At 43.5% G+C, this 139,424-nt stretch overlaps 2 protein-coding genes across 7 annotated transcripts; both read left to right on the top strand.

Annotated features, from left to right (window-relative positions):
• The first annotated feature begins 1,742 nt into the window (after positions 1-1,742).
• RNF228 (ring finger protein 228) lies at positions 1,743-2,594 on the top strand. The gene has a single exon (XM_075157624.1). It carries the CDS (start codon positions 1,743-1,745, stop codon positions 2,592-2,594), a length of 852 nt encoding a protein of 283 aa, XP_075013725.1.
• A 15,606-nt stretch (positions 2,595-18,200) lies between these two features.
• On the top strand, positions 18,201-98,081 carry PAX3 (paired box 3). 6 transcript variants are annotated; one of them, XM_075158166.1, is made up of 10 exons: positions 18,201-18,285; positions 19,255-19,490; positions 20,946-21,003; positions 21,765-21,899; positions 36,971-36,979; positions 72,430-72,629; positions 83,660-83,825; positions 84,956-85,170; positions 97,271-97,517; positions 98,047-98,081. In XM_075158166.1, exons 1-10 carry the CDS (start codon positions 18,201-18,203, stop codon positions 98,079-98,081), a joined length of 1,386 nt encoding a protein of 461 aa, XP_075014267.1. The 6 variants fall into 6 exon arrangements, with proteins under 6 accessions (XP_075014267.1, XP_075014268.1, XP_075014263.1 ...); XM_075158167.1 differs by lacking the exon at positions 36,971-36,979 and adding an exon at positions 33,505-33,513; XM_075158162.1 differs by lacking the exon at positions 36,971-36,979 and adding an exon at positions 33,505-33,513 and having other exon boundaries at positions 20,946-21,075.
• The last annotated feature ends 41,343 nt before the right edge of the window (positions 98,082-139,424 follow it).

Genomic DNA, 139,424 nt, shown 5'->3' with positions numbered 1-139,424 from the left:
ATCTCCTAGGATAAATTACAAAAAGGATCTTGCTCCCTGTACAGAGAATGTTCCTACTTTTCTCTGTTTGACTTTATCCCATTATTTTGGTTTATGCTAAGCTGAAAAACTTCAACTAAGTTCCCTCTTTTGCTCATTTTATTGTTCAAGGACTCGCAGACAATCTTCAGACCTGCCACCACAATGTAGCAATATGTGCCTTTTCATCTTTCCAAAAAGCCGTTCTTTCTAAACAATTAACAATTTCCCCATTTTGTTCAGCTCTTCAAGAATGCTCAGGACTCAAGAACAATGTAAGCCCTAGCACAGACAACTAAAAGAAGGGATCCAATACTGAGGAGGAGAGGAGCTTCCCCTAGCATTTGCAGTGAAGCACGCCTGATACAGCATGTCACACAACAGAGGAGAGGGGAAGATGTCTGAGCTGAGACAGCTCTCAGTCCAGAGCTGATGTTCTCAAGATGCTGCTTTAGCAACACAGCCAGGGAATGCGATGTGCCTGAAACATGGGCCTTACCTGCCTAGAGCTATCCCCATCTGTGGGGGCATTTTCAGAACTACAAAGAGAAATAATTACTTTATGACCTGTGCTAGACCTGAAGAATATGGATTTACTCCACATTTCCCTGATGTGACAGAGCAGAATTTGATTTAGAGAAACCTATCGGATTGTTTAACGGTGTGACATTGGAGGTTATGAATGCTTTATTGTTTGGATTGTTTTTAATTAAACTGGGCAAAAGCTCTCAATCTTAAAATGCAACATCAGGATGTAAATAAAAACATCAGTAGCTCCTTCTCCCTCTGGTTTCCAGAATAAAATAGCTTTTATTTTCATTGTGCGTAATGAAAGAAAATCACCATGCACCAAAGGGTCTTCCCAAAGACAAACAAAATACATGTTAGCCTGCGAGCTGCAATGTATTGAACAGATGTTACCCTGCCACCGTACAGGCCTTCCTATATTAACCCTTGATTAGCAGTGTTCGCTGCCTAACGAATGTTTTGTAATCATAACTGCTGGTCCTAATGCATAATCACATTGGGGAATCCTCATAAACTGTTAAAATCAATAGAACGATGAAAAAATGCAATTCGGGACTAAAAAGCTACCGGCATTTTCCACCTGGGAGTGTTTCCTAGAGCCAGCGCAGCCCCCGGGGCTGCAGGACACCCCACCCCCTGCAGGCGGTGGGGCCGCTGGTGAACACCCGACCCCGACAGCCCCACTTGCCGTTGCAGAGGCGGGCCCGCCGCCGGGGCGCAGCCAGCCCCGAGGCCGTGTGCGTGGATGCGGCATTCTGGCTGCACCGCCCGCTGTGCCGCACGCCTCTCCACCGGCCCTCGGGCGCGGGGGGTCGGGCCACGCCCGCGTCGCAGGGGACGCCAGGCGGGCCGGACGGAGGGCCCCGCCGCCGCCCCGGCCGGGACGCGCTCCCCGCCGCCGCGCACCGGCGGCCGCTCCCGGGGGCTGGCGGCGCCGATCCCGCCCCCCGCCCGCGGCAGCCGCCAGCGCGGCGGGCGGGCGGCGCAGGCAGGCAGGTGGGCGGCCGCCGGCCCTGCCTCCCTCCCTCCCCCCGTTTCTTCCCTCCCCGCCGGGCCGCGCCGCAGCCCGCGGGCGCGGCCAGGAGGCGGCGGGGCCGCGGCTCCCCGGCTCCCCGCCCGCCTCCCAGGCGCGGCGCGGCGCGGCCCGGGACTCTCCGCCTTTCCGCGGCTCTCCGTCCCCCCTCCGGCGAGATGTTATGGCCGAGCCGGCGCAGAAGGGCGGCGTAGGGCAGGGCGGGCGGCGGGAGGATGAGGCGGCGGCGGCCGCCCCCAGCTACGAGGACTACGAGTGCAAGATCTGCTACAACTACTTCGACCTGGAGCGGCGGGCGCCCAAGCTGCTGGAGTGCCTGCACACCTTCTGCCAGGAGTGCCTGAGCCAGCTGCACCTGCGGGCCGCCCAGCAGCCCTCCGCCGCTGAGCCGGGGCCGGGGCCGGGGCCCGGCCGGTCGGCCGGCGGCTCCCTGGCCTGCCCGCTCTGCCGCCACCGCACGGCGCTGCCCGACCACCGCGTCCACGGCCTCCCCGTCAATACCAAGCTGGCCGCCGCCTGCCCGCCGCAGCTGCGGGCCCGCGACCCGCTGCCCCAGGACAGCCTGCCGCCGCTGCCGCCCCGCCGCCCGCCCCGCGCCCGGGAGGCGGCGGCCGCCCTCGCCTCGCCGCCCCCCGCCCCCGCCGGCCGGGCCGGGCCGCGCTCCTCGGGCGGCGGCTACGAGAGCTGCCAGAGCTGCAAGCGGGCGGCGCTGAGCGCCGGCTGCGTGTGCGTCGTCGTCTCCTTCCTCTCCATGGTGGTGCTGCTCTTCACCGGCCTCATCTTCGTCAACCAGTACGGCGGCGACGCCGGGCCCGGCGCCTCGGCCTCGCCGTCGCCGGTGGGGCCCATCTGCCTGTCGGTGGCCAGCATCCTCGCCCTCTTCTCCGTCGTCGTCACATGGCTCATCTGCTGGCTCAAGTACCGGCCCGAGGCGGCGGCGGCGGCGACCGGCGGGGCGACCGCCAACGGCACCCCGCGGGGCCGGGCGGCGGCCGCCCGCAGGAGCGACACATAGCGCCGGCGGCGCGGAGCGGGGCCGGGCGGCGGCGGGCGCTGGGGGGCTGAGCCGGGCTGGGCAGGGCGGGAGCGCGCAGCGGGCTGTGAGGGGGCCCGGGGCCCGCCCCCCCGCGCGCCGCTGTGAGGGGAGCGCGCGGCCGGGCGACCCCGTCAGGGCCGGGAGCGTTGCGGCCGCGGCCCCTGCTCTCAGGTACCCCCCTTCGGTTGCTGTTGGCCCCGTCCCAGCCGAGGGGCGGGCGGGCAGCGGCGGGGGGAGGCACGGGCGAGGCCGTGGTTCTCCTGTGTGTAACGGGCCGGACAGCTCTGGGCCTGGGGCCTGCCGTGGCGGCGGGGGGCGGCAGGGCAGGGCCCAGGCCTGCCACGGTGACAGGCCCCAGGCCCCAGCCCTGCCACGGTGACAGACCCCGGCCCGCCGCGGAGGCATGGTCCCCTGCGGCCAGGCCGGCCCCGCGGCTCAGGCAGAGCCCGGGGTGGCGGGGATGGTCTGCAGGGTGACCAGGCGAGGGGCGGTGGAGGGTGCGGCCGCTCTGGAGGCAGGGCAGGGCGCGTCTCCAGCAGACATGCCTCAGAGGGCCTCCCTGGGGAGCTGGGCTCTGAGGTTGGGGGGCACGCTCCTCCCCGCCTCTGTCACCCGGGTTTCTGTGCTCCCTGATGCAGAAGGACACAATCTCGATTAAAGAAAACTGGCTTACTGTTGCCCCCGCCTGGAAGATAATTGGAGAGATTCACTGTGGTTAGGAGCAGAACAGGATCACAGTGTTAAATGCGTTTTGTGTTTTCCCTTTTATGACTAATACAGAAGAAGCTGTAACAGAAATGAATTATCTTAAAGAGACTGAGCCAAAGTTTCCCTACAATGTATTGAGTACGGTTTTGTTATTATTTTATTAGAAGGCCATCGGGCCCTCTGTTGGTTGCTTAAAATAAGCTTTATTACTTAATTCTTTGAAATTCTCATTTAATGTGGGAAATTAAACACTCCATTGCGCACTTAATTTACAGAAGATGATTTAATTAATGGAGCTCTAAAATAGAGCTAAGAGACTCCTGTGGTAGAGAGTAATATTTCACTCGCCATTGATTTCAATTTTTACACAGTGAGAGAAGCCCACATTAAAATACGGACTTTCAGCATCACCGTAAAAGTGGAATGCGGAGCATAATTTGTGTATTGAACATTTACCTTTGGTCGAGGTAGCTATAATATGGCGGTGGTTTTCCCTCTTGGTAAGTTTCCCTTCAGTGTTATGAGTTTCTGTAAAGGCCAGTAGAAAACGTTTTTGTTTTGTGAAGTTGGAACATCAAAGATGTCTTTGAAATGTGACGAGATGCTCATAATATGAAATGGAAAAACATTGCCATACAGCTGGTTTTGTAGTATAGTAAGGAGAGCATTCTATATAGATACTGTTCTGTGTTGCAGGATAATTCATTTGGTGCCTGAATTTTTTTAACTTAATTAGTTGTTATAATCTATTCTATTGGGAATAAGATAATGCTGCTTATTCCGTGTTTCTACACAGTACTGTAATGGAATGAGGTAATTATTTTCGTGCTTAACAATTCAAGAATTTTAAAAGTGATCTTTTAGTATGTGTATTTTGCAAGCTGTCTGCATGATATTCTGACAGGTATCCTCTAGACCTTTACTTGACCACTTCTGTTTATCACAAGTGCAAAGGAATTTACTATGTCGAAATGTAAAGACAGCAGGTGAAGATGTGTGATGTGTTTTATGACTGCACAAGTGATGTGTACTGTGCATTGTCTTGATTATCACAAATCTGTGAAAAACAACCCCCTGACACCCAAAAAAACCCCACAAACCCAAGCGGTATTTATACAGACTCTGTTACGATGGACACAGTTTGTGGAAACAGTATATGATTTTTGTGTCGCTTATGTCTATTTATAAAGATCCGCACCAGCCTTTTAAAGTCGTATATCGTAATATAAAGGCCCTGAGGAGATAAATTACTGGGATCAACTGTGGCTCTGACCGTGGTTCGTGTATTTAGACCAGTGTTGCTCGTTAGCCGTGTAAAACGTGTATGCCTCCTAAAATCAGGCCTGACTATTAGCCCCTGTTGACTTCAGCAGTAGTTGTGGATGTTCTGCACCAAAGAAAATCACGAGACTTTTATTTAAGCATCTAAATGAGAATTTAGATGGTTGACTTCAGGTACAAACATTTGAAAATTTTGGCCTTAACCTCTCTGTTCTTCAGTTAATGCATCTGTAGAGTTTGATAATAGCGTTGACCTACCTCACAGGCAAGATGTGAGGCTTTATTTATTAAAGTTTTTAAGCAGTTGGAGATCCTTGAAGAGGAGGTGCTATAGAAGTGAAAGTATTATTATAAATGATACTGTAGTAAGAATAAATATATGTAAATTAATGGACATAAACAGCAGCAATGTTTTCTAAGAAAAATAAATATATAAAATATGTACATGTGTACATCATATGCACCAATATATGATTTACCTGTTTGTGCTTCTACTGCAAATGCAGCCTGCATATCAGCATTTCTATTCAATCAGGTAAGCTCTGGTACCTTGCAGTTCAGATGAGCCCACCCAGCAGTCACTGCTATAACTCCATCTCATGTAGACATGCCGAAGCTAGCTCTGCGCGCTCACGGAGCTCGGCTGGAGCTCACTGCGTAGCTCTTACTTTGCTTTACTCCTGCGGGCTTTCTGGCTGCAGTGAGCCGCTTGGATATCGCAGATGCGCTGCCAGCACTGTCTGGGCGAGCTAGCTGCCTCGCACCAACTTGGGTATGTTTACAGGAGCTGCAGTCGCAACAATTACGTAGCTATGCCCTGAAATACTGATTACAGTAAGAAATGTATACTCCATCTTCTTCTTTTCTTTCCACATCATAGTTTTATTCTTGCCTTTTCTCTGTAAACAGTATTTGCCATTTTGACTAAACCAATGGTTTCAACTGGGATCCATGGACTACTTCTAAAGGATCTGCGAAAGGTAAGTAAGAAAAGAAAATCAATCATCAGAAGCTTAAATTTGTTATGTGAGGGTCAACTTTAAAATGTTTAGAGGTTGGCACATTACAAAAAGTTGAAGATCACAGGCCTAAACAGGATTTTCAGGCTTACTCACAATTGAACGATCATATTACGGATCAAGTTCCTACCCATATATTTGAAAATATTTCAGAGCCAAATGAAAATGGACAGTCTGACCATATGCCAAATCCTTCTCTCTGCTTATGCAAATTTTGGGAAACTCCACTGGTTTCAGGAGCGTTAGTCTGGATCCACATCCCAGTACCAGTCAGAAAAAATCATGCATTGTATACATCTCTGGCTACTGTAGAATCCCAGTATTATATTTGTATTTTGGGTTCCTTTGAGTGTACAGATTGCTTGTCCAAAGCCAAACTTTGCTCAAGTTTCAGTAAAAAAAAGTTAAGTAAAAAAACAAAAGAGAAAATCCGTGTGGCTGATGGTGTTTTATTATTGTAACTGTTTCAGTCTTGTGTTTTCTAGTTGTTTAAAAACTCAGAGGTATGCAGCTGAAGGGGTATGCATCAGTTACATTATCCACACATCTTGCAGAAAAAAAATGGTGCTTTGGGGCACTCTGTGGGAAAGCAGAGAAGGCGGGATATACCACAACACCATGGGGAAAATCATGGGAAATACAAGCTGCTGGCTTTTTTTTTTCCTTGCACTCCTTTTTCTTGTTTTTTTTTTTTTTTTTTTGCTGTGCAACATTTCTCTGTGTTACACAGTCTGGGGCGCACGCAGCTACAGCCAAGAAATGGAAGCACCAGGAAAGTAAACAAAGGCCTAAAGCTTTCTCAGGAATTTTTTGACCTCTGTGAGATCACAGGCTGCGTGAACTCTGAAAGATCTGTAGTTTCCAATCATGCCAAAAGATCTTAAATTTTGTGTAGCGGTAATCCCCTATTCCTCTACCTGAGTGGAGCATACTGGAATCCATACTGGAAGATTGAATTAAATGTTAAGTTCATGATTTGGAATAGGCTGCCAGACATCAGTGGTATTAGTCCAAGAGCCGGGGAAAGAAGCAGATAGGAGGGCAGAACCCAGCTTACCAACACAGAACACAGTGGGTGGTCACGTACTGTAAACTGTTCTTTTCCATCTTACCTGCGACAGGTGACTACCATCTCTGCTTGAGGAGAGTTCTCACTGGAGCTAACTGCAGCCACAGGTTAAAGCTCCCCGTATGCTATTTGCGGGGAGCTTCTGCCATTTACGATGTATGAGGGTGCGTTAGGACAATCAGTACCGCGTTACAACTTCAGTTCTTTCATGTTGCCCTTCTTAATAACTTGTGCTCAAGAATCTGATTTTTTAAAGCACCATTATGTTGTTAACACATATGATGTACCTTCAGTGCCACAGTGTAGAAATTTTTATTTCTGCTCTCTCCTTTGAAAGTGTCTCTGGTAAATGCTGCTGCAGGGAAGAAATAATATTCCTTTCTGCATCACTAGCCCACAAGTAGTAAATAATCATACAATGTTAAGTTATATAACAGCAGGTATTCATCGTTTGAAAGGCAGGTTTGACAGAAAAACACTTGAGTATTTCATAAATGCATGGAAGGAATAAAAACCTCGATTATCTAGTTGGATTGGTTAAAAGGCCTGCATATGGAGATACTTTTGTATTCCTTTATCATGCAAAAAGCAACATAGCAGTTACTCTTACATTTACAATCATTAGAAATGTACCACAAAGCCAAATAATCAAAAAGTAGCTACCAGCAGTGGGTACTGAGTCGTACATCCCTGCAAGTTAGATCAAGGACCTGAATTTCCAAAAGTGACTGGTAGTTTGGGTCCAATCTATTGTCATCTGGGTTGATACAGCATTTTGGAAGCACATTTTGAAAATCAGGATCAATAATAGTATTGTGGTCTGAGAACCCAAAAGTGAGTTTCTGTCTGCGTTTATACTTTAGAGAACAGGAAAGAATAAACTTCTGTTATTTTTTCCTTACACTGTAAAAATACGTTATTAAAGTATGGTGGATTACAGGTGCATATGGAAATACTGTTGCTTCTTACCTTAATGCTCTTCTTTTGTAGCTCAAATTACCATTCAGAGGGATTCAGGTTTGCTTTCAAAGCTTACGTCCCAAAGTAGCTTATTGTGTATAACACTTTGTATAAAATGTCTTTTGCAAATGGTGGAAGAGTGAGTTGCTTTCACACAGGCAGTTACCACAGGCTGAAGAATACAGGTGTAGTTACAGGGTTAATGTGGATTTTCAGTTGAAATCCTGCTTCAGTGAGCAATTTCACTGGTGTGGGCGAACTGTGTCAACTGGCCAAGACTGCTGGTTGTGCAAACAGACAAAATCCCGCTGAATGGGAATTTTGGGTGCATGTGAACTACAAGCTTCTCTGGAAAATGGTGTGCAATCGTGTAATCAGACCTGGTGCTGAAAACCTTTACTTAGGGGAATAGTTGTGAATTCTAAGGAGAAGTGCTGCTGCAGCTCCCTCGGTCATGTTCACGCCTGGCACAGTCCAGTCTCTTTCCTGTATCAGTGTGTTCTGTATGTCAGTGAAAATTTAACAGCTGTTGAAGGCGACTTTTAAAATATGAATGCGTACATCATTCAGAGGAATGGTTATTAATCATCTCTGACCTGCAGGCTTGAGCATAAACAGTGCATTTGATATTAGTGAGATATGTTTATGGACATGATATTGAGTGCCTAATATTCATTGGAAATAAAAGTGTAGGACAATTGTTTGCCTAGCTTTGTCAGAGCTCTTAAATCCTCCTGAGCAAAATGGTCCTTCTCCCTGTGTTACGGATGTTTTGTAGATATAATGTCCCTGCCTGTTCTGCTGGTCTAGAGAATATGCTTTATCTCACTGGAAGTTAGTTAGCATATTATATTAGCATATGTTGTTAGCATATTATATTGTTAGCATATTATTCTCATATTATATTCATAGAAGAATATTTTTCTGTCCCATAATATTAGATGTCCAACTAACAAGTCCTTATTTACAATGTGGAATCAAACTGTTAGCATATTATATTGCCAAAGAAAACTTCGATCTTTGTTTGTATTAACCTCTGCTCATTTAAACCACATCAGAGGCAGCTCCCTGTCAGTTGCCCGTTGGTACAAGATCTTCACACAAACATTACAAATGTTCCCTTCGTGAGACAAACAGGTGATGGGTCTTTCATGGCTACACTTTCTAATGTTTCTGAAGGGTATTTAAATTTGGTGGCTCACTTTTATTAAAGCCCCGCAACTTATCCTGCAACTTATCCTGCTTCTACATTTTATCCGGGTGCATGTAGAAATGGAGATATTGGGAAGAAATGCCAAAACTGCGTTCACAAAATGCCGTTTCCGTCATGGGGGATACATATATTCATACTAGATGTGTTCAACTGCGTTGTTCTTTGAGCAATGCAGCATAAAATACTTTTGCTTGTGTTATGGGGAAGGAGCAATACTGGCCCCCTGTTTGGCGTGTATCTCCTCTTACAAAAAACACCCAGGTCTGAAATTGGCAGCTCTGGTTCTGAGCTGGTCTCGGGCGTACTTTTCGCATGTCGTGCAGATGGTGAGATTTTGGGTCAAGGTGACTGTAATCTCTTACAAATAGCTTCACTGAGAAATATCTCAGCTATTTTAAGGAGATTTTTATAGTAAACAAATATGGTGAGGTTGATTTGTTTCATTGTATTATGAAATTTGGGAGGAATAGCTTGAAAGATTTTTACTTTTTTTTTTAAATTATTATTTATCCTCCAAACCTACTCTTGATTTGTCAAAGAATCTAAATCTTAACATTTCAGCTCATTACAGGTCCAGATGTAAGCAACGTTTCTCTATCCTACCTCTAGGTTGTTTAACTATTTAGCAAAACCTAACAAACCCATTTCGGTTATTATTTTGTAATCTTTTGATTGATAGTGAATTGCAATAACTGCTTTTGGTTTTGGTGTTTTTTTAAATGACTGAAATTTGAGAAATATGCTTGAGATACAATTCAAAATTTGCTTTGCTTTAAAATGGGAAGAATGAGACTTTTTATGACTTAGAAAATGTGGTGATGTGCAATAATTCCAGTTTGATTTCCACACTGTAAATAAGGACTCGTTAGTTGGACGGTTAATATTAGGGGACAGAAAAATTTTCTTCTAACCTCTAAAAAACCTGTAACTATTGCAAGCTTTAAAGTAAATTAAATGAAACGGTAAAAATAAAACAGAAACCACACTTCTCATCAGATAGTACACGTTTCTCTCTGAGAATAGTTTAGATCTCCCTGTATTATTTAAGTATCAAAATCATATGGGAAAGAGGTGACATTCTCGTTGTTCTGAAAGTTCTGCTTGCTTTCTGAAGGAGAGGGAAGAGTCTCTTTTTGGTTGCGATCTCTAAAAGTATTCTTCCAGATATTAACTGGGTCATGTTGCCTCCCCGCCCCCCCCCCCAAAAAAAAAAAACACTCTAATTTCTTTATTTTCTGTGGGCAGTTGTGTTACTTTTTGCCCAAGGCAAACCATCAGACTGGGGCACAGGCGCTCCCCCCGGAGGGCAGCTGTGCTGCCGATGGTATCAGGAGTGCTCGGTGCCCGCAGGGCAGGGGCAGGGTCGGGCCAGACCTGGGGGAGCTGGTCCCCCCGGAGCCACCTCGCAGCTCGCCACGAAGTGTAGCCACAGGCCTGCGATGAAAGGGCCAAAAATCCCCCGAATGTTGCGCTGTGTTTGTTCCCGTTGTTTTACTTAACCCAGCAATGGACTGGCGTTGAAAATAAGCGCCTGGCACTGACACAAGGAGTGCTCGGCGGCTGGGGAGCAGGATCCTGTTATTTTAGCACGGGTGGGATGGCGGAGACGGCAGGAGGGCGGCGGCATCAACCCGCTCCCGGCCCCCTCTGGGGATGGGCAGCCAGGGGGTGCCCGCTGGGTAGGGGGTATGAAGCAGGGGATGGAGCCGGTCCCCTCCCGCCCGCCGCCTGCTCTCCTGTGCTGCCCTGGACCCGGGCGGAGGAGGGCGGTCACCGCACGGCCCGCAGCTGCCGGCACCGGCCGGGCCCCCTCTCCCCATACTGCAAGCCCCAGCGCTGGCCCACGGCTCCCCGCCGGAGGAGCCCCCGGCCGGGGCAAGGGCATCACTGCGGCCGCAGCCGCCGCCGGGAGCAGCCTCGCCGGGCAGCCACCGAGCGGGGCGCCGGCCCTCTTGGCCTGCGTTCATCTCTTCTTTCTCGCTTTTTTTCCCCCTCTTTTGTTTTCTTGTTTGATTTCTTTTGCTTTCTTGCTGTCCTTCCTTCTTGCTCGCTCTTTCTTTTTTCTTCCTTCTTTCCTTCTTGGTCGCTCTTTCCTTCTTGCTCGCTCTTTCTTTCTCTCTTTCTCTCTCTCTTTGTTTTTCTTTCGCTCTCATTATTTCGCTCTTTCTTTCTCTCTTTCTTCCTTTTTCTCCTCTCATTCTTTCTCTCTCTTTCGGTTTCTCTCTTCCGAGATTTTAATCCAGTTCATCTTTAAAAGAATAAGTGGTGAAATCATATAGCTGCGGGCGAAATACCGATTAATGAATTCAATGTCTGTGCTAGTAGGGCCGCTTTCCCCTTAATATCGTTAATTCCTGGCTCCATCATGTTGGATGGAGGGCGAGGAGGGAGGAATGTCCCGGGTGACGCTTGGGGATCGAGGGCTAGATGCTTGCCGGTGCCCCGATACCTGTTGGCAGAGCCGGAGTGGCTCCCGCAGGGCCACCCGTGTTCCTCGTTCCCCCTCGCTGCTGTGAAAATCCCTTGTTCCGAAGGCAAATGTATTTGATCCGTCCGAGCCTTGGGTCCGTAAAACGCTCATGGTCCCTTTCCTGCAGTAAAACTCCCGGTGGAAATCTATTGTGGTACTGCTGGAATTAATCATCACTGGTGTTTTTACAAGTAATTAACGAGGATTAGACGCTTCGTTTTGAAATGTGGCTGTTAACTACGGGGGAGGTGGGGGAGGGAGATGCGAATTTCCCCTCTCGTGGGTGAGACTTGCAGGTGGGCGCGGGGGAGCCGGCCTAGCCCTCCCTTTCGGGAGCACGGCGGGGTATTACCTCCCCTCTCTGAGGTGAATCCGAAATTCGGTTGCAATCTTTAAAATCATAAATAAAGAGCAACACACGCCTGTTCCTCCCGTCTCTTTTTAGGAGAGGACCAGCTCATCCCTGCCGCCGTGGTCCGCTGGAAGGAGCCCCCCGGGACTCTGCCGGGCTGGGGCCGGCTGCGGGGCTGGGGGAGCCCGAGCGCACCCGCCGCCGCTCCCTCCCGCCCTCAGCCCCGAGACTGCAGATGCATCTCTGTCTTCGTCGCAGCAGGCATATGTTAGTATGGAGTGGCAGCTGTAGTATCGCTTACTGGAGGATCTGGTAGTAATCAGAAAGGTGAGGAGTTAGTGAAATACATGTTGTATTTATTGCCATTTTACAGGGAGAGAGAGGGCGGCCCGTGCCGCAAAGGGAGCCATTTGTAGGGTTAAGTGTTTCAGCCTTGTCCCACAGGCAGCCTCGCCGGCCTCCGGAGAATTGGATTTCGCCCCTCCCGGGGACCAGCTCCCAGCCCGGGGCACAGCCGGTCCCTGGGCAGCGGGCAGGTGCCCCCGAAGGCCAGACCCAGCGGGCAGCGGAGGGGTTTCCCCAGAGTGTTGCTCCCTCTCACGGCTCTCTCGGGGCCCCGGTGGCGGGGGCTACCTCGGATCTACCCACCCACGGAAGTGCTTTGCCTTCACCCTGCAGATTTCCCTTTCCTCCGTGGTCCTGGCAAAGGCGACCCCCGCGGACATGCCCTCGGAAGAAAACTCCTCCTTACGAGGGGCAGCGACAAAGCCCCCGCCTTTCCCCTCGACCCGGACAGCGGGGCTCCGGAGTGGTCCCCGGGCTCGCGTCAGAGGTGGTTAGGGGATTTGGGGTGTCCCGTCCCCTGTCCCTGTCCTTACACAGAGCCTCCTCCGGTACCGAGCTGGCGCTCCGCACGCCGCACCGGGCCCTTCTCGGGCTGCCAACGCGCTGCGGCTGTAAATTAGTGAAAACTTAACAACTCAAACGGAAAAAAAAAAAAAAAAAGACGGCGCTGAGACGTGCGGATGGGACATAAAAGCGATGGAAGAAGGTTCAAAGCTTTCGGTGATGACTTTTCAACCTTTATTTATGTGCCTATTAATGCAATATCCATCATGGAGATATGCATCTTTATCCTTTCAACTGATATGCTGGGAATCAATTGGATATGCAGATTACATTTCATAAGTTTCCAAATGTTAATCTCCCCGGCCCTTTGCTGGTAATTTCTTTTTTCGCCAAAGAGTATTATGTTTCTGCCACAAAAAAAAGAAAAAAAAAAAAAAAAAAAAAAAAGCCCTTAAAACAATTAATCTTAAGGCTACTTGTCTCGAAATACTCGCTAGGGCTCGGGCCCAGGAACCGGGCGGAGGGCGACTCTCCTGCCACTCCACCGCCGGCCCGGGGCCTTCCCGGGGCACCGGCGTCTGCGGGCTCGGCGCGGGTCCGGGGCAGCCCCTGCGCCTCGCAGTGCGGAGCTTGGGAAAACCGGGGAGATGTCCGAGCAGGTATTTTTCCATCTAAACCTGGAGGTGGGGTGGGGTCTGGCTTCCTCCCGGCGCTGGGGCACGGCCCGGCGGGCCGGCGCTGCCCGGCGGCTGGGGAAGCGGCCCGACTGGGAGCCGGGCGAGCCCCGCGCGTCCCACCGCCGCGTCCCAGCGCCGGGGCCGTGCTTCCCGGCCGGCTGCCCCGGGGCGCGGCGGCGGGGCTCCCTCACACCCCCCCGGCGCGACAGTTTATGTCCCCGGACACCTCTGGGACCTTAAGCGGAAAGGGAGTGATATGCAGAAATACGGCCTGGAGAGGCTTTCCCTGGGAGGGCTCCATCGCGGAGCTTATTTCTGAGAAGGACACTGGGCTGTACGGGGCTGTCTGTCGCTGTAACTGGTCGTTTCTCCAGTGTGGCCGCCCGCGGGATGCCGCAGGGTGCCATCACCTACTGCCTCCCTCCCTGTCCCGCTCCGCCGCTTCCCCCTCCCCCCCCCCATCGCGTCCCCTGCTGAAATCAGAGGATTTGTTAACCGTTCGTATTACCCTAACCCCCAAATTACTAGAACAGTATTGGAGTTTCTCTTCTGTGGCATTTTACAAGTCGCCGTCGTACGCAGGTCCCTCGCGTTCGAAAAAGGCGGTATGGGTTTGATTGAACACGCCTCTGGTCCGCGGCAGGGCTCGCATCCCCCCACGTCTCGCTTGCGGGGGGGACGGACCTTCTTAACGCGGAGCACACGCTCGGGAATGGCCAGCGATTGCTGGGGACTCCGCAGCCCCCAGCACCGCAGCCCCCAGCTCCCCATCCCGCCGGGCGGGTGTGCTCCGCCGGGTACACGCTCCGCCGCAGCGTCCTCTGCCCCGCACCACCGGGCAGCGGCGCTCGGGCCTCTGCCCTGCCCGGGCGGCCGTGGTCGGGCGGTACGAGACCCCCCCAAACGCACAATCCCGCTGGCTCTGTAGGAGGGGAAGAAGGAGGGAAATCTCTGTAAAGAGAGATACATCAGGCAGTGGGTGAAACTGAACCGGCCAACCCCGAGGCAGCCCAAACCCAGAGGTTTCTCGGGAGTGTTTATTGCGAGGGCAGCGTGGAGCACGAACCAGAATCCACAGGCGCCCGTACACACTAGTTATGCCAGTCTTTTTCCTTCTTTCTTTCCTTCTTTCCTTCTTCCTTTCCTTTCCTTTCCTTTTCTTTTCTTTTCTTTTCTTTTCTTTTCTTTTCTTTTCTTTTCTTTTCTTTTCTTTTCTTTTCTTTTCTTTTCTTTTCTTTTCTTTTCTTTTCTTTTCTTTTCTTTTCTTTTCTTTTCTTTTCTTTTTTCCTTTTCTTTTCTTTTCTCTTTCTTCTCTTCTCTTTTCTTCTCTTTTCTTCTCTTTTCTTTTCTTCTTTTTTTTCTCCCTTTCAACACTTCTCTCTCCTCTCCTCTCCTCTCCTCTCCTCTCCTCTCCTCTCCTCTCCTCTCCTCTCCTCTCCTCTCCTCTCCTCTCCTCTCCTCTCCTCTCCTCTCCTCTCAAGTACACGTTTCTAATTACGAAGCTGTACTCTCCTCTACCCTTCACCTGCCCTGGAAATAGTTAGGCGGAGAATTCCCTCCGAAATCCTTATGAGAAGTTAATGTATGCGCGCAAACCCGGAAACAGTGTAATTGATTTATTTCTAATGGAGGAGAAACCAGTAATGTTATCGTTCAGAAATGATTGCCTGTGTTCTTAATAGCTCTAATTTTCACTGTCCATTTGATGTGCTGCAGGTTTAATATAGAGCATTTACTAATCCAATTAAAAGTGCACCTGGCCTGGAAGAGCTCTGTAATTAGCAAGAGCATTTTTAGCTATTTCCACTGGAAAACCGTGAAATCATCTCTGCTGGCCTAAAGGACTGTAATACGGGGGTGGGGGCGAGGAGGGGAGGGAGGAGCGGGGCCAGGCATTCGTGCCTAATCTTTTTCCCTTGAATTTTTAACAGTTCCCGTGCGGGAGGATGCGGCCGTTTCATCTCGGTGTACTCGGTGTCTGGTAGCGCAGGACGAGACTAGGTGGGTTTCACACCGCGTTCCCCTCCGTCCCCACGAGCCCGGCCCAGGAGCCTGTCCCGGGGGAGCGGGACGCCAGATTCGGGGCTCCGGGGGGACGGCGGGGTCCCCCGCGAGCCCCACGGGGCCGGGCGCGGCGCGGGGACACGGGAGGTGCCGCGGCAGCAGAGCGGAGCCGCCGGCCCCGTCGGGGGGGCACGCCCAGGCCGCCCCGGCCCCGCTGCGACCGGCCCTTGGCCTCCGCGGGAGCGGCGGCGGCTCCGCAGCGCCCGAAACGCCTTCTGGCACCGGACGGCGTGGGATCGGCCTGCCGGGGCTGCCCGGGCGCGGCACACGGGCCCACGCAAATACACGCGAGCACACACGCACACAGACGCGCGTCGTTGAAGGGGGGGAGAAAGTAACTCACAGTAACTGCCAAGCCCGTCTCTCGCTGCCGGCGCGAGGGGCTCCGCTCCTCCTCCTGCGCGGGTGAGGGGTCGAGGCAGTCCCCCTTCGCGCCCCCTCCTCGCGTGTACGCGGGTTACGGCCCGAGGCTCGCAATGGCAGCCACCCGCCGCGGGTGGGCTGGGTTTCTGCTCCCACGCTCGGGGCCGCAGCGTGGCCGGTGGTCGGGGGAATGCTGTTTGCGCCGTACGCGCTCCCGTACGTAGCCGCTTCCCGCCGCGTGTTCCCCAAGCGCGAATTAAACCTTCAATAGCTTCGTCCCTTTTTTTTAATTACACTTCTCCCACCTTCCTTCCTCGAGTAAAATGTGCGTGGCAAATAGTGCGGTGCTACTGGTACTTTTGGAGCATTTCTCGAGGGGTGCGTGTGTCGGCGCAGCTCCGGCTGCCCGAGCCCGGCGGGGCAGCCGCCGCAGGCGTTCCCTCGGCCGGCGGCCGCGCTCCGCTGCCCGGCTCTGGCCGGGATTTCGCGGGGCTGGGGTTTCACAGGGCTCGCTAGCGGTTTTCTCACAGCTTCGGTTATCGGGGTGCTTTGCAAAACACAAACGCTGTGTAAAATACACGCGGGCTTTTACTGTCGTGCGAACTTGTCTTGCCAACCTGTTTCTCGGCTGTGTGGAAAGCTGTCCCGAGCGGAGCCGGCGGCCGCCGCGCACTCAGGACTTTGGGTTTATTTTTGTGCATTTAAAAAGTGATGGAAACCGCTCGGCTCGGTGGCCGGGGCGCGGGGGCTGGAGAGAGCAGGACCGTGGGCCAGAGCCTCCAGGCGTGAGGGGCACAGGCCGCTGTGGCTGCCGCGGTGGGAGCGGGCGTCCCGACTCCGTCTGCGGGCTCCTCCGCCCCGAGCACCCCGGTGCGGAGCCCTCCGGCGGGCGCCGCGTTTTCCCGAGCACCGCTGCCTGCGCCGTGCCGCTGCCTTTCCCTCGGCGGGCGGATTCTTTTATTATTCCCGCTCCGGATTTCTGCCTCAATAACGCGAACCCCCGCCCGCCCCGCGGCCGGTACCGGCCCCGAAACGATCGCTCGGCCCGTAAAGGAGAAGCGGACTGGGAGCGCAGAAAACATTGTTTCCCTCATTTCAAAGGGGGAAACCTGAACGATTCTCATCCTTTTGATTGATTAAGGTCTTGAATAACTTGAAGCTCGAGAGTGACAGTTACTGAATAGACTATTGCAAATAAAGAGCACTGTGGAAAGCTGGGCTGGCACTTCAGAGTGTAAAGGAGGCGAGTTTGCTGGCACTTACCAAGTTATAAATAAAAGGCCATGCACAATAGTACCTTCTTTAAGGACAGACAGTCTTTACAACACTCCTGGCGTCATATCCTGCTGTGGTCACTTCAGCTCCTAGGCAGACTTTACCTCTTTTATTTTTCCAGCAGTTTAGTTTGAATACTACAATAAATTCCTGGGAACAAACGCTTGTTAGTAAGACTTTAGCACGCACCGCCTCGCACCCATACACACCCGCATATAGACACTCACGCACACGCACGTAATGCAGGGACACACTCCTGCCATCGATTTTTAAAAGCAGAAATCCCCACGGAGATCTCACTGGCAGCTCTCGCTTTCAAAACCGTTAGCACCATTTGGTCCAGAGATGATTCTTCTGGACGGCAGAGATTTCAGTGCAAAATAAATACATAGAAGGAAGGAAGAAGCTTTTTTTCTTAAAAAAAAAAAAAAAGGAAGAAGGAAGGTTGTTTCTGCCCCCCGCCACTCGTGCTCGGAGGAGCAGAGCCAGGAGACAAAGCCCTTTATGGGCAGCGAGGCAGGGGCTGCCGCTTCGTGCCTGGCGGGGCAGGGCTGCGGCCCCGCGGAGCCCCGGAGGGACACGGGTCCCCACGGGTGCGAGGTCTGGGCCGCCTCCGGCTGGTGCTCCCTTCCCCGGGGCCGCGGCGGCCGTCGGGGCACCGAGCAGTTCCCCGCCACCGGCCGCTCTCTGCCCGCGGGGACAGCGCGGGGCCGTGCCGTGCCACACCTGGACGTGCCGCGCCGCGCCGTGCCATACCGGGCCGTGCCATACCGGGCCGTGCCATACCAGGCCGTGCCGGTCACGCTGCCGTCGCGCCGGCCGGGGCGATGCGGGAGAGCCGCCTCGCTCGCCCAATCAGCGGGGGCGGCGCGGCCGGGCCGGGCGGCGGCGGCCAATCGCGGCGGCGCCGCCGCGGAGCCGCGCCAGGAACGGAGCCGATAAATGCTCCCGGCCCCACGGCTGCCGCTCCCCGCCGCACCGGGGACAGCGCCAGCGCCGCCGCCCCCCCCCCCCCCCCCGCCCGCCCGCCCGCCCGCCCGCCCTCCCTCCCCCGCGCCCAGCCTCGCCGCCCGGCGGGGCTCCGGCCCCGGTCCCTGCCCTCCCGGTGCGGGGCAGCGCGGGTCACTGACAAAGGGGCAGCGGCGGAGCTTCCTCCTCCCCGCCCCCCGGCGGCATCCCCCACCCCCTCTCGGGACCGCTCCTGATTCGGCGGGACCCGCTGACAGCGCGGATCTCCCCTAGATCAGCCCTCACCTGGATATAACCCTGCCGGGCCGCCGCCGCGATGACAACTCTGGCTGGAGCTGTCCCCAGGATGATGCGACCCGGGGCCGGGCAGAACTACCCCCGCAGCGGGTTCCCGCTGGAAGGTAAGGCCGCGCCTGGGCTGCTCCCACTCGGAAAAGTGAGAATTGTTCCGTGCCGGGAGGCCGGCACAAAGTAGCCCCCCCGGCCCGCCGAGAGCCGGCGCACGGAGGGCTCCCCGGGCAGCTCGCACGGCTCACACCCCCGGGCCGTCAGAGCCGCCGTCCCGCGGCGGGGCGGGAGCAGGGCCCTGTCCCGGGACGGCATGACTGGGGCCGGTGCGGGGAAGACCCGGCTGCGTGCCGGCGGCTTTGGCCTCGCACCCCGGGAGCGGTCCCTCCCCTCCGGCCGGCGGGAGCAGGGGGAACCGACCGGGAGGTCGGCGGCGCAGCGGGCCCTGAATCCGCTCTTTATCAGAGTGAAGGGCAGTGATTTGGGGAGCCCAAAGTTAGAAAAAGTCGGGGGAAAGTTAGGAAAAAAAAATAAAATAAAATAAACGAAATCGAAAGGCATTTTAGAAACGAGGGCTTGTCCCGGGCGGGCCGGGCCGCTGCAAGCAGTGGTTCTTCCTCCAGGCAGCGGTGGTGCGAGCGCCTCGCAGCGCGGCGAGCCCCGCAGGCCCCTGCCCGGGGGGCGGACGGGCATCTGCGACGGTTCCCACCGCTGCACCCCAGGGCGGCCGAGACACGGGCCGGCCCCCTCGCCGCCCGGGGAGACCGCCGGCTTCCCGCACCGGTGCTTCCCTTCTCCGCTGGAGTCGGGCAAGCCCTGAAACCCGGCTCCGGTGCCAGTGCAACAGGTGAAGCCGCCCCGCCGCCTTCCTCTGCCCGCCGGGGCGGCAGCGCGGGGCTCCGCGGGGGCCGGCGGGCCCCGGGCGCGCTGCGGGGCGGCTGGACGCGGGGGGGCGGGTGGTGGCGAGTTGCCTTACAGAAAAGCAACGGCAGAAAAACAATAACAAAAAAAAGACCCAGCAGGATCCGAAGGAGACGTTAACGCCATTTCCCCCTCCTGCCTCCCCTCCCCTCCTTTTCTAGTCTCTACTCCTCTAGGCCAGGGCAGAGTCAATCAGCTCGGAGGAGTGTTTATCAATGGCAGGCCTTTACCCAACCATATCCGACACAAGATAGTGGAGATGGCCCACCATGGCATAAGGCCCTGTGTCATCTCTCGCCAGCTGCGAGTGTCCCACGGCTGCGTCTCCAAAATTCTCTGCAGGTACCAGGAGACGGGCTCCATCCGGCCGGGGGCCATCGGCGGCAGCAAGCCCAAGGTGAGCCCCTCCGCGCCCGCCCGGAGCCGGGCAAACCCCGGCCGCGGCGGCGGGGAGCGAGGCCCAGCCGGGACTCAGCCCAGGGTGGCCGGCACAGGGGTTTGCAAGCGGGGCGGCAGCACCCTCGGGAGGGCCGGGGGGACCGTGCGGGGACCGGGGGTGGGCGCAGACACGCACCGGTCACAGCACCGCCCGTCGCGTCCCCCCCTGTTGCTCCGAAAGTTTCCGAGGCTTTAAAAAATATTGTTGCCGTTTCGTGGCAGTGATTTTTTTTTTTTGATTGAGAAAATGCTATTTTAGAAAAAAAACTTTTCAAACGAAACTAGGGAGAAGGGGGTCGTTTTGTGAACGCTTTGCTGTCCAAAGCCCCGAGTGCCCCACGCTGAGCCCCGCGGGAGCCGCGGGTGGGCTCAGCGCTGCCGGGACGGACCAGGGAAGCGATCGGTCAGATGTCAAGGCTTGCACAGCGCGGCGGGATCGGGCCCTCGCTTCTTTCGTTACAAAGCGCAAACAAATTCCCTGTATTTCTGTCTGCCTCTCTGTCTATCTACCGCTCCTTCTCCTGCTCTGTTTATTTTTCTGTCTGCTCCAAAGCTGCGTGTATTTACAGCTACTCCGCTAAAAAGTTTATGCTTACGATAATGCAGACAAATATGGATTCTTGTCCCAAGATTAGCCTCCTCCTTCTACTGTAGCTTTTCTTTTCCACAAAAGCGAAGTAAAGGCTTGAGTTTCTGTTGAAAGGTGCTGCTAGATTTCCGCCCCCCCCCCCCCCCCCCCCGTGTTGCTTCTAAAGTAGCAATGCCTGAACTTTCGGTGTTAGGACTAGAGATATTTTTTTGTAAGCGTGTTACCCGAACGAAAGGCTGTTCCTAGCCGGGAGACCTTTGTTTTGTTTGAATTCGGCTTTATTTTAAAATCACGAGGCCATCGAGGAAACCTCTTGGTACTCCGACCTCTCAGCGTTTTTATTACGCGACTTTTTATTTGGCACTGCGAACTTTGTTCAACTGCAACTTTACTGACTTGGAGCTTCGCTGACACGGAGTCCTCCCCTAATCCCGACCCAGAAATTCCTCGGGATTTTCTCTCGGCTGCGCGGCAGCCGGTGCTGCCTAATTCGGGGTTTTCCTTGCCGAGGGCTCGATCCCACCTCCCCGTATAACCCCGGAGGATTTCCTGGGAAGTTTCGTTTAACCCGGCGGTTGCTTGCCTTATGCGGGCCCGTTTTTACCTATTATGTTCCCTCTGATTTTAGCCTGCCCGTCCTCGGGGAGTATTATAACGGGGTTTCTAAGCGGGGCCGGTGCCGGCTTTCGCTGGCGGCGGCGCGGGGCGGCGCGGCGGCGGCGGGGAGGCTCCGGCCGCACCGGGGGTCCCGGCGGCGGCAGCCCGGGCTCCCGCGGCCGCGCCCGGCCCTGCAGACTGTGCCCGCTCGCCTTGTCTTTACTGAAGCAGGTGACGACGCCGGATGTTGAGAAGAAAATCGAGGAATACAAGCGGGAAAACGCGGGCATGTTCAGCTGGGAGATCCGGGACAAGCTGCTGAAGGACGGGGTGTGTGACCGCAACACGGTGCCGTCAGGTACGGGGCGCCGCCTGGGCAGCGGGGGGGTCGGACACGTCCAGGCGGGCCGGGGCCGGTACGGGGAGGGCAGAGCGATACCCGGGGCGAGCTCCGTACCCGGCGGGAGCGGAGCCCCGGGCCGGGCTGGTGCCCGTGAAGCGGTCGGCGTTAGTGCGCTGGAACCGGTAGACGCGTCCCGGGAGGATTCCTGCGCTCGGCGGGGGTGTTTTCAATTAAATCGCAACGGCATCCCCCTCCCCTCCTCCTTCCCCCGCTTCCCCGCCGTCCCCGCCGGGCTGCTGCCGCAGGACGGCTCGGGGCTTGCCGGAGACCCGGAGCTGGGAAGCGGGAGAGACGGGGAGCAGCTCCCTGTGCCGGTGGGTTGTTTGCGGGGGGGGGCACACGGAGCCGCCGCCGTATTCGTGCGGGTGTCCGTGGGCTTTTCTCATCACCCACTGCCCGGGCTCGGGAAAAAAAATACTTGCGGGGCCGCCGTGCCAGCGCTGGAGCGCAGTGCGGGACAGTGCCCGGGGAAAACCCCCGCGGGGAGGGGAGCGGGCGGCCGCCACCCCCGCGAAAGCCTCGACTGGCAGCGGCCGGGGGGGACGCGGGGCAGCGGCACTGATGCGGGGCTCGGCTCCCGGGCCCGGCCGCCGCGGGGGGCTACCTGGGACGAGCCCGGTCACAGATTTGCGCTTCCCCCGAAGTGAGCTCCATCAGCCGCATCCTGCGGAGCAAGTTTGGGAAAGGCGAGGAAGAGGAGGCCGAGCTGGAAAGGAAGGAGGTGGAGGAAGGAGACAAGAAGGCCAAGCACAGCATTGACGGCATCCTCAGCGAAAGAGGTAAAGTCCCATTTCCCCCCTCTCTCCGTGGAGCCCTGGGACCGGCCTGTGCCAGTGCGGGGTGCTGGTGGGTATCACTCCCCTTCTCCCAGAGATCGTCCTAGGGCCAGTGCAGCGGGAGATGTAGGGCAAGGAGCTAGCCCCGACAGGGCAGCTGCCATGTCCCATCCTATCCCGTTCCCCACTGTGTGGGGGACCCTGCAGTGCGCGGGGATGGCGCGGAGGTGGGGGCAAAGATGGGGGTCGCTAATGGTTTGGCTTTCAATAGCAGGGACGAGGGCCAGGGAGCAGGGAGGGCTGGAGCCAGCAGCAGAGCCCCAGCCACGGCCGCACAGGGGCTGCTTTGCCAGCCCAAAACGAGCAAAAGGCCGCAGCTGCACAGAAGGGGCGGCTGTAGCCAAAGGCTGCGGAGCCTCGAGTCTCTGCAGCCGTGGGCAGGGCAGGGAGCCGCATGTTTCATTTCTTCTCCTCTTAAAACTGCTGGGAAAAGCTTGTGTTGGTGGTTGGTCAGTGGCTGCGAGGAGGTTGCAACCCGAACAACGCGGAGGCGAAGGGCTGGTCCGGGGGGCAGCTGCTGCCCCCGCTGAGGTTGTGCCCAGCTCACCGGCTGGGCTGGAGCGGAGGGGCAGGCGAGGGCCCAGTTGGGCGGCCTGTGCGTGGAAGTGGCTGCCCAGCACATGCACAGGCACTGGTGAAGGCGAGACAAAAGTACCAAATGAGCTGGTCAAACATTTGTACAACTTTTCCAGCTTTTACAAAGAAGGCCTTCTATACACAATCTACACTTGGAGATGAACTTGGAAAACAAAGAGGGGGGAGTCCATTGAAACTCACACTTTGGCTTTGCACAGACAAAGCTTCAGCTAGCAGCAGCTTGATGTGAACAAAAGAAGGCAACCTTTTTATAATTCAAGGAGAAAAGAAGAGAAAACAGCCCCACAAAAGGCCGAGAAAAGACATTATGGGCTTGCAATGAGGGATGAATTATTCAATGAGCCCCTAATAGCTGATGCTCCGTGCAGTTTTATGGACTCTCCACCGTGGAAAACATAGCTGTTTTTACCTAGAAAATGTTTCTAGCATTTCTAGACATTTAGAGATGCTGAGTGCCATTCAAGAAGGACAACTGAAACCTGATCTTTGAAAGTAGGATATCTCCTTGTTTTGTAGGAACAAATCCTAAAACACTCCGCAAACTTAGTTTTCAACTCTGTTACTAAAGCTTTCAGGGAAGCCTCATCTTCTGTGTGTCTGTGTTTGCGTGGATGCGTGTAATATAAACACGCAGAAGATGCTAATGAAGTAATAGATTAAGGCGAGAAGGCACAGTTTGATTGCCCAGTCTAGCTGCCCCTGTACGACAGGTCACAGAGTTTCCCCCAGAACCTCCTGCAACAGAGAATTGTTCTGAGAGGGACGTGCACCAAGGGAAAAATACCTAAACTCCGTGCCCTAGTTGTTTTAAAACAGCTAGCCTTTCTGCCTTACTGAATTTCTCAACAGAGATTAAAAACAGAAGATAGGAAGCCTTGATAATATCCCTGCTTTATAGAGCAAAAAGTAATTAATAGAGACAACAAGAGAAAAAAAAATTATTATCAATATTTACTCCTCTACTTCTCTTTGAAATACTCTTCTTGTCCTTTGACTCTCTGCTCTTTAAAGCGGGGCTCCTGATCTACTGTAAATCAGTGTCTGGGTGTACGGCTGCCACCCTCCAGCCCGGGGGAGCCCCAAGACTCTTGCGGGAAAAGCACTGGGGCTGGCGGTGCCTCGCTGCAAACGGGGGCTTGCTCGTGTCCACCAGCACAGTCGTACGAGGAGGCTGCGTTCTGCCCTCCGACGTACCCTCTCCTTCACTTTCTGCGGACGTGAATGTCCTACTTCGCTTCTTTTGAGTTCAGTCAGTGGCAGAATTCCCCCTGACTAAATGGGGTAGCGCAGCCCTATCCTGTCCTTGTGCACGCAGGTTTTTGCTGGATTAACATGGCTGGGCAGTTCTGTGCAAACGGCAGCTTGATAATCCTGTCTGTTCTGTGACAGTACCTGGGAAGATTTGGCAGTTGGAAGGAGAGCGTGCTCTTCCCTGCAGCAATGCCTGCTTCCCCTCCCTGACTAGCAAGCTGTTGCTTAATCTTATTACTGGAGTGGCTGGGATGCTGCAGTGTGAGAGAGCTGCTGCTCAAGAAAGGATTTGTTACTATACACATACCTTACGTATAGTGTGATACTATAGGGACAACACACCGGAGAGCTCATTATAAGAAAAAAGCAACCATAAAATAAGTCCACGGCTACTTTCCGTACCCGGCCAACAAAAAAGGTTCTGCTTCAACTCTCATTGCTAGCAGAGGAGCTTCCATTTCACCCCGTCTATAAAAATCATCAGGTCAGATCCTGCTCTCTTACTGAAATAACTGGCAGCGGTCCTGAGGATTTTGATGCTGCAGGATCGTATTTGCCAACTCCCATATGCCTGTGCGCGAGGCCTGGTGTGGCAGAGGGTGCCTGCTGACAGGGCGTCTTGGATGCCCTCTCCGACGCTTGGGTTGCTTGCAGTATGTCCGAAGGTTATCCCGGCAGAGCACAGCAAAACCTTGTGTGGTAGCTCACCGCCGAGTGCTCTCTGTGGGCGTGTTCCGTGTTACGGAGTGAACAAAGTGCAGTATTTTGGAGTCTTTTATAGTTTGAGTAATTTTTATAGCTCTGGGCTCAGGGGCTCAGGGTATCCCATTAGCAGGAGCGTGGGTGGAGGGACACGCAAGGGAAGGTTTTTGTTTAGGTCAGAAAGCAAGTCCTGGGGCAGAGCGTGGAGCAGGGAATCACTCTTCTGCTCGGGAGCACGCATCTAGTGCTGGACATTTGCTGGTGTTGCCTGAAATCTCCTCCTCACCGTGGGCATTTGGGTGGCTCAGGGAGAGGCATTCTTTCCAAGGGAAAGGATAACAATTGTTGTAATTTTAATGGTAGCTAATTCAAGATTTGGGATTTGGGGAGTACTTACAGCAGAGTGGGATTAGGGAAAAGAGAAACATGGTATTTTTGAAAAACGTGCGGTAGAAGCAGTATATCATGTGGCTTGGGATTTCTCCCATCACATACATAAGTGTCGGTAAACTTTCATATGCCTCGCTGTAATTCTGTTTCAGTCTCTGTTCATGGACACTTAAATCTCTCGCTGGCGTTTACAGATGCCACATGTGCAGCCCGCTTTGCTGTTTTTCGGCATTTCTGTCAGTGTCACCCTCTACCCTGATTTTGGATATATATTTAAAGAAAACCTTGATTGTCGCAGTGCGTATCGGGAAGCTTATAATTCTATAATAGCATATCTGTATTTCTGCATGCGTGATATATTTTTCTTAAAGGCATAAGCCATAAATAAAGAACATGAAAGAGAAACTTTTGTGCCTTTATATGGTACATCAGGGCGTATTTTTAGCATAGCCGCTACAGAAGAGGGAGTCGCTTGTACCTTTCGCGGGAGTTATGCGCGGCATGGTTTGCTGACTAATCTGATAACTCCCCGCTTCATAAGATAGCTGTTGTTTTCTGGCAGAAACCGGTGGCTTTCAGTGCTCAAACGATGGGGCGTAGAGCTGGTCCTCGGGCCCGCTGTGAGCGGGCGGCGCTGGCTGGGGCTGGGGCCGGGACCCCCCCGCCCGGCCGGCCTCAAAGGGGGCCTCTGTTCCCGGCCGGCGGAATTGGCCCCCGGGCCCTGTCCTGGCGGATCCTCCCCCAGTCATGCGCACCCGTCCAAAAAGGGCCCTACTCATCCCAAGCCTCTACCCTTGGCTGTACTGAGAGCAATTCAGGCTACAGCAGACTAAATTGCCTCCTTTATTTCCTTCTTACTTTCATCTTGCACCAAACCCTTCCCCCCTCTCCCTCCCCTTCCTCTTTTCTTTTTTTCTGTGTGCCTGAGGCTCACATTAATACAATTTCGGCACCACCCCTATTTTTTTGTGTGTATGTGGGGAGTTTGAAGGGGGAAAAAAAAAAAGGACCTTAGCACAAAAGCCCTGCTCAGCAGCTAGAAAGTTCAAGCTGCTGCTGCTTCTCTAGCTGTGTGATGCTTTTCCTGTTTGTGAGTTTTGGGAAACATTTTTGCTTTGTACTGTAATGGAATTAGAGGACAGATGCTGACTGTAAATGGGACACGCGACTACCAGCCCCTAGCTTAAATATTTAGATGCAGTGTTACAATTACTGACTTGATGCACAGGCTTTGAAGTGGTGGCACATGATCTAAAGGGTAGCTCGGGCTAGATGGGCTTGCAGATGTTTTGATTAGGGTTGGTCAGTATCATGCAGCCAGTTATTTTTAGGTTGTTAAACTAATATAGGCGGTTTATTAAGGGACAGGATTAACATGCAGGCACCAGATATCAGTTTGAGTCATCCCATTCATTTCTGCCGGGTTAGCGGCCGGAGCATGGGATGAGGCAGATGCTGAATTAGATTTTGGTTGTGATTTTCTGATGCAGGGCTTGTCGTGATTTAGCTCCAGCATCTTGTCCCAGGGCACAGTGGTAAGAGGACTTGCTTATCGTGTGAAATACTGTTGTGTCTTATGGCTGAGAAGCACAGTGTTCCCAGTAAAGGTTCACTTACTGAATGAAACGTGATGACTGTGGCTGCAGGCAATTATCATCTTGAGTCTGGAATTTCATACAGTACTTCACATATTTGGTCACTAGCAGGTCTTAAAAATCAGCTCGTGTAACTTGAACAGAATTTCGTTTCTGAGGCTCTCAGAGCTGACAAGAAAATAGTGCTTAATTAAGAAAAACTCCCTAGTGGCTCCAGGATTTGGCTCAAGGCAGATAGTAGTAACAGTATTTTCTGTCTCTCTTTTTCCCTTTCTTTCCTCATATCTCAATAGTGTGTGAGTCCAGCCCTGGAGAGGAAAGCCAGGTGCTGCAGAAGTGCAAATCGAAATAGGTGCTGAGGTCTCTCTTACCTGGACTGTAGCTCTGAGCTTTGTTTCTTCTGCCTGACCTGTTGTCGCCGTGTGGCTCTGGGCCAGGCTCCCGCTTCCAAATCATTATGCTGAGCTAAAAATAATAACTGATGACCTCAGCGATCAATAATTCACCAACAAGCAAGAGCGCGGTGTCCCAGTATGCTGAGCATTTTCAGACAGGTGCTGAATGTTTGTGTTTTGGGTGACTTCAGAGCGGAGCTTGCTGCTCCAGAGGCGCCAGGAGCAGCCCATGCCCTCCTGTCTTGGGGGCGAGCTGGGGGACCTTGAGGAGAGTGCTAATTGGCAGACTAACTGCACACTAATCGCCTTACATAAGCACTAGTAATACTTCCAGCTGTGGGAAGAAAGGGTGTTAGGCTAGCAGTGGCTCTCTGAAGTAATATATAGATACATCATATCCCTTTCTTGCAATCATGATTTCATTAACGGGTTTGCATGTTTCGCCGTCCTAGGAAGACTTTCCTTAACTTAAAAAGAGTCGGCACCTATTCAAACAGAACCGCTGTGGCCATCCTTTCCAGTTCTTCTAAGTGCATGCATCTAGAGTAAAGACAAATGTTATTTTAGCAAATATCGGGATTGCTTCACACACAGCAGTTGATTTACTTGAATTTGTACCCGAGTTTGCATCTGATTTGGTTGCTCTGAAAGTCTTAATAATTGATTAGACTTACATAGTGTCATTCTGGAAAGGCTGAGGCAAGAAACACAGTCAGTCAGCTTCGGTGTGGCTAGAACTTGCTCTGAAAATGTGATTTTTATCTTTGGCTTTTTGGATTCTCCTACGATTGCAAAATCCTTGACGTCAGTAGGAATTTACCATGGTAGGGATCAGGCTCTTCTTGAAACCAGCTCTGTAATGTGCTGAGCAACTGCAGCTCTGGGGGAAATCTTCAGGTTTAGATTTACTGGATCAGGTATCAGACCTCCAGTTCTGCAAACGCTATCGTATGCGGGTAACGGCGTGGAGTCCCACTCAAAGGGCCTATTCATGTGTGTAAAGTTACTCACGTGGGTTGGGGCAGGCAGGAATGGGGCCCAAATTTGTTCTATTCTGTTAATAGAAAGTACCCACTAAACAAGAGTGTGACTCTAATCCCGAGTGAAAGTCTCTGGCAAAACTCTCATCGAGGGCAAGGATGTCTCATCTGTGTTAACACAGAGGTCGCAAGGGTATCAGCAGACAGACAGACAGATTTTAATTAGACTAAAAAAATCAGAAATTAATGCTGAAAGTAAAAGTTGATGTTGATGAAATCCTTGAAACAGATTATTTTCCAGGTCTGATTTCGACTAGTAGTTCTCTGTTGTATCAGTCAAAGACGACGCTTTTATCTAACACTTACTCAGGGAAGGTTTAGTTTGGTATTAGGTTTACTTATTGATAAGGGTTGGAACAGGGTTTAGAAGAGGGAAGCCAATAAAGTTGATAGTGATAAATTATCACGAGTCCCCAGGGCTGTGTAATAAAACTGCATTGGGAAATGAAGCAGAACTACAAAGTGCTCTCTGGTTAATTTAAGAAGAAATTGAGTGAAACGCAAAGCAATAAATCAGAGCAAGCCAGTCAATGTGAATTTCTCCATGTAAATGTCACTTTAAATCCTACGTAACAAACACATGTGGCTAGAGAATGAACAAAATATAAAAATAAAAATGCAGGATACTTCCAAGTGTTCCCCAAACGCTGAGCTCTCTGGCTAATAAAAATGATGTACAGTAACGTAATTCACTGCAAGACCTTGTTTAGCGTAGTGTGAGCACAGCATTTTACTTTACTTGCCCTGGAGTACTCCTGCCCCATGCTGTTAAACTAATTCAGTTTAAATCACTCTGCCTAGAAAAAAAAGTGAAGCGTAATGAAATTAAAACTCACTGAGGACACATTAGAGTTAAAGTGTGTCATGCGCCGAGATTATTTAGTTAGTGGAGTTTGATGTAATTGTCGACAGGTCATTTATTCATCCTAGTAAATAAAGGTCCACGAACTATTAAGAATGTGCATATATAACTAGTAAGACAGTAAAAGGCAATTAAGCAGTCAGTTTAATGTCTTATCTTGCTGGTTGCCCTACAGTTGTTTTACAACTAGGAATTAAAATTTGAAAAGGAAGTTTTCAGTGTCCCTGGCCAAATATTGATTAAGTAGTTGTTTGCTGATGCTATTGTGGCACATAAAAAGGCCAGTAGTTCTGCCCCTTGTTGTTCATCTTCCATTGTCGCTGATTCTTAACCTCGGAGATCAAAGGAGGATCATTTCAGTTTATCTGTCTTGGAAAATCCTTCTTTGCTCCTAAACCCGTATGGATTAATGGCCAAATTGTCTTTAATGAGATGTGAAATTTGAATGGAATCCTTATTTTGCATGGTCTGTTGGATGTATGCACTGTATGCTCTTACAGTTTTGTGGGGGATTTTTGTTTAGCATTACTGGATTTGGTTTTGTTTGAATTGTTTTATTTTTAGTATACAACGCACTGAAATTTTATTATTACAAGGGGTAAAATATGTCATATTCACTGAATTTTAATGAAACTAATTTTATTGCATGTAATCTTTTTGATGAGTGTAGTCTAAAGAAAAAAAAAGTTGGGTTTTTTTATACCAAATCGCATAGAAGATAAAAGGTCCAGGGCTGCCACTAAAAGAAGGGGGGTTTGAGAAGCCAGCCAGTTCTCCAGATTGTACTCTCAGTATAAAGGGGACACAAATGAGCTTGCAGCATTTCTTCGTGCATTTTCTTCAGTTTTGATCTTACTTGCATCGGTGAGTATAGTTGTACTGCTCCTCCTCAAAAAAGGGGGGAAAGTCGGATCGGCCAGGCTGTGCTGAAAAGCAAGCAGGAGTCCTTGAGAATAATCGGTTCCTTGTTGCATTACAGAAAGCTATACTTATTTCAGAGATAGTGAAATGTATTCCACCACATCCTCAGTAGAAGAGGCTGTGCAATCTGGATGTGTTATGTTGTCTTGTAATTATGATATGAAGTTTCATCTGAATTGTAGGGTATGTGAGCATTAGATCCAGGTCCCGCTGCTTTCGCTGGCATATCTGGACACAGAAATTTAGCTTCACAAACAGTAGTAAGAAGCCTGGTAAAGCTCGAGAGCCTCTCTTGGTGTCACATTGATTTTAACATGGGTGAGCCTCTTCTGCTGTAGTGACAAACAGCAGAGTAAAGGGCTAAACCAAAATTTTCTTAACCAGCATTTTCTCATTCCCTTTCTTAAATACACTCTGTTTTCGTTTTGTCTGGTTATCTCTGAATAAAATATCAGTCCGTGCGTACTTTGCAAGTACTCAGCTAGGTTAGAAGACATTTTGCCCCAGAATAACAGCTAAAATTCTTTGAAAGCATTTTAGGTACAAATTTCCTTAAAGCCCGTGAACTCAACTTGTTCATTTCCACGGAGAGCTGCGGTGAGGACAGCAATATACATTCTACCTTTTGATTTTTTTAAATAGATATTTGCCCGGATGTAGACTTTCTGCCAAACATGACCAATGTTTATATCATGCACAAGTCCATATAAGGACCTGTCTTAAGGATTTTTGTACTTATGATATGCCTCATGTTGGATGTCTGATCCAAAAATGACTATGTAGTAATTTCTTTATCAGATATAATGTCACATAGATCACTGTGGTTTGAATCGTATGAGGAATAAACTGTCTGCAGCTGACATTTCTGCAAGCAGACAGCTTATTCAGCCCCTGTCAAATCTTATTCACCTTATTTAAATGACTAGGACTGTTCGTGCCAATATAATCAGGATCTGTTCCATATACCAGCCCAGAAAAGCAATAACAACTACACTTCTTCTGCCTAAATTACTCTTGTTAAAAATATAACCAATGTATAATCCATATACCCCCTGCGAGGCAGTAGCACCAACATACTCAGTGTAACCAAATTGGACTTAAAACTGCTTTCCATCTCTACATCTTCAACTGGCTCAGGGAAAGGTGGAGATGAATATAGACAGGTTTTATAGAAACCAGGCTAACGGGGTAGCAGGGAATGCTTCCACAGAAAATCCCTTTTTACTGAAGATGATGTGGCAGGACTTCCTTCTCGTTTTGACCTAAGGGCTGGTTGTTTTATCTGATGTGAAGTGCTGAAGAGTTGGAGCATGAACTAGGGGGAACAGTGGCAGAATGAGGACTCTGACACCTACCCAGCCCCTCCAGTCAGACTCAGTGGCGAAAAAAAACCTGCACAGAACTAGCTGGAAGTCAGATTTGCACTGGTTTAATGAACAGCAAAATAAATTGTTTTCAGAAAGGAGGTATTTTGACAGAAAAAAGCTTTATTTAGCTCAAGGAATGTGAAAATGGAGGGTGAAATACACTATTTTCCCATTTTCACAATGAAATCCTACAAAGTATGGATTTTGCAAAAAAAAAAAAAATTTCAAGAAATCCATTTACCAAGGTATAAATCAAGATTAACCAGAGCAGCTGGTGGACTAACGCTGGTGTGTGAGCAAACGCTGAATTAGATCATCAGTATTTACACGCAAGAAGGGATAGTTTCAAGTAACTACCATCCTGCAAATTTAACGCACCCATTTCTAATAGTTTCACCAAACCAGAAAAGTTATCTGACTGAGGACTGTTTACACAAGGAGTGACGTTTCAAGTGAGTAGTCATCAAACCTTTATGATGCAGTATTTTGGAGGGAGGGAGGTCTGCAAATTTTTCTGTACATTTTTCTTCAAATTTTTAATACATGCGGTACAGAGAAAGGCATCGTATGCTCTAACGTCTCTTGCTGCCTATGGTAGTTATTACGTGTATGGTATGTAGCTTAACTATGTTCTTTGCTGCCGTCTGTGGAACTGAAAAATAATAGAAGAAAATATTTAGGAATCTATTTAGAAGATCGTACAATAGATGTTGCAGTTAGGAAAAAGCCCTGCGGGTTCATCCCTGGTTTAGCACAGTTGATTGGACCTGCTCCCTTTTAAATCAACAGGATCAAGCAAAAATGCTCAACTATTTGGCAGCTATACAGAAAATCACACAAATGCCTGTTGCTTTAGCACCCATAATTTGTTTTCCAACAAATACAGTGTTACCTTCTGAAAAGCCCTTAAAACTAACTGCTTGTCCACCTCTTCTGAACAGCAGTGAGACTGGCATAAACTGCAAGTTGCGTGCGCCGGGGCAGGTGGTTCGGGCCAGCCTGCGCTGAGCTGGTGCCCAGCGGGGACTCAAGCAGCGAAAAGTATTGCAGGCTCTCGGGATGCTCACTTCTCCTGGTGAAAATGCAAAATGGCTGCATACAGCAGACATTTTGTTTATCTTTTTATTATTTCCTTCTCCTTCTCTGTTTAAAAATTTTTTCGAGACCAAATTGTACCATCATTTACATCTGAACAATCCCCTGCTCTCATCAAGGGCTATGCAGGTCACTTAGGGTTGAATTTGGCCCTGGTATGAAGGTTTAATTATGTTTCAGATTTGAGGGAACTCATTTGCTTTCTGAGACTTAGCAAGACTTTATAGCACTAAACATCTATTTTCGTTGATAAGTAAGAGATCTGGCATGGCAAGTAAGCATAGTTAAAATAAAATGTCACAAGCAGAGCAAATTAAAGAGATGTTTTAGAGAACTGCACTTAAAAATTTTCTAAGACATGATTTAGCAAAAAAAGGCAGACAAAACCTCTGGCCCTCTGCTGTGAGCAGCTCTGTAACCAATCTGCTCCATCAGTCCCGGCAGGACGGGAGGCAGAGTGCCGCTTGCTCGGTTTGATTTCTGGCTCCTCCCTGGCTGAAGGGTATCACAAGGGGAGGCGCGCTCTGTCCTAAACTGCATTCCTCCCCTCAACCTCTGATCCTAATCAACACAGCAAATGAAATTTTGGGAAAGAAATCAGGAGCTCTAATTGGAACGGTTGTCAAACCCTACACTATGACAGGCCGAAAGAGGATTTTTCTCCAAACTCTAAGAGGTCACTTGGCCAAGGAAGAACTTAAAACAAGCCAGGATTCGAAGCACCCGTACTTCTCCTGTGTTGGCAGTCGAAAAGATGGAGTGATGATTGACATAAATATTTCTCTTAATCTGACATCAGGAACAGACTTGTCAGCCCTGGAAGAGTAAATCAGAGACAAAAATTTAGAGTGAGTATTAAAAGAAGCCTAAATACATCTAGTATCTGAATCCAGATCATGGTGGTTATAAATAAAAAATAAAACACCCCCGAAAAGTCCTATAAGGGGGGGGGGAAAAGATCTACCAGGTGATTAAAGAGTGGAGTAGGGACTCATCTGTTTCCAATCTTGGGAGTTACCACGCAGAAGTCACTCTATTAAAGAAATAGGCCACCTAGTACTTATTTTTTGGCCACTGGCTAGCACTGGGGGGGCATGCAGAATGATGGGTTTCCCAGGATGGCAAAGGGGGAACTCCTTTGGATGCCTTTGTTTTCTTGCTATGTTACTCTTCCCGTTTTAGCCTCAGGGGTTCTGAGGAGTGGCGTGCCCTTGGGGTGCCTTGGGCCAGTTTGGCGGGGTCGGATCCTTTGGTTAAAAGACCCATTGTGCTTCTCTGAGTGCGAGTTCGCCACAGCGAGGAGAGCCCTGCAGGGATTCAGGGCTGGGTGCAGCACCTCTAAGTTCAGGGGTGGCTCCCAGCCCAGGCGGAGCTGGTGCTACCCTGTTTCCAACCCGGGGAGCTCCTTGCTCTGCCTCTACCCTTCTCTTCTGGGAGATTTGTAAGTGCTTTTCATTTTTTTTTAATGTGAAGTTTAAAGCTTCCACAGGACTGTTGTGTTCTCTAGGTGGAGATGTTGTGGTCGCAGTTGTGCTTTGTAGGTGGCGTTTTGCACTTGGTGACGTTCAGCTCTTTGAGTAGATGCCTTAGGTCCCAGTGATTTGGGCTAAATGGCTTCCTCCCAGTTGCACAGCTGGTGCTGGTTTGCTGCTGAAGTTCCCACAGCTGTGGGAAAGGGGCTGCCAAAGGCATCTTTCCATAGGCTTCAACAGTCTTCTGATGGGGCTGCGGTGAGTGTGGTTCTGCATCTGTGGGGTGGGATGAGGAAGCTTTTTTAATACCCTTTTTGAGTAGGCAAGAGTGATCTTGGTGATTAACGTTTTTGTACGTAAGTACAAACAAACAAGAAAAAAGTGATCATGGCAAAATTAGTGCTAGAAGTGTTGGGTTTCGTTTGGAAGAGAACTGGTTTGAGTTGGTATAATTTGCGTTTCTCAGAGTGTGTTGCCTGTGCCTGGAGCCAGCTGAGATGGGACTGCTCCCTCCCCAGTTACTGACCTCTGCTTGGTCATGATCCCCCAGAGCAGGAAGGAGCTGTTGTTTCTTGCTTCCTATGCTCTCCTTATTTTTTTTTTTCCTCCTGTTGCTGTGCATCCTGGCAGTGTGTGCTGTGGAGAAGGGGCTGGAGTGCAGGAGATCTATCTGTGTCAGCTGCTCCTGTTTGGCTAAGTCTTCTCTTTGTATCTTTGTGTGGGGTTTTTTGTTAGAAATGGGACTAATGATATTTTCCTTCCTTAATGGTATTCCCAAATGTCTGGGATCCAGAAATAAAAAGTGCTATATAGACTCAGCTGCCATAGCTCATCTGTCGAAACTGCAAATCCAGATTAAATGGTGTTTTAGAACGAATGCTTTGTGGCTAGGAAGGATTGTAACCTGTCTTTGGAAGAGCAGTTGAGCTTCTAGCCTTTGGGGTTGCGGAGCTGGGGAACACTGGGAACACCTGGGGAAAACGGGTTGTTTGCAGAGGGGCCAGTGAGTGCCCTCTGGTCCAGTGGCCCATGGTGTGGAGCACTTCTTAACTGAAGAGTAATGCTGCAACCTCTGGCTCAGAGCAGCAGGTGAGTGCATTTTGATGAAGACTCAGCGTTTTTATTTGTAATACTTTTATTACTGTTGTTTACAGCAAAAACAGATCAATAACTAGTATGGTCTGGGATTAAGTTCATGAATTCAGAGGTGTTACTTCAATTTACACTGAGGCTCTGGGCCACAATGTGTTTACTAGAGTACAGCAATTAATGATACATACTTTTTGCTGGTTTTGCTGGGTTTCCCATGAATAGCCTGCAATTTCTTAAATATGTGGTGTGGAAAATCTATTCAAGAATATATGCAAATAATCTTTGGTTCTAAGCAAATATTTGATGCTTGAAATTTGTGTGGTTGTGACTGGGCACGCAGGTCTCGGGACTGTTTTCTCTTCTAGAACCGAGTGTTGCTGTTGCATTCACTAAAAATGTACCATAACTTCTGGATAGCTGCTTAAAACATTTTATTTCTTTTTAAATTGGATTTTTTTTAAACTAATGTACTTGTTAAAATAGAAATATGAACTGAGCAGAAAAAGGAGACAAAAATCATGCTTTAAACATTCTTTTGTTGTATATTGCTAGTATTTATAGTTTAAAACTGTAGCTTTCAAAATCTTTATGCAACAGAATGCATTTCTCAGTGGTGGGATTTTGTGTTACATAGGCTGATTAGAGATGAACTGTTTTGGTTTGTTTTTAAACTTTTTCAAAATGAAATCTGTACTTTCTTTTATAAACATTTTTCCTGACAGAGAGAAATAGTCTAGTGACTTGGACATAAAGCTGTGAGCCAAAAATCTGAGGAGCCAGTTCCAGTTGATAGACTGGCTTGAACTTGTCAACAGGTCTTAAAAAAGAAAAGAAAAGTTTTTAGATGTGCAACTGCAGTAGAACTTGCAATAAGGCAAGATTTGATTTCCAGAGTTGCTGATAGAAATAGTTTTTACTGATTTCTAGAGTTCCAAGGAAAATGGCATTGTTGCAGTCAGTTTTTTAAACAGTAAAATTGTGGGGGTTGTTTTGTGTCTTTTTTTTTTTTTTAACACGGCTAATTCCTCTAATTAATAGTGTCAAGCATGTGAGATTTTTCATAAACCTCAAAAAAGCTTATTGAATGTAATGGCAAGACTTGCATTGTCTTTAATGAAATTTGGCCAGGCCCTAAACTAAGAGGGGTTTTTTCTCTTTCTCTTCCCCCTGCCCCCCCCTCTTTTCCTTGAGGGGGAAAAAGTTTTGGTTTTTTTGAGGAAACTGGGGAATTCTAGCATTCCTGGGCATGAGAGGAGAATACTGATTAGAATCAGGCAGAGAGCAAGCAGGTGCTGAGCATGTTCGTTGCTTAACCCCCTGCCCTGCTCCTGCATCCCCGCCCTGACCCACGCACAGACCCTGCAAATAGCAGCAAGTTGCCAGATGTTGGAGATGTTTTCAGGGAGAGCGGTTATTCACCGGGTCTCGTCTAAAACCAGGGAGTTCCTACAACGGCTGTATTTCATGTTTAAAGCTGGGCTGGATAAACCACTGGAGACTATGCTGGGGAAAAATACTGTATTTCTGAGGACGAGAACTGTCTGTTCTGTTGCTAACTGCTGTGTGGCTGTGGTATCCGCTTGCAAAAAGTAATACAAAAAACTAACAAGCAGAGTAGATTGCCTGAGGGGCAAAAGCTGTCTATTTTTTTTTTTTAATGAACAAAAAAGATTTTATGGCTTAGAAACAGTACACCCTAAAGAGAGGTGTGTTTAAAAGTTAGACTCGAAAGCTTTTGTCTGGAGAATAATACGCTTGGTGTAAAGAGCGGCACAATGGAAGTCTTTTCTTCTAGTTATGTATGGGCGAGCATCAGTCAGCCAAGGAAGAACTTCAAAGGCCAAAGTAAAAACTTGCTAGGCTCTTTCTTTCCTGACAGGTTTTTCCTGAGGTAAGATGGGGAGAGCTGTTTATGCTGGGAGCTGGCACTCTCCTCCCGTAGCAGAGGAGGCAATAGATCATGTGCAACCCGAGGTACCCAGCCTGAACTACCTCTGTCTCCAGTTGATGTACCTTTTTGGAAGCTACTAAACTATTCCATCTCATGAGTATTTTATTGCTTATTCATAAAGAGGTCTCAGAAGTTCCACTTGTGCCTTGCTGGGAAGGCACCATGCCAAATGGAAGGGGAAGCTGTTTTCTAAACATCTTCCTAGGGAAGATGATCTACTTCTCTGTCTCCACAAAACACTCATTATTCATACACTGTAAATTGCCTTTAAGGTGGGAAAATAGCCCCAAAGTGTTTTAATATAAGTAGTCCAAGGATGTAACTGCTGTGCATTAAATCGGCCACTGAACTTCACGTCTGTCATGTAAACAACATCCAGAGAAAGGTCTTCAACATGACCTTGCATCATCATTTTGTTTTGTGACTTTTGAAAGCTTTTTTTTACCCGGGAATTTACAGGATGTTAAATGCAGCTGTCATTTACCTAGGTTAAAAATGGACTTAAGTAGCAATTTAGTGTTACCTGCAAGGCTGTGTTCTGGAGGCACGCAAAAAAATGTACTGCTACTTTAGCAGACTCTGCGTGTCACATCAATCTTTGTTAAAGGCAGAGGCACAACAGAGAAACCAGAGGATGTCTAACGGAGAAAGCAGCTCTTCTGTGTTCCCAAGACCACAAAGCAGAGCAGTCCATACCACAAGCCTAAAATACAGTTGAACTGTGCCGACTCTCCTGCTGATGCGTGCAAGGCTATTTGCTTTCTGGGGAGTGGGGCAGGGAAAGAAAATCACCTTTTGGTACAAAAGAAATATTGCAGCATCTTGGCTCTAATACTCGAGAAATGCCTGTACAGGCAAGAGAGCAACCCTTCTGCCAGCCCACATTCACGGGGTGGTACGTGAGCATCAGCGAGTGTGGCTTCTGCCACTGCGGAGCCGGTCATCAAGCAAAGCTGTGGGAGGAGAGCACGGGGTCGCCTTTCTCGTGAAGCATGTAGCAATTTATCTGAGCATCAGAGAAGCCTCAGGTATGCTGTTCTCATAAGGTGTGTTTGGTGCTAGCTTGTTATTTGGGCTTTAGCGCTGTGAAAGGAGACCGGTGGTGGCTATTGGGTGTGCTTGCTCTGTGTTCCCATCCTGATCATCTGGCTGTGCCAGATTTACAATTTGAGTCCCTTTCCATGACAGCCCTCATTCAGTTAGCTATGCACTTGGTGGGGAAGAGGAACCAGTAATTATGTAATTATGAACGAGCTGGCAATAACGTGTTTTAGTAACTCTGTTGCATATTGTGTTTGAGTTGATGGCTTCAAGAATGGAAAATAAGACTTTGGGATGACCTGGAAGATCTCTGTTTGCATGCTCTGTCTTCTGTCTCGATCCTGTCATATTTGCTCAGGCATCCTTGGCTTCAGTCAGGCTGTTTGAAGGAGTTTTTGTGAGGTTTAGGTTGAAACTAATTTGCCCACAACCGTAGCAGTTGCGGTGATACTTGCTAGGAGTGCATTACATGATTTATCTAGACAGAGTCTTTGCACTGCTTTGAAGCCATCAGTGGAAAGTGACTGAGAAAAGCTGGCTTAGTGTTGATTGGCTTAAATTTGCTATACGTGGGTTCGCACACCTATTGAAGAAAACTTCTAAGGAAAATTTCTGTAAGTGGAAAAAAGATGGGTTGCATTGATGATTTCTGGTGAGCACAGCTCCATTGCTGAGAGTTTCAGTTAGCAAAGCAAAGGGGTGTTTTTATTCACCAGGGAGCACGGAACAAAGATACATGCAACTGTGGAGAACAGTCATCTGAACGGGTGCTGTTTTATAATAAATTTAAAATGCGCAATACCGCAACCTCTTCATGCTTTTTCTTTTGGCATAATGCAATGCCATCTAACGCTCTGAAAATCAAGTCTGTGAACAATCAGTTACAATTAATTTTATCTTCCATTTTGGGAAAAAGGGTGAAAGAATAAATAGGAATTAGAGCTCAAAAAGGGACAGCAGGCTGGGATTTGGTAGAGTGTTGTCAGAGGGATTTTAGTTTTTCAAAATAAAAGAAAGAGGAGCATTTTGGATTCTGGTTCTGTTGTGGGCTGACAGCCTTAGACCATTAGTGGGAATTGGATAATAGTCCTTGTTTTGCATCAGCTGTACAGAGCTTAAAACATATTTGGGAAATGAGAGAATTTGGTTCCCACTTGCATGGAACGTTTTTAGACTCTTGCAATTTGAATGTAACATTTTTGACTATGATCATGTCTCTGTATTCTCATCTCCAAAGTACTAACTTATTTTTATAAAATAATAAATAAAATGTCCTTTGACTTCCCTAATGGAAAAGTACTAGATAAATTCAGGGTATTATTTTTACCCTATTCCTTCTCCTAATTGAAACCACTGGCAATTTCCCAGAGATTGAGATAAGAGAAAGTTGAGGACCAGGAGGGATTCTTATTTTGATGCCACTTCTCATCAGACGTTCATCACTCACAGAGTAAGTGCCACAAGCACTTGCAGAATGAGTCTTTACAGGTATGAAAATAGAATTAAAACCTGAAGATTTGTCTGACAAGTTTCTGTTACACAAATATTCAGGATGCATTTGGGCATTTATCTGTCTCTGTCCTTGATTGCACGGGCAAGAGAGCTGTGTAGAGCTCAGCATCAGGTTCAGTACACTTAGGTTTACTCACCATCATCTCCTTTTTCCTGAATGTTTCTGTAGTTACTGTGTATCACCGATTCAAATTTTAGTAAAAGAACAATTTTTAATCTTTTATATGTTTTGACAGGTTACAAAGAGGAAACCAGCATAATTTGAGATACTGACTTAATCTAATTACTCTTATGAAACAAGAAATAATGGACTGAGGCATTAAAAATTTGTACTTCCACGTAGATGTTCCAACAAACTGGCAGGAATTGATGCCATAATACAGAATATGTTTTAAGACCTGATTCTGGTCCTGGCATCAAATTTGACGCCTGCTGGCATCAAATCAGAGTGGTTCCTTTGTCGAAGTCCCTTGATTTCCAGCAATGTAACAGAGATCTGAGTCTGGCTTTATGGGTAATTCTGTACAGTTTGAACAACCGAGGACTTTCTCCTGAGCCAGGGCATGTAGGATGTACTGCCAGGTATAGGATTATCTGTGTTGTAAGGTTTAGTTATTTTTCTAATTTTCCTTTGGGGATATTAGTTGATATTTATAGAGGATCTTTATTCTATTTAATTATATAAAACAAGTTATGGAATGAATAATACCATGTTCTTAGGTGAATCTGAAAGATCTCTGGTCACTTTTAATACAGCTTCTGTAATAAGGTGGTAAAGCACACTTTAGTCTGATGTATGTGTTTACCTCATATTATTCCCCTGAATGTATTGTTAGGAAATCGTGCATATCTTAAGGAATGATGCTCTGTAACTTCTGTTTGTTGGGTGTGTGTCATATTTTGCATGCACAAGCATACGGGTGTACACAGCAGATACACGTAAACTGTGGAGTTGTTGGGGCAATATTGGGGCAGAGCCAAGTCTGACCAGGCACGTTGCTTGTGCAGCCAGAAGAAAATCATGTACTTGCTACAATAGATGCGTTTGTAACTATTTAAGCAAAGCTGTACGTGCTTTTATTAGTAAAAGGATGCAAACGGAGGATTTTATGCATATTTTAAGAAAAGTTTCTTTTGCTGCTCAGAGGGCTTGCTGTCAACACTCATTAAAGTCTCCAAATTAAAAAACAAAACCACAAAACAAAAAATCAACAACAAAACAACAAGCAACCCACCCCAAGTTTCAAACAAAACCCAATCCTGTGCATATACTCTGTGTGATGGATAATTTAGTAAACTAGGCTATATCTTCTAAGACGCTTTTCTGGCACCAGTCCATGTGAGCACTGTCCTTTGAAATACTTTGTGCTATTGTCTTTCTAAATACTATTTGGAGATTGTGCTGATCAGGAGATCTCAGAACTGTTTTCTGCTGGGAAGATACAAGTCCATTGAGCATGAAACTCTATCAAATTATGGCAACATTTGGTTCTGAAGAAAACACAAGGAAGAATTCAGGCTACATAAAATCACTCATTTCAACATTTTAGAGAATGAAATATTTTTATTTGTTAATTTTTGAATCTTGTTTCTAATTTTTAAACTCTTACCCTTAAAAAATTAAGATTAAAGGACTGAAAATGTTTTTGTTGTTGTTGTTTTTGACACAAAGTGAATATATTAAAAAAGAATTTTCCCCTACAGTTTTCTGCTATTGAGGCATATTCAGATTTCTGTTGTTAACCAGAAGGAAAACAAATGCCAAGATACCCAACTTCTCTGGAGACCAGAATTTCTTGCTCCAAAAACGTGTCCTTTAGAGGCCTGACCGTGAAGAAAATGTCAGAAGCAATATTTTCACTTTTCTTTTTTTTTTTTCAGACTCTGGTTTACACAGACCAGTTAGTCCATGGCATGTGGAGAAGTTGGCAGTCTCTTGTGGGATGAAGTAAAGAAGCAATTTTTGTGGTGGTTGTTTCTTGCACGGTTTCTGTGCCCAGCAGCATACAGCGATAGCAAGCACCAAAGCCGGTAGGAGGGACTTGCAGTATTGGCTCTGACTTCACTGGCCGGGTCAGTCCCTAAAAGTAAAAGAAGTTGTTACAGCAAACAGTAAAAGTACTCATTTTTTACTAGAGCAACATATTTTCCCCTCCTGTGAAGTGTAGTAATGAGCGAATTTAGTCTGTCACTTAGCTTAAAAAGGCAGGTGATTTATGCAATATCTTTAAAGCTTTTTCAGTTTGTTTTGCAGACTTTCTGTAAATCTAAAATCATAGGAGCTCTTCAGGGAAATGGGAGACAACATAGCAGCAAAGCAGTTAATTATATCTGAGCAGTGATTTGAAATAAAGACATGAATATTAATTCTTTTGGAGCTGCTTGACGTATAAGCTGAGTTTGATCAGGGGCTGCTTCTTTCTCTCCTTTTAGCATTCCTTCATTTTTTCTTTCTTTTGTCCACTTGACACACAGCTTCTCTAAAGTGGCTTTGCAGAAGCTGTTGGCACGGTCCCTGCACAGTCGTTCTATGGAGTAAACTTCTCCCCCAATGTACAGACCGACTTTTAATTAAAAATTTTGTCTACGCTGTTTCAAACAGATGAAGAAATAAGCTGTATATATAAAGGTATAGGTGGAAAAATGGTCTTTGGTGCCGACAGCGCTGAGCACCTCTGTTGCTGTTGGATGTTGGGGATAAAGAGGTTTGTGGGGAGAATGCTACAGTTTTTGCTTTAGGAAGATTTCTGGGGTTGCCAAAAGTTTTCAGTGAGGTTATATTCAGTGTCATTGAAACTTAAATACAGGTCGAGAAAACGGTTTTGTTTATTAACTCAAGTTATGGGTGCTGTCAGTCTTCCGCAGGGGGAAAAAAAAGGAAAGAAAGGTGTAACTTTAAGCACACACTGATTTGTTCTTATTACATAACAAAAGTCTATTTCTTTATCATGTTATCATTCAGTTAATAAAAATTAGCTACAATAACAGCATCAACTTAGAAACCCCTCAAAGTCCAGGGGATTTTCTTTCACAATGAACATGAATACTGTTCAGAAATACAAACAGTCAAAGGATAACTTTAGGTCTGAAAGAGAAACCTGGCAAGGGTAATTGAATAAGCCTGGATCTCCTGAATATGTCATGGTGAGTGCAGTCAACATGTCATAATTAGGTTTATTGAGGGCCATTCCAACAATCTGCTTCTATTCTTCCTGCCTTATTGTCCACAGCTAGGCAAATAGCCAGGGGACAAAAGGAATCAAGTGCTGACAAAACATGAAAGAGGAAAAAGATTTAGCTGCTTTTATCAAAGAAACTGAGAAGGACTTTGTGTAAATAAAGTAAGTAACTGGCCATCCTGCATTTAGGCAATGCCGTTTTCATTAGAATTAATTCTTGACATATTGGAAGGGTTCCAAGGGAAGGATTTCTACTTCTGACAAGTTTAATTTGTAAATTAAAAACAGTTGGTTAAACATGAGCCGCCATCAACAAAACTTAACTAAAGCCATACATGGTCAAGTCCTAAGCAGGTGAAAAAGAGAATTACTTTGAAAACAAAGTATTCCCCAAAATTATGCAAATTCTTATTACTTCATAACAAATGTTTTCTATTGAGACCTTCATCAGGATAGCTGTTTGGAAACTTTCTTTGGATCCTGTTTATTTTCCTCTTTAAATCCCGTTAGCTTGCACAGCAGTCACTGCTTGTTCTTTACGGTGGATCAGAAAAAGTGGCCTCAAGGTTTTGGGATCTACTGGGGACGAAGGAGCAGGGGGGGAAAGTGGGGCTCATGTAATATGCCTGTGCTTTGGGGGGCTCTGTGGTAATAAGTGCAGGACAGCAGTTCAGGTGAGTCCCTCTTGTCTCTCCTCTAACTCTTGAAATGACGTGATGTTTCGTTTGCTCACGGTGACAAACGAAATATTTTCTGCGATTCGGAATCAGTGGTTTGATCAAGACCAAATAAACGCTGTTATCCTCGGCTGGGAGCTGCTTGTGGAGCAGCCTGCTTCTATTGAAGTCAATGTGAACTTCTTGCTGGCTTAATGGGAGTAGAATTGGGCCCTCTGGGCTGAGCGTGTAGGGTAGATTACATCATAGCATGTGCTTTGGGGTCACAGCAATGGTCTTTTAAGATTAAAGAATTAACATATGGTCACATTTTCATTCTCTCATACGGCTTCTAATTTTCCTTGAAGATGGTTGTATTGTATGTGTGAAAAACTAGAAGCCCCTATTCTATAACTGTCTGAAGTGTTTGTTTTTTGATAAGTTTGTCACTGAACATTTCCAGACCAAAAACCCTCAAACCCTTTTGTTAATTTGAACTTAAGGTTAAGCAGATGTACCATGAAACTTGTAGGGAAAAAAAAAAAGGAATTTTTTTTTTGAAAAAAAAACACATAAGCCCTCTTCTTGACAACTTCGGAATGTCTGGAAATTAAATAGAAAGGCTGAACTTTATAAAATAAAAATTCAATACACAAGATTTTGGAAAATGTGTTTAAAGTCTTTTGGCACTTGCCACCTGGGGCAAGTCATCTGGCACTTGGGGACTCTCTTCTGGTTAGAGGTAGAGGCCTTGGGAGAGCAGCTGTCCTGCCGCAGAGGATCTTGGATGCTGACAGCACAGTTAAGCTTATCTAGGTGCTTTTCCATAGATTTCAGTTTTATTAGAAATTCAGCCTTGACTTTGAATTCTTGTGTTTTCTAAGATCTGGTTTGCTTTTCAGCTTCAATGTTCTTTTAAGGTTTTTGAAGAAGTTGGATGCTGATTTGTCTGTTCAACTTAACTCCAGTTTCATTGAAGTTCTGTCCCAGAAACTTCTTAGATTCTTAAGGAAGACCTAAAGATTTTGACAAAATGTCCCAGCAGCAGGTAGGGGTTGGGCAGGAGATGGATGAGGACGTTCCTACCTGCATTAGGCTCTGTGTAAACCCTGTGAACAGTGCTCTCATGGATGTGACGACCCCGCGAACTTTTAGTTGGCTGAACAACAGTACTATTTGTATTGGGAACTTTGCATTACGTCAAATATGGTATAGGGAATGTGTTGATACAGGTTTAACATCAGGGTTTCAGTTAGTTACTGATATGGCCAGGAGATCGCTCTGGGTAGTGAAGAGCAGGTTGTGTCAGGTTTTGAACTCTGTATTTCTGCATGTAGTACCTAGATGGTAGGGGAGTTCTGTTTTTCCAAGTTTTAGTTGGGTACCTTCACTCAATTTCCTGAATATAAGATTAGATGGTGACTATTAAGCACTAAAGTATTTTGATTCATTTTTTTTAATTATATGCATTTTATTTCTCCTTGTTTTGTTTAGTAACAATAATAATTACATAAAACCACCGTCAGTATTGAATGCTTTGTATAGCACTTACTGCTGAATAATAGAAATACTACAGATAATAGAAAAAGCTGGATAATCAGTTGGGAGCCTGATGGTTAAGCTATTTAGGTGACAATCAAAACCAGAAATAATATTGAAAAGATGACAAAAAGTAGAGAATAGTTGAATCTAGTTATCACAAAATGGTCTTACGTTATTTATCACAAAACTTCCAGGAAAATATTGTCCAGGAGCACTCGTGTGCCAGGCAGTACTGGATGGACAGCTAACTAATTATAGGGGAGTAGTGATGGTTATGTTCATGGCCCCGTCAGGGATGAAGTGGCCTGTATCTATGAATGGTGCTGTTTTGCTTTATATCAGTAAAGAATTTATGTAATAGAAAACATTAAGAAATCCATTTGCTTATGTTTTAAATTTTATGGTGGTTCTTGATAATTCAATAATGATAATCACAATAATAAAGAGTTCCTATGGTTCATAAAATACAGCAATTTAACTATTTTTATGGTAGTGAGTATGTAAGATGGCTTGACTAATATCTTTCTGGTTTGCCCGTCAATTAGGCTGTTCTAGAACAGTTATTACTGTAACACTAAATACGTTTTATGTACTGATAGAAGCTGGAGTGACAGAATAGACAAAATAAGGAGTTAATTTAATAGGGAAATCAATTTTTTCCTGTTTTAATGTTTTGGGTGGTTTTAATGTATAAGAGTAAAGCAATGTTACCTAAATATAGAAGATAGAAATTATTTAAGCTATTGGTTTTATTTTATTAGGTTGATTCTTAGCATGTTCCAAATGGGAAGTCTGGCTATCCTTGTTGGAGATCTGTGCTGTAACTCCGGATATAGTGTTGGGTATGCCATTTATACAATATAGTCAGGGATTAAAACACTGACACTTTGCTGTATTTCTAGACTGTGTACTAATGAATAAGAGCAATTTGTATCAAAGATGATCTATACAAACTGTGAACACCATTGTACTGTTAGTCAAGAGAGGATAGTCCACATGTCCGGTGATTATTCCAATAATGTAATAATTGTGGCAGTTAGCATATGGGTAGATGTGTCTGACTTACATTTTGACCCACATCAGGTCAAAACCAATGCAAGGTCTCAGCTTCTGTAATGGTAATGTAAAGTCTATCTCATGGCTGTGAATGGCCGTGAGATCCTTCCTGGTGGTGAAGTTGGGGCTGTGCCAGCTTTGGGGCCCTAACGTCTGTATCTGAGCCTCATCTATTTCTTGTGACCCTAACAAACCTGGTGGTGCCGGGCTTGACCTGCCCCCTTTTTCTGTGAGGTTGTGGCATGGAGGAGGCCGCTTTGGTGCGTGGTTTGGTGCTGTGAGCCAGCCAAGCAGCCAGTCCCTCCGCCTTGAAGCAAGCCCTGAAGTACGGCTTTGCCATCTCAAGCCCTGAGCTTGTGCCATGTGTCGATCTGCTGCTCCACTCGCTGTCCCTGCAGCCTCGCTCTTAAGCACACTGCATGCGCGCACATGGAAAACATTCTCATTACATGAGCGGAGGTGGCGTATAAGTCGCTATTTCTAAATGCAGTGTGACGCAGTTTCACTTCTGATACTCTACCGAGGCTGGCGTTGCAGAGAGGTCGGCTGCGCTGTGGTTTTTAGAAGAGGAATTCAAATGGGCAGTATGTCTTTCATTACCAGCTAACAGTATAATCTAGCCTAATGTACGGAACTGTCTGTGAACATTTGAAGGAGACTGAAATTAATCATCTGAAACATGGAAAATATAGGGAAAATAAATTAGCTATTATTTTTTGAAAAATGTGTTAGAAAATGTAACGCTTCCGAAACAGGTGTTAGAAGGATGGTACAACCTTGGTGGTGTTTGACATTTACTGAAATAAATCTCAGAGTTAATCCAGAGTTTCTAGGGTCTTGACTAGTGTTAAAGTAGGATTGCAAATCAGGCTAGCTCAAAAAACCACCAAAATTAAAGATTCAGTAGTACCGTTAACTTAAGGCAGTACGGAGTACAGTTGAGCAGTTTCCTAGAAGGCTGCTTGACATACGGCTTTATATTCTGAAAAAGATGCAATTTAGCTAAGCTAGTGTTGGCACCGGAACTTCCAAGCCACTTCTGTCTCTCTTCTGCAGCTGACACCTTTCCACTCTTCTCTTGCACGTTTTTTATTACTATGCTTCTTCCCTCTGCCTCACAAATGCGAGATGCTTTTCCAGTGTTTGTCAGTACTGAGTTCCCAGCTGGGTGTTTAAGGTCAAAATTCTTCACGTTCTGGTGAGTAATAAAGATTCAGAGCGGGGAATGGGGTGATGAGCACTCTTGCTGAGCAGGGCAGGAGTAGGGTAGTGGCAGAGGGAGAAAAAAAAAGTCACAGGAAGCGTCAGTAAGGGAAAGTCTTGTGACAGGTTGCACACGGGGTTAGGCTTAAGTGTATGTAATATTAATGAGAAATCCTTTTTGAAGAAGTGGGGCTAAAAATGTGGTCTGTGTTCCTCTGGGCTGTTTGTACCCCTCCAACCCTCTTAGTTATGGGAGATACCAGCACAATTCCTGACGTGAATGCACTTATAAGGCACTTTTACCACTGTTATGAGTATAGCTAATCTTCTTGCATGGGGGGGTAACTCTACTGCAATAAAACAACCTTGTATTTGTTAAGTAAGTTATTATTTCTGTGCAAAGAGAAGCCTGAGTCTATAAATAGTAAGTCAGAATTTATAAAGAGGACACCTGTGAACTTCTTGTTTCTGTATACTTGCGTTGTGGCCATAATTGCATTACAATATACGTTAAAGCTTCTCATTTTATTTTTATATTCTTGGTATTTTAAAGAGAAAACAGAAGACTCCATAGGTAGCATTAAGAAGCTGAGTAAGTTTTCTTAGTGCAGCTTCATAGGTTTCAAACAAGCAATACCAGGCAGTCAACCAAACAAAATCCTCAAGTATTGAAATTTAAAACAAAATATCGGAGACCTTTAGGCAATTAAGAAAGCTGAACACTCACACATTTTAACACAGTACTGAATGCATTAGTAAAATGTAAATCAATGAATAATTTAAGTATAGAGTTTGTTATTACACAGGCACTAAAATGCAAACCACTGAACATGCTCTGCCTCAGAAAAAAATAAGCGAAGTTAACTTGCCGATTCCTTTTCTTTATTCCTTATTGCCAAGGCAGATTTTTTTTTTTGATACCTCTGGAAACAACTGTATTAAAACAATTTGTGTCTTTGGGCTAGGACTAAGGGTGAAAGTTGAACCTCCAAAATGTTTTTTTTGTGGAAGGTAAAGGAAACAAGGGGGCTGGAGCTGCAGCTCTGCAAAGCTGAACCCCGGCATTTTGCAAAGGGTTAATGGCCTTACTAACACAATAGGATGTTGGTTGTTTTTTAACACATTCAGCCATATTAACTTATTTTCTGTTGTCGGGATGTTTGTGTTGTTTTTTATTTGTTTACTCTTGTTTGTTTGAACTAATCACCACTTAAGTAAAAGTCTCTTTGCCTTGCCCTGCCTCCTCTTCATGAAGCATTTAGCCATGGTGACCAGTCAGGCATAAAAACGTGCTTATCTGCAAATGAATGGCAGCTCTTTGCTTCATTAAAGCCTCTTTCTCTTTTGGCACTCGCATTGTGACCCTTTGATATTAATTCAAAGGGCAATTAAAGAATGCGGCCCATCTTTGAAGTAAAGCATTCAGGGCAAGGAATGGGATGAACCTGGGACTCTGATGGACTGTGCGTATTCAACAGGCCTTTTCAAGGCAGTTTGAAGTGACTCAAAGAAAATGGGCAGGAGAAGGTCAAAGAGAAAAAAGGGGCTAAAGAAACAGTCTGTATTTGTTCGAAGTATTAGCCAAGCAAACTGCAAATAGCAACAAAATGAAACAGTTAATAGAGCAGCCAGACAGAGGCATGTCAATCACTTAACTTGAACAGCATTGGACTAACCAAGGCTTCAGTCCACTGTGTTATCTAATTATCTTGGGAAAGCCAGTAGCTGGAAGTAATAGTATTGTATTTCTTTCTGCTTACTGCTCAGAAAAGGTGATAAATACTCACTGCTTCATAATTATTCAACATATATACATAAAGAGTGGTGGGTTGGTGGATTGTAGGCAAGCTGCTAGTAGAAAACCAACAAAAAACCCTTCGCGATTAACCTGAGACGCAGAATGTGAGCATTAGCATGTTTAAAAATCGTGTAAGGGTTTGCATATGGAGCAAGCTAAGGCACGCATGGTTTCCTCTGGAACAAACCTTAAAGACAAACACATTTACAAACCTAGGAGAGTCGTTTTCGCTCTCTTTCCTCCACATACAGTTTTAAACCACATATAATGTTAAGGGTCAGACTTTAAACCACAATAAACAATGAGATTAAGAGCCGAGGCTGCAACTCTCCTTACTTAACATATGCTGTTTTACCTAAGCGTTGTAGCACACATGGTATGAGATTCCTGCCTTATTTTGCCCTAACAGGGTAAATTAAGGACAAAGTTTCAGATTTGCCTCACAATTTTCTTTGTATTGTTGGTTAAATTATCCCCACGGGGCTTAATTTTCCACTGGCCTGAATTTACACATACAAAACAAATACACAATTTTATTTGCACAAATGGATGTGCCCATAAACAGGCATATTTTAAGATCCTGGCATAAGAAAAGATTCCTGAGTTTATCTTCACAGTTGCACTAAATTGTCGCCATCATTGAAACAAGGAGATAACAATGAATTTGCAATGTGAGAGGAGTCCTCTAGTCTTGATCCAGCTGATACAGAGAATTGTGTAAAAACAGACACATGGACAGAGGTGTGTGGTGAGAACCATCTTGAAATACATGAAGTTTTACAACTTTACTTAACTACTTGTATCTTTTTTTTTAATGCGTAATGTATTTTAGTTGGACAGAGGGGCTGTCCAGGCAAAATCTGCTGAGAGGCTTTGCGTTGGTTTGAGCGTGATGCTCGGATCACCTTTCCGTAAAAATAACTTTAGTCTCCAGTGCGATCCTCTTTGGTGGAATCCCCCTTGCGTTAATAAGCCCTAAGCTGTATTACAAGATTGGGCGGTACTCTTGGATTTATTGGTATAACATGGTAAGGAATTTGTAGCAAAAAATGCTCTACACACATGAAATGGACAGTATACAATATGACTTAACGCATGTTAAAAAAATACTCCATCTACAGCTGGTAATGGTTTACTGTGGGGGAGAAGGAAGAAATCATTTTTTCGTCGCTGTTGTTGAGAAAACAAAAGCATTGGCACAGTTAAAAATCACTTTTGAGATTTTGCATGCTAAATTTTAACCAGAGGGACTTTTTTTTTTTTCCTGGCTGCATAGCACCCTCCTTTGAACTTCAGTCTAACAAATAATCTAAGAGTATTCAGTGTGGTTGTGCTTGTATGAAGGGTTCTGCCATCATACAAGAAGAAATATCAACTTTTCTTTTATAGTGGCCACTGTATTTTTTTTTTTTTAAAGGAGAAGAAAAGAAGAGGAATTCCTGTATATGTCAGGCATAGCGTAGTTTCAAAGCTGTATACTAACAGAAAAAATGGCACTATGTGAACACTTCACTGTCTAAGAATTCCAGCTGGAATAACTGTACAGAACCAATGACCTCTTTCTTATTTGGTGTGAGTCCTTCCTGATGTCCATAGTGTTTTATCTCTAGTCCATTGGCGTTAAATCCATTAATTGATTTTGTTTGGTTTGAAGAATTTGGACCAGACCCCTTACAGGAGAACTTTATTAATATTAAAACTTGATGAGGGTAAGGCTTTTATAAGGATCTCTATGCATATATCAAGACTGTTTATCAGTGTCGTTACATCAGCTGAAAGTAGAGGATTTCTAGAAAGGGCATGAAGCCTTAGCTGGTGCAAGCTGCCTTGCCCTGTACCTCCAGCTGGGCTTGGACTAGGATGTGTGGCAGTGGAAATCCTGTTCGGTGTAGTTCACTAGCTGGTCTGGTTTGATTCTCTCTCCTTTGATGTTCAGCTGTTTCCAAATATTATCTAAACTTCTTTCTTCTGCTGCAAATGGAAAGTGCTCTGTTCTAACTTCCCAGGAGCAGCAGTATTTGCCCAGAGCAAGGAAGGTTAGTGCATATCCCAGAGGGGTTGTTCACTGTGTGGTTGGGTAGCGTACCAGTCCAATAGGCTCTGCTGATTTAAAATTTGGAGTGTAGGACTGAAAAAGGAAGCAATAGTCTTCACGTTGTGAATGGAGCAAAGAAAGGATGGCTGGATGGAGTCAGCTGACCTGGGAAAAGAAAACAGAAAGCATTACTGTAAAGTCCTGTGGTGTGCATTACCTATTATTTGAACATATGAAAAACAACTTGGTGTTTGAATAGCCTGTTCTGGGGAAACCTGGAGAGTCGGGATACCTGCCCCAGCACCCCAGTCTCAGTCCCATGAGCTTCAGGGAGCTTTGCTTCTTCTTTAGATTTTGGTTTCAAACAAAGCAAGCCCTGGCTGCAGAGCACATCAGCAGGATGGTTGCTGCCCGCAAGGGACTCACTTGGAGCAGGTCTTCTCTCTTTGCTGCAGTTGTCTCTACTCATGGTTTAGTCCTACAGAAATCTGTCTAATTGCCTGATCCAGGGGAGCAATCAGGTCCATAACCCTGAAAAGACTCATCCAAAAACCACATCGTTTGGGCTATGTTCTGTTCTAGGAGCAGGAAAGAGCATTTTGGGTCTTTTCAGGCATGCATAAGGGTTAAAAAAAACCCAACCCATGATTGCTGCTGTTTGGTAGGGTTTCCTAGATGCTGTGTGTCTGACTGAGGCCCTGGTGTCCACGGGGCGAGCGTGCCTCGAGCCTGGAGGCTGCCCTGGGCTGGCCCCTGGCAGACAGCAGGGAAGGAAACGCTCCTGCTTGTCAGCCTGGGGACCTGAGATGTGGGGCAAGCGCTTGGGATGCAAGTGCTTTGGATGCGACCCTCAGGGCAGTGGTGGGATGCTTGGAAGCACAAAATTTCTCCTCTGGCTTTTCCACCATCCTAAGTCAGAGTCGTGTTCACCCGCTGCAGCAAGAAGTGGAACCTGAGCGTGTCCTCTTCTGCACTGGCTTCTGCCTCTCCTTGTTGCTGCAACTGCCTGATGTGTCCCTGCCCTTAGATTTCTTCAGTGAGTGTTGGTTGGTGGTGTGTGGATTTGTTTTTTTTTAGATGCAAAACTTAATTTTTAACTGCATTTTCTTGGAGCTTTTGGGAAATATTTTTGCTTAGCAAGAAAGCAGAGCAGCTCTAAGAATATAACATCATAATTGCTGAGGCTGTACTGCATTTTATGAACAAAAATAAAGGCTAGCTGCTTCATTTTGCTAAACCCCCTCATTTGCTGTGTCCCAGTGCTCCTTCTTGAGACTGGAGGCCTTTTATTTGATGGTGTTCCTTACCAGACGCTGATTGCTATAATGCTATGTGTGCGACGTACACTTGATACATCATCTAAGCGCTGGAAAGCGTTCGTTCTCTTTGTGCGATCTCTCAGTCCTGATGTAAAACAGGCAGAAGTGCAGCAATTCCTGCCATAATGTAACATGATTCCAGGAATTAGAAATTTCCATCTCGGAATGTACCAGGAAGCGGCAGCATGCCTCTGGGATGGGCTGGCGGCAGGGCTCCTCACCCTCTCCTTTAGTACACAGTATGTGTATACGGCTCTTAAAACAGAGGATACAGAGTGTAGGAATATATGTATATATATTTTTAAATGAAATAATATATATATACACTTTTTTGTGTAGACACAGAAATGTCTCCTTTCAAGAAATAAGTCTAAAAATGTCTAGCATTGGCTAGAAACTGGCACCAGGTGCCTCAGCTGAGGGGTCGGATTCTGGTGATATGGGAATTGATGGAAGTTTTGCCACCGGCTTTTGTGGCTGTGAGATGACATCTAAAGTGTGCTGCAAAGTTATCTGAAAAAAGGTGTGAAGTTGCAGAAATATACAGATAAATCTGAAAAGCAATGCACAAAAGGAGGTTTTTTAGAATATGTTATTGTTCATGGTGTGCTTTTTTTGAAATGTCAAGGCACTTGAGTATTACTGGGAGTTTTACAAAGCTCGAAAACAAAGGCTTAAACTCTAAAGGAGTATCTTTAGGTATTTTTTGTACTCTGGAAAACCACTAAATGAAATAAGCATCTGTTATACTCAAATTCAAATGAGAATAACTTAAAAAGAGAGGAGAAATGCTTAATAAAACATGACCAAAATTAATTATTACTAGAAAATAAGTTTTTTCCACTTGCAAACAATTGACAGGGTTTAGGAATCAAGTCTGGGGTCAAAGGGTCTTGATGGCCAAGTCAAAGGGCACCCAGAGATGTATATTAATGCATGTCAGCTTCTAGATCCTAGAGTCAGGCAGTAGTTCATAAAAGAAACAAGGCATCTTAAGAAGAAGTGTTATTAGCAAACATCAGGTCAAAGTTTATCTTTGGGTCAGTGTGTACGGGAGGGTCACCCATTCACGCTCCTAACACAGGCGTTATCCTTAAAGCTGCCCTGGTGCAAGGTGTTAAGGGAAAATAGAAATATGAAGTTTTAACTGCGGAAACTTGATAATTTATCAGAACACTTTGGAAGATTGAGACTTAAATTGAGGCATCCTTAGTGGAGAAAAGGAAAATGGGGATTGTATTTAAATTATTTTTGGGTTATTTGCTGTGGTGTGTTTTTTTTTTTTTTTTTTCCCTTTTCAAATCAAAAGCTAAACCATACTTTTGTATGGACATATAGGATTCTCAGCAATGTCTGTGCACTCCTTCCTGAGTCAGTAGAGCTGATGCTATAGGAGACAGACATGACTTTCTTTTGAAAGAACCAGTATAGCCAATGTCAAACCCTTTGATGTGGAGGTATTGTAAATCTTTCCACGTGATTCTTCCTGGAAGCCATGCGTTTCCTAAGAAGCGTGTTGACCAGTTCATCCCATTTACAACGCTACTTCTGCAGCTTTGCTTTCTCCTCTTCCCACCGCCTTGGGTGTGGGAACCCCGGCGCCCAGGACAGCCGCGGCCGGGGGTGCTCCGCCGCTCAGACCTGGAGGAATGCTCCCGCTGTGCCGGAGCACACAAAGGCTGCCTACTTGCTTTGATAAGCCCATGCTGCAGAAAATCCTTCCAATCTTTTGTGCTTCGTGGTGTTGACTTATTTTAGTTCCGTGCTAAGATGCTCCCCATTGAATCAAGCAAAAAAAAAGTGGAATAGGGTTCTTTTAAATACTGTTATTCTGGTGCCTTTAGGAAGCACCTTGCCTGACTTTATAAATAGATTGTTTTGAACGGTGCAACTTTGGTTATGCTTTCGGGGGGAAGAGAAGAGCATAGTTGTAGGAATAACAAATATGACTATTCACTAAAGCTGATTATGTTTGCATTGAATGGCGATTAAAATATAATGTACAATGATAATTGGGTATTTCTGAGAATCAATGTGACAAGAAGTGACAGAAAAGAGATTATCTGTTAGATTTTTACTTGCGTAGTGTGAATATTGTAACCTTGAACTGTGCATTTAGTACATAACACTGTGCCCTGGAAAGTCCTAAACTCCAGAGACATCAGTTAGCATAATGGAAAACCTTGGTGTGCTCATGAAAACAGTAATGTGTTTGCCGCTCTTCAATGCAGTTATACCAGAATAGTTCCAGCCTCCTAATTAAATCTTTTGGTAAATCTTTCTGAATTTTGTGTTGGTAAAGTATATGAGAAAAGTCATAAGAAAAAATCTTGAACCGTAACAGACAAGCTTCAATTTTTTTTTTTAAATGAAACACATTTACTGTCGGGCCCTGGCAGTTGGACAAAACAGACTTTCTTTGGAGCATGCCATATTTGCTAGGAGAAGTTTCCTGACTCCAGCCGGAATTCCTGGTTGGAAGTAGGGGGAGAAAGTGCGCGTTCCCTCTGCCGTGAGCAGGGCAGCTCCCTGCCTCAGGGAAGGAACGTGTTTCCCTGGCCCCAAGGGAGAAGCTGTAACCAGACATCTTCGGGTCCTCCTGAGTTCCTCCACTTCATCTGCGTAACTACCCTCTATCGGGCATTAGGACGCTTGCTTGGATGTGGCAGAACCAAGTTCAAATGCTTGGGGCTTATTTGGGGGGTGGTAGCGGAGGACTGCTGGCTTTTTGTTTGTGTGTTTTTAAGCACTGATTGGACCTTCTGAAGAGTGGGAATGGAGAAGGAGCTACTGCGGGGCAGGCGCGTGCCCATCTCTGGTCTCGGAGACTGTCCAGTGCACAGTCGGTCTCCACTCTAAAGCATCCTGAATGAGTGCCATGACCACACGCCTCTCCCTCTAGAGACAGATGACTCCCCCTCTCTCTCAATTTTTCAGGAAAGACTTTAACAAGATTTTGGTTTTCCGCTAGCACAGAATGGGGGAGGTGGGGGGAGAAAGCTTGGAAGGAGAAATGTGAAACGAGGAGAAGGGCAAATATTCCCTTCCTCACCAAGTTGCAACCATGGTCTGAAAGCATGAAATGACATGAATTAGAAACATACCCAAACGACAGAGCAGCCGAACCTTTGCTGGTATAATCTGTCATGGCTCCACTGAAGTTAGTTTGAAAGTCTGTCTGTTCCTAAATAGGTGCAAAGGCCTTCCAATGAATTGTGTGTTACCATAGGAAATCATATTAAAGGAAATGGCATTTTAGGAGTCTGCAAGTCGTCACTTTTAATGGTAGCTGCACTGAGTTTGATATAAACACTCAAAAGAGTTTGCAGGATTGACTTTAACTTTGAGAATATCTGTACTGCTAAACTGTGAGTTTAAGCCCTGTAAAATACTTTGCGCTAGAGCCTGGTCCTGACGGAGCTCTGCTAATTAATGTGAGCTTCAGCGCTCACCCCGTGTCATGGGAACAGACTCCTAAAACCACGCTGTACGTGGGGTGCAAAATTCAGAAAGCCAAAAGTTTGTTCAGTGTGTTGGTGGACTCGAAGGCTGAGGAGGAGGGTGGGAATCTTGGTTCCTTCAGCAGCTCAGCAGGATCAAATTTACTTCTCTAATTCTTGTTGCAAAAATTCTTTCTCCCTAATTCTTGTGGCAAAAATTAACCGAATAAGCCCTTGGATTTATCAGAAAAGAATTAGGACCTTATCTTGCTCCTAATGAAGCAATGGCAACATTAGTTTACTGCAAGATGATACCCACTAACGTAATAAACAATTACTTTAAAAGAGGAAAACAACTGAATGCCAATTAAGACAAGCATCAGAATGACAATGTTCCATTTTTCCACTGTACAGAGAACGATTTATGGCCAAAGGATTACTTTTGAAATTGTTTTGAATTCTGCCCTTTAATTTATTAAATGAATCCTTCTTAGGAACTTGATTGCTAATTCACTTTAATTTAAAAAAGCCCCACTGTCTTGTTTGGATGTAGGCAGAGCCCTCAGGGGTCTATAAAACTGTCAATATGGCTGTTAATTTGGGTTTTCTTTTTTCCTTATGGCTTAAAGCTTAATTGTGAGAGCTGGGAAGATGCCATGGTTTTGGTTTGCAGGGACTCAAGCAGTGTCTTATGGGTTTCAGATCCCATCAGAAGTCGTAGGGACCCTCTTGCTGCTGCTGCCATGTCAAGTTGGAAAAGCTGCACAAATCTGGGGAGGAGTGGGGGTGTGCTGAAAGTGAGTCCCACCTGGTTTTCATGCTGGAATCAGAGATGGACAAGAACCAAGTGCCTTAGTCTAAATGTCCCTCAGCTTTGGGTGGGTCTGGATCCAGATCAGGATCTGAACTTTTTGTGCCTCAGGCTTGTTTCTAATTGAAGCCATGCAAAACCACACATTTCACATGACTTTGATGCAAAACCATAAATAGGCCCATTTTTTATTCAAAACAAAGTCCAGGCTTGCCTAGAAAGATCACAGACCTTCTGTTGAACCTTGACGGTCCCAGGTGGTAATGAAGATTCAAGTCTCCAATGCAATAATGTTCTTGGAGGGAACGATGCTTGTTTTTGTCATTCTAGTTAAATGTGTGACTGCTCTGAGACAGGCAACGATGTCCCACTCGCTGCGAGCTGGTCAAAAGATGGTCTAGACTCTTCCTCACAGAGATCCTAATTATTATTCTTGTTTTAGATCCTGATATCAAAAATCTCAGTGGCACTCATACTGGTTTTGTGTCTTATAGAACAATGTAGGAAGGATTCTGAGCCACGTGGGATTGAAAAAGCAAGACAGAGATGACCATGGAAGCTAGAACAAGGTTCTGTTATGATTGAACCACTTTTGCAAACATCTTTTTCCTGAGCAGTCAAATCGCAAAGAAAAATCTGCATGTTTGAATTTTGTAAAACAATTCTGGATGTTTGAAGGAGACTTTCAAAGCAGTGCAGGGATTTTAGCAAAACAAATTCTGCTACCTTAACAGAACAGCATGACTGTTATTAATTTTAATGGCAGAGGCAGGCTCTTCTTTGAGGATCGCAATCTGAGCATTCACTGTGAAGTTATCCACTGCACATACTGGTTAATCCATTTATATATGATGATGTATGTTAGAATTAAATGAATGTTGACCAGAGCACAGCCTTGGTCAAAGTTTGTGTGGAAGGTATTATTTGGTAAATGCCCTTAGATCATGATTTGGAAAGTCTAACTAGAGTGTCTGAGTAAGGTAATTGTTACTGAAAACATCAGAAATATTTCCAGGCCATCTGTTGCTCATCCACTTTGTTGTTGTTTGAATTGCTATGGTAAACAGGAGCCCTGCTCACGGACCGCCACTGTGCTGGGAGCTCTACCAACACACATCTTAAGATGTCCTTGTGAAAAGGACATAATGGTGTAAGCATATGAGAGTGCACCAGACATCTTTAGACTTTCAAGCAGAGATGGAGGCTCTTGAGCTCTGTGGTTAGCAGTGGTCTCAGCCCACTGATACCCGAACTGCAGCAGAGATGTTGGTAAGCTGTCGCAGCAATAAAGCCTCTCTGTTTATGCCTATCAAATTCAATGTCTGTAGTGACAACAAATGTTCTACGCTTCTGCTGGGAGCCCAAAGGCACAACATTATGTGCTACCAGGGACAGAGAAACATGGATTACTTGGCCAACAGTAGATGAAGGCAAAAAGTTCACAAACACGGCTTTCGCAGAGTACCTCTCTTGCATTTGTTTCTGTGATTTGAGTTCCCCTTGGGCAGCATTAAACCTGGGACCCTGGATCTCCTTACCCTGCGTCTCTAACAATAAAAAGGAAGCCACTTAGAAAAGCTGCAAAAAGCTTGTTTCTCAGTTGATCTCTTTTTTCCATTGCGGACACAGGAGGCTGGCTGGGAGCATGCAGCTTTTATTCTCTGTCTCTCTGCTATTGTGCAGAGTTCATTCTGGCAGGCTCTCCCGTATGCATCTGGGGCATCTGTCAGGCCCCATCGTCGGGCTCTGTCCGGCTGTGTTGCAGGCCAAGTTTTGACTTCCTAATCTGTATTTAACACTTTGATGTGGTTCTCAGCAGGATTTGACCCAAAGCAGGCAGAGAATTGCATCTTGCAATCCATAGGGTGTGAATTGAGGGAAAAATTAACATTTTAAAAATTTGCTGTCAACTAGGAAATAAGTGCATAATTATTGCTGAAATTCAGTGGGTGTTGAATACTTCTCTTTTCTAAGCTTCCTGGAAAAGCCCACCAAAATATGTACTGCTTGTCTGCATAGGTAGGGGGAGGCGGGCTGTGTGTTAGTGGTTGCACTTCCAGTAGTCATCATGGGGGTATTTCTATTTCAGACTGGACTTTCGAGACGAGCGATGGCTGTCATGCAGCCAAACCCAAGCTCCCATTTTAGGACCTGTTACGGTTTCATACGGTGGCAGACAAATGCCAAGCACCCTGGAGGTGTGAAGAGCCTGCTTTCAAGAAACTCTCTTGCTTTTGAATGTGGTGCAGTATTAGGGGGATTTCGGTGTTTTCAGAAAAATTGGAAACAATGAGAACTACTTTTATTTCCACCTAAGAAAGCACTCCCATTACATGTTTTACTGTGGAGCTATTAAGACTCTCACTTGCAGTCTTACTGGGCACCCAGCATCACATGTATGAGTCCTGCAGGCTGCGGTGCTCTCAGTCGCGTACGAGTGGAACAAACAGGGACTCAGTTCAGTGGTGCCGTAGCACTGGAAGGCAAGATGAAGCAGGAGCCAGAATTTTTATAGCTTTACAGTTGACATAAAGCTTTTCCCAGATCTTTTTTTAACACCCCTCCTCTTTCTCCCGTAATGTTGAGGACCTCTGGGAAACAAAGAGAACCTTTAAATAGATGGTATCAATTAACCCTACAGCCTAACAATTTAAGATAGCTGATTTTAGAGATCAAAGATTGTAGCTAAGAAACTAGGCATTTTAACAACTCTTCTGAATTCATGTGCTTGCATTTTGGTAAATTTTTTTCTACTTTTAAACGTTGCAAATCTATTTGGGACCACTTTCACTGTTATCTTAAAGAATTTGCCCTATTTCTGGAGGGTAAAACCATCTGCTTTAATGAAACTATTGATTTTCAGTGTGTGGGAGATCATCCAACAAGGAACTCCATGCTCCAAAAAAAGCACAGGCTGTTTCATTGGGTTCCCATCTGGGAAAAAGAAACTAAATTAAAGGCCATCTACCTTGTATCTTCTGCGCATGGAAATTCCTGATACCTGTGGATGATTGAGGGCTACATCTGAGTCTAGAGGTTGAATCCAAAGCCCACTGAAATGATGAGATTTGCATTTAATATTTGGGATGAAGAACTAGATTCTTCAGTGTGTCTTCCATTTGGAACGGCAAAGAGCAAATGAGTGATAGTATGTGTGTTTTTATACCTTATATATGACTTAAATACCCTCTGTTTAGACAATCATGTCACTTTAAATCATCGAAGCTCCAGGTGCTTATGTTGTAGGGACACAGGACACTACATGCAATGTACATGTATCATGGTACTGCCTTGATCTGTGTGCTCGGCATATGAAAGATCCTACAGCACACCTGTACCTTCATAAAATTAAAGCTGCCTTCTTTTCTCTCCTTGTCTTCATACCAGATGATTGTTACTGTTGGTCTTAACAGAAGGTGTGTTTTGTATTTTTACGCATGCACGCACCGTTTGCAGATTATGCCCTACTGTGTATGCACTTACATGCGTACCCTGTAGGTAAGGTGTGCCTGTGGTATATTTTGGCAGTGGCAAGGATCTGCATGTTTTGGATAGCGTGCGTAGCATATTCTGCACTCCTTAAGTCTCTGGAAGCTGAGGCAGTAAAAAATACAACTCTGATTCGTAGAGGAAAGATTCAGTTCAACAGTGCTTAATAATCTGTCAAATTTTTTTGTCAGGTGTGTCAGCAAGTGCAGTACTGCAGAGCTCTGAGACATTTTGGCATCCTGTAACACCTTGCACTGCGCAAGAGTGAAGAACTGTAAGCTCGAATTGGAAACAGCAAGGCAGGGTGAGGTGGCGTGAGAATGGAAAATAATCAGGAGGAAAAGTTAGTGAGAACTGGGGATCTGGCACCTTGGGTTGCATGTCTTGAGTATCAGACCTGGGAGGCTGTAATTGCAGGTGGGATGCAGGAGTTATCCCACATGCTTGACATGTAGCAGAGGTGTAGTATTGGATCTATGCTGCTTCACAGCTGTTAATAAATACAGGGTAGATGAGCTAAATGCCTCAAGCCAGCCTCAAATCCATGAGACTGTTAGAAACTGAACAAATGTCTAAGCCCCAGTCTAAAATTTTATCCCTTTGCTCAGGCTCTTCAATATTTTTGTTCATTGAAAGGTTTACCTAAAATTTTTTAGGAAAATCCCTGGATCCTATATTCCACTGTTTTGCACCGCAGCAGAGAAAGCTGGGAAATGGACAACTAAGAGTTAGTTTAGTAACAACTACAACTCTGTAGTTTTAATTACTGATAATTAAAAAAAAAAAAAAGCCAACCACTGACACACCCCCCCCCAAAAAAAAAGGGGGGGCAATCCCCCCCAAAACCTTGAAAATCCTCATCACAACCCTTTGCCAAAAGCTGCGCAGTAGCTGACTCTGACCCCACAGCCCAGGCGGTGCCGGGAGCGGTTGGGAGCCAGCAGGCGTTTCACAGGCCGTCCTCCTGGGGACTGCTGTGGTCCCCGGGTTAAATAAAGGTTGGGTAACACTGGTGTAGAACGGTTCTTTAAATGCCTGTGGGAATTATATTTTAAAGTAGAGTGAAAGTACTTCCCCATCCCCAAAAAATCAAAGCAGCTTTATTTGCTGCTTAATTTGCCCTGTTTATTTTGTTTAATTTGCAGCTTTCTGGGAAATGTTTTACAGTCAAATTTTGTTGGGAAGTGCTTAAAATCATGGTTCCATTTAAACAGCTACAAAATACAAAGTTCCATGGTGAAGTCTGCTAAAATTAATATAGTGAAGGCAATAGTTAGGCTAACATTTTATATTGGCATAATAATGTAAGTATTTAAGTTGTGTTCTGTGCACACTGTGGATTGCATGCTTATCAACACACACATTTCACTTCTCATTGTTCTAAATCTCTGTTAATGTCAAGGTTATATAAAGGGACTTGACAGCAATTAAAACTTTATTTCATTCTGATTCCTGAACAAATACTCTTCTAAAATAAATAATATTGTGTGAGGGGGGGGAAAAAGAAACAATAGAGTTGTAATGTGTTTTGCAATGTTAGTGTCCAAGCAAACCTACAGGATATACCAACAGGCATCCTGCCACTTCTGTCTTATTTGTATGGAGGAATAGTTAAGAAAAGCCAGTGTGTTTATCTCACAAAATTTGGGACAGAGTTACTTTTCTCAGGTTTTGGGGCTTCTAATATTTCAGAGAGACAGTTATAAATATATTGTTAATATCTGTAAAGGTTTTAAAGCAGATGATGTAAGTGTGTATATGTTTAGTCAAATAATTTTTGACATCTACCGTTAAGCATTCACCAGCAACCATTGCTCTTGTAGGTTTTCAAGAGCATTTATCAGCATCTGTCAACAAGTAGTAAATGAGAGCAAATGTATGGGAATTACATATGTCTGTGGTGTAGAGAATGGATCAAGAGTGACTCCCAGCTGGATGCATTTTCTGTGCTGTAAAGGTGCTGTGGGGCTGGCTGCAGCTCAGCACGGCACATCAGTCCCTTCTGTTGACTGCTCCGAGGTTGGCTGATGTTGGGCTTTTTTCTATTTAGACGGAAGAATTGTGTGTTTTCTTCAGAAATTAAGCTCTCTGTGTTACTTTTGAATAGATAGCAAGCTGTATACCTTGCTTCATGATTAGCAAATCACAGTGTTAATCTCTTTATAGCACTGTGTGTGTGCATGGAACTCCTTTTTAATCACCCAAAATTGTTTCAATGTTTGCCTAAAAAATAAAAAATGTCTTGCTTTAATTTCTCATGTTGGCTTACAATCTGTAATATGGCATCGGTATGGTCAGGTGGCATCTCCGAGCTCTAATCGCTTTTGCAAGACTTGTTTGCTCACGTTTTACCTAACCGGAGCAGTCTGGGTTATGTGTAGGTGTTGCACTGTGAGCTCTCAGGAGATGATCCCTGGGAAGGGTAATTTAAAGGATGATGCCAGGAGCTCACTGGCACACAAACTCCACAGGGCAAGAGACAAGGAGAATCTGCAGGTGACCGGCTCTTGGATGGACTCAAGTGAATTACTGTAACGGCGTCACAGGCAGTATAATGCATGAAACGGCATTGTGTGCACCAGGGAGTCCTGCACCCTGTGCTGGCGCCCAGGGCAGGAGCTGGGAATGAAAAACCCCACGGGAAGTAACACAAAGAGGTGCTCTGCACCCTACTGCTATCCCATTGTAACAGTGCAAAGGGTCTTTCGTCCCAAATACTGGAATAAATATAAGGGCAGAGACTGTCTTTGGCCAGTGGGACTGGAGGGCTCAGTACCCAGTAGGACCAGGTCCCATGACAGAAGATGATGGATTTTGAGGTCAGCACCCCAATTCTTATGTACTTGTGATGGGAGTGACCTTGAGTTACTAACAGATTTGGCTGTAAAAGAGGCATTTGGCAGGAGTAGGTAGTACCTTGGAAAATCAATCACAGGAAAAATATCTGGTGAAAAATGTAACCTTTTTTAATTGACTGAAGTCTGGAAAGTGGAAAAAAAATGTCAGCACTCTTAGTTTTCTTTCACAAAAAAAACAGCAATCTTCTGCAAATAAAGTGATTTCTAGAGGAAATGGAGTATTCAATGACAAAATCCAATATTCTGTTTAAAAAAAAAAGTCTAGAAATGTTTTGGCCATTCCAAGTCCTGAGAGTGATAAATAGAGATGATCATATAACTCAGTTTAGCCCTATAGTAGGTAAAAGTGGCTTGAGGGGTGGTCTGGCTGCAGCTGTGGGTTTAAGAAGAGATGATAGCCTTGATTTCCCATAGAGACTTTGGGGACTGTAATGTTGACATTGAGATGAAACTATCTACAACAGCTTGCTCTGTCAGTGTTTGTCTGGTTTGAATCAAGGATGTATGTATTCAGGTGCTAGAACTAGTTGAGAGAGCTAGGAAATGTATTACAACATTCTCAATTTTTTACCTTAAGTATCTGTACTACAACTTTTTTCTTCCAAAATGTTTTAGCCATTCTATGAGTTGGTCAAAACCCAGCGAAGCAAAGCAGAGCTGTTTTTGAAAAATGCTTGTAAGCTTTTTCCGCCTTAGTGTGCCCAGTAAGTTTGATCAGCTTGTATAACTTTCGGAGTTTCGTTTGCATGCTGTTGTTGCAAAGGATTGAGCCAAATATAATTTATAGATTTTTTTTTTCTTTCCTTCTGAAGAATCCACACTGCCTACACAGTCAGAGATTGCTGACAGCTCAATTATTTGTAGTGCTTTAACCTGCTAATACAGTCTCATTATTTATCCAGAGACTCCTTCATTTGCTTTATTTAGTTTCTCAGCTGACAAATCCCATCTCTCAGGATACTCATGTTTTCAGTCTTAATTGGTTACCGATTGGCTCTTCCGTCAGCTGATACCGGCTTGAAGACATGATGCCAATCCTTTCTTAGTATGTTCTGGGATTTGTACAAGAGAGGTTTAGCCTTCCTCTTAAGTCTCCTTGTCGCCTAAATATCAACTTCCTAAAGGTTGTCGAGAGCAAACCTCATTTGGATTTGAGTATTTTGTTTCCTTCACATTTTTCTGAATTTAAGAGACAAAGTTGTTCGGTTTTTGAGTCCTCTGGAAGTTTTTCCTTGAAATCTCCTAGTGTTCTTTTAAGTGAGAAGACAAGATGTTGCAATGCTTAAATACAGCACTCGTGTTCGCAGCGTTACCACGGATGCTCCCTGTGGGAAGGGTTGGAAAAGCCCCCAGATGTGGGCACTCGTGAGCTCCCGGTGAAAATCAATGGGATGCGCTTGTGACTCCTCTTCATGCTTTTCAAAAAGCCCTCCTCTCCGAGTCAATAGGCTGCGTTCAGAGAGGTGGGCTGGGGTGACTCAGAGTCCAGTGACGGTGTGACTGTACGGGTTGTGCTGGAGCGCTTGGTCGTGCCTGGGGTTATGACAGTGCTGGCTCCCTCTCGCTGAACTCCTTCCCTGATCTGCTGGGAATGATGGGAGATGCCCAGATCAAGCTTTGCTCTTATACTGGTGGAAACAGCAGAGTAGTCCTTTGAGGCCAAAGAAACCACACTAAGTCAGCAAGGCAGTCTTGTCTTCGTGGGGAAAACTGTGGCAATTTGACTTTTACCTAGTCATTAAACCTGAGCTAACCCTTATGTGGGCACCAACCTCTGAAACCACAGGGAAAGGTCCTACAGGCTACACGAGTTTTACCAAATAACTTCTGTTGTTGTTGTTTTTTGTTTCAGGTAGTGCAGTTGCTCAGGTAAATCTGGCTGAGGGTCTGGCTCGCCCTGGTCAGCGCGACCGAGTCGGGAGGAGGGGGTCTGTTTTCCTGGGCTACACATGCCCATGTGTGTGCGCTACCTGTGCAATAGGATCTGAGTGCTAACTGCAGTTCCTTTATATTTGGTTTACAATGTAAAATAATAATGATAGTAATTCCCAGTGCAAATTTACAGCAGTGAAACTTGAGAGTGGGATCAGGCCCACATGCAAAGCTGTTAAGTACTTTAATGTTACTTGTATCAACAAAACAAATCTCTTTTTGGAAGAGGAGGTGGGGGAATAAGAAGAGATTTTTGTAGTTGTATTTGCAGTTTCCTCTTCCCTTCCTTTCACGCTAGAAATTCTTTATCCTTTCATGCACAGTTGAGAATTAGCCATTTATTCTTAGTGCTGGCGATGCAGTCTTTGATATTTAAAATGGAATGTGTTCCTTTTTGATGCTCTGTGGTTTTGAATGAAGTACATGCTAGCAGATTAATGGTGCAGAACAGTTAGGCACTGGCCATTTTTTCTTCCTTTCCATATTATTTCATCATTCAAAAAAAAATTAAATATATTTTTAAAAAGAAGAGACTGTGAATTGTCTATTGTTTGTGCGGTGAAATTGTTTTCGCAGTGTTGTCATTCTCTTCTAAGTTGAAATCGTTGAATAGCTATGAGCTGTCACATTTTTTGTAAGTTATAACTGCATCAAGCTGTGCTGACAAAATGTCCCTGCATAACTGTTAATATGCATTGTCATTTTAAGCATGAAACAGTTTAGCTAATGATTTATCTCTTATAATGCAGCACTTGGGGCAGCTGTATGATTTGTCTCTTTAGCAAGTCAAGTAATTTCTTTAACAAAATGTTAAGCACAGATGGGCCATAGGCTGTCAGTTAACCATTATTGTGCATGCATCTGCTTGCCTTCAATGCACTGTTTTATGTATTCAGCCACTTACTTAGGCACAGCTCTCTGAAAAGCGGAACCTACTCTGATTGGCAAATAAAATGTTCATTTGTCTCTTCTTCCTATTGTTTTGTTTTGGTAACACATGTCAGCAGCTCAATTACCCAGTTCATTAACAGCTCCCAATGGACATGATGGCCAACCCATGATAAGGAGGGCGATTGTGGCACATATGGTCAATAATAGCCTGTCTCTTGGTAATTGTAAATAAAAGTCACTGTTGGCCATTTCCTTTTACTGCAGCTACTGTTTTCCTTTTCACTTCGCTGTACAAAGCACATTTCTTTATGTGAATCAGCCCAAACAAAATAAAAATACCATCCACTTCTCTCAAGAAGATCACTTTTATCACTGTTGTCATAGTTGTTCCCTTTCTGTGCTGACTGTCCAGCTTAGAGCTCAGAGGAGATGGGGTTGCTCTTTTCCAATTCCAGTAATCGATTAATTACTCTTATTAATCAGTTTACTTAAACAGCAACATATTTTCTCCCCATTTCTCTCATTCTCTCACTGCAGACTTCAGTAAAGTGCATGTGGAGTTATAAAAAAAAGCCATTTACAATGTTTTTGTAAGTATGCCCTTTGCAAATAGCAGCGGTTTTCAAAGGAGTAATTGAAGTGTGACTTAATCCTTGTTAGTTGAGCGATATTCATGTCTGGAATGGAGGCTTGCTTTTTGGTTTCGTTTCTTATTTTTTAATATATCATAGTCAAAATGCCAGTAGAAAGGGTTAAAAGTAATTTTACTACTTGTGATTATTTCACATTGTACTAGGTATTCTGTTGCTTTCTAGCAAGATTGAGAATTTTCTCATATATTTGCTGATCCTAAATTTTCACTTTTAACAGGGAACTAGAAGTATGTAGCAGCATTAGCACGTTTTATCTTAACCCCCCCGAGAAATCTTTTGTGGCTTCTTGTTGTTCTTTGTGTTTTTTTGAAATATGCTTCTCCTTTTCCTCTCAGAGAGGAGGAGTCCCACCGCTGACAAATTTTGGGCTGTGACCTAACAGGGTGAAACTTGGCGTGCCTGAATCCCCCCTCTGCCCTCTTCCCCTGTTGATGGTGAAGTACGGAAAGTGAACAGTGAATTGGATAAGCTTGCAGCTCTGAGTCCTGGTAAACTTGCCAAAAGTGCTTTGGGGGGAGCACCACAACATAAAATTTAGGGGTGCTCTTCTAATCTTGGGAGCATGCTTTATCTCAGATCAACACGGCGTTCAGTCGTAGCGTCTTAAAGAGCTCACAGGTGGCTGAGGGGTGACTCCAGACCCCCTGAGCTCGTACCCCGCTGCCTGCCATATTCATAACTAATCTGTAGTCTCCACCCAGGGCTGTGGGCACTTGGGGAGTTGTTGAGTGTCAGAGTTTATTTGTCCTGTTTTGATTAGCACAGACCTGGCAGGGCGTATTTTCTTTTTAATGGCTCCTTGCTGTGACAGTGAGGTTTCGGGAGGAGAGGGGAGCCGGCGTCATGTTTCCCCAGGCAAATTCAGCAAAATGAAGGGCTGATGGGCTGGGAGGGAGGTAGCTGGTCGGCTCCAGAGTCTTCGTTATATTTCATATGCAAATATGAGCCTGCCCCTAAACGGGACTGCTCAGAGGGGAGGAGAGAGGGGGGCTGTTATTAGGAAATAAAGATGCCGTCTTATTTTCCTGTGGACCTTATTTTGAGGAAAGAAAGGACGCCTGACGTGTTTCTAGTCCGTCGACTGTTAAGGGGCCAGCTGCTGAAAGCCTACCCCAACACAAACACGGATCCAGGGAGGAATGCGCTGCTGGCCACCTACCGCTGCTCCCAGCCCTCGCGGCAAGCCAGCGCCGGAGGTTTATTTAGCGAGCGCCTGGGGCGACTCTGACGGCCCACGCCCTGGGACAGTCCTCCCTTTCCTCTTGAATTCATCCACAGTGTGGCGGAGGGCTGCCTTTGAGCCCCTTACCTCTGGCAGGGAGAGGCAGGCTCGGAGGGTCGCCTCCAGGTGCTGAGGTTTGGGGAGGGGTGGCTTGGATTAACCCCTGCTGTGCATCCCCTTCACCCTGGCTGCCCTCCCCGGCCCCCCGGCCCACCGCCCCCCTCGTCCGCGGCAGCCTCCTTTGTGCCTGCCGCGTCCTGCCAGGCAGGTGTCAGAGCCCTGAATGCGGGCGAAGGCCCTGCTGATGGATACCACAGATGGAGCGTGGAAATCGGTCGAATAGGCCTCAGCCACAGGCCATTTCTTAGGACCCAACAAAAGCCTCCAAATAAGTCAACAAAAATCCCAAAGATCACAAAGAGAAAGTGTCATTTGTCATTTACTGCGGGTTTGTGTGGGGGTAGCGGCCCTGCTGCACTCCTCGCCTGCACCCGAGTAAACACGAGGGAGGTCACCCGCACCTCTTCGGGCGTGAAAGGCTGCAGGGATCAGACAGCCGTCGGCAGCCCCGCCGCGCCCGCTGCCTCCGCCGCAGGACGCCCCGGTTGGCCCCAACGCGGGGGATGCCCCGGCCGCAGCCCTAAGTAATAGAGATGTGGCTCGAGGAGGAGAGCCTGTGAAATTAATCTTGCATAAATAAAGAAATGGGAAGATCCGGGGAGGGTAGCTAGCAAATAAAACCACCACCAGAGCCCTCCCTGGCCTCTGGTATATTGATTTTTTTTTTTTTTTGTCTTATTTTAGCGAGATCTGTGGCTATCGAGAATTTATCTAGGGCAGACCCCAGGCTGTAACGCTTAGAGGAAGAGGCTGTGTAATATTTTATTGAAAAATTTTACAGTGATTGAAGGCTTGCCAGAGAAGTTGTGCCTTCGCAGGTTGCAGAAAGATAACCTCTCTGCCTGCGTTTGTCAGGTGTGCGGTGCTGCAGCTGTAACGTATGGGTTTTAAATGGTTGTCATGTTTCTGTTATTTAATTATTCAAATGAAATGTCTTGCTGAGAGGAAGAACAACCCACAGAATGACCTCTTGTGTGTTATTTTGTTGTTCGGTTTTTGCCCCGACGTGTCTATTTATGGTGTTTGGAAAAGGGATGGTTGCAGAGCTCCAGGTGACCAAATGGCTACGACACTGGGCAGAGGTTTTTTGCATATCGTGGTGATAACTGGCATGCAGCATTTCCTCAGGCCACCAGACAGGTCACAAGGGGCTACGGGACAAATAATTGCTCTTTAATTCTGTAATTCCTTCTTTAATTAAACTTCATGGCTCAGTACTGGTAGTACTTTTGGCTGCCTCTCCCATTTTGAGCTGTGCAGTAAGGGGGGTACCGGTGATCCCGAGGGGTCTGGCTGGGGATCTCCCAGGACACTGGTGAGTCTCCTCCTTTCTCCTATTTATAGCTCGAGGGGTTAGAGTATTAAGATCTTAAGACAACTGTAAAGGTTAGCAATATGCATGTTGTGTGTCCGTGGAGGTGATGGAGATAGAAATAACCCAGCTAAAACCTGACCACCTTTACCTGTGCTGAATAGTATCTTTTTATATCATGGAAGTCGGTGGATCTATTGGTGAGATACTGCTTAGCAAAAGGGCAATACACTATGGCTGTTGAGCCTATATACAATAAATACTGCTTTTTTAAAGGCTGAGGTGTGTCCAGTTTATGTGCTTAGCTAATACTCTGATTGGCTTCTCACCTATATAAAAGTCTAGTAATGGCATTTTAATAGGAAAAAATAAAAATAAAAACTTCCTTGAAACTAATAATATTTAAGAAGACTTTGTAAGAAATAAAAATAGTGCAGTTTGTAGTACAGACATGTAGCTATCATTTGAGATTACATTTGTCTGATTTTCATATTGCAGATCAGACAAGACAAAATAACTCAATGTTTTCAATAAAGCTGCACATAGCAGCCAGCCCTGGCAAAGGGTAACACCAAGGAAATCGGAGAGATATGAGAGCCACTTCATTTGATATAAATTTTCTCCCTACTTTAATTTTATTACTTTCTCTCTAAATGTTTGCACTTGATTAGACATATTGTCCTGGAGTCTTGATACTTTGTTCAGTTTTTTTCTGACTGGCTTACCTTTGTGCCTTTCATATACTGCTTAATGAAATGTAAACCTAAAATGAAAATGAAATTAAGTCAGTATTTCAGTTCTGCGTTCTCATTGCGGCATGAATGCAAGGTGCAGGGAAACATCACAAAAGACTTTGCTAAGTCTTTATAAAACATTTTTAGAAAGATCATTATAGGCCTCCTGATACTTCCCACCCAGTTGGTGAGGGAATTCACTTCAGAAATTTAGCGATAAATATCCACTTTAAATTGCAGTTTAAGCTGGCTTTTTATAGGCATATATGTAGATGTTTGAAGAAGTTCCATACATACATGTAGAGTCTGAAAGAGAGTATTGAAAGAGTTCCTGAGATTTGAGGACTTGATTTTTTAAATTTTTTTAAAAAACCCAAACAACTCATTGTACACCGTTAACGACAACTTTTGTCAGAGAAGTTTTCTCCAGAAGGGACCTTCCTGAGCTCTGTTTCAGATCTTACCGCATCGGGTATGGTCAGGGTGCAGTGCTAGCCAGTGTGCCCTGTTAGCGTGGCTGGTGTGCTTTCCTCCAGTGTCTAGCTTGGCAGCAGTAGCTGTTCAGCTTAAGGTGGGCGATTTGTATCTGAGGCTAACATAGGGAAGCTATATCTTAAATATCCTATGTTTCTTTCTATTCTTGAACAGCAGCATGAAGCCATCCTGGAAGGCTGTAACTTGGCACTTGCTGAGGAAGGCAGGTGCCGCTGATTCGCTTGAGAAGGTTCGGGATTTGTCACTAGTTCAGACAACATGTTACGTTCATTTTTGGGATACCCTAGACTGCCTGTTTAATAAGGAATGAACTTGAACTGTTTGGGATAGGGTGTTTGTGCTGGTTCCCCTTTGTTCTCAGGGACAATATTCTCAAGAACCAGAACAGCTTAATCCAGTCTTACTTGGGGCAAAACTTCCATGTAAGTAAGAGACTCTGGGAGTTGGATGTTTTCACAGTGCATCGATGCTGAGCTCTGTGGGAGTTTCTCCTGATGTCCTGTGTATGTTGGATCAAAAATATTGGTGGTGTCTGGACAGTGAAGATAGCTTTCACATAAGAGCCTCTGGTCTAGCAGTAATTATTCTTTTTTTGGTATGCAGAAATTCATAAACTCTTCAGCTGAGTTGTCTGAAAAAGCACTTTGTCTTTCTCATGCTGTAAGACCAAGTAAACAGATTAGGTGTATTTATTAGTTCAAACAGCTTGACTGAAATTGGAAATGTAAGCTAGAAATGAACGTGGGGGGGTGTTTAGCTGGAGCTTGAGAAACAGTGATTTCTTTCTGGCTTTGTGTTCTCAGTTACTTCCAAATGAATCATGTTAAGAAGATTATTCTAAATCAATGTCTATATCAATAATTTATTCGGAATTATTGAAGTAGTAGAAGCAATGCTTGTACTTCAACTGAACAAGCAGTTTCAGCATCACTGGGGAGCGTCTGCCCTCTTTAGGTGGTTTCCCTTGAAGACTCGAGAAGGAATGCTTGTTGCCTGCGACAGCAGCTGATGCGAGGGGCTGAAGACTGGCTTTGGAATTCTACTCTTTTGGTTCATTACTGTTTGTTGGAGAAAGAGAACGTGGTTGAGTACTGGAAGAGGCTTTGCTGTCTTCACAGCTATAGCTATGGGTTCAGCCGCGGCTGGGCTGTAGCTGGAGTTCACTTGATTGCCAGGGAGCAGAGGGGACACCAGCAGGGATGCCAGGAGCTGGCTGTCTCTGTGTGTGATTTCACTCTCTGCATGTCCCTGAAACCCAGTAAGAGTTGCGGTTCTGATTTCTCTTTAAACTGCTGATCGCAAGAGTTGGTAGCCCCTTCCTGGGTCATGGACATGCTCTTTCTTGCCGACTTTAAATACCGACTCGGGGCGTGGTGTGAGGGGCCTTTGGTCCAACACAGCCTGGCTGTTTTGCAGTCACGTCCTGGACTGTTGCCTGGAGGCTGAGCATCAGCACATCTGCGTGTAGCCCTGCTCTGTGCTGGAAAACCTCCCAAGGTTAGGAGGAATAATGATGAAACCTTAGGCAAAGGAAGCGTGCAGGCTGTGTATTTCAGCTCTGGTCATCACAAACGCTGGAATCTCCTTGCTTTAGTAACTGGAAGAGTCAAGTCAAACTATTGCTCTGAGCTATTCTTACAGGGCCTCTCTGTGCAACGTGTATCTCAAAATGTAATTTTTCTTTTATGTTAACACTTGCCTGGCCTGTCCTAAGGTTATGTTAGGTGGTCCTAAGACAGGCAAGTAAGTTGCAAACAGGCGGGAATGTTTACATGTGCTGAGATACACTAACACAAACATGTGAAATACTGTTCAGAGTGTAGGACAAATAATACACATGACATGAAGTAAATATTTGGTTGTGTATGAGAATTAATTTCTTCAATAGCGCTCCCCATACCTTTGCAATTGCTTCCATGACCATTTCAGCAATAAGGTTTTAGTGATGGATCTATAGGGAAGGTCTCATGGACATGTGTCTGTAGAGTCAGAATGTTTAGGTTACAACATGCACACCGGAGTGACAAATATTTGTATCTGCTCACTAGTTCAGGGAAAGGAACAAGGCCGTATTGCTTGTCCGATTGCTTGGGACTAAGCAGTACTGCTGAAGTTTTTAAAACACTTGCAAACTGCTGGAGGAGTTGAAGGAATCGAATATTCGTTTACTCAAAAAGATTGTTAGAGGTCCTTAAATATTCTTGGGCCAGGAAAAGGAGCTTCTGACAATTCTTTATTTTGAGCACATTTGCACAATGTAACATTTAACTCTGATTCGTTTCTCACTTTTTTGCTTTTTTGAAGTTTGCCAACTCAGTTCTGGGTCATGGGGAAAAAGCAGCCTTTCCATACAAGAAGATATCATCGATTGATCCAATATTTTGCTCTTTTTTCCTCAACTAAAGCTAATTTTTGTCTTTAATTTTTTTCTTTTTTGAGCATCAGCACCCCAGTCTGATGAAGGCTCTGACATCGATTCTGAACCAGATTTACCTTTAAAAAGAAAGCAGCGTCGTAGCAGGACAACCTTCACGGCAGAGCAACTGGAAGAGCTGGAAAGAGCTTTTGAGAGGACACACTACCCTGATATTTATACCCGGGAAGAACTTGCGCAAAGAGCCAAACTCACGGAGGCTCGTGTCCAGGTATGTATTTAAAAGCTGCCTAACAAAAGGAATTTCCTTTTCTGTTAGCATGTCGGGTCCTTTTATATTCTCACGTGATCCTACCCTGGGGTAGAAGGAAAATATTTAAAACCCTTAGGGGTTTTTGCATCTGTACATGGACATTAGTTTTCCAACTGTTTAAGGCAACAACTGCTTTGAAAAAAGTTTTGTGTTTTCCCCAGTAATTGTTCCATACCTACTGTGCATATAATACTGAGCCTCTGGAGAAGAAGGTCCATTATCCCAGTTTGTTTATTTTATGCATTTGACAGCACTGTGCATATAATCAGGTCAGCTGTTGTGCCGGTTTATAGTTATTTAACTGATTTCATCTGTTGTTGTTTGGGTCTTTCAGGCATTAACAGAGGAGAGAAAAACATTTTTAAAAGGGCAATGTGTCTATAGAGCCATGCAAGTGAGCAGGGTTACTGGTGCAGTATCTCTACAGTTTACTTTTAGGTTAGCTTTTGAAGTTGACTTGATTTAAACTTTGTAATATATCTCTTATCCCCACTGTCAGTTTAATTCAAAAGAAAATAAACCCACAAATAACCGTTAGGTCTTCACAATTTCATGTAGATCTGGATTGTCTAAAGCAAGCTAACATGCTGGAGCAGTAAACCATGGAGCTGATTTAAATTTAAAAAAAAAAAAAGCATGAACCTGGATTTTCAGCTGTCCAAAAACGGGCAAATAGCAGCCAAATAATTCTGGAATAAACTGCACCCCAGAGTTCAGGTTCAGACTAGGACTTACTCTGTTTCACGGTACAGAAGCACGTCCTGTGAAATGTTTAATACCGCAGGCAGAATCCTCTGCTGTTCTTTCGCTACTTGACATCTAAGAGTTATTTGGAAAAGCATGCCCAGTTTAAATCGGTCCGAGTTGCAGATCTGCAGTTGGGTGACAAGTAAAATGTTGTAGCTTGTGATCTAACCAAGGAAGAGAAATGAGTGGTAACTTGTGATCTAATCAAGGATACAGGTGAATTTGGTTGCTTTGGTGAAACTTTTTTTTTTATGTTTTGACCTTTGAAGCTCAGCCCGAGGCATTCAGGCTCTGCAAACTGAAATAAGCAGTACAAAATAGCCCCCTGACTTTTTAAGACAAGATGCCTACTGCAGCATGGCTGTATTATTGAGTATCTGTCTTGAAAGGTCCAGCCTTTTTCAGTTTTACCTGCTAAATGCTTTTGCAGAAGACTTCACACCACATTTCTTGTAAGTGTTTGTTATGACTGAGCGAAAAATCAGATGTATGGATGAATTTGTCTGGAAGGCAAACTTGGTGATGCGTGACTCTTTACTTAACATGTTTACTAAGTGAAATGCTTGCAAAACAGCTTTATATATAGACTTGGGCCAGGTAAGACCAAATCAAGCCCTGGGAATCATCCACACACAAACATAACAAAGATAACTTCCTACACAAGTTCTGTTAGCAAGATGAACGGGATCTAGGATATGATGTTTTGGCCTATGTTAGCTTCAGTGGAAAAATACGATAAAATGAAAAAGACCTTGTTCGTGTTTTTCTAAATCAATGACCCACAGCTAGAAGAAAAGCAGAACTCTCATTAACATAACAGCTGTCTTAATGTGGCTTTAACCCTGTGACTTTTTACATTCCTTATGGCTTCCTTGGTTCCCTTGAGACACATCCTCTCTCACACCACTCCTATGATCTACAGTCTCACGAATTCCCCAGTATCTCTGACATATGGATATTTTACCTAACCCAGCATGGAAGAAAGTTCCCAGTCAATCAATGATTAAAATACCAGAACAAAACCTTTCTGGATTAAAGATGAGCTAGGGTTGAAGTAGCCAGCCTGTGGGCAGTTTCCTAGTGCACTCCATCTGTCTGGTACCCTTGAAGCCTGGCAGAGTGATTTAGCAGTGGATTAAGGGATACAGGATTTGCCTTATCAGCATTCAGCACCTCTCTATAGCCCCCTAAAATAGCCACCTATGATGGGCATGAAATAAAAGATGACCTGTGAAAAGAAAATAACCCTAAGAGACTTGAGGCTGAGGGGGCTGGATAGCCATACTGATGTAGCATTCAAGCTGTTTTAGTCACACTTCTTTTTTGGTAACAGTATGACAGAGATCGGAGATACCAAATTTTATATGGATATATACACAAAGATCTCTTTGACTGCTTCCCGATCAAGCATCATCTAAAAGAGCTAGCTCTTTGCAGCCCGAGTCTGGCTGAGCCCAGAAAATTATTTTCCTCTCTGGAGCTGTAAGGACTAATTTTATAGAGTTGTTTTACATTGTCTAGGAAGTTATTTAATTGATTACAACTGGACTAACCTTGCTATTCCCTCAGTCCCTCCATGTAGCTCTAGCATCTCATGTTCTGTTTTTTCTGCCCTGCCGCCCCCGTGCTTCCCCTCTCCTTCTATTCCCCGAGGCGGTCTCTGAACACCCGTGAAAGGAAGAGTCTTAAACCGCCGAATCATCTATTTTCTCACTTTCCCACTGTTGAAGGGTAACCAAATGCATGTTTCTAAGCTGGTTGGTTGGGGGGGGGGAGGGAGTCGCCTCTGGGCTGAGATCAAACTTAGAACATTTCAGTCCCTAAGGGGAATTTTTTGAAAGCTACAAGCAACTGAAAACAGACTTTACACTGTGAATGTTATTTGTGTACTTAATCGTGGGGACAGGAAAGGCTTTTGGGGAAAGAAGTGTTGCAACAAACTCCACGTTGCAAGAGTCACGAGATGTGTAACTACAATCATTGCAAATCCTTCAGCACTGGTGTAATAAGGAGTTAAAATGCTTCCTGCAACTCCTCCTGCAGCGCCTTTCCACTCAAGGACCACTGAGTCTTTCTCCCCTGTGTTTGAGCCTAGATGTCACGTAGAGCCAGGACAACCTCTTCTGCTGCCTCTTCCAAAGGCAGCCGGCTCCTTTTGCATGTTAGCTGCAGCAGGAAGGGGAAAGTTCTTTGGTCTTGTGCATTCATCAGAAACGATTCAGAAACACAAGTAGAGTCCCAAAGGATGACCCTTTATTAAAAAAAAGAAGTAGTAATACCCTGGGAATGTGAATTTAGATTCACATATTGTGAGTAAAAATCACAACCATGCAGTGCTTTACTGGTCCAGTTTAAAACGTCATTAAAACCATCATTAAGTTGCAGTGCAGGCCCTTAAGGTCTGTGGCCTATTTTTACTGACTCGATCTGAAGGCGAATTCTAAAAGTGAAATTTTCCCCAGTGTAGATAAGGATCAAAGGCTCTTTCTGAGCTTCAGAGCAGTGCGGTTATGGTTTCTGTAATAAATAGCGCATACAGAATGAAGTGGGTAGCATCTTTTCTGGCCACCTTTTGATTCCCACATCAGGCTTATTTTTAGACCTGGATGAACTGGACGAACTTTGGCAGCGGCTTGGCGCTCAGATTAACGGTGGGAGGTGTTTAATTCAATCTTTTGACAAAGGATTTTTAAATAAGGTTCAGGTTTGTCCTGTGGCAGGCGGAGGACCAGGAGCCTGCCTTGGCTGATGGGGACCGGCCAGTCAGACAAATCCTTTTGGGCTGTGTGTTGAAGGCAGGCCCCCCAAATTATCAAAAATGTGATGTGCGAGACTTGCGTGTTGGACCATGTTGAGGATGTGCCCCCAGCTGAATGGGATCGTGCGGGGCAGGAGGTCCTGCCATGAGAAGCGACTGGCACACGGCCTTCCTGCTTAACCTCAAATGGCAATGAGAGAAATTTGTTTGGACTCTCTTAGTCCATGAATAATGGTGAAAAAGCAGGGGAAGTCGGGAAGAATTCTGAAACATGAGTATGTCCTGTCCTGAAAAGACTCTTCTCGGCCAAATCCCAGGTTTAAATATGTTTGCTTGAAAACTTCCAGAAAGAAAAATATTGTTAAACAAAAGAGCATGTCTGAAAATTCAGGCAGATCTCTCCAGGCTACTAGGATGGGGTTGAATATTCCGATGTCAAACTTGTAATCAGCTTGTAAGCTTTTGTAAAAAGCTTATTATAGCCTCAGCAAATAAAAGAAGTCCCAAAAGCTTGGAAACCTTGAGTAGCCAGAAGAAAAATGATAAATTTTTTTTTTCAAGTGTTGTGCTTGCATACTGTTTTCTTTGTTTCACTGTGGTACAGGGAGGGGAAGAGACGTTTGGAGAAGAAGATAGCGGGGGGGGAAAGACGAAAGAAGAAATGATGACTGTTAAGCTAGTAGTAAGGTTTGAAAGCTCTGAACACCAATCTCTCAGCTTTAATAGTCTCTTCTCAGTAGCAAACAGTGAAAAGCATTCACCGGGAAATCATGGGGAAGGGAAGACCTTTGCCAAAAAAAAGTCTTCATTTGCCCTCAGCTCCTCTGAAACGGTTTGATCTTGTACGCTGAACTGCACAGTCCTACAGGGAGATGGGGTAAAGGAATGTGGGACAGATTCAGGAACATTTAAGACCTTTCAGTGGATCTTTACAGTTATTCCTGATGTGGTTTATGGAGAATTTATAGTGCCTTTTTTTAAGGCTGTCCTTCTTGCATCATATACAGGATAAGGAGAGAAAATGCTGTGTGCATTCGTGTAGTAGATAACCCTGTAATCGCAGGGTTTTTTTTTCCCCTGGGGTAAAGGAGAAATTCTTATGGGTAAATTGGCCAACTACAAACATATGCAGGCCCAAGAAGACATTTTTAAATATAAAGGAAAAGGGATGTGATTTTGATTCTCTTTTTCTGGTCCCTGCTGCCTAAGGCTCAAATTAGTGGTGCTTTAATTTATAAATACAGAGTTGAATTTGCTTATTACTCAATATTTTGCAGAACTATTCAGCTGCAGTGCTTTTGTGTAGGACTGAGTCAAAGTCTTTTCAAAGAAACCTATGAGAGTTGAGTATGTTGGATCGCACTGGGAGGTGGTTGGAAGTCCTCATTCCCTTTGGCACAGCCTAGTGGTTTTTTGGTCTGTGTTTTTTCTCTTTTTTTTTTTTTAATAAATTTTGTGTGCGGGTTTTTTTTTTTGTTTGCTTGCTTTAAAAGAACTCTGGTTTCCATCACGTTGATAATTCCATGTATCCCAACCAGCATGACTTCCCATCACCATAAACAACAGCTCCCAGCAGACCCCAGGCGGAGAAGCTGCAGCCTCGCGGCGTTCCCACTGGTGGTCCTGGCAGGTTGTTCTCCGCGGGCTAGCAGCACCGCTTTGGGATGCTGCGAGGAAACAGGCCTACCCATGGCGTGCCTCTGTGCGTACCCGGTGAACCTCATTCCTGTGAGGCTGGGGGTGTGTGGGTGTCACAGCGAAGCCGATTTACCAACTAGTTGCTGCTAAAAAGCAATTCCGTTTCTACTTTTTTTTCTTCCTACGGCTGGTCCCTGGCAGTGCTCTCCCTGGAGCTCATCTGGTACCATGGTGAGCCAGGATGGAAATTCACCCTACTGCAAAAAAACAAAAGGGAAGAAAAAACTTTTTTCCTTTTTTCCTGCTATTTTGTGCTCTTGGAATGAACTCCCAGTCGGGTCAAGCAGGCACAAGTGCTGGTGTCTGCTGTCGGCCTGGCGCGAGGGTGAAAGTGCGTGCGCAGACTGCTCTGAAGGCTGCTGAAGTAAACGTAGGTCCGGCATCAACAGAGGCTGCGGGACTGGACACTGCGGGTGTCTTTAGAAGTCACGCTGCCGTGTTTCGCAAAGGTAACGGGGTCACCTCTGTCCGGGCTGGCGCAGCCCAGCTTCATTAGCAGTTTCCTCATTTAGCTTCCCCTCTTTGCAAGGCAGCGCCGCTGCTTCGGGCATGCCCCAAATTCACTCCCTGATGGCACACCCACCAAGGGCTCCAGGATGGTCAGGCTTTGTTTTGGACATGGGAATTTTGGGGGAAGGGAGAGGCGGGGAATGGGTGGGTGGGGAGGCAGTTACCATGAAAAATATCATAAGGCAAAAGGGGAAAAAAACAAACCCCCCCTCTGTCTAAAATTAAAAGTGCCGTTAACAATACATCAGTCTTTTGACTTTGTGTGGTTTTGGCACTCATGCTTGCAATGGTCAGGACTGTGTTTAACAAAATATCCACGGGTTTCCTGCAAAATTCACATCTCAAATGTTTTGCCCTGTTGGTTCAGATCTTTTTGCCTTAAAAGCACATAGAGCACTCTGTGTTTATGATCAGACTGTTGAAATGTCAAGACTAATTACACTGGTGTGTTCCCAAGTGAATAAATGCATCTTTTAAAGAATATCCTGTTGAGATCAACGAAATAAGATATTGGCGTGATCACTTGCAAACTACTTAAAGGAAAAATGATAATAAAAAGCAGGATCTAAATATTGGAAAATAGAGATGGGAGAAACCTATTAGTTCACCTCATCCATTCTATATTGGTGCAAAAATTTTTTTTTTAAATTCTCTTGCAGAGTGATTTCTTTTCTGGTCAGTCCAATTCCAGATGCTTGAAAAACTGGAGCCTCCAATACTTACTTCCCTTAAAGGACTCTTTTTTTTTTTTTTTTGCTCCCTTTTGCTCTAGATTTCCTCCTCTTCAGTTCTGAGATGTAAATTTTGGCCAGACACTAAGGTTCAATTTTGTTTCCAAATCATGTGGGTAATTTACATTCCATCTTTGAGAGTGACATAGAAACTAGGGAGCCAGAGCCTCGCTAAAATGCCTGTGACTTGGCTTCTGGGGCAGACATTTCTTTTGGATGCTTGGGTCCCTCGGACAAGCCATGTTTCCTCTGTCCGTGTCTGCATTTGCACAGCACCAAGCACAATGCTGACCTAATTTAGAGCTCCTGCATGTTACACCAACACAAGTAGACGATATTCCTTCAGACGTGGTACTGTTTGTGTAAGAACGCTGTATTCTGAGCCTCCAAAATGCAGTAGCTTGCTTATCCACTGCTTTTGCTTCCATGGGGGAATTTGGTGTGGTAGTGGTGATCTGAAGTACTATCTAGGGTTGGTCTGCCTTCCACTGAGATCCCTGCTGTTGCTGATGAAGGCAACGCCCAAGATAATTAGTTCATCAGATTAAGTAGACGTAGATAGTTTAGAGTTGGTTTTCTGTTACGTCCCCAACAGGGTGGCACTTTCTCACAGTGTGACCCTTGTGATCTTCACCAGGGGCTGCGCTGTACTCGGAGCATCTCTGCATCCAGTGATAATCCCCTCCCCCTCAAAAGGGAGGTTGTGGGAGAACAGACGCATCCCATGGGGAACCTGCTAGATTTGAAAAGGCTACTCATAAGATTTTTGTCATGCTGGTGGACGTTGAAATTTGCTGAACATAAGAGGACATTGTGTTTAAATCATGTTGGAAATGTACAGACAAAAGAAAATGTTTCCCCAGGTGATTACAATATGTTTCTAAGCAGACACATTGGCTTGTGGTGACTAGATTTATTTTTAAGTCTTGGCTTGATATTGGCAAAATTTTTCAAGATTTCTTTGATCAGTGGTAATAGTGCACACGGATTCTTCATGATATGTGCTGATTCTCTCTTGAGAATAAGTCAAGTTGGCTGAATATTATGATTAAAAAATAATAATAAAATAAATCATTTCAGTTAATGTAGAAAGCATATAACTGCTACTAAATAAAGTTTGGGATCTATTTTTAATAAACATTACATAAAATGTAAATAAAATATTTACATTTGAGTTATTTAGTTTTGAGTAATCTTTTCTTGACTATCCAAACCCGATTTTCATCTTTTTAACTCTCCCATTTAATTTTATTTGTATTTTTTTCTCCCATCTTACTGTTACATTATTTTTTTCTGTTCTGTCACACACAACATCTGAAATCTGCAGTTACTTGGTATAAAATGAGAATTAAACACAGTTGCAAACCAAATCTCAAGCCATGTGAAAAGGGTGAGGCCGTGACAGTAAATAGTAACAATCGTGAAAACTATTGTGTTAAAACATCCAGAACCACAGATTCAGAGCTTCAGTGTGTTCATTTGTAAAAACGTGCGATGGTAAGAGTTTGGGGCCACACTTACCGTCACTGTAAAGATAAATTATTTTTAATATTTTTACCAAGGTTGGTCCAAAGCCTGTTAAAGGGAAACAAGTACGTGTGTGGATCGGACCCCTGGTGCTTACTGTAAAGGGGGGGTGGGTGGGTTGTTTGGTTGGGTTTTTTTTATTGTTGTTTTTTAAAATGTGCCTCTACTGTTCTGTAGTGATGAGTGTGTGTGGTATTAGTGGCAATAAGACTCATTCTGCAGTTTTGAATTTGTTCGAGCAGTTTTGGTGAGTTAATTTTGGACTAACTCCGGTGCTAGTCGGTGCCATCTGCCTTCCTGCTGCCCGGGGAAAGTACGAAGCCAGGGCAGGCGCAGAAGGTGCGTGCTGGGCTGGTGGGGCAGCAAGGAGTGGCAGTGGCCGGATCTGACGAGCCTGGAGCCACGGCTGCGCCAGCAGCATGTGACATGGGTGCCAGTCAAGTAGCACCCATTTGTCATGTCCCAGTCGCATGGGACTGAGGTGGTAATATGCAGCCTTGTTTCTGCACAGCCCAGGCAGGTTCCTGCACCCCTGCAGCGTCCCACTTAATTTAATGGGGGTCCAGGCGGCAACAGAGCTCTGCGCAAGTGTGTGCATCACGGGGCTGCTGTGGACTTTTTGATACCATTGAGTGCGTCCCTTTCAGTGATGTTTAATACGTGTCTGCAGTTCTGGAAACATGCAAATACATAAAATGAGCCAAAATCTATCTGTAAATAAAGCACAAAACTTGGCATTAATGCAAATCACTCACTACTGAATTAAAGTTTGGGATCTGACTCATTTTAATAAAGATCTAGGGCTTGAAGGCAAATTCTTATCTGTAGAGGAAACAAAATCTTGTTACCTCATTTTCCTCAGTGAAATCCACTCATGTAGTGTAGTTCAGTTAGTGTTCCCAAAGCATTTGAAGATCATCAGATAACCCTCTTGACCTGAAGAAGGGAGAGTGTCATGGAGAAAGCCATAGTTAATGACCTGGGTAGGCAAATTACAACATGCATTTGCTGTTCCTCGCTCCCTCTCTGACCTCCATTATCCTTTCTAAGTGCTGTTTGGCTCTTTAGCAAAGCCTTTTCCTTCCTCTTCAGCCTGTCTTGCCCTTTGTTCCTTCTCTTTGGTCGTCTTCAAAAGATACTGCCAAGCAGGTGGAAGGAGTACGTGAGGAGTAAATAAGAAATTTAGACTTAAATGTCAGAAGCAAAGGGTAAAGAGAGAATTGAAAAAGGATATAGATGTCTATAGGATGAGAAAGTAAAAAATATTGCTGAATCTAGACCCATCCTCAGCTATTGCGCATCACAGGTCTCTCATCTCCACCCTGGTGCCTTGCCCCTGCCAGCTGCTTTCAGAAATGGTTTGTGTGGAGGCTAGAGGGAGGATTAGTATCTACAGCAAAAAACCGAGAGGGATTCCTGAGGTAGAATAGAGGCTCCATCTACCCCTCTGTCCTAAATCTTAAACTGGAGTGGGAGTGTGTAATTGAGGAAGAGACGTTGTGGCCAAAGGAGGCGGCAGCTGTGTGAACTGAGCATCTCATTCTGAAAAGAGGATGAAGCCAGATCAAACTACACAGTGACAGATGGCCCACATCAGAAACCAGATGGTCCAGTGAGCCCCACCACTCCTGCTATGAAATAGCAAGCAGAGGAGAAGCCCACAGTGTAGTCCAAAATGTTGTTACACTCTTACCGAAGGGCGACTCATGGTTTGTAAATGATGTTACACCTAGAAATCCAGTCTGTCATGGCTGATTCGTAAGCCGGCATGGGCTGCTTGCAGGAAGGGTGACAGATCTGAGACCCAACTTACTTTATGAAATACGTCTACATGTGACTCATCAGCTAACATGGCTCAGTGGCTTTCAGGCCAGTTAAGGTCTTATCTAATTGATAGTATCCACAGATGATCATTGCAGCTGCTTCAGGGTGTACAATTATGAGTAATTGTCTGCTTGTTTACAAACGTGTGTAGCCTCCCTTATCTCAAACAGCTTTTCTTTCCTGCGGTGATCCACCTCCTGGACCTGAGCGCTGTAATCTAGAAGGTGCTCTAAACCTGCAGCAGGGCAGTGTGGATGCACGCTGGTCCAGGCACCCCTGCTGTGGCTGGTTGCCCTTCCCACTTGTGGCATGTGTAATCACTACACTATCAATATTGACCTATGTGTTTTGCAACTCTAATTACGTCTGCATTTGTGAAGTCTTGCCTCTTCCTTTCTTGGAGGCAACAAGAGCCATCAAAGACTTGGAAAACTTGAAACATGAACTGAGAATGACATGAAGGAAAGCAGATTTGTAGTGAAAATGTCCCGCTAATCCAAACCCCATCTGTTTGGTACCCTGTCCTGGGAACAGATTTGAAAGTGGTTCTGAAATGCTAACCTAGTACTGAAATTCTGATCTACTGTTAATGCCAAGTTTATTAAGAGATGTTTTGTACATATGTGAATACATGAAAACTTGCTGGGAGGGATTTGTGTGTTTTGTACATGGGGCTTGTATTTTTCAAATTAAAAGCTTAAAGTTCTTTTGATCATTAGGGCAGTATAGTATCCCAAGATATAAGTACAAGCACCTTCCAAAAGCGCGTTAAGCGATGTCACTAACTTGTCAGCAAATTAAATATAAAGACAATACAATCCAGACCAAATAGCTTCAGCTGGCGCTTAGATCAAATGGCGAGATGTTTTCCCTTTCTCATTAAATCTGGCACAATCAGGATAGTGGTTGATAGCCATTACAAGCACTAAAGCTTGAAAACATTAGTCAGCTTGTTTCTCAGGAGAGGCTGTATTTGAGATGAAAGTAGGGTTCGGGATTCCTATGTCCTGTCTGTTGACCCACTGAAGTGTGTGCCAAGGGCTCCTTTCTCGTCTAGGAGCTCTGAGCCCAGTGTGCATCTTCTGTATCTCTCTTCTCAGGCACTGACTGCATTTGAAATATGATGCCGTTATTTCTGATGCACCCGTATTAAATGTACAAAAATCAAATGTACCTAATTAAAACATTTGTAGGTCTGGTTTAGTAACCGTCGCGCTAGATGGAGGAAACAGGCAGGAGCCAATCAACTGATGGCTTTCAACCATCTGATCCCAGGAGGATTTCCACCCAGTGCCATGCCGACTTTGCCGACGTACCAGCTCTCTGAGCCCTCCTATCAACCCACCTCCATACCGCAAGGTACAGTAGCCAACAGGTACTTGGTTAAAATAGTGTTATTGGGGGTTTCCTGTGTTGATCTGTTGTAGAAACATTTTCTTCTCTAGTGTAAAAAAGGGGTGTTGGCTAATTTAGGGTCTGAGTCAGTGAGGACATTGCAAGCCTGCTTATTTTAAGCATGTAAGAACTCAGGTTTGTTTTGCTGCAAGAAAGGTCTGGTTGCATATGATGAGTGCTAGCTAGAGAAGAAGTAGCCTCATGCCCAAGAGAGGTGCAGTGTTTGGTAAAGCGATGTGCACGCTTCCCTACCCTTCTGCTGCGTTGGCCTCCTCCGCTGAGCGTGCCCGGCACGGCGGGGAAGGATGCAGCGGTTGCATTCTGTCTTCTTTGTTACTTTTGATGATGGTGCACTGGTAACTTCTGTGAGTACTCAAAATATTTATCTGATGGTGGGAAAAACCAGCTATTCAAACCATCTTGTTTCATATTAGATAGTAGCAAGTCTCAGTATGGTAAAAATTTGTATTAACCTTATCAGAAATTCTGTGAACTTTGACAAATTGGGGGGGGGCGGGGGGGAGAACAGAGCTTCAAATCTAGGCTACACTAGAATTTACTGTTAAAGAAAAACCTTACAGGTGAGTTTTTGTAAGACAAGTTACTGTGCTCTCCTTGCTCCCTTCTTGAGATTTGGATCCTAACTGTTGGTGGATGTTTTTGCCAGGCCGCATTCTAATTAAGGGAATTTTGCAAAACCCAGGGCTTCTTCCATCAATTGTTAGGTTTACTACAAATCACGGCAGAATTTCTGTGCTGTGACGATAAGGGTCATATATATATATATATGATGTATATTAAAATATAAATTTTCTTTTTAATTTTGCTGTAGCAATTCTGAACAATATGTACCCACTAAGGATTGTCTGAAAACTGCATGTGTCTGTTGTTATAATTTTTACAGTCTATTAAGAATTTTTGTGTAATTTAATTGGCCAGTTAAGTATCTAGCAATATTAAAGACTTACCTTTCTATTTAACCAGTATTTACACGCAGGTCCCGATGCAATTCTGTCAAGTTGAGCTTCACATGATGAACTTATTATGCCAGAAAGAAGGAGGAAAACATATCAACATGTTTCTTTTGCTTCTAGCTGTGTCTGATCCAAGCAGTACCGTCCATAGACCTCAGCCTCTCCCTCCAAGCACTGTACACCAAAGCAGCCTCCCTTCGAATCCAGAGAGCAGCTCTGCCTATTGCCTACCCAGCACCAGGCATGGATTTTCCAGCTATACAGACAGCTTTGTGCCTCCGTCCGGGCCCTCAAATCCCATGAACCCTGCCATTGGCAATGGCCTTTCACCTCAGGTCAGTCTTGTGTTTTCAGACAGAGGATTTGCTGTATACCAGAACCAAAGAGTCTAGTCCCTCAGGCCACAGTATAATGAATTGCCAAATTTAAACCATAATGTATTCTTTATACAAGCCACATGATTTCAGTTTGCTAGTTTCCTTCTTTTTTCATTTTTTTCCTCCTACTGGCTGAATCAAGAGTCATAGCTTATATTTAATTTCAAGTGATTTATAATGTAATCATGCAGGCTTCATGTTTACATTCAGTTGTCAAGCGTTTGTAATGTTCTGCTATTTTCCTGAAGATCCTTGGCTAGGTACAGAAAGTAGATCATGTAGTTTTTCTATAAATAAAATATCTCCTTAAGATAACCTCACCGAGGTTTTACCGAATGGTCCAGGAAAATTACAGGCAAGTTGTACGAGGAGAGTTCCAAGGGCTGAGCAGTACACATTGAGATGAGCCATAATCGAGTTATAAATACATAAATTAGGAGTATTACAGCGCTTTGGCAATATGTAAATGCATGAATACCATAATTGTTTTTCTAATTTGCATGAGCTCTTTTTAGGAAATCATGTTAATAAATTGCCTTGATAATTGAGTGTCAAGAAGTTGGTTAAATTTTCCTACACGCGGCATCTGTCTGAAGCTGACATTATTAGTTAAAGCTTGAATAGATGGTAGTTTATTTTATTAGCGGGAGCTTTGCCCAGGTGCTTGGAAAGAGATGTCCACTAAATTCTGAGAAGTCACAAAGAGGATGCAATCTATAATTACAATCAGGAATCTCTTCAGGGCTGAAAGTGAGAGTTTTAACAGCTTTATCTTCTTTCTACCCTTTTTTCCTCTCAGTGGTTAGAAAAACAGAGAGAAGCTCAGAATGACACAAATGAAAAGTGAAAAGACAATTATACTCAATTACACACTAATCACTGACTATCACCACTGCCTAAGCAGGGAGAGGGCATTCTAATAGGCAGAAAATGAGATTTTAATGGCACAAAGGGTGGCCAAAATAACGACTCGTATATCTTTGCCTCCTTCGTTTTCTTCAACTTGTGGTTTGCATCTCGGGAGTACAGTTCCTGGTTCCTGTGCAACGGTGATAACTCTGTGCAGCTGAAAAGTTCAAAGGCACTGGAGTTGAAAAGAATGAATAACAAAGGCAATGAAATAAACATTTTTGCCCAAAGGCAAAAGTTCATAAACCCTTTTTTGTAACAGTAAATGTAATTAAGTTTCACAGATTCCTATAGCATAGAGTGGGGTACAAAACTTTATGGCTTGAAACCTCAGGAAAAAAATACCAACAGAAAAACAAACGGATGTACTTCCAACATGACTTGAATGGATTTTGTTCTAAAGAATTCTGATTTCTAAATGCAATCTCCAACAAAAGCCACGACATTATATTAGTTGCTTCATTTTTTTTTTAAATGGCCAGTTTCATAGTGTGCAAGACTTCCACAATTTTGATATAAACATCTTTCTGGGTTTCAGCGTTAATCCATCAAAAGTAGTTTTTAGTGTCAGTTTAAATGTATGTTGGTTCTGGCTATGGAAAATGTGATCTTTTTCTCCTTTCACAAAGCTTTTATTGTCTGTGACACAGAAGCGGAGCACAACAGTAAAGAAATCTTGTGGTGTCTGGGCAAAGTGGGACAAAAACATGAGGCCAGGTTTTCCCCCCCCAAAGTTGTGCTGATTTGAGGTTTGATATAATCAAAAGGAGATCCCGGAGCAGATTAGACCTCTTTAATCTGTTACTGTGCTTCTTTACACCCGGCCCTGTCTTTACGTTATGAAACTTCTGGGTTTTGTTGGTTTTCCTTAGACTGTTGAAACCTTTTCTTACCCCAGTGCTTAGAGCTCCTGGCCCTATCCTGCACCTCTACAACAGGTTTAGGAGAAGCTTGATCACTCAAAAGCTGACGCTGCGTTCATCACTGAATGCATATAAAAGGTATATCCATTTAGATTTTGAACAGCTTCTTGGCAACTGAATGATTACCTTCACTGGCTGATAACGATCTTTCCATCAAACAAACAAACAAAAAACCCAGCCCTAAATTCATGCAGTGTTACCAACAGCTCCTCTAAAACAATTTTGGGGCCTAAACAATGACTTAGAGACACGTGTAAAATCCATGTATGTATAAAATGACATACCTAGGCTTTGTGTTTATATAAGGGAGTGATGCAGCCTCAGATAGATAAATTATGTGCAACAAATTGTGGGACTCCAGCAAAACAGCGATTGTGCTTTATGTCCGAAAGAAGAGCCTCAGACATCGGTCACGTACGTGCGACGTTACCGTGTGTGCAGTGCCCCGTAGTTGTGGGGTGTGTCGCAGTGACGCTTGCCACGCTTCCCTGGGCTCTTCCCGCAGGCGCCCCGTGGCCGGCAAGTTGAAAGCCCGTTCTGTGGGGGGGGGTTCATGAAGAGAGAGAAAGAGGAGTTTTCCTGCTGAGTGGGCATCTTGCAGTGCCCTGCCTGTGTGCATGGAATTTAGATGAGACGGAGAGAAGGTCTTTTTACTAGCCAGTGGATTTTTGACCACAATAAATCTGGGTGTGTGAGCAATTAACATAACGTTTCCACCCATCAATGTCCTCTCAGGCAAGCGCTGTGGACGTACTGTGTGTAAAGCTGAATTTACAGGGACTTTAGCAGGGGCGGGGAGGGGGAGCTTTGTCTGAAGCCCAAATAATCCTTTGTGATTTTAAAAAAACTCCTCAGAACGTGCAGAATAAAATCTAATATTAAGATTCACAGGACCGTATTCTTACCAGACTTAAACCTCCTTTTCTCCTTTGACTCCAATTTATTCCAAATGAGGGTTTGACACGCAGACCCCTGGGGAAGCTTTATATTCCACGCAGGATGTTTCCTTTCTGACTTTGTTCTTGGGTATAATGGACAAACGTGTTGTTTCAGGCAAGCACTGGGTGAAGGCAGAGGACAAGGGGAGATGGCTAGGGTGCTGTAACTTTATTTTTATCGTGTTACTTAGAGAAGACTGTATGTTTTGGTCAGTTTTAGGAAGCAGAATGCTCCATAACTACCTGTCTTGCAGGCTGGGAAACAAAATGTTGTTGCTCTTGTTTAAAAGAATAAGAGAATAGAAAGAGTCCCACCTTGTTAATACTATTCAGCACTTTTTAACATCAAGACAAGATCTGCATAACTCTTCCAGATGACTGATTATTCTCCTTGTTCATCTGGTTTACTCGTTGCTACCTGGCTGTGGTGAGAGAACCTCTGTCTTACAGAGCTGCAAAGGGTTGACCTTTGCAGGAATAAGATGGAGATTAATGTATCGGAGAACTGGTAGCCAGCAGTGTCCTTGTTTGCATTTCACGAAAAAGCAACCAAACTGTGAGCATGCCATCTCAGCCAGAGCTCTTTAAATATAATGTCAGAATGGAGATTATTAGTGTGTAATATATGTAAATTGCATATTTTTATGTTTTCTATGCCTATTATGCAGCTTCTTGGCTTTCATGCATACGTTTATGGGAATATTCTATTTCCTTTTCAAATTAGGTTTCAGTTGCTCAGTGCATTTTCTTTTAACAAACATTTGTTAACTCAAAATTATTAGGGAGTAGCATATCTATGTGTTAATATGTGTGTACGGGACTTAAGTGTGCCTCTGAATTGGCACGTTACTTTCTGATCCCGGCATTAACAGTCATTGCTGGTTCTTCCATGGAAAGCAGAAGAGCGACTACCAAAACACTTGTCTCACAACTGCAGGTGTACGGTCTTGCTAGAGAGCAGATTGTTTTTAAGACAGGATATCGATATTTTGAACTGCTTCATTTAAGATAAGGAAAAAGGCTTTTCCGGTGTACATGGGCATCCCTTGACCTTGTCATGTGCTTTTTATTAGTGTCAAAGCAGCAGAGTTTGCTCTACACCAGGTGGTTCAGGCAGTTCGCTGGTTTTGAAGCGTGCCATTTCGGACTGCTTGTGGATTGGGATCGAGCAGCAATACTCTGCTCGCATTGCTGCCCACGGGGCCACTTGCTTCCTGTATTTAACCCGTAGGATACCCAGACATAAGTAGTACTGCAGTGTTAAGTTTTTACTGGAAAAAGAACAAACGTGGGTAACCTGTCTCCCGCTGGACATAATTTTTTTTCCTCCCTGCCCTCTGGAAAACTTCTCAGATCTACTTTTTCCTCTTCCTTGTCATCTTCCCCCATAATTGAGTCAAACCAGTAACTTTAAAGGCTGCAGTTTCAAAATGGGAAGTGGATTGAATGTTGAATGGGTTGTGTAGAAGATCATAAGTGTCTTTAATAAAGTTTGCTGTTCTCATGCCATTAGCTGGAGTTTAGGAATAATCTTGATAAGAAAATTCCAAACTTTTCTGTGAACAGCAGTAAAGATGCAAGCTGTTTCAAGGTTTCTTTCTTCTACTGTCAAAACATTTCACTGCCTGAGTTTCAGAATTATCCTGTAACTCTTTTTGGTGAGATAGATCTTAGGCAATTGGCTTCTCTTAAGTCCTTGAGAGCACTTGGTTTTCATTAACCTGAAGTATGGATCTGATGGCAGCTGTCGAATCAGTTAGATATGTTCATATTATCTTGTTAACTCTGCTTTTAAGGGAAACACAGGAACCAGTGGCTAAAAACTTGCATTCCCTCATTAAGAGGGACAGGAGGGGGAAAAAAAGGCAACTATTGATTTATTATACTTTTTCCTATACCTTCTGTCGAATTACTGTCCAACTGGTTGCTCACAGAAACATTTCATTTGGATCCAAGTCCCACACCAATGAGAAGCTCATGATCTTTGTCACAATGAACTTGGCTTTGAGAGCTCTTCACTTAATGACCCAAGAACATGAGACAGAGGTCAGGGATTCTCTGTGAGGAAGAAAGTTAATTCACATGATATAATTTTCATAAGCACGAGTTTTGGCTTTGGGTTTTTTTGTTTCATTTTTGTTTTTTTGTAATAAAAAAAAAAGTTCAGCCAATGGTATTGACTGTTTCTGTTTCTGGAGTGAGTACAAATAGATGGGATCCAATAGTTTCATAATTGCTATCATGCAAGAATAATAACATTTATTATTTGTTTTGTAAATACTGTAATATTTTAAATACTATAATTATATATTTATATATAATATAACATACATAATACAATATATTAATATAACAAGAACAATAAACAGGTGACCTTACATTTTGAATGTCCACCTTAACTTCTGTCTCTGGGCCTATTTCCACCTCCATCCCCACCATGCCAGAAAAGTTGGGGGGGGTGGGGCTTCAGCCTTCACAAAACAGATCTTCTCTTGGAGCTCAGAAATCTTACATGGAGATACAAAAAAGCTCTGGACTTTTCCGGAAATTTAAGCCAGTTGTATTGTAACTTCATGAGAACAAATGTTTAGAAATAAAATAAAAAATATAGATATCTTAAATACAAAAATATGAAAGTAAAATGACACAATATATATAAAACATATCAGTTTCTTGGTTTTCTTAACCCTTTTTTAATGATATTGCTCACAAAACTGACTTATCTTCCTCTGTAATAATTTGTACCATCTAGAATATACACAGGCTGAGTATTCAGTGTCACTGCAGCCCTTAAAATATTTTTTTACTTTTGCTACACCTAGAAGTTCAATTTGAACCACTTGTTAAGTGAAACTATGAGTCAGCCCTTCACAGAGTATATCACCGGCATGCATTGGTGAACTTCTAATTCTTTAATGAATTTACAAAATAGAAATATCAACAGGAATCTGAATACTTGCATATTTATTCAATTAAGGACTGGTATATGAATGAGGGCTTTGTCATGAGATGGCTCACCTGAGTCCTTAGTTATGCTCTATACTTTAGATTTCCAATGAAAGGTACTAAAAATACCACGGCATGATTCAGTGAAAAGCATATATTGCAGTGGGATCAGAAAGAGCAGAATTTCATCCTTAGCGAAGTCACCCTAGAAAGCCATGTATCCATCTTTAAATGCATCAGGCTCAATTTCCTTCAAAACTTCCTACCTCTCTAGAGATAACTGGTTTATTTTTATCTTGATTTTTGCCAGGACACAGTAACAGTAAAAATTTTCTTATAAAAGAAAGACTGAGTGCTGAGTCAGGATACAAAAAGCCTGCCTCTAGTCAAAAGAGCAAAATACTTGTTTTTCCCCAGTGCTGGTTAGATTAGAGGCCCTGGCATATACATTAATGGGAGCCTCATGAATGAACCCTTCCTTATTGGTTGGATTCCTCCAGTTATGCTTGTCCATTTCCTTTTTTCCCCACATTTATGGATAACTTATTACTTTTGCCTAAATGGCTAGGATTTTGTAGCAATTTCCTGTTGGTAAATCCAGCCATGTAGGTGTGGCTCATGCAATAGCTGTTGTTGTAGGGCCAAACGTTGAGTTTGGTGAGGGTCCTCCTGTGAAGGCTTTGCAGATCCCATCCCCTTGCCATCTACCAGCAAAAAATTCGAGTACTGTTTGAATTTAAAAAAAAAAAAAAAAGTGTATATTTTGTTTGTTTTGTTTTCAGAGGGAACAAACCTGTGTATCCCGTTTGTGGAGGGAAGGTGTGTGAGAGCCCAGCCAGGGACAGCTGGGCTGGTTTTCATGATGGTCAGAATCCTTATTTTGTGTTTTGGGTTGAGTAGAAGGTGGGAGGAGAAGAGTTCACAGGCAGAGCGCAACGTATTCTCAAATTTAGGCTTGTTAGGAACTGTTGCATGTAATATTGTCATATTTAAGCATTTAAACTCATGAATCTACAGTCTCTGAGACTGCCTGAAAAAGTTTTTGAGATGCTTAATTTTTTTTTATATATATACACACACAGTTATATATATCCATATACATATGTATATATAAAAAAACCGTGAGCATATGTTCCTCTTTGGGCCTTCTGTTTTACTTTTTCATTTGTCTTGACATTTTTGAAGCTTTCCCATACAACCAGGAGCTAGATAATTAGCTTCTCTTTGAATTATTTTGATAATGACACCTAGTCCTGTGACTCCGTGATCTAGCACCTGAAAAAAGACAGGAGTTCAGTGACAGACTGTGATAATGTTGCGAACATTAGTAATCTCCTGTAGACAAAAATATAATTCATGAAGGATCAAGTTATCCTCTTAATTACCCTAAATGTACACCAGTGCATCTTCTCTAATTTCAGTGTAGCTACCACTGATATCTAGTGGTGTGAAATCAGTATGAGGTCTCATTTGATATGAGTATGCAGAAGGTCAGATCGTCAGATGTTCAAAGTCAGTGTATTTGCTCCTATTTTCATTAACCAAGTATGTCGTTCCCAGTGCTTGCCATTTGGCACGAAAATGCTTTCTGTTGGGTTTCTTCACATATTCGGCAGAAATATTCAGGTCTATAAAATGAATCAGCAACATGGTTCTAGGATCCTATAGGTATAGATCCATGTACCTAATTAGTTTTAATTAATCTTCTAAAATCTCTCGTTCTAATGCATTGGAACCATTATTTTTGTGTTCTTTCTTGTGCAATATTTTGTTTTTGAGAGATTTTTCTGGAGTGAAAAGAGTTAGCAGCAGGTAATGCCATTCATCTCGGAAGGAGTTTGAAATTTTCAGTGTTAGTGATGAATGAGGGTATCTGACCCACATCTGTTTTACATTAGAATGGAACATTGCCCTGACATCGTTAGGAGCATTTGTCAAGATTCCCTGGACAGAGCTTCTGTAAATTACATGCTGCAAATGTGTCAGGGTCAGATAAGAGGATATCATTAACTCCACTAAAGTTTACTCGTGATTCTGTCAGTTCAACTTAATACGTTAACTGCCAACAATTTTCCTTGAGCTGTTTCATTAAATCTTTCATTCACAGGAGGAGAAAAAAACGTATCACTGTACCCAAAAATATTGCACATGTTCTTCTCTCATAAATCATATTAATTGCAGACATGGTCACAAAGCATATTAAATGCAGGCATGCGTAAATGAATTAAAACATATGAGAATTTTATTGTGCCTATGGTAGGTCCTACATCCTAAAATACCAACCGCATTAGCAGGCATAATGTTTCATTTAAATAGAATAAGCTTTTTCTCAGTTTAACGGCTTTTATTTTGTTGATAATAGAAGTATTTTCTAATAGCTGATAATGGACCAGATGTTGCCTACATGGTCTTTAAGGCTTTCACCATTCAGTTTCTCTTCTTCTTTCTGGATCGTATCCTCAGCTAGTGATGCTGTGCTGACCCCACCAGCAAGGGCTTTGTCCTAAGGAATTTGGATTGCTTGGGATGTGCTCTCTGAAAATTTTTCTGTAGAGTTTGGTTGTGGCAGTTCACTGTGTTCTCTTTGCTTATTCCTAATCACACCTTTGTTTTCTAATAGAATAGAACTATTTTATCAATTATATGTATTGTCTGTTATTGTATACGCTCAAAGGCTATGCGTCAACCTTTCTGTGTGTGTGTTTTAAAAAATGACAACAAAATATACGTAGCCAAAAAACTTACAGCCTGATTTTTTTGCATTTATAGGAATTCTTTTCTAAAATAAATTGAATAGTTACAGCAGCATTTGGTTCTAGGTGTTAGGTCAGCCTTTGATTTTTCTTTCAACTTCTTTGGGATCCAGATCAGTGAGGCTGACAATTACTACTTTGGCTTTCCCAAAGTAAGTCAGAGGGAAGTACATACCTTCTAGTAATTTGGATGGTATATGGATTGAATACATTTATTTTCTTCCTTAATTATTGTAAACAATCAGATCTGTTTACCTATTTAGAATGATACTGTTTCATACCAGCAGATCTGAGTTGCAAAATCCAGATCTTCGTGTGTCTCTTGTACAGCACTAAGCTGAGGGTGCTGAGCATTTTGCAGACATGGCCCATTAATGGCTTTCTAATTGATTAGGTGAAAGTCAGACATGCCCTTCCTGTAACTCCTTGTATGGGTGATAAGGTCACGGCACATACCGTATGAGAGACTTCTGCCCTGAGGCTACTTCCCTTATAGCTTTCAAAACAGACATGACCAAAAATCTAATTATTTAGATACTAATCAACTGCAGGATGATTCTGAAGGCCTCTGAAGAAGATATTTCTGAGAAGGTGGTTACTGTTCAGACTTCAGTTTTCTCCACCTCAGCGAGAGAACTGTGTCAGTTCTGCTCCGAAGTGTCTATTAGGTGCATATGCCTAAAGATGCCTAAAGACTTGCACTATCTGATTAATTTAAAATTTTTAAATTAAACCTCATCAGGTGCTAAATTTAGTTTGTCGGAGAAGATAAATCTCTATCCAAATATAGGTGCTACCAAAATTGGAGTGGCTTTTGCGGTCATGTCTGGGTCCAGGTTTAAATTTCAAGGCTAATCCCTAACTCTAAAATAACTTCCAATCCCAAAGTTTTTGCGCTCACTGTTTTTGATGGCAAGGTCCAAATAATGTTGTCTTGGGCTCTATTTTGTTGAAAATATTAAACAGAAAAAAGTTCAGTTAAAGTACGTGGTTGGTAAAATAGCTATTTGCCCAACTCAGGAACTGGTCCTAAAAGTCCCCAGGTAGAGACAGCGTGTGATGTGAGAGCGCTCACGCAGAGAAGATTGCCAGCGGGACGCCAGCGGGGCGAGGGCGGCGCGAGCCCAGCCCGTTCTCCCTGCTCTTGAACTTGGAACAGAACGTGGTAAAGCCCCATAAATATCCGTGTCACATAGGTGCTGTGTGGGAATGGAAAGGGTTGTGCACTTATTGAGATTTCTGATAAACCATGTGTTTTAAACTGTAGTCAAAACCGTGATACTTGTGCCAACATAAATATTTTTCAAAGTAGTAATTTTCAATGTAAATGTTTAAGTTAAGCTATGTTTTTTGTGGATCTTTCTCTTCTTTTAACTCTATTAGTGTTAATTTTAAAGGATAAGGATTAATATAACCTAAATGAACATAGGTTTTAATATTGTATCCTGCTGATGCAACGTCAGATCATTAAGCATGCTAGATTTTCAGGACCATATCATTTTCCAAAGGTACAAGAAAAATATTTGTAATTCCTAAAATAGAAAAACTTACTAAAATAATCTTTAGAAATTTTAATACTTTTCAGAAACCAATTTTCAGAAGAAAAAGCTGAGCGCCCAGTTATTTCAGCTTTTAGGGGTTTTGGGGGCAAAATGCTGTGCAGGTTGCCGTGCAAATAACATGATTTTTCAATCTGTGGTGATTCCAGAGATTTTTGAAATTGTTTTTTATTAATCTCAAAGTTTTTTAATAAGTTTTGTGCATTAAAAAGATTATTTGAATTAAATAGAGAATATCTTATAGTCTGAATCCAAATTCTTCTTTTGTGTTTTTAACTTAAAAGTCATAAGATTTCAGTATCTAAATGCAGCCTTTGGATATATTTTGAAACTTCTTTTTGCATGAATACTTCAGTTTGTGAAGCATTCAGAAATCACCATCAGTTAAACTCATGTTTTTCTGCTTAGTGAAACAAGTGAACATTCTAGTGCTGTAGGTAGTAATTGAACTTCTTTCTCAGCATTTTTTTTCCGTGAGATGTCTTGGGTGCATCTGATGCAAAGATGTTTTGTGTTCTTGATGCAGGTATCGGGGTGTCTTCTCTTTTTGAAGTACTCTGCTTGTGCCTCTTGCGCTTTTCCTTATCAGACATGTAAGACCTGGATAAGTCTTCCTTCCTGCTTAAATCATGATCCTTGGGGCTTGTTTCATTTATTTATTAAAAAACTCAGAGCTGGGACCACAAGCTCCCTACAATAATAATCCCTTTTCTTTTGTGAATACAATTCAAGAAGGAACATCAGAGCTTTAGGAACCAGACGTGTTCATATGAGCATAGATTTATTCTTTACAAAATAGACTCCAATTTTAATAATTTCTTTTTAGTTTATGGTAAGAAGTGCAGTAAAGCAAAATGATTATCAAATAGTATACGTCAGATATTTGTAATGCCTTTTCGGAGGAAGAACAACCTGTAAATTGTCAGGATATGCTGTTTTGGCGGAAGCTGTACGCCATCCATCCGTTAAAAGCTGCAGACTATTTCTCAGGCTTTGAAGTGCAACTTATTCAGCAGAAGCAAGAATTCTCTCAGTAGTACTTATTTTCAAAATGTGCTATAGAGATGTGCCAGGAAAGGAAATGCACACCAGCCTACAGTGTGAGTGATGTTTGTACAACAATAACTTAACCACTGTAGTTTCCTTCGCTCCTGCTTGAAAGCACAGGTGCTTTTGAAATTTTTTTTGCTTTTCTACTGGAAATTATGGCCTAGAGGGCTGGGCTTTTACAGGGACAAGCACATATTTTCCAGTAATCTCTTTTCAACTAATCTTGACTGCTGATTTCATAACTGTTCATGTACAAGCAGCTTATTAAGGGAGTCACAGTCGACTTGAAGCCGGTCTGGAACACTGTTTCTGTTGAGTCCTCTGACTCAGAGGATGAAGTTGAGAACTGGTGTTATGACCAGCACTTTACTCTTTCACATTCATTTCTTCACAGGCCAGCACCCAGGGCATGCAGCTGCAGGAGTTATGGCTGCTCTGCCCCTTCCCCGCATATTCATGTTGTTCTGGGTGCTGGGATTCTTTGTTACTTCCATCAGTAGCGTTCCGGTGGTCCACTTCAAATTAATTTCATTTTAATGACCACTGATCTTGGGGAAAAAAAAAATTGTGTGAGCTTTTTCACAGCTTTTCTGTGTTTGTAGATCATACAGGACAGCATGGCTAAAGAGCCACTACTTGCTTTTTATTCTCTTATAATTGAGTCCTCAAGGAATAAACATCTGCAGAGATCCCAGCTGGGACATGGGATCAGGCACTGTAAAATCATAAAGGTTTTTAAAATGATTTTTCCTTATTTGCCCATGGTATCACTTTTTATTTGTTGTTAGCCATCAGTTTTTATTTTGGTGGATGATGCAACCAAATTCCACCTCCTCCTTGGATTAGATACTCAAAGCATAGTTTGAATACCAAGTCTACCTATTTTAGGAAATCAGATGATAGACTTGAGAACTCCTGTGGCTCTGTAAGCAACACAGTTCTTCACATATTTTAACTCTTTCCATTTTTCTACCGTTTAGGTAATGGGACTCTTGACTAACCACGGTGGTGTGCCTCACCAGCCCCAAACTGATTACGCCCTGTCCCCTTTAACTGGGGGCCTGGAGCCCACCACCACTGTCTCAGCCAGCTGCAGCCAGCGGCTAGATCACATGAAGAGTTTAGACAGCCTGCCTACATCCCAGTCCTACTGCCCACCGACCTACAGCACCACGGGTTACAGCATGGACCCTGTCACAGGCTACCAGTACGGACAATACGGACAAAGTGAGTATGGGACTTTGCACTGTGAAGTGCAGAACTGTACCCGTTTACCAACGGTCTGTACTTTCTGTCTGTAACAAAGACAATTATGAGCAGAGATCCTAATGGCTGACTACTGCTTCTCTCCAAAGCCGAGCAGAGTGCGCTGGTGAGATAGCTGATTGTTCGAGCAAGATTTCTGCTACATAATTATTTTCTTAAGTGATGTCAACAACATCTTGATGTTATTAATTGTTGAGACATGAAACCTGATTGCCATTAGGTAAAACATAAGGGTTGTCCAAAATGAAATAACCACTGGCATTCCGCTATTAGAAACACATGTTCTTAATGAGGTCAGCTCAAGAATCATTACAGTATATAATCCCAGATACATAGAGTTTTGTCAAACTTGTCCTGGGAATAAAAATATTAGTCCCTTTCCTTTGATATATCAGTATTAAATATGACAATGTCAACCTGTAGTTGGCATGGCCCCATGCTGTGAGGTTGTCACAGCATGACTTAAAAAGCTTCCTTTGCTTTTTTGCAGGTGCCTTTCATTATCTGAAGCCAGATATTGCATAAATGAACTGTCCACTTCAAGTTAAAGCTGGTCTTGTTTTCCGGTCTCACTCCAAGGCTTGGATACGAGGGATCTTCTCAACACACTGCAGTCTAGACTGGGGGCAGTCCCATTGAGAGAAGCAGCCTTGTTGTGTTCTCTCCAGTCATAGCTTTTAGTAGACTTTTGAAGGCTGGACAAAGCTATACAGAAGACAAAGGCCAAAAGCAATAATGAATAAATAAACGCGACATGGTTCATTATGAGTGGGTATACAAAACAGAGCAGTATTTAATATCACTGCCTGGCAAAACATTCCATTTTTTGTTGTTGAAATTAGTGTGCATTGACTGGGACAAATGGAACATTTTGAAACTTAGAGCAGTTGAGCTCTGTGTACTCTGACTCATCTGACATCCAGTGCTGACTTTAGTCTAACTTTAAAACTGCTCAGTTTCTGAAGCAAGGGCGGGAGAACCTCTTTCATTTTACACACTGGAAATTGTCGTCAAGAGGAAATGTCACAGTCCATAGGAAGCTAGGATAAGTGCGAAAGACTTCCTGAGCAACTTATTGGTTGCCTTACCATGCTTTTGTAATCATGTTGTCAATAAATGTCACTTACAAGTTTTGCTTTACCAAGAGACGAGATCTTGTGTAACACGAAAACCAGATTTTACCTTTTTGTATGTGGAGTTTTCCTAGCCCCTTGTACCTTTTCGAACAAACATGGGAGAAAAAAAATCAACAGCAACGCGACTGATTTTTCATGACTGCCTAGCAACGTGCAATACTGTGTACCTCACACAAACTTTGGGATCATCCAAAGTCATATAGATAGAATCAGAACTATATTTTTGCAGGTACTTTTATTTTTGCAGTGCATAATTCCTGATGATAAAATACAGAAATGTTGCAGTCTGCTGGACAGCTAAAATCCAGCTTGCTAATCATGATTTAAAGGTCATTTTCAGGAAACAATACGAAGAAATGATTACGTTTACATTTTTTTAGTGATGTACAGGACATGGACAGGGATGGACCTGTATTTGACACATTTGTTTAAATTATACCGCGATATTCAATATAGAAAATATAATTATAGGAACCAAGGTTTACAAGAAGTTTGCATTGTGACATTTTAGAATGTCAATAAATTTGTGTTTTGTGATGTTGAGAGGAAGAGGAAGATGGAAGGCGGTGTTATTTATTTCTCTCTATTCTTGGAACAAAGAGGGAGGCAGAACACAAATACATTCCTTTTAGCGGTAAGGACTATGAAGTAGTGAGTTAGACTAGGTTCAGTACAGAGGTTAGTTCACACATTGGTCTTAAGGGTGATGGAAAAATGAAATATTATCTTTGTGTTGCAGCCTCTACAACAACACACGTGTTGTAAAAAAGAAAAAAAACAAAAAAAACACCAAAAAAAAACCCCAAACAAAAAAAAAACACAAAAAAGAAAACAAAAAACAAACGTCTTTCATGTAAAAAGTTCAGTAAATATTTACTATTTATAATGAATAAACATTATGAAGACTTGCAAAGCACTGATGATTTTGTCCTAAAATGTAGTATTGTGCTAAATACATTGGTACATTTTAATCTGAATATCATGAAGAAATAAACCATGTTACCTTCGACGCAAACTGTATTCATTACGTAAGGGTGTTCTGCACACATCCTAGGGCTGCGGGAGCCTCGGGCAGCCTCTGTGCCCAGACATTGCTAAAGTGCCACCCGGAGCTCTGTGTTTGTTAATGAACTATGCGTTTGTCAAGTGCTATTGGTACCAGCGGTACGTCTTCCCAACGAGAGGAAAGCGTTGTGCCTTTGCTGTGCATTTAAAAGAAAATAAAATAGGCTTAAACCCACCCAAGTAGGGCAACTGGGATGGCTTTTTACAATGCAGGAACTTTGTAATCAGTCTCTGTCCTGAATTACTTTTTTCTCCTTAGAAGCCTCAAGAATTTTTTAATAGGTTTACACACAAGCTGATTGAAATATGCGGAAGACCCTTCAAAACGAATGGAGTAAGTTCTAGTGGCACATCAGTGTGTGAGGAAATTTTACTTCACATTAGGGTTGGTGAACATTTAATTTCCTCAGCATTTTGTGGAGGATGTAACCACCTTAAATTTCTTCCAGCTTCTACTTCTGTGTGCATTTTATTTTTGTTTTATTTTTATTTTGTTCTTTTAACTCTAGCCCTCTTCTGTTGGAAAAGGAAGGAGTATACTTTTTGAAAAGAGGATGTTAAAAAACTGCTGAAAAATGGGGAAAGGGGATTTCTTTTTTTTCCTGCAATTTATGTTTCTCTGATATGCTTTTAATTTCTGTGACAAAATTTAAAACTCTCTTATTAATGCCTATTCCCTGCTCTAAACAGCTAATTTTTTTGGTTTTTTCCCGATGTTGCTTCCCCTCCCCGAGGACTTGGCCCTTGGCATTTGTCTTGTGTCTTAGGCTTGCTGCAAAGGCCAAATCGGCCTCTTTTGCCCCACCGGCAATCCCTTCGCTGTAAAGAACAGGATAAAAGCCTGCTTGCTTGCCCAGTTTGGAAGCGGATGATGTCTGTATGATTGCTGCTTCCCAGAAAGGGTGTACCTTTGTCACAGGATGATTGCAAAATGCCACCTTCACTGTCTGTCCTTTTCTATTCCAGCAGCTGGGGGGGTGGGACAGAGCTGTGATTTCTCCCTCCATCCCTGCGGTGCTACTGGTGATGCGCTTTCCTGACTGGAAGTTACACAGTGGGCATTTTGGCTGCTCCATCCTCTTTTTAAGTGTCTCGCAAGCACTTCCTTGCGCGAGAGGCTAACGCAGAGCAGGAGAGCCCGATAAGGAAAAATCATCCAGTCCTCTCGCAGGCAAGCTGTGCAGGCGGGGAACTGGGATGAGCTCTCGCCAGAGGAAGTGAGGAGCCCAGGGCAGAGGGACTGAGCGGTTTCCTGATTTATGATGCGCCATAGGAACCTTTGACAGAGCTATAAGGATTACTTGGGGTACTGGTGATCCCTTCTTGTTATCGCTGTCAAGGCTGAAGAGGTTCTTGGGAGCCACATGTGTTTCTGGAATACGAATCCTGAGCACTCGGAAAGTCAAAGGGGCACGAGCCTGCGGCGGATGTTGCATTTGACAGAAATGCCATGGAATAGCTTGGAGGAATGTGCTCGTAGCAATGGAGTCCAAAATCTGCATACTGATGAGTGCAGAAAGGATGGATCTCGGGGTCCTTCCCCTTTTTTTGGGGGTGTGTGTGTTTGCATATTTTACAAGGTGGAAATAAATAACAACAGCTGCTTAACCAACTGTCTATTATCTCATAGGTATAAGAATTGGAAACTCTTGAGAGACAGGCTTTGATGAAAAAGTATTTATTCCTTATGGCACAACCATGATTTTTAATTTATTCTTTCCTTTTAAATCGTCCTTTATCTACAAATAACCTCTACTCCCATCAAAATACCCAATATGCATTTTGGTATATATTTACATTGCTATATGTTACTATTCCTTTATTTGAGCACACGTAATATTTAGTGAATGAGCTAGGAAAAGAATTATGTTTAATGGCACCTATTTTCCTTCTATTTTCCCTGGACAATTCAGTGTATCCCATTTAAACAAAACCTATAAATGATTTTCTCCAATAGTCACACGGGGTTTTCTACTCCGTATTGCTGAGAAGTCTCACGTCTGTCCATGTGACAAATGTTGTTGAACTGTATCTTTCTATAGCTATTTTGAAAGGCACAAAATGCCTATCTGAACCTACAAATCTTCACTGAAAATAGCTGATTGTTAAACAGGATCTATGTCCTCAGAAATCCATTTCTGCATATATGTGATATTAGAGCTAGATTTTTAATCCCTAGGTTAAGGTCTGTGCAAATTCAAACTTGAAAAATCTGGCTATAGGTCTGCAACCTAGATCTCCAAACTTGAAAATATATGAAAAAATATATGAAAAAATACAAAGTTACTTAATTTTGGAAATCTAAACCCCACCCTAAATTATCAAATGCTACTAATAATTTATGCAGCAAGGATGTATTCGCATTTTCTCAGAAGACAGACAGACTATAGCATGCAAATTGTTTGTTATGTCTGAATTCTGTGATGTATTCTCATACACGTAAGAAATGTATTCCCTCTTGTCAATGCTGTTTACTGCTAACGTGTAAAGCATACATTTTTGCTGTGCTAGTAACCGTGAAAGTTCACAAGGTTTTCTATCCATAAAGTCTTCTGACCTTGAAGTCTATAAAGTGGACTACTAAAAGGTATCTCTGTATAAAATAACAAGAAATTAATCGAAGGCAATATCAATGAGACCATCAGAAACCTGTAACAGCTTGAATTCATAAACCTCTTTGTATTGTTCACTTCAATGTTCTGTGGCTCGCTTAATAATTGTAAGAAAACCTGCATCCTGATTAGAAGATCCCATTTTTAATTTCTTTTGGCTTTTCCAATGACATCTAGATATTGCCTAGAGCCAGACAAAAATAATCTGGAACAATATGAACAACTACACTAAATTAAATTGCTAAATTTTTGTTCAATTAACATTAGAATAGGTATTTTGTTTAGATTGTATATATGACATTGCAAGGCTCATTCGCCACTGCCTGAAAAAGTCTTGTGTGTCATTCAGTTTGTTCTGTAGCTAATGTTATCATAAATCAGTATATATATTTATATGGAGTCACAGGGTTATTTTAAAGAATCACGTGAGTTGATCTGAATCTGTTCAAGATATTTGTCTATTTAAAATAAACAAAATTGCAGTCTGCTTCTGCGGTCATTGTAGGTAATAGGCCGACTAGTCTGTCAGATTTTCACTACCTATTCTCTCCCAGCACTTCTGGGCAGCTCATCACAGGCTGGGAAGTTCTCATCAGTCACAGGGAGCAAAGTGCTTTAGCTGGATGGTTGGTCAGGTTCAAAAACTTACAAAGTATTTATCGTACAAGCAGGCTTCAAAATCAGTTCTGCAGCGCGGTTCTGTTTTGCCATCATGGTTCCACAAGCAACACTTTGCAGTGCTCACACAAAGTTTAAATCTTCGCTTAATGCATTTATATTGTCTCAGAACTGATGACTGAGTAGGCTCATAACCCAGAGTGCTTGTGGATAGCTCGGGCACTGCAGCGTTTGGACATGCACTGTTTATTATTCAACTACTCAGGCAATGTCATGAAAAATCATAATAAAACTAGGAAGACACATCACATTTGACCTTTGCAGAATAATTTAATAAAGCTAGCTCGATACACAAATATGAAAGAGCAGTTGCTGATAAGAGCAGAACTATTGCTTCCTTGTCTGAGAATTGGAAACAGTTCAGAAGCTTTATTAACTATTCGGTGTCTTCATCTTCAGCAAAGTTTGTCCCTTAGGCCATAACCAAATGTTAAGCTGCCTGTTTCTTCCCGCACTCTCCTCCCTTCAGCGCTCACACGGGTATCTTTGCTTGTGCTGTACACAATTATGTTCGCAGTTTTTCTTATGCCTCTGTACAATTATCCATGTTTTTTTCTCACAGACTGTTTCATTTACACGAATATTTTTCTCCCCGTATATATGCATTTATTCATAATGATCTCAAGTGTGTATACCTGTAGGAGTTTAGCTTTTTAAGGATGATTGTTACAGGTCACCCATAATACTTTATGCACACTTCACCCATAATACTTTATAATTCAGCAATTCAGAGACGGACAAAATTTCTTTGGAGCCCACCCTTGTGTGAGTGTCCCTGCAGTACTGGAATAATTTACAAAGTGTACAAATCTCCAGAGGTTTCTGAAATGCTGTTTTAGCCCTGCTGTGTCTACCCTGGCGAGGGGCCCGTGGGGGCTGGGCGGCGGTGGGGCTGGCAGGGGTCATCCAGTTCGCGCACAACACCAGGCGCAGAGCCTCCTCGGGGTCTTGCCCCTCTGTCGAGTCCATTACCCAGCGTTTGACCAAACCTTTTCTCCGTTGTCTCCATCTGAAGTCTTCACGTGGTGGAAGACACTCCCTTTCCCTCAGTGTCATGGCTGCTCCCCTCGCGTCCCTTTCCCCTGTGGCTCTCCGGTGACTTTGAGCCCTTCTGCTCCACAGGTGCCCACCAGCGAGACCTTTTTCCAGTGCCTGCATCAACTTAAAGAGTTTATCTCTCGCCTGCTCTTTCCAAACGCTGTGACCACCCCGCTGCCTCAGCAAGGGCCGCAGGCTGCGGGCCCTGAGGCTGTGGAAAGCAGGGTGGGCTGCACTGCCGCGGCTTCCCGCTGCCCGGCCTCAGGGCCGAGCAGTGCCGGCGGGCACCCGCGCAAACTGCAGCGGTTCCAAAATGGCACCTCACAGTTTCACCTGGCAGTGAAACCTGAGGGAAATTTTTAAACAGTCAGGGTTGCCTGATTTCAAAAGGGGACAACGAATATGTGTTACAAAGTAAGATGGAGTTCAGCTTTTCCTTTAGAGCTCAGAGGGGTTTCTAAGTGCGGTGTAGCGTAGCTGGGGCGGGCCTGGGGCGGGGATGGCGGCAGAGCACTGGGGGCCACTGCGGAGCACCCGTCCCGTGGGGAGCAGCCAGTGACATGGCACCCACCAGCTGCGGAGGCTGGCAGCCCTGAGCGGGGCAAACAGCCGCTGCTGGGGGCGGTTTCTGACTTGCTGGGGCTGGGGAAGATTGGGGGTGTGAGTGGGGAGCGGGACAGTGCTCGGCCGGGAGAGGCGGTGGGGCTGGGCTCTGTGGTGTGTGAGGGCGGAGGGGTCAGCCATCTTGTCTCTCCAGTGCTGGGGTGTACCAGCTGCCACACACGATGGCAACAGCACGGCTTTCCCTGCGGGTGGGTAGGGGAGGCAGCAGGAGCCATCCTGGGAATCCTCTGAGAAACCTGAGGGGTGGTTTCTCCTGAAGGTGAAGCCTAAATACAGTTTTCCACATGGGTGCTGCTGTCCCAGGGAAGGCACGTGGTGGATAGGGAGGGGATATGGTGCTGTGGCCCCTCAGTACCACTAAAAGTGCATTTTCCTCAAGCGTGTGGGGTCAACAAGGGGCAGCTGAGGGGAGCAGCCAGGGCAGAGGTGTTCCCACCCACGGCAGAGGGGTGCCCGGGTGGGTGCCTCTGGGCAGAGCTTGGTCTGTCTCTTGGGAACGGCTGGGAACAGCGTGTGCCATTTCTGTACTCAGCTCCTGGCGCATGGAGCACTGTGTAAAATTAAATCCCGCTCACTTTGCAGGTGCTACTGTGGGATGTCGCGGAGCTATGTTAGTGCCTCGGCGGTCCCAGGTGATCTACGTGTGAGCAGCAACGTGGTGTGGTCGGGATCAGGGTCGCTGGTGAGTGGCTTCTGGGGATTTGCTTGATAACTGCACTTGGGATCCAAACCAGACCGCTCCTGTGAGCCTTCGCTTTAGGCTGGCTTTGGTTTCAGAGCATTTTGTCAGACCCGGTCTCGATTCAGACCGTGCGCGCCAGTGCTGAGACACTGACAAAGTCTCAGGTGTGAGGTCTCTGTCAGTCCTGCAGGTGTCCAGGCCCTCCCAGGTGTCCCCCCAGGCCAGGCGGCTGTCCCCAGCTGTGGTGGCAGGGTGCAAGGCTAGCCTGCCTCACCCTGGTGAGAGCCAAGCACAGCAAAACCATCTCGTTAGCCTCAGTAAAAATAGTTGGTTTGGGTAAAATTACTCTGTAGATCTTGGTAAATCGTATCTGGGGTTTAGACGCTCAAGCTTGTGGCAGAAATCCCTGCCTGCCTCCTTTTGTCATTCTTATCCGTACAGGGCTACATAAATGCCATTTAAAAGACCTGGAAGGAAGCTGTTTCTCCACCTCTCAAAAGGTTATTCTGCTATTGTGTCCTAAAAATCTAAAGGAAAACAAAAGCTGTGCTAGCATGGATAGTATCACAGTCTTGCTTGCCAAAAAGGGACTCGGAGTAGTTAATTTTTTTGTCCTTAAAGCTTTAAAAAAAGTCCTAAAATGAAAATACAGAGTAGATAAGGAGCTCCATCTTATGTCCATGTGCACCCAGGCACTTTCCTTTGATTTTTAGTGGAAATTTTAGGTGCGTGAGGACCCAGAGATAGCAAAGATGAGTGAACAAGGCAATTTTGATCTGTTCTGTTGCTTCTATTCTGATTCTGCTCAAGTTCATCAGGAAAGATTAACTTTGGCAGCTTATTCAGTGACTAAATCTTGATATTTTTGTGGCTTAATTCATAACATAACTGTAAGCTATTGCCCTGTGTTTATATTTCCCATCCATTTCTCACATTTCCAAAGCATACTGATATGTGATCCTGGCAATTTAGCTACCATAATTGGCATTTTTCTAGGGCCAAAAGGAAACAAATTCCTTATCCTCCATACTTCTTTAATTTCTGAAAAACAACAAGTAACATGGTTAATCCTCTTTTTGATCTTTTTCCCCCCCTTTGAGTTTTTCTTATGGTCTTTTCCTTTTAATCTTTTACTTTCTTTTTAATCTTCACTCATTGTCCCCCCGCATTTGAAGAATTTCATGTACTTACATCTCTAAAAAGAATTGGACCACTTTATGGAAATAGCTCTTTAGGATCTTGTTCAAAGCACCATTATGTACTTTTTAGCTGTTTGGGGGAGGGTGGAAAAAAAAAGGAGAGAAAAAGCAACTTTAAAGCAGTGTTTGTTTGTGTAGCCTAACAGAACATTGATCTGTTCAGCTAGATGCAGAAACAGTGCATAGAAACACCCTAAGTTACAATAAAACCAGATTACGTTAGAGGAGCAGAAGGGTGAATGAACATCTCCTTTTAATTGGGGTTGGGTCATATCATCTGACTCCAGATGCAGGTGTGTTTGGGCAAGAGCATTTCAGGAAGGGCAAAGCAGGGCAGCACAGGTGAGTTCTATGGGCTATTAGTGAGCAGCTCCCCTCTCCCAGCTCTTCTGAAGCAGGAGGGAATAAGCTATGCTGTGGCTGGAAGGCATAATGCTTCCCAAGGCTGATCAGAGTGCAGTTGAGGCTCCACCACCTACCCAGAAGCACGCCTGGAGCCCCAGTCTAACCATTTGAGTTTGGAGGGAGAAGAGCTTGTCTGCTATGGTATGTGTGTTCCTTGGTTTGTAGTTTTCTTGTACATGTGTATGCAAAGCCTTTAAATTTTTCCTACGGTGGGCAGCGTTAAGGCTACAGGTCTTCCTTTGTGCATCATCCTTTCTTAGGTGTGTGGAGATTACTCCATGAGTAGTCACGTGGAAACTGGTGAAATGTAGCATCGGTTATGTTAAGGGTGGTTTACTCTGGCCTAGAGTAGCTCCTACTGTGGGGAGACCTGATTACCTTATGGCATGTCTGGAAAGGAAAGTGTAGAGCCGCGTTCATTGTGCTTGGATTCTGAGTTTGCGAGCTACCTGTGGAATGAAGCCCAGGTACTGACAAGCGTGGCCCAGTGTTAACGCAGCAAATGAAGCCCAGGTACTGACAAGCGTGGCCCAGTGTTAACGCAGTAATTTAGCTTCCAGGCTTAGGCTGATGTGGATCTGAATGTCTGAAAGGTGGGGTAAGAAAGTACAAGTCTTTGTGTGCCTTTCATTAAGAAGCATTAAAAAACTGCTTAGACACGTGAGGCTGTCAGTTCACTGCGTAGCACAATGTGAGTTAAAACACTTTAAGAAATAATGGCTGTGCACCTCAACAAGCAGGATGCTGCAGCTCTGTGTGAAGAGGCATGGTGAAGTGTAAGCACAGCACTACTCGACTCGTTCATGGTGCACCCAAAACTGTCACTGTGAATTCACTGGTGTGATTTTTGTCACTTGTTTCTCTCCTCAGTTGTGTCCCACCCCTGCTCATCCGCTTTTTTAATTTATTTTGCCAACACCAAAAAGCCCCAGAAACTTGGCCAACAGAGGTCATGTGTTTCTCAAGCAGGCAAGAAATTTACAGGGATTAGCATGTGTCCAATTTAATTTATGTAGAATCGCACGCTCCTTTTACTGAAGTAAATTCTTTAAAAAACAAACAAACAGTAAGAGTTTACAGAGTTCTGGAAAAGTTGCAAAACCTAAATGAAAATCCTTTTCCAGTTACACGAATATAAATTGGGCGTAGTTCCCCTGAAGATTTTATACTAGTTTAATGAATGTATTTTATTTGTAGTTAAATTGATGATAAAGCTTTTCTTCTCTCTCCTCAAAACAAGATTAGGTCTCCTAAATCTGTTCTCCTTTACCCACAAGAATAGGTGAATAAGATCTCTCCAATAACTTGGCCCTAACCAAGAACAGGATTTGGCATTGCTCTTTATGGGGATTTTTCATCTTTTTTCTTTTTTTTTTTTTAAAGGCTGATTTAAAAACAAATAGTTAAAATGTGGAGCTGAACATTTCTTCTAGAAGTTGCATATTCTAAATGTACTTATACCATAGTCTGCTGCTCATATAAAATTACAGACTTCACTTTCATCTTTCTTTTTACAAGAAACCCTTAATGACAAATGCAGGCTGTTTAGTGATACCGATATACTGCAATCTTAGCATGTGAGTTAGTCATCATACAATCAGTTCAGGGGGTCAGGCCTAAAGAAACAGTGCAGAGTTGGCAAACTGCTAGTCGGGTGATGTGCTCTCCACTTCAAAGTCATGGTGCTTACTCCCCAGAATTCAGATCACAGAAAGAAACAGCTGGCATTGTCGTTTGTGGCAGTAAGGACTTTTCTTTTTTTTTGTAGTGAGATAAGGTTTCACTACTTTGTAAAACAACAATTTACTTTAGAGTGACCTAGCCTGTAAAACACAATAGGAAGCAGGAATCCACAGAGCACTGCTCTGCTATTATCATGCAAGTAGACATGACCTGTGACAAACCACACTGGAGAAGACTTAACCCCCTTGCTCCTTGTCTGAAAATATTCAGTGTAGTCCAGTTCTCAGTGGCAGTCAGGGGTTTCTTTGTTTCTTTTCCAGAATGACTTTTATAGGCAGTTCTTTTCAGTTTGGATATTACTCTCTTGCATATTTCCAGTGTGGTACGTATTTGTGGCAGCACACAGCTACAGACTACCAGTCCTGATACTTACACAGACACATTAAACATTCCACTTCCCACTTAAGCTCTGAGGTTGTTATATTTGAGTTGTTCTCATGTTTAACTTATAGATAGTAACTGGTTGAAATGCCATATCAGTATCCAACAATCCTTTCTTATCCTGAATGCTGGTTCGCTCCACAGGCAGTGGATTTTGATGGCCTTTCTGTAGGGACTGTGTGGAAACGCATCAGACTCTGGGCCATCCTCTTGCACGGCCTGCCAGCTGCGATGCTGAGAGAAACCACCTAAGAATGGCATTTAGAGGTGCTTGTTAGAAAATGTGTGAGGTTGTTTATGTGCTTCAACTCAGAGATGGACTTGAGCACCTTCCTCCACTGAGGGTGTGATTTCCCCCCCCCGGCTTCTCCTGTCCCTGGACCCCTGTCACGTTCCACTGGAGCTTTTAACATCCTTTCACTTAGTGACTTGAGCAGATTTGTTCCCCGAATATAAGGGTGGGGAGAGCGGGGGGAGGGGAATCCACATTTAAAACTGCCTGGCAGATGTATGTCTCAGGGATTTGTTATTGTTCCATTATTGTTATTATTAATAGACTTCACTTCATAGGCAAGGCAGGCTTATCAGCCAAATGCCTCATTATCAAACGACTGAGACCCAATAAGTGCTTAACAGCATTCCTTACCAAAAGAGGAAATGATTACAGGCCAGATCCAACTCCTGTTAAAGCTAGTGGATAGATTCCCGCTTCAACGGAGCATCGCTTGCGGCCCCTAGATGCTCACTCCCCTCCGTGTTTTCTGACATGCTTTTTAATTCCCCAACATGAACCAAACAGCTTTAGCTTCTCTCATCTCGCAATGTGTTCTGCAACTTCTGGAAAGGAACCTGGACACAAGGAAAAATGCTACAGAACAAAAAGAGCCACAATACAAACCATATGACAACGCCTATTTCTTCATCCTCTTTGTCATGTTGTTTTACTCTTTCCTGGCATTAACTGTCTTTTTTGGTTATGTACGCTCGAAGAAAGCTATTTCAAAGAAAGATCCTTACCAGGAGTTCATCGAGGATAGGAATCGAAATAAGAAGTGGAATATGACCCGGCCAGTGGTGGTGAAATTTGACTTTGAAGAAGAAAGTATTCTTTGAACTCCTTAAACCAAAATACTCTGCAAAATGCACTGGACTGTCTCTGCTGCCTACATCTCAAGTGAAGATCTACACATTTACCTTGTTCGGCTGTCCCCCTCACAATAAATCAAAGCATTGCTTAAAATAGGTAATGGAAAAAGAAGTTTCTTTCTTTCTTTTTCTTGTAATCCATTTGTTGCTGGAATGTGGCTTTTCTGAATATCGGAGAAATATTGTAAACTGTAAAATGGCAGTGAAAAGTGGCCATTTTTAGCTTTTGCTTCCAGTTTGGTGCAACAAGAATGGGAATCCATCCTACGTCAAGACTCTGAATTTATTTAAGACAGAAGACTAGTTTGTGTATGCACATACCCGCACCAGGGGAATGCTGTTGTTTCTGAGTTGTTCGGACCTGGAAACTGGTGTGTAGCGTCCCTGGAAAGTGCCTCCCTTGAACAGCAGAACACTTTTTACCATGCCTAGACCAGCAAATGCTCTTTAACATGTAAATATAGAAAAGCTCCTCTTGCATTCCCTCCCCTCAAAAATTAATTTCACATGCTATGGCAAAAGATTCAAAAAAACATCTGCAAAATGTAATTAAAATGCATCTAGTGGAAAAACAGGTTGTGTATTCAGTGAATTTGGAGCCCTTGCCTTTTCCATCTCTTATATGCATTTATTCTTTGCCAGTTTCTCATTGAAATTTATGTTTCAGTCCTAGTGAATAGTAACTGTAGCTGATCACAAACCTAACAGAGGAATGGCTTCTCTGTATCTGCAATAAGTATTTGCTAAAATGTTGCACAAGCTTCATTCAGAGTTGTACTGAATACATGAGATTGCCATCTGACTTATTCTTTTTTCTCCTGCTTAATAAAATAAGTACTAAATAAAATAATAGAATTCTGACTTAGAACATATTGCTGTGCTTAATATAAAAGAACAGTGTTTATTGCTTTGTGATACCATGCATGTGATATGACAGACACTGCTTTGTGATAGCACGCGTGTATTGTTTTCTGAGACTTTCATTTGTTTGCCTTCTTATCTAGGGTCTCTTAATTTATGGTCTTTACTTGTTACAGAACTGCTTAGATACATTACGTGTATCTGCATTACAGATCCAGTTGCTGCTCAGAGGGCTATCTGAGCACAGTAATTGTTTTCAGGTGGTAGGTAGGCTCTGATTTTTCCTTAAAATGCATATGAAAACAAAGTAGAGCAAATAAACTTTTCTTTTTCTGCTAGTGGAATTATAATGTAAAGAATTTGATTTTTCTTAAGCATGTTCATGGTTACGTGTTGACTATTTTAGGGATGTGTAGACTTTTAATTCTTTCAATATTTAGAAAAAGTTTTTATATGTATTCAGCCTGGGTTGAGTGATCAGATGTTGTTCCTGTTTCCTGATGGGATGTGCTAAGTGTTTCTGGTGTGTGTGCAAGCAGGGAGGTTGATGCTATGCATAACTCTCTTCCCATAAAACTAAAATTTGCTTCCCACTTACCAGCATGGATGTTTGTAGAAATAGCCGTGTTGGCTCAGATCATAGTGCTCTGCCTCTGATAGCTGTGCCAAAGGAAGATAATAAGAATAAGGTGATACTTTCTCAGTTGTACTTGCCCAGCCTCCAAAGATTTGTTGCTCAGGGACCATCTGAGCCAGAGGCCACTCATTTTGTCTAAATGTGGGGGTGGGATATGTGCAGAATACTGATGTGGAAGTGTATGAACATAAGCATTTTAACAGGCCAGAAAATGTTCACAGATGTATTTTTGCTGGATTCATCCAACTCCAATTTAAATGGTTTTGACTATAGAAACAAGACCAGAGTTGCAGTTCTTGCACAAATCAGTGTTTCGTCTATGTTATACGTGTCCTGGCTGCTTCATCTAGAAAGTTTGGGGTGAAAAAATTAAAGTTCAAGTCATCTGTGTTCACATCATGCTCCTGACTTTGGACTGTATGAAATGAAAATCACTCTTGGTTGGGTGTTTTCTAATGGCTCAGAGCAAGTGGGGGAGACTTACTCTTTCGAACGCGGAGTTCTGGATGTCTGTCCTCTGAAAGGGTGTGTAAATGTGAATTTGCTCTCCTGACAGAAGATCTGTTCTATTTTTATCTTGTAGTCAGTGTTTTTTGATTCATTGCAGTGTATGCCATGTCACCTTCAAAATTAAAGATCAATTGTTTTTGAAACTTCATTCAAACCCATGTCCTTTATTTCTGTAAGCTGTTTCTGCTTTTGTCTCACCAGGCAATTATCAGATCAGCCTAAATCCCTTAAACATTCTTTAGCAATGTGCTGCCATTGTCTAGTGTTTCGGCTTTTTGGAAACATTCACAACTCATTTAACAACAAGACCACAAGCTCTTCAAACAATTTTGCACAGTGTGTGCCTGTGCGTGCGTGCATGTGTGTGTATGCCAACAAGACGAGGCTTTTTCCTATCCTATCTCCATGCAGCAGTAAAAATGTCTCTTAGTAAAATGTTAGCCACAGGGCATGGTGGTGACATTATTAGCCTTTCTTCTTCAGTCTGTCAAAGCCTGTTTGTCCCTGCCCAGGAGATCGATCTTATTAGTAACAAATGAAAGGGGACATTTGGATACTACAGCACCATAGACGTATCCTCAGCCATGACAGTGTTTCTGTAACTTCAGTGCAGCTAGATTGATCTGCACCTCCTGACATCTAAAACGGTGAACTAGCTAGCGTTAGAAAAATTTTAGGTTTGGAGGTGTGGCCCAAGTCCTATACGCAGCCTTAGGAGCTGAATGTCTGCTCTGGGGGACAAGCAAGACCTCCATCTGACACATCCATGTGTAGGGAGAACGAGGAGCAAAAGATACATCTTTTTCCCTCGGCAGAAAGAAACATGACAAGGTGCTGTGATTTTTGGTCTCTCCATAGCGTGATGCATTGGCTGCCGGCACTGGAAACAGAAGATGGTGAGGGCGGAGAGGGTAGGGCTAAATGGCATACGTACTATGATGTGAAATTGCTGAGGCAGTTGACACATTGCTTATAATATGAGAATTGTCCACCTCATTTTCTTTCTTCTATGCGTGAAACTAGTATTTGTACGGTGCTCACAGAAGCCTGTGATCTGTAACCTTGTCAGACTCCTTTATTGCCATTTCTGACTTTCTGCATGTGGGGTGTGAAAAGGGAATAGGAGAGCCAAAATAACCCCATTCATGGTGAGCCATGGGCTGTGAAGTATGATTTACACCTCTGAGATGCCCAGTCTGCTCCAGACTAAGCACTGGAGAAAGTGGGAGGGCAGTACAAAGCACCATAACACGGACTTAGCCCAGGCAAGGGGCTGTGATGCTGTAGGAACTGGAGAGGGAAAGGGTGTTTGCATCTGCAGGACTCAGTTGTACATGCTACTATGTGCCTTTAATTTTAAAAGATTTAGCATCACAAGAAGAGAGGGAATAATTAATTGTCTTTGGTTTGTATTTTTCTTTTCCTCTCTCTACTTATTGGTGTTCTGAATTAATACTATTCATCTGTTGAGCTTGCTAAGAAACTTCTTGTTCCTTCTTCCTTGCTAGTAAGAAACATGCTAAGACAAAGTAGATCATGGATCCTGCTTTAGTTTCCCTACCTTTTGCTATTTATTGTGGCCCTCTGTAATGCATTGCAGCTGATGTGTGTGGGTTTAGTTTGTGTGGGGTTTTTTTGCTTGTTTGTTTTTGGGGGTTTTCTTGTGTGTTGTTTTTTTTGGGGGGGGGCATCAACTTTGAATTTAGTTTGAGCATTTTGAGGTACTCTATTAAAGGCTTTACTGAAATACTGGCATGTTGCAGTTTCTACTTACCCTTTGTGAGTTAATAATGTAGCTTTCTTAAACTGATTTGTGAGAAGATCTACTTCTGATTAAACCCATGCTGATAAATATTAGATTGTTCTCTAATTCTATACACCTATGTGTATACACATGTGTGCATATGTGTATTAGGGTCTCTCATTCCCTGAATGCCAAAAGTATGAGAGAGAAGCAGGACCATTTAAAATGGTAGATATTTTGGACTGTCCTCAGACTAGTGTAAATGTGGAGTAAGCTGATTTTGCTGTTTAAGTTCTGGTGTTTCCTGGTATGTGAATTATGTCTAGAACTGAATCTTACATTATAGGTCCATTTTGATTACTTACAGCTCTGATCTCTACAAATGAAACTTTCTGCTTCCATGGGGAGTTGAAAATGCATATTGTATATGACCAAGTTTTCCTGGAGCCGGTAGGCAGCTGTAGACATTGAGCGTTATTCTGCTGTAGTTATTCATGCATGGAAAACTTTATGGTAGTGACTGCTGTTGCATTCCAGAAAAATTAAGTGTGCCTAAATTTAAGCAGGCCTGACACTATACATGTCTCTACCTTAGAATCACAGAATCATTTAGGTTGGGAAAGACCTTTAAGATCATCAAACTCAACTGTTAACCTAGCACTGCCAACTCCACCACTAAACCATGTGCCTAAGCACCACATCTAAACGTCTTCTAAATACCTCCAGGGATGGCGACTCAACCACTTCCCTGGGCAGCTTGGTTCAATGTTTGACCACTTTTTCAGTAAAGAAGTTTTTCCTAATATCCAATCTAAATCTCCTCTGGTGCAACCTGAGGCCATCTCCTCTCGTCCTATCGCTTGTTACTTGGGAGAAGAGATCGACACCCACCTTGCTACAACCTCCCTTCAGGTAGTTGTAGAGCGCGATGAGGTCTCCCCTCAGCCTCCTCTTCTCCAGACTAAACAACCCCAGTTCCCTCAGCCGCTCCTCATAAAACTTGTGCTCCAGACCCTTCACCAGCTTTGTTGCCCTTCTCTGGACACACTCCAGCACCTCCATGTCCTTCTTGTAGTGAGAGGCCCAAAACTGAACACAATATTCAAGGTGCGGCCTCACCAGTGCTGAGTACAGGGGCACGATCACCTCCCTACTCCTGCTGGCCACACTATTTCTGATACAGGCCAGGATGCCGCTGGCCTTCTTGGCCACCTGGGCACACTGCCGGCTCATGTTCAGCTGGCTGTCAACCAGCACCCCCAGGTCCTTTTCCTCTGGGCAGCTTTCCAGCCACTCTTCCCCAAGCCTGTAGCGTTGCATGGGGTTGTTGTGGCCGAAGTGCAGGACCCGGCACTTGGCCTTGTTGAACCTCATACAGTTGGCCTCAGCCCATCGATCCAGCCTGTCCAGGTCCCTCTGCAGAGCCTTCCTACCCTCCAGCAGATCAACACTCCCGCCCAACTTGGTGTCTTCTGCAAACTTACTGAGGTTGCACTCGATCCCCTCATCCAGATCATTGATAAAGATATTAAACAGAACCAGCCCCAAAACTGAGCCCTGGGGAACACTGTTCATGACTGGCCACCACCTGGATTTAACTCCATTCACCACAACTCTCTGGGCCCGGCCGTCCAGCCAGTTTTTTACCCAGCGAAGAGTACACCCGTCCAAGCCATGAGCAGCCAGTTTCTCCAGGAGAATGCTGTGGGAAATTGTCAAAGGCTTTACTGAAGTCTACCTTCTTTTCTCTCTAATTTGTATGTCAGATGCTGCGAACTTTCGTCATCTGTGGCATACTTGCATGCATAGGCAGGGCCTGAGATTTTGAAAGAAAATCTTTTTCTCATCAGAGGAACATCTAAAATGACTTTATGGAATTGTTCAAGTATCCTCTGGCCTGGATTCAGAGGAGCACACCAATCTATACTGAAGTTTTTCTTTGGTCATGTATGAGTGCAGGGGGACTTGGAAAGCACATGCTTAAAATTAAACATATGCTGCCATGTTTTCTTGAGTTCCCTAACTTGGAACCTCGGTAAATGCAGCAATATGTAGTACAAACTTAAGCAGCTGAAATAGGCTGTTTTTTTTTTTTTTTCTTTTTGGTGTGGGTTTTATAATAGCAAATCCTTTGCCATGTAAGCTTAGTGAATTAACAGAGCTCATACTACTGGGAATAAGTGAATCCTGTGGGCTTGTTTCTAATGAAATGAATGTGAACCCTCCAAAGACTTTTTTTCCCCATAACAGGATAGTGCACTTAGAGGAAACCTTCCAACTTTTATAGTTATTCTGAAAAAATTGGAAGGCACAGTAAGAACTGATTGACGACTGCTTGTAGTGTGACTGTACACTATGTTCAAATTGTTTTTTAAAGTCCTAGCAACAGAGCCTTCTTTTCAGCCTGGGAATGCTATGTGACCCTGCACATGAAACTGCATTAAATATAGATGACCTCTGGCAGTGACCCCTCCCCTCCATAGATTTGCTTTCATCCCACAAGCAGAAGGAGAACTGAAGTGGTTGTAAAATTAACACAAAGATAAAAGATCCTGACCGCTGAGGTTATATAGCTAGGTATCCTCATGTGTATAAGAAGATACTCAATGTATGTAATCCAAAAGAAAATTGTAATTTTTCTGGCTCATTTAGAAGCCTCTGGTCAGGCCCAGTATGCTGTGCTGGGGTAGCCGTCCTTGTTTTCTGTCCTAGCAAAGCACTCCTTGGCTAGTAGCAACAGTTGCATGCTAATGACATAATTTCTACCCCCTGTGTCCTGAAAAGGACTAATATTGGCTGCAGTTTTGTTGGCACAACTGTCTAAAGCTTATAGTGATCACTTTGTCCTTTGCCTTGAGTCATTGAGGTGTCTCACTGTGGTTACACTTTTAAACCTGTATTTAATAGATGGTGTGACTACCCAGGGTCATTATGAGAGGATCAGGCACAGAGGATTTTATAGACAGATACATATCTGTGATTTGGAAAGGGCATGATGATAGGGGTAACGGACTACTGAAACTACAGAACCTGGTCTCCCAGTGTGCTGAGCATGGTCCCTGCTTCAGCAAAACCTGTAAGTCTTGTGGTCCATGGTGACCTTGGCAATGAATTCCACACTGTTATTTTTTAGGGGAAGGGAAGGGGAAGGAAAAAAAAAAATTGTTTGACATAATGCTAAGACCCTAGGGATTTTTTTCCCCTTAATAAACTGTCTTTAAGTAAAGATGTATTAGTTTTATTTCCAGTGGAGCATTTTTATTGAAGAAGTCTATGAAACTTTTTGATGCACAGATTAATTAGATAATCATATAAATGACTTGGTGTCAGTGTCACGTGGCTTTATTTAAAGTATATAGTCAGAAGTTTTGGTGAAACATTTTCTGTCTCTTCTTTCTTCCATCTCCCTGGTATTTCTGATTCATCTAAACTGCTATGTTTTGAGGGAATGAGTTAATTGCGGTGGAGTGGCACTGTCAGAGCCTCTCTTGGGTTCTCTCATGTTTGCTTATCAGTGCTAACCCTGATGGGCTCGGGGGAGAGGGAGTGTAATCTGCCCTCAGCAGTGAGCCCTATTAGCCTGGCAGGGTTCCTGGCTTTCACAGGAGCTCTCTAGAAAATGACAATTCTGATTTTGTGGTCATTTAAAGAAAACTGCCCTGCTGATTGTGAAGTTTGGCTCCAGTCTTGGAATCGTGAGCAAAATAGAATCTGTTTTGCCCCTAATTGCCCTCTCAAGTCACTGCAGTGTTTTTTTTTTTTTTAAAAAAGAAAGAAAAAAAAAAAAAGAAAAAAGATTGGTTTTTTAACTTTCATCTGTATGCTTTGATCCTGCATCCTTGTGTGTGTACAGAGCTTTGGTTTCATTGCTACAAGATCAGGATGTGGAGGATATAAAACAACTTTTTCTCTAGCCTTATATTGACATCGGCTTGGATGCACAGCTCATCCAGGGAGGATGCAAGTCATTTAAACTTAGTACAGTGAGGGTCCTCATAGCAACCAGCTTCAGGCACCAAGCAGAGTGAGTTGGTGAGAGACAAGGCTTCCTGCAGGCCTGGGCAGGCTGCAGCTCTCACCTGCTGGACAAGCCCTTCTTTCCTAGTGACCCTACAGGATGAGCACAAAAAACCTTCTCATTTACATCTGTAGGTGGGGCCTAAACTTAAATAGATCCCTCCTGGTATACAGATAAAGCTTTTTTCATTAAACCTTTATATCAATATTTTGATTGTTTTAATGATTTGCATTTAAAATGATGCTTTAAAATTGATCTGTATCCAGGCTCATGTGACATACTTTTAGCTGCTTTGTTATACATAGTTATTTTATATCTATATATAGAGATATAAATGAATGGGTTTAATAAAAAAGATAAACAAGCAACTCTGCTTCAAAAGAATCTCAGGGAATACAAGTTCTCCAGCCTCTCGTTTTTGAAACCGTTTGACTGCAGTCAACTGCGCAAAATGAAGTGTTCCTCATTTCAGAAGGCCATACCATCTGAAGCACTGTTGTGTTATTTGGAGCATGTTCGGTGTTTTAAGCTTATGAGCAAAAATTATTGTGAGAATGTTGTGCCAGGTCTGAATTACACCGATGTGTCACACAGAAAACAAATTTCCTTTTGCTCAAGAGAATGAGCTGGATAGGGTGAATGGGAGGCATCTCACAGGTATTACTCGTGATTTGTGTCTGATTGCACAATTGCACTGGGAGAAAGCATAAAAATCCCAACACTTCTAATCATATTCTCAGTCACTTTTAAATGCTATTTAAACAATGGATTTCTCTTTCATTTGTGTGTTTATGTCCTGGCATGACTCATGATTAAAATTGTGTAAATATACACATAATATAAGGAAGAGAAGTTTTGACTGGATAGGACCTTTGCCTCTTTCGTGTGTGACAGACCATGGGATTTCACAGTTCTGTGATTCTACAGTTCTGCTGGATATCTTTTCTCAGATTTGAGTTGCTTCAGGTCCTCTCCTGTGTTTGGAATACAGAGCTATTAGAAGAGCTGGTTATTTATGTCAGAGTTGGTTGCAGTGCTGTTACGGCTTCCTTGTGCATTTGTCAGGATTCTGCGCGAGTCTACAGTCAAGGTCTCTTCTAGACTTGGGCTTCCTTTACCTGCCCTCTCCCCATCAATAACGCACAAGCTTGAATGAAAACTTATTCCACCAACTGTGCCCCCTGTCTCCAGACTGGCTATTGCAGCTCACATTTTACAGGTGTAAGGGTTTCTTCTTATTTTTTTCATCTTTATCCATTAGAGCTGGGTTGGCGATAGCATGTCTCAGGAAATGAAGCTTATGAGACTGCTCTTACTGCGTGACTTGTTTGGGAACCTAGTGCTTTGTGAATATTTCACTGTCATGTATATGAATGTCCTTTGTGTGCAATGGCAGTATCTATTTATTTAAGTTGTACAGCATACGGTAAACATGAACACCAACTATGGATTTAAACATCAGTCCTATGCACTACTTTTGCACTGAGCAGCTCACAGGCAGGAGAGCACTATTGTAGCTGTACTGCAGCAATCTTTACTCTCATTGCCACCTCTTCACCATTTCAAGTTTGATGAAACTTTGGCTGGTTATCCTGATTAACCAGTGAACCAACTGGACTTGGTTATCCTGATTTCTTATTATCTCCTGATTACTTTCCAAACTTTGCTGCAGCCAATGGAGCCATGTGAGAATTGAGAGGTGACTGTGTCTGCTTCATTTGCTTTGTTTGTTTCATCTGATAAAGTGCTTTCAGATTTTTTTTTAATTATTTTCCACTTTTTATTTAAACTTTCAAAATTTCTATTGGAATGGACAGTGTGACCTCAGGAGAGGTCATCTCTGTCTGATTCTCTTATGTTGCAATTAATAGAAATTTTTCATTTTTTGTACTTTTTTTTTTCCTGAAATATTTGGTACTTTTCAGAGAGATGAAAGGTAGGATTACGTGTGCCAGACAGCATGATGGTTTCAAATCCAGAACATTCATCATTTCAGCTAATGGAGTGTGACCAAGGGAGGAATTTGATCCATGAGTTTTGTGTCTACTAGATCTGTTGCTGACCATTGGATTTGCATCAGCATAGACCGAAAATACCATCCTTTATAAATACCTACTACAGGAATTAGTCTAAAATAAATTTCTTAAAGGTATATGCCTTTGAGGAAAGAAAATGAAAAATCGGATAATTTTGTGATTTACTTTTATTTCTCCATAAATTCCTGCAAAAGCAAATACGATCCTTTATTCTCAATCTGAATAATTTTTCACCATTGCAAAAAGATAATTGTTGCTGTTTTTTATTAAAAAAAAACCCTCCATCCCTTATTTCCCCCTTCCTTCTTTTCTTTTTTTTTAACTTACATCTGAGAATCCTTTTTGAGTCAGTAAACAGGAGACCTGTCAGCCAACTGTGAGCTGAATTTCTATAATTTACAGAAAGACTGGTCATAAAGTGCTTAAAGCTCTGGGGACTTGGGTACCACCCAGTGCAGAACAGATTAATTTCACGGTGTTTTTCTGCATTTGCACAAATTAAAAATATGAGAGTCTGTGCTTTGTTTGTTTGAACTTCTTGAATTAAATTTCTTCAATTAGTTTTGTGCTCAGGTTTGGACACTCAGCATTTTCCAAAAGTCTCCAAATTCCTCCAAGTTTAATGCCAGTCGGATACGCAGACCTCTTTCTCTGCCTGTATCCCGTTAGTCTCTGATGCAGAAGGGTTTGTTTCTGTAACCTCTGTTCATCACTAGTTTTCTCCACTTGGACGTTACCCTTGTTTGCATGTTTCAGATCCAGCGTTCCTACATTACATGTTATTGCTGGATGAAATGCTAATCTCGGGGACTTTAAATCTGTGTTCACCTCTGCTTCAAATAGTTTTGGTACTTCATGTTGGAATCGGCATTTAAAGAGACAGAACTGTGGCCTCAGGAATCTCTCATGGTTGTTTGGGGGAAACTGTGCTTTGATTAACAATTCTCAGCGATTCAGTGATGTAATATAATTCATGTTTAAATTGAACCAAACTTATCCAGATCTTTTGGGAATTTGTTCTTCTTTCTTCTTCTCTTTCCTTCTTTCTAATGAGGGCTGGTGAAAGAGTATTTCACCCCCCTACCCGTGCAGAAAGTTGCCATGAAAACAATACCTTTCAAACCTGCTGAAAAATGGAAAACCCACAAATGGAAAATTTTGGGCCAGAAAGAATAGCTATAACAATAGGTTGGTGACTCAGAACTTCTTGAATCACATCTCCCTCTAGGGTTTAGATGTCCCTGGATGGGGTTAGGCTGCAAATTGGTGACTTCGCCTGTAGCAAGTTTTGCCATTTATAAAATGTGTCCTTGCAGTTCCCATAATGATTTTTACATGCAATCTAGCGAAACTGTTCTGAGTTGAAGCATCTCTGCATTGCTGAGACTACACAGGAAATAACCTGATCATCTTCTTGATGACTGAGCTACAGCTTCTGGGCTTTCCAAGAAATTTCGCTACTAAGTCAGTGTGGTTTTTGGTTTGTTTTTGTTTTGTTTTAATTTTTAATTTTTATTTTTTTTTTTTTTCCTCTTCAGTCAATTAGGATGGGGCTTGATCTGCTCTGCACTTAGCAGTCTAATCAAAAGCTCTGTGGTTAATGAAGTGAAATGGGAGTGTTCCTGAGAGCATTTAAACTCACTTGTTTAAACATTTATTTTAAGATTGGTGTATCAGCTTCCGCGGTCTCTCTGTCCACTATCAGTGGTTGACATCTCTTTACTTCATTTTATCAAGTTGATAAAAATGAATTCTATATATGAAAAAGTAAGCAGTAGTATGTAACACTTGGAAGAACAGATTATTTTTGTCTAAGATTGCTTCATAGTCATAATCTGTTCCTTTATATACTAAACTGAATCAACATAGCAATTACTTGGGGAATTAGTCAGTTTTTCATTTCTGAGATCTGGAACATTGGTTTGCATGTGCTTAGTTCTTGAGGGCTGACAATGCATCTTTAATACAGGAGGATAGTTTGCTAAATACCTAGTAGCTGTTGCCTAGTTTCATGCCTCTTCATTCCACCGTAATTTGGCAAACTGCAGAGTATCTTGAACTTACTACTAGTTTTGTTCAAATAGGACTGAGTCCATGGTGTGATCAAGGCCAAAGCAGAAGACAGTCTGAATTGGCTGTTGTTACCTGCTGACATAAATCACTTGAATAGATCAGCCCTGTGGCACTTAGGCCAAGTAAAGACAAGTTGGAATGACCTACATCTTATAAACATTTCAAAGGCTGTTCTGAAATTGGGAAGTAATTCTTTTGTTCTTGCTGCCTGCCCTTTTAAAAATAATTGCAATTACACTGCTCTGCTTGTATTAATAGAGAGTGCAAAGGTAAAGGTGCAGTAGTACCCAGATGGATTTTGTAGAGTCCAAAACCAGACTATCTGCCTTTCCTGCATTTATCCCATAAAGGAGGGCTGATCTACAACAGTGCTTTTTCCAGAGACTGTGCCTAACTCACATGTACAACTTTTCCATTCTAGAACTAATTAGTTTTGGTTGAGTAACTCATCAACATTAAGTAACAATGAGAATCATATTTCCAGGAACACTTTCCTTGTTATAGAAAATTGGAATCAACTGTGGAAGTGTGGTTACTGAATCTAGTTACTTTTAACACAGCATTTTTTTAAAGACTTAAGAAAGAGCTTCCTGTTACAATGTAAAGTGTTTTAAATACAGTTGGTTGGGTGACTGGATTATAGTCATAAAATTTTAGGCTTCTTTGAATGTAAAGTTTTATTACACTTTGATTTTAATAGAAAGATTTACATATTTTGAAAAACTTCCCAACATGAGGGATAGTTCAGCTAACAGAGGAAGATTTAAGAAACCTCTTCTCTGGAGTCTTTTAAGAACAGGTTAGGTAAACGTTAGCTCTGGGTAGACCAGAGTTGGGGATGGACCTCTGAAAATCCTTCCAGTTTCACACTTGCTGTGAGCCATGTAATCTGTTTAGTCCATTTGTGTTACACAGGCTTGCAGTTGGTTTCAGTTACAAAAGTTGTGTTCACACTGACTGGGCTTCGATCTTCAATTTAGGGGCGAATTCTGCCGCTGAAGACCTATATACAGTGCCTCTCTCCCTGAAAATCAGCCCGGAGTCTAGTTTTTCATCATCTGAGCATCTGGCTAGTTTCTACCACCTGTTACTCCCTCTGTAAATAGAGAAATTTCAGCCCTTCTCCTTTCCTACCTGTTTTCCTTTTACTCTCAGTGCCAGAGGATGCACACCTTCTGGTAGTTTTCACCTATCTGAAGACTGCTTGCCTTAGTGTCCTTCTTTTCACAGTTGCTGACCTGCTCCCCAGGAGGATGCAAGGATCTACATCTTTCTCAAGGTCTGAATTTTGGGGAATGATTTCTGCATTTTTTGCTCTCTCTTGAGAATCTTCTGCTGCAGTTCTGCTTTGATTTCACACACTGTCCATTTACAGTCAGGCAAGACTGCAGTAAAATAAATTGATTCCCCTGACGCACTGTGGGACATGTTTCTTTTGAATGGTGTCATGTTCTTTGTGACTTGTTTTTTCATTACTCAGAAAAGAAGGGAAAAAGGTGAAGACCTTAAGCTTTTATATTTCCCAGTTGTCTCCTTACTTTTCATTTTAACTTTTACTTCTTGTCTTTCATCATTATACCACCCAAATGTGCTTAGGTCAAAACGAAATGCTTTGCCCTTCAGTGTGTTACATTCAGGCTTTGCTGCAGAATCCACAGCTTGTCACATCAACCTCGTGACAAGGGAAAGCAGCTATTGAGGAACCAATGAGCCTCATCACATGTTTTGGGGGTTTTTTCTTTGGTGCTTTGACTGTCTAATGTTGTTAGTTTACATACCAGGAGAATGTATACAAGATGAGAGAAGCTTATTGACCCATTGAGGCCTGCCCTTATTAACCCTGAAAAAATCTAATCAACCAATCCATCACCACTGTGAACTAACAAGTTCAATTGGTGGCTGCGGCTTCTGGTTTCTTCCACAAACAAGGATCCAAGTCTCCTTTGAACTGACAATTGTTATTTACTTTCACTGCTGGGTGTGTTCATTTGTTGCTTATCTCAGCTACCTGATAGATGGATAAATTTTGTCTGATCTGTGTGTTACAGCCTTATATTTAATTTTTCTTTGTGCCTTCTCCTTTATAGCACCAACATAATTAAAAGAGCTTAGTGACACAAATTTGTCAACTTCCTTTAGTGCATGTATACCATGGTGTTCACACAGAGAAGCTGTGTTCATTTCTTGAGATGATTTTGGTATATGTGGATATAAATCTTCACCGCAGAGTTAACCTGAGTTGGCCACACTCATATGAATCCCCTTTTGGCCTGGCAAGTGAGAGCAGCTACAGCAGTGGACAGCACGCAAGACGAGCACAATGACTTTATTAGCAGCTATTGTCTTGGGCTCTCAGTGCTGATCCAGTCAAATCAGGTTTGAACATTCACGTTTGTCTTTGAGGCGGTTGTCTGGGTTGTGCTCAGCCCGTCAGCCATAGCTCCGGGGAAGCTGCAGTGAGGAAAGACCAATACTTTCTCTCAGTTTCCTCCCATTCATTCCACACCACCTGACACCTTCCTTAATCTACAGAGCCTACAGGAACCATGTTTACTGGGGGAGATTTTCACTGACACCATAAACTAGTGAGTGCCAAATCCCAAGGAAAGGTAGAGAGAAGAGTTGTGTAGCTTTAACTTTCTTGCAGCTCTGCAAAACTTTACTGCTGTCCTGGAACAACTCTCTCATTAATGTCATTTGCCTTAAATCAGGGATAATTTATTGATATACAGTAAGTTCTGTTGTTCTGACTGGCTGTATGGATGCACCGTGGATCACAGTGTGTGTTTCAGTTGGAGTTGAGGGAGTTTTGTTGGGGAGAGAGAAGAAAGCATAATTAAAGAAAAAAAAAAAAGGCAAGAAAGAAGCTGCAAATGTAGACCAGCAGTTTTCCTAGGCATCATAGGTTTCCAGTACTGCCTAAGAATAGTCACACCTTATCTGTACTCACATCTGGGCCAAACCTTTAGTTAATGTAAAAAGGGCATAGCTGCATGATGCCAAAGTAGCTAGGCTAAGAAGATCCAAGTAAGGATCTGACTGCCTGATTTTACTTTTGTTGGTTACTGTGCATTGCATTTCATGTATTTCAGGCAATATGTTTCCTATTTGCATAACTGTTTATATTTTAAACAATCCTATCTCAGAGCAACAATGCGTACTTGCTTTTTAAAATATTTGTCTTGATATGTTTCCCAATTTCTGGTCCTGGCACATCAAACTCAATAGAACATATTCTGGTTTTGGGAAGATGAAATCAGCCAGTGATGTAATCTATGTAACTGATGTCTCTCTTTCCTTCATGGCTCCACTGAATTTGCTGCCTTCTGTTTTATCTCTCATAAACTCAACAATAAAGGACAGACAATAAGAGTAAGTTTTGGATTTTAGGCCCTCACTGTGTTTTACATTTGTAAGAAAATCATGTAAGTGACTTAGCTAGGATATAAGTCAATAAGAAACAGAGATAAGAGGAACAACCACTAGACTCAATGTCTGTCTGTCAGTCAGCAGGAATATATGGATCTTTAATATGGAAAGGAGTTGTTACTTTAAAGAACTATTTTGAGAACATCCTATTTTAAATTCATTGCAAATATTAGCCATGCACCATTAGCAGAAATATCACTTATTCTCGCATAAGGGTGCTCCAGGTGCTGAAAAAATTGCCTGGTATCAAGGACATGATAAGTTGAGCAAGCTGTTATCACTATTGAATGACTTTTTTGAATTTGATGTGTCACGCGCACACACGCACCCCTTACCATACAGTGGCACTTATATTTTGGCGCTGGCAGGTCAAGTCCTGTGAATGGTTATTCTGTATCGTTACCATTGGCCTTACAGCTGATACTTGCAAACTTTTTGGCAAGCCCTGGCAGAAAAGCTAAGGAAGTACAGAAAGTCCTGTCCAAAGCAATACCCTCAAGGAACTTTAAGCCTGTACTATTGTTGTTGGTGCTAATTTATATCCATTTAAACAAGATATGATTGGTCTCCTGAGTTTTCACTCACCTCTTTAAGCACAAAAGCAAGATGTTGGCAAATTAGGAATGACCAGCCCTCTTTGTGGTAAACACAGCAGGTACAGGAAATTGCAGATTGACAATGATGAAAAAATGTGCCAATGCATCCATAAATAATTTCTTTTTTGATGGAGCAAAAAGAGATTTTTTTTTTTTTTTTTTTTTTTTTAAATCAGACCTGTTGTTAAATTGCCTATTTTAAATAAATCTGTTGAGGAAGCTCCTTTTCACTTATTTTCATTTCCATTCCACTGTTGGCATGCCGTAACATAGTGCTTTTGATATCAGTAAGGGTCCATCCTAAGATAGCAAGACGGTATTGCTGACTATTGAACAATGGAGTTACGGAAGATCAACTCTACTGTTGGAAACATGGACTTACCCTCTTGTAGGTTTCAGAAAACAGGCCCTGATCAAGAGAGTCAAGGCAATAAAACATATTTTTCTACTATAAATATGCTATTTCCTTTTAAAAATTATCTCATTAAATTTTGTCATTTTTAATTGTCATGCCTATACACACATATCAAAAGCAGAGCAATCTTTTTTCCTTCAGGGAGCAAATACCATCTTCTTAGCAACAGGCAGATTCTGTGATGCTTTAAGTGATATTTTAGCCTAGGATTTTATGGGAAATGAGCGAAAATATTTAAGAAAAACAACAGCAAACAAATAACACTCAGCAATACAGCTTTTCTAATTAGCTGGAAGTCAAAAGAACAGATGTCGAAGAGAATTATTTTCTTTTCCTTTGTTCTTTTCCTTAAAAAAAAATTCTAATGTACTCTCTTCCAAAACTTAAATGAAACAAAAGTAGTATTCAGGCCAAAAGTCAAGCAAACTCTTTGTTTAAATGTCCTAAGTTTGTGGAAAACATAAGACACTGTGAAAGGAAACCTGAATTGTGAGAGGCTATATTAAGAATGGAAGAGCAGTAACTGAGAGCAGTGACAGTGGAGGGATGGGTTAGTGATGTCTGAACAGACACTGTTCAAGTGTCGTTGTCATATGCTTGCTTTACACTTTTTGTTGCTAGAAGCTGATCTATGACAAATGCAAGCCCGTTATGTCGTTTTAACCCCAATAATGACTAAGATAAACACTTTCAAAGTCATAGGTGAATGACCACATGTGGCTTCTGTTGACTTCAGTGGAAACTCTGCATGAGCTTCTGGGTTCACTATTTGGTTTGTCTTGTTCATGGGAGTATGGAGTCTTGCCTGTTCTGTCTCATATTGGTCTGGAGACCACAAAAAAAGACATTTTCAAGCAGTGGCCTGAGAAAAAGCCACAAAAACGTTGTATCCAAAGCTACAACAATATTCAAGGTCAAGTACAGAGATGATATGACAGATGGAAATGAATGCAGGAGGAGGAATGTGGTCTGGAGACCAAATACGTTGTATAAATTTAGCCCACAATGGAAATGTTAAGTTCAAGCAATCACACCAATCCCATCATCTATAAAGCTCAGTTGTAACTATTCATGTAATTCCAGTGGAATTTGTAACAAAAGGTTGAATTTAGTCCTAGCAGCATTTTCCCATAATGCAACAGGAATAATATATAAAAAACAAGAATCAGATTTATAGTTATGTTTAGACATTGACAAAAAAACAATGCAGATACACTGATCCTCGCCGTGGAAATCCATAGAGTCTGTGCGTTCTCGTTAAATGGGACCTACAACAGCTCACATTCTCTCCCCCTCTGCCCCCCTTTTGTTGTTGCCATTGTTGCAGGCTTTGAAAACAAATGCCTGTGCTACGAGGTCAAAAATCTTTTGAGCAGACCATATACCATAGGTGTAACTCAAGAATGACTTTAGTATGCTTCCTAACCCTTCTCCATCTGCTCCTGGCACCTGATTTATTACAGCACACAGGTCAAACTTGTCTCTGGTGCTTGACTGGTCATAAACTCCTTTTTGTACAAGGAGGAGAGGGAAGTATTAGCACTCAATAAATTATAAAATGAAAAAACACTAAGAGGAACAATATCACTGATTTTGGTCTGGCTTTGAAACTCCATGTTAGGCAGAAGAATTGCAAGCATTTTGGCTAGAGAAATCTGAGGCCACCTTGAGCCCTGAGGTTTCCTGGACCTTGGCTAACTTCATTTGAATGTGGGATGCACACTCCACTGGCTGTTTTAGAAAGGAACAGAGGAAAGAGTGGAGTAATTGGGAATTACATTTCCTCTTTTGACAAGACCAACTGCTGTTGCAGTGTATTTAGATACTGAGGCTGGCTTTTTTCACAAATGGCCTTCAAGCTTCTAGTGACCCAAGCTGTCAACGCTTCTTTCGGAGTTTAAGATGGGATTTTCTAAAGAACCCTGTATAGGCCCAACTCTGTTCCCCTGAAGGTTGGTGATGATGCTTTTATTGATTTTTATGGGAAGCGCTTCTGCTGAGCTAGAAAATCTTAGTGTCTTTGTGGCTTTAGGAAGACAAAATAGAGGTGTAAAATGCCAGCATTTAATCTCATCTTTCCTTTCGCTTTGGTGCTCTGGTGAGTTGTTTATTTTCAGGTTATTTCCTCACTGGAGGAGTAACTGGGAATTTTTTCTCAAGCTGTCATGACACAAGCTGAATAAATAGAGCTGCAGAGAGTTTTATTCCGACTCTGTCTTTTCACTGTGCAGAAGAAAATTGCAGACTTAGGATCAGATCCAAAGTGGAGGGAAGTCAATGGGAGCATTTCTGTTGTTTTCACTAAAATTTGGATTGGGATGGTTCTTATAGAAAGTAAAAAGCTTCCTGTACAAAAATTCCACCAAAATAATGTTTAGTTTTGCTTAGTATCACATTTTCCTGTAGTGTGGTAAAACCAGAAAATTATAGTGATTTTGAATGATAGAAAGGAGTCAAATCCAGCAGTTAATTCATTTTTCACTGCATCCTCATTCCTATTGAAGTCTGGAAGACTTGCACTGCTATTTAATGTGAAGTTTGAAGACCAAAGATTGGGTAACAGAACCAAGATGATGTATTTACCAATACTCTGAGACATGAGTGGATGCTATGCTATTAATTCTGCTTGTTGGGCTGGCTGGCTACATTGTGCTCAAATAGCTGAACTGGCTGGCTGTACTCTTTTAAAAACAAACAAACAAACAGAAACAACCCAAAAACCAAGTTCTAGTATGTGGCTGGAAAAGGATTTGATACTGTTTTATACTCTTTTCTCTAAAGGCATTTAGTAGGATTTTCAAACAGATACTCTGTATGATGATAAATTAAGTTTATGGAGATGCGAAGCATTGCTCTTCAAGGCTGGAAAATGAGCTTGCAAATATCATACTGTGGTTCTGCGTACACTGAGGCTCTGCCTTGGGAGGCAGAAAAGTAACTGCTCCTTCTGGTATCCTGTTAGCATTACCACAGCTTAGAAGAGCTTGTTCCAAAGCCTGGCTATACTTGCGCAGCTCCATTGAGAGTTTTTTCTTGTGTCAATTTTGATGATAAAACAGGAAACAGGGTGAATTTTGTCTCAGTGGCTTGGAGATATGTTAGGTCTGCATTATTAACAGAAGGGGAAAAAAAAAATCATAAACCCCTGTATTTGTAATAAGCAATTCAGAGCCTTCCTGCTTTTAGAGATTAAATCCTTTTCCAAACCAGCAGTAGGATTTTAGGCACTTCACTTGTCTGTCAAGGTCTATCAGTAGAGAATTGTTTTCTCTAAAACTGTTTGTGCTGAATGGTACAACTGTGTCTTCTGAAGAGAGGTCCTGAAAGTCGGTGGCCCATCTGCATCATTGAGTTGCAGTGGTATGATATAGCACATGGTTTTAACTGATGCAATGAAGTTGTGGTAAAGGCCGTTTCACTTGTAAGCCTGGGTGGTTTTGGTGTTTCTTGGTGTCTTAGGCACGGAACCAAACCTGATGTAGTTGTAGTCACTAACACAATTACCACCACCAAAAAACCCCACTTTTGTAACTGTCCATTATGTTCTCTGTTTCCTTGATTACGAGATGAGATAGAACAGGTTCATTTTGTTTCGTGACCGGAATTTAGGCATTGGCTTCGCTGGCAAGAGACAACTTGTGAAGGCACCAGAATTGAGTTGCATTTAGGTTAGGGTGGGTGCTCTCATCTAACTGAATGAAGACCCTCTTAAGCTGCTATGATATAGTTGCAAGTGTTTGTATAGGTTTAGATAGGTTTAAACACAGATTTAATTTAAATGTATATACCAGTTCCCACTGGAAATGTGTTTTGGAAATTCTGTTAAAATTTTCAAAGGAAGTGTCCCCATGGTCAGTTTGCTACTTGCTGGAAATTATAAGCAGTTGGACCTCAGAAAGTTGAGGTGGGTACTGCAAGATCAGGTGGAAGGGCAGGTGAAATAGATGAACCAATCGAGTTTTTCAATTCAGATGATGGAAAAATATATTTCACAGAAAAATATCCATGTGGACAATGTGACTTAATTTTTGCCAAACCCAGATCTTTCATAGATTTTTAAGTGTTCAAAAATATGTATCATAAAAAAATCAGAATGTTTTGATTAGCTTACTCTAATGTGTCATGGACAGTTGTACATAAAACTTCTGTGTGTATTTCCATGGCCTGTGGGGAATTACCTCCATTGAGGATAGAGAAAGAAACTTTCAGATAGATGGATAGATGCCGAGTGTTTTATGTTTGAGTAGCTCTGTAAAAGGTATGCTAAGGCATCTTAACTTTACAGACCATGTATTCGATGGGATTGCAACATATGATTATGAGCTTAGATAAGCTAGTGTAGACATGGGTAACAGTGCTAAGTGTCTGGGAAAAATGGAGAAAAGACTGCAGGGGAAAAGAAGAAAAGCTGTGTTCTGATTAGTCAGTTCATCAGCCGTCGCACTTTTGTGGCATGTCATACAGCCACGTTCTTCCTAGGCACAGAGATTCTCACATGACATGAGATACGCCCAGGGTAATAAATCCTAGCAATTGCATTATATCAAAATGAGAGATAAATGCAGGTTTTATTCATCTTGCTATAGTTTAGAGTTTACAGTTGTTCTGTGTCTTCTACTGCAGAGCTTCTCATTGCAACATTTCCCAGCCCCACCTCCTGGTTGGCTGATTAGTACATATTTAAAGTAGTAATACGAATATCTTCTTAGATGAATGGTGATATCTAGTCAGGCTGCCAGAGGAATTGCACATGTACACCCATGGAATAAATGGGCTAGCATATAGATTCCCTCAGCTAAAGAGAAATATTCAGTATCTCCTTGTCCTGTTCCCTGTCATTTCATTTGAACATGTGAGCTTGGTGATTTTTTCCTTGTCTCTTAAGAAAAGTGGTAGAGCGGTCAGAGTCAGGCCATGAACAGTATCTGTGGAAGCTGTAGACTTTCACTCACACTGAGGGGGGCTTGGTTTTTGGGTGGAAGTCTACAGATACTATGCAACTGTGCAATCACAAATGCTTCCCTGAAAAAACTTCTGTGCAGCCTCCCAGTAAACCTGTGCTGGAGCTGACAAGGACATGAGGTCTCAGTTGTTTTGCTTGTTGGAAGAATTACGCGATACATTTAATCTCAGGCTGGGGTGCAGTAAGAAACTTCTTCCTGCTGTGAAGCAGTATCACATGAGGTGCTCTTTCTGCAATAGCTGTGAGTGGTCTCAGTGGCTTTTTCAATGGCTGTCCTGACTCCTTGTGGCCACTAAAGACACTTGTCGTACATAAACTAATATTTCAGAGGACAGTGCTTTTTTCTATTCAGTGATGTTGTATGGGTCAATGCTTAGTGTTTTTAATTCAAATAGGTCCTTGCTTATTCTTCAATTTTGTAGAAGTCTCTATTTACCTAACTAGAGATCTCTGGGAGTTAGGAGGCAACCCATGGATCTTTATTAATGCTGAACTTTAGCTTGCCCTGTATGCTTGTACAGTGAGCATGTAACTCTGCTATAAGAATTATTTGCTATTAGCCTTACCTGTCCTCTATGGTCTTTACACTTCATGTAGCTACAGCGGCAGCAAGTATAGCAGAATCAAGATGAAGAGCATCTGAGAGATTTTTGTCTGGAAAGCTCTGTGATACAAGGATGCAGTAAAAACCACCCAAGTTTTTCATTCTTGCATCTTCATTTTATGTTAGTTTTAATCTGTGGGTTGTTGGGTTGTTTAGCAGGACTGAAATTTGGCAGGAGGAAAATACTCCTTGATCTATGTAATGTTGACGATTGTTTTTCCTTCCTTTCCTGGATTAGTTTGTAGTGGTAGGTGGGTTGTTTGTTTTTCTTTTGGCTTCTTGCCTGTATAAGAACAGACTCCAAATATCCTGACAGATACAGTTACCCAAAAGCGGCATCAGCAACAGGCACTGCCTAACAGTATTTGAAAATTGTTAATGTAGCTACGGAGAGAGATCTTCAAGTTCTTCCCACATTTGAAAGTTGCCTATACTTCTTTGGATGTGGTTATGAGATCCTTTGGGAGGAGCTGGAAACAAAAGAAAGCAAAGGACATCTTGGACACGTTCATTAAATTAAATCTTAGATTTAGCAATGTAGGGAGGTCAGCCCAGTTTTGCAATAATGTGGGTGGTTTTTCCCTGTCGTTGACTATCGTAACTAGTCCTGGATAAAAACTTAATATTCAAAAGCTGCTGATGGTGGTGAGTGGCTTGTGTATATATAATAGAATTTCCTGTTACCTTAACTTTCCCAGGTGCATTTACATAAAATTACAGTCTTTAAATACATATTCATGTGTGACTTTCTCCTCCTTCCCCAGAGAGGCTGAATATAGCAATTCATTAGAATTCAGCTTAAATTTGACATTTTCCACTTTGCTTGGCTTTTATGGGCATGATTTGTAAACTAAATAGCATTCTCAGAGTCATTATTTTTGTGCATGCTTTCTGGATGCAAAATTTTAATTGCCACAGGTGAATACTTCCTAACCCACTTCTACTGGATTCTGACGAGGTCCTACTTCATAGGCATAAAAATGTGAACAATTATAATGAACATGGTCAATAGAAAGTATCCCATTATCAATTAATACTTTAAAATTTAAAATTGCAGCTCAAAATTCAGCTGTCACTAGAATCAAATGAATGTCTCATGATTCTCTCTGTAACAAGGTAAAAGAATTGCTGACTGCTCCTTCCAAAGAGATTTCTCTTTGTGATAGATCTTCTAAAGTACAGTCTGACACTTCATTCTTGGAGAATGTTAAGAGAGGGTGGCAGTGAACAGTGATGACAGAATGACAGAATTTCAAAGGAACTTCATTCTAACTGACCGGGAGCTAACATCTGGGACTCAGTGTTCAGTCACTTTGGTGTGAGAAAGCACTGGTGCTACTGGATAGCAATATTGCAGCAGTCTATAGGTGCATGCATCTGTAGGTGCATAGATGACCTCCAAGAAATTAAACAAAGATGGTGCATGGGCCAGATGCCAGACTGTGTGAATCCTTCTTAGGAATTCTAAGCAGAATTACTAGCAGATCAGTCTTTATAAGCTCTCGGGAGGAAGGCAGGTGACAGTATTTTTATCTTGTCCTGCAGAGAGGGAGTCAGTGGAGTGTTAGAGCTTCCCCTCTGCCGCCCAGCATTGCTCATGCTCTGCCACATGTTCTCAAGGAATAATGCACAAATGAAATGTGGCAAAAGAAAATCATATGCAGCACTCCATATAAACACACCAAACCCTATTCATATTCTGACTGAAGGGAAAGGAGAAAAGCTATTTTCTTGTACCACTAGTTGGTTGAGAGGAACTTAATAAACCAACAATGCCTAAATAGGATTGCTGGGAATAAGATAGGCAGGGGATCCATTATGGATACTTGTGTACTTTATGGAAGCAGAAATTCTTCCTTTATTCTCGTGTCTGTAGTGCTCTGGTAGGAAAAGTTATGGAAGACAGAAATTTGTTACTGACTACACAGTTCACAGTTAACCCTGCTGAAGAACTTAATTTGTAAAGAAAGTACAGTATAGAATTGCTTAATGTCCTCACTATGTCTTGGATACTTCAAATATCTTCCTAGAATCAGATTAGAGATTTACCTAATGAGAAGTTTGTCACTCTCTTTTTCTGGCCTCCATCCTGCCAGCTGCCAGATCCCATCAGCATGTTTTTGCTATAGCATTTCACATTGCAGGTGCTGGAGTGCCACACACAGTCCAAAGTGCTGCACACCACTAGCAGTCCCAGAATTGTGCTGAGCAAAGCCAAGCAATGCATAATTCACCTTTGAGTTACTCTGCACTACTACAGCTTACAGGACTGACACTTGGTTTGTTCAACGAGGGGAACACCACCAAATGGTCTGTCTAGCAGTATTGTTCCTGAATGTGATAGAGTACAGAGGGCTGATGAGAACTCAAGGCCTTCATTTTGCTATCTAAAGAAGGTATGTAATCATCAGAAGATGAAAGGCCAGCAAAATTTAACCCTACATCTTCCCTATAAAGATCGAATGTCACAGCCACTTAGTTTCAATGGTTTTCTGGGGAGAATTCAAAGGCACTTAATAAGAATCAGGTGTACAAGAAGTTGCTTCTCACTAACTGGATTAAAAAAAATGTGGAGCTTTTTTTGTTCATACTGGCCAATTTGGCCAAGACAGAAACTACCTCCTTCCATCTGAGAGCAAAAAGTCTGAGGCAGGCAGGACTCACCTCTGAGGAAGGTAGGAGAGGACCCGGGATCTGCAGCAGCACTGCAGTAGAAGAATTTAGCTCTGTGTGAATTTGTCCATAGCATGTGAATGTACCTTTGGGTTGCTTGCATTTGTCCATTCTTTGGGTTTGAAAGGGTTTTAACTGAGTAGTTTCAGCCAGCACCAATAGATACTGCTGTGACAGGGACAGGGCTGCTCTTCTCTCCTGCCTGTGGTCTCTTGTTGCCAACCCTCTGCTCTCCCTCCCCTGGCACAGGCCTTTAGACAGCTGCATGGCGAGCAGGACTGGGGAAGTGAGCTGGTCAAAAATGTGGCAGAGTTGCTTGTCCAGCTTTCCAAGCTTGTATTTCTCAGGAGACATGTTTGTGCGTGGCAGTGAGTAGGCAGACTAGCGTGACACACTAAAATTTTAAGAAATCTGCCTGGCTTATTAAAGGGTGTGTGAAGATGGGAAAGAACAAAGGAAATACGTTAAAGCCTGCTCTGAAGAGTGGGGAGTAGAGTGGCAAATGAGATAAGCAATTGGCAGAGGTGTCTGAGTAAGGGTTTGAACAACAAGGAAGTTTGGGAGAAGAAAAAGGAGGGGCACATACTTAGGAAGGAGAAATGATTGTTCTTGCTGGAGCAGGCTTTGATGAAAGGAGGGGAGGCTGGCCTCCCTGTTGTGTAGGGGTAAGGTGTGTGCCAGGAAGTGGGATCCTAAATGCCTGATGGAACTCCAACCAAATCCCAGTAAGCGCTCCACAGTGAGGAAACTGAGGCTGTCAGTGTAGGATTGGATATATATTTTTTTAAACATAAATCTTTAAAATCCTTGTGCTTTCCATCAGACAGAATAACAGAGTTAGAAACCTTTGGTCAGGCTGCATGTCTGTCTGCTCCAGCTCTCTGCAGAAGGAAATTGTAAAGCAAAAAGCAGGCAAAGATGAAAATCTGGGAAATGATTAGCTTAATGTTTTGCAGTGGTGTTGGAGGTTTTACAGATGGGCATTGTATCTTAAAACAGCAGACAACAAGAGCCCATTCCACAACAGGATAACAGACAATATCTCTGCCCAGGAATTGCAGGGGCTGAAGAACATGAGATAGTTGCAGCCTGCTCCAATATGGCAGCTTTCAAGTGTTCCTGTTAAGAGTGAGAGCGCCTCAGCAAAGCACAGGAGGAGGAACTCAGCCCACATTCATAACGTAAGGGAATGTCCAGTCCATAACCTATGGAAGGAGCATAGTGGATGTCAAGGAGAGGCAGGCAATCCTCATGCAATACATTGAGCTGCCCTAGCAGGACCTACCACAGGAGAGTAGGAATAACTGTGTCCACGCTGCTGGTTAACTTGTGTGCATGCAGTATGCTCAGGGATTGAAATTTTGCATGGCAGTGGGTACACGAGGAATTTGCATGGACAGACAAGGAGAATGACTGCAAAACATGCCCAAGCTGACGATGAAGACAGGATGTTTGTACTGGAGAAGCAGCCAATGTTTCTTTAGTTATCTGCAGAGATGTCACCTGCAATTTAGTTGGTTCGAAGTGGTTGCAGTTCAGGTAACTGTAGAAAAAAAGCCTTGATTCAAGCTGCCTGCAATGCTAAATATGTTGGGCTGCTGTGAGGATCCTGGTACAAATGGAGATGGTGTCAGGTCTTGCTTGCTAATTCAGTGTATATCCTGAGAATAGATTGAAGCCCTGGCTTAATTTTAAAGCTGTCTTCCTTCAGTGGAGCCCCCTTGGGAAGAAGAGCTGTTTTCCTACCCTTCTTCACAGCTGCTGCTGTGAGTTGAAATATATATCTCTGTCTCAGAGGGTGAATATATCGCCTCTTATTGGGAACTTGAAAAAAATCAAGGGGAAAAACATTGTTCTAAAAAAGACTAGAGCTATTAAATGCTTAAGACCACTGTGTAGCATGTGCAGTTTTCTGGCTGATGGTGCAGGAGGATGAGGAGTCACTCTCTGCTGAGGTTCTGAGGGGCTCAGTGGTTACGCTGTACCTACAGGGTGGCCACCCTGGTCCTTCAGACAGCAAGTCACAAGGATCCCCTTGTCCAGTTTTCTTCCGTCACTCCTCTCCTTACGCTGCAGTTCCTCCTGCCCTTCCTGCTGCTTCTGTTTATGCAATTAAATCTCTTTTAAAACTGTGCTATAAAAAATTTCTCTGAAACCAGCCTAAGTTCATATCAGATGTTTCATGTGAATGCAGGAATTAAAATACCTTGATTCACATCACAAAGTGAGACAAATAAGGCAGTCCTTCCCCTTTGCTGGCAGGCTACTGTTCCTTCTCCCTAGCGGAGTGAGGGCCAAAGGAGCACTCTAGACACCAGCACTCTAAAAATTGACACTGTTTTTGCTGCACGTCTCTTGCTGTGCCAGGTCCTTCGTGCTACTTGTCAGCTGAGGCTGCACAGGCTGCTCTGCACAGAACCCCTGCAGGGGCTCTCCCACCTCAGCAGGGTAGCTGCATCTGAGACAGCACTTGAAGTAGTGGGAAGGTTGCTGCCTCCAGCAGCAACGCTGCTCCTGCTTTTCCTAGGCTGGAGGACTTTTGCAAAAGCTATTCCCAGGTTTTAAAGATTTGCCAGTCTCTGAATGCAGCTAGAAGCTTGGGGGGTGGGGGTGGGGTGGGGTGAGGTGGGTTTCTTACTCTCCTGAGTGTCTGCTTTCCCTGCACTGAAGGGAAGAAATGGGATGGTTTTCCTTGGCCTGACACTAAGGCTTCCAAATGCCTTTGCAGCTTAAAAGTTCTGAGTAGCAGCAGAGAGAAGGAAAACAGTGGTGGGGAGGCTGACAAATGTCCATTTTCTTGGATAGGAAAATGAAACATGAAATCTTTGTTTGTGGAAAAAAATACATATTTTGCAAACAAAACCTGGCTGTGTTTTGGAACAAGTTGCGTGCAAGACTTGGTTCCTGTTTACTTGTTGCTTGTGCAATATTGTAGATTTGTTTGTTTGACCATACAAACTTTCTGTTGGGGATTTTTGTTTTCTGCATTGACATGGAAAGAAATCTTGCATCTAAAATTTCAGCTGCTTTTGACAATTTGAGCTGCTGTTGTGTTTTAGAAGCACAAGTAGCATGCAGTATGCAGAAGACATTCAAGCCATGCAATTAGTCCTGTAAAGACTTCTGTGCATGCCTGTTTTCAAGCGAGTGGATGGTCCTACTGAAGTGTTAGCATGTCTTTGAATATAATCATGCATATGTGTGTCTCGAGCTCGTATTTTTATGTAAATATTATAGAAATACAAATGTTCTCAGTTTTAAAAGACATATTTCAGCTGCACTGCCTGTTTCTTTATTTGTTAGCTAAGACTTATCATTCAGGGGGAGACAGTTGAAAGTGTATAAGGGACCAAAGTGTTGCTTTACTGATGTGTTGGATCCTGTAGGCAGCACAGAGGAAAGAATAGAGTAGATGGGGGCATAAACAGACACATCCATTAAGCTAACATAACTGGTGAATCATTAAGGGTTAGGGAAGTAGTTAGAAATAGAAATGGCAGCAGAAGGTTATTTCTGTGAAGGACTTCAGAGTGAGGACAAGAAGCTTGAATGTGATGTTGAGCAAGTCAGTCAAGGGAGAGTGACAGGAATGGAGGATGGTGTCCAGCAGGCAAGAGATTGGAGCTGTATTTTTAACAACAGGAAGAAAAACCATGATACTCGATTATAAATAAACTGTTAGCTTGTTGAAACCAACATCATTAAAATCTGGAATTTCTTATACAGTTAAGTCTATTCTGTTTTTTCTTGGCTGAACAAACAATTCACTTGTCAGATTTAAATTTATAACTATCTTTACTTTCTATAGGGTTCATGTACTACGAGTTCTGCAAATTAATATCAGTTTTGGCAGTTTTGAAAATCTTGAAATGTTTGTTAATTACTTTTGCTGGGCTTTTCTATGACTCCTACCCCCCCCCCCTTCACCCCCCCAATAAATTAGTTTTGGGAGGATGTGTCCCTCTCATGACAAAGTTATGACAAGGATTGGTTCTGTCATGCATTTGTTAATGATGTCCTCACCGGTAAATGGACAACCCTCACTGTCTGAGGAGGTAAGGTATTCTAAGAAATACGTGTTATAATGAAGTCTGGAAAGCAATAAAGAAATATCCATTATAGAATAAATATTTCATAATTAGTAAACGTGGTGATGTAACAGTAAGGTCCCAATATTAAATTTCCCCAATACATGTTGTAAAAATGCATTAAGAATAACGTGTTAATTCCAGTGATAACAAAATGTGAGGGGAGAAGACAACATCAAACAGCACCATCTACTGTTCCCGTTTGGACTGTGAAGACTGCCGTAAGATGGGGAGGTTTGTTCCAAAAGGAATTTTCTGACAAAGTGGCTTTTGATATTCTGCTAGCAGTTTACGAAAACTCTCTTAGTGGTCCTACTGACATCTGTAGAAACGTGGACGTGTTAAGCTGTTGATTTTGGTAGTTTTCAGAAAACCCTACTTTGATAAAGCCTGAAAAGTTTTGATTACACCTGCTTGTATGTGACACTCAGAAATTCAGTCATAGGAATGATCAAGACTTCCCTTAAGATAAATATATTTGGGTTAATATGGACTTACTTGCATATTTTTAA

This window comes from Calonectris borealis, chromosome 9 (assembly GCF_964195595.1).
Source record: "Calonectris borealis chromosome 9, bCalBor7.hap1.2, whole genome shotgun sequence".
Classification (NCBI taxonomy): domain Eukaryota; kingdom Metazoa; phylum Chordata; class Aves; order Procellariiformes; family Procellariidae; genus Calonectris; species Calonectris borealis.
Note: the sequence above shows the minus strand (reverse complement) of the source record. Positions and strands in the feature narration are given on the sequence as shown.

Excerpts from the sequence above, each read along its gene's own strand:
- RNF228 (XM_075157624.1), top strand. The coding sequence starts at position 1,743 with ATGGCCGAGCCGGCGCAGAAGGGCGGCGTAGGGCAGGGCGGGCGGCGG.
- PAX3 (XM_075158162.1), top strand. The coding sequence starts at position 18,201 with ATGACAACTCTGGCTGGAGCTGTCCCCAGGATGATGCGACCCGGGGCC. Across the intron at positions 83,826-84,955 it reads ACCCACCTCCATACCGCAAG|CTGTGTCTGATCCAAGCAGT; the intron begins GTACAGTAGCCA and ends TTTTGCTTCTAG. Across the intron at positions 97,518-98,046 it reads GTACGGACAATACGGACAAA|GTGCCTTTCATTATCTGAAG; the intron begins GTGAGTATGGGA and ends GCTTTTTTGCAG.